The sequence below is a fragment of the Chelmon rostratus genome, chromosome 2 (assembly GCF_017976325.1).
Source record: "Chelmon rostratus isolate fCheRos1 chromosome 2, fCheRos1.pri, whole genome shotgun sequence".
NCBI lineage: Eukaryota > Metazoa > Chordata > Actinopteri > Chaetodontiformes > Chaetodontidae > Chelmon > Chelmon rostratus.
The window spans coordinates 11418273-11540536 of record NC_055659.1 but is presented as its reverse complement, the minus strand read 5'-3'; the positions used below and the strand labels follow the sequence as shown (position 1 = coordinate 11540536).

The window sequence follows — 122264 nt, the reverse complement described above, 5'->3', positions numbered from 1 at the left end:
CATTGTGACAGACCTCTCCCACATCCCACTCTCATCCATAGATCTGATCACCCATTTTTGCTAGCACTGTCCCTTAATAATAATAATAACAACATACTGTAGCTTGAAGGAAGTGTCTTATTTTATTTCTGTATTCTGTCAGTTTGGTGTATTTGCCTCAGCTGTCACTGCCCATTCCCAAAAAAAAGGTCCAAAGGGCAAGTAAAGCATGTATTTTTCTGAGGCTAACATTTATAACACATTCTAACATCTATTAACGACTGTAGCAAAGCTCAGTTAATGTGTACATCCAGCAGCGTGTTGGTCATCTCCTACCAAATTCTGTCTAACTAAGACAATTCAAGCGTAGCTTTCAGGTAGGAACGCATATCGTTGCTGCCCTCTGCTGGTGGAGTATTAAAAACTGTGTACATTAATTGAAGCAGACATTTAAAAGTAATGCAAACGCTACTTTCCCTACTAACTAATTACTTTCACATGCAGTATTTGGTAAAGCAATTCAATTACTTTTAAGAGAAGTACCTAGTACTCAGTACTAGTTTTATTAACTTGCACAACACTGCACAGCACTATGTCGCTTAGAGCATCTTTCAGCTAATTGCTTTGGTTTTCTGGTTTACAACTTTACTTAACTGCTTTTGTTAACTTTTGGTCTCATCATCACTGATGCCAGCCACAGCAGGCAGCTGTTTTCTGTGAGAAAGCACTTAAAACCCACTGTACACTAAACCCCAAGCAACAAACGATAGAGACATTTAGCAACTAGCTGGTGAAGACAGCAGAGAACAGTTAAAGAGCCAGACCATCAACTTGAAGGTGACTACTGGTTTCTGCTGCCCCCAAGTGGCAAAAAAATGTTTTAGCGGTGAAAGAGCCTGTACAGTGGCATCAACAGTGTACAACAAATGTATAATTTTGTAGAATGTTAATAAATTCATTTTTATTTTTATTGACAATTTACAGGCTCTGTAGCATTGTATGCGAGAACTGAACATCCCACAAAAACATACGTAGCTCTGCAGTGGTTCAGTTGGCAACATTTTGGCAAGAATGGTCAGCATGTCTTACCAGGTAGCTAGTTGAGTTGGGTACACTTGACTGAGTTCTACCCTCAACACAGCCAATTCAGACACGTAATGAATACAGGCGCCAGATTTGGCAAGATTTTGGAGGCGCATGCCTGGGCCAGTTTGGACTGTAAATGAATTCTCCTCAGCAGCACCGTTTGGGCCACTGTTTTTACGTAGAGTCAGGCCATTGAACCTCAGGCGATTTATGCATGCCATTCTTCAGCCTCTGTTGGACCAAGCCATCTTAGCTCTCTGGGTTGTTGGGCACATCAGATATGTGTTTCGAAGATGCCTGTATATGTTCCACTTGTTTCTTACTGTTTCAGTGCTTCGGACTAAATCGGGAAACTCTTGGTGGATGTTTCTGTGTCCAAGGTTCCATCCAATGGCACCGCCACTGCCTGCTTCTCTGAGTCTTGGAGAGAGACTCCAACAGGTATGTATGCCCATCAAATTGTCACAGGTAGAAGAAAAGAAGAAACAAGGAAGGACAGTGTACATGTGTCTATTGTGCTTAGCTCTTAAGTGTAAATGGCCATATCAGGAGCCACTTTTACAATTAAGACATCTTGTTTGCAGATAATATGATCTTAGCACAACACTTTTCCCATTGGTACAGCAGTTCAAGTCATCAGGTATACCCAATTCTTTGGATATCTGTGGTATCTTCTTCTACATTGCGTCTCCAAATGGCAGCCATGTGTTGCTTGGAGAACTGAGCGATAAATCTGTTGCTTTTTTATTCAGATTTTTGTTTAATTTGTTATCAGCAATATATCTGTTGTCATGTCATATTTATTAGATCCATACGCCGGCAAAGACAAAACAACAGTGTGGGACTCTCTTGAAACTGGACGTTCCTTTGCAGTCAGAACTATCAGGTAAACACTGATGGCTCGAACTAGCATAAACCTGTCTGTAGATGGTAGGTACAATATATGATAGAACATTTCAATACTGCTGTCAGGCATTTAAAATGTGCATGTTTATGCAAGACACTCAGACGCCACCTCTGACTTGCCCTAGGCTTAGAGCTTATCAAGGACTCTTAGCATGCTGCATTTTATCATTATAGCACTGCATTATAGCTGGAGATAAGTTGGGATTTCTTTCTTTTGAAAGTAAGCATTTCCAAAATCTGCTCACTTGTAGAAGACCTGTTGTTTGATCAAATTTCTCAAAATGCAAGCTGGCTGGCAGGGACCTTTCCTAGAATGCAAAAGTGGCATTTTCGTGAGCTACTGCACCTTTATTCTTAAAAGTCGGTCTTCAGACTCACAAAATAGTGTACGTGTAAGCAGGTCCTACGACACAATTGCATCTTTGACACCTAACCTGCTGTAGATATCTAAAAAGCCCAATGGCTATTTCTACAGGACTCTGCGAACTTCAAAGTACAGATATTTGCAAGGCCACTTTTGTAGGGAAGAAGTGTGTTGGCACTGTCAGAACCCCTTGATTTCTCTCTATTGATCTAGCAAACATTTCTCCCTTCTTTATGGCCATATATCATTTTTATAAGACAGAGCCCTGACAGCAGAAACACAGTCCAATAAAGTTTTTAGCAACAAGCAGAGGCTTGGAAGCCAGATGCTGCCTAACTGCTACACAACAAAGTCAACATGTTTGAATAGAACGTATGAGTTATACTGTGAAACGCTCATGACACCTTCAGAACCAAGTCAATGGATTATATGTACACCGAAATCACCTTAAAACACGTTCTAATGTGTTTTACAGCACCAACAAAAAAGGCGAACAGCACGAACATATCAACAACAGACATCGAAGCTGGTCTTTGTCATTTGTTCACGGACACTTTTGCCGAGACAGTAGTCCAATTCTCAGTGGTAAGAAAATGTTTGTAGGGAGTTTAGAGTGTCTTGTCATTTTAAAATGTGCTACATGGCCAGTGTTGATAATCAGTATTCCCAAACAACAGTTGTATGTCCATTCAACAATAGGCTAGAATACCTATAAACATGGCTACTGTTTAATATTGCTATTTGACATACTGTTGCACAGGGGGTCCGAATTGTTACTGATGCATACAGTACAACTACATACAACAGCAGGTCTAGTGCCCTCTGTGGAACAAACTGTAAATAACCATAACTGCAGTCACAATTACTATATTCTATGTCTGCTAACCGTCTTAGAACTGTAATCAGAAAGAAGCTGATTTGTCGTTCGTGACACGTCAGACAAAGGCTTGTTGATGTTCTGACAACTTTCATTCCTTAATATGAAATTCTTGTACAAGGTGCACACAGATTATTATGAAATTATCTTTACTGTGGAGTGCCTCAAACTTCCAACTTCCAAGTATTTGTTGTGCTGGTCTCAAGCAGCAGACAATCTTGGATTTTGAAATTCTCAGAGGTAAACGTGACTGAGTAAATGGCTCGATCACAGTAAAGAAGGAGTCGTTTTAATTGGATTTTACCCTGTAGTAAATCTGAATAGGTGACCCTCAAGCTTATTACTTAAACAACGCCACCAAGTGGCGAAAACTGGGAGGTTCGAGTCTGATGGTGACTTAATGAAACACTGGCAGCATACTGGCAAATGTACTTAAAATTGCTTTCTTGGCCTTGGCAGATCTAATACATTTTAGAAAAGAAGAAAAATCACAATATTATTTTTGGCAGTTAGCAATGTTTTGATATTTAATAGATATCCCATCAACCAACTTGTCTTTTTTCTGTTGTCAAAGTCTGGGAATAATTCTAATAATATAATAATATGATGAATCATGAACATGTTATTTCTACAATATATTTTAATATATGTTCATTCAAGATGTTTTCTATATTTTAAGGGTTTCATATATTTAAATAGTGTGTGATACTATTCACCTTTCAACAGGCAGTGAGCGTTATTGGATTTGCCATGCCAAATGTAAACTAAACTCAGTATTTTGATTTCACAGGTTTTGTAGTAGTTGCTGCTACAGATCATATTTCCATTATTATAATTGTTTCTACTATGTCGAATTTCTTGCTTAGATACAACTTGATTAATGCAGCAAAGACTATTGAAATCTAACAGTGAATCCTATGTCAGAAGTAAAGCTCTACCTGAGTTCAAAAGAAGGATGTCGGATGTTGTTCTGTAACAAGGCACTTCTGATGTAACACATAGAGATATAACAGGTAATTAGGTCTGTCGTAATGGGATCATCCTGTGGACTTACAAGTTATTTGAAGTGCCCTGTGTGCTGGAGCGAGAATGCAGATAACATAACAGATCGAGGCCCTTTGAAAATGGCTCTTCAGACATGAAAGTGGTTGAATTTCCACAACAAATTGCATATTGTGACATCTAATTGATAAGTGAGGCCAACTAAATATATATTGGTATAATGTAGGCTTTCATTAATTAAAAGAAGTTAGTAATGTATTCTCTAATCACATGATGTTTTCTATAAATTCTACCTTTACAGGTGAAATTATATACATGCAGTATAGGACACCTATATATAGGGTGGGTGACACATTAAAGGAAAAACAATATAAAGTTTCTTAGTAAGGTGTTGGGCCACCACATGCTGCCACAACAGCTCCAGTGCACCTTGGCATTGATTTTTACAAATCTCTGGAACTCTACCAGAGGGACAGAACACAATTCTTCTGAAAGATATTTCCTCGTTTGGTGTTTTGATGACGGTGGCGAAGAGTGCTGTCTAGCATGTCAGTCCAAAATCTCCCATCGATGTTCAATTGCGTTGAGATCTGGTGACTGCGAAGGCCACAGCATATGATTCACATAATTTTCATGCTCATCGAACCATTCAGTGACCCCCTTGTGCCCTTTTGGCACTGTCATCCTGGAAGAGACTGCCCCTATCATGTTAGAAATGTTTCATCATAGGATAAAAGTGATCACTTAGAATAACTTTATATTGATGTGTAGTGACCCTTCCCACTAAGGGGACAAGTGGACCCAAACCATGCCAGAGCCACTGGATCTGCTCACTGTAGTGGTCAAGTTTTCAGGCCTGTACTGTTCGGTTGGTGTATGCCACTCAAGCACTTGCCCACTTGTTGAAACTATGGTCAAGGATGACTCATCTGATCAATATCACTTTTTTCCACATCTCTGTAGTTAATAGCACCTATGGTTGTTGCACAGCTGAACTCTCAAATGTGCATTCATCTTTGTAATGAGGGGTTATGTACAGCATCCTACTATAATATCCCTCTCTATGTAATTAAGATAGGATAAGGTCAACTTTATTAATCCCCAACTGGGAAATTTGGTGTTACAGGCAGCATTAATAAGAATAGCAAATAGCAAAGACAGTAGAAATTAAAAAAAAATACAAAATGCAAAATACAAAATAAGAAGTTGATTGAATTGAAGTGAATTGTGGACTGTTTTTCCTTACATATCTCACTAATGCATGAGCATTATGCACCACCCTATTTACTGATGTCTTTCCTATAGATCTGAATGCAGATGTTCCTTTAGTCACTGTTTCTATTCAAACACAAGCCAGTTGAGCAGTCTCTGTGGCTGCTGCTCCTACCTTCTGTGCCCCAACAATGAACCCCCTTAGATCCTTTCCTCTTGTCACCTTGATACAAAATCAGAAAAAACTGGGTCTGCTCAGCATTTTTATACTTGCCACAGAGCATGATTGGATGTTAATTGCTTACTGATGTTGCTTGCTTATTGTACAATGCAGTGTACCTGTGTGGGAGAATCTGCATTTGTTATGTTTCTTATATATTACATTATCATTATATTATACTAATTTATTCAGGTTTTTCCTTTAATTTGTCACCCGTCTCAGACTAAATAACAGCATTGACTCTCTTAAATGTGAGACTTTAATAGAGATATCTCAGTGGAAATATCCCAGCTTTACTTGTTTTTGTTGTGTACAGTGCATTGAATCAGTTAACTGACTAGCCTACATATTAGATTGCTAATTGAATAATTGATCTGTCCTCTGCTTAGGGATTTGATTTGACCCAGTCAATAGTGAGTCTGACGGTTTGTAAAACCAAGCTCACTTTTCAAGAATTTTCCCTATTTGCTGTGCATTTTGATAGCACAAAACCTTGAACATATGTCATAACATGGTTTTGTATGGCAAGTAAGCATGTTTGTGAACTGATTTAAACACCCAGCATAACACTGTTGTTTGCAGTTTACAGTTGACCTGAGGACTGGTGGGGGAAAAGAGAGTGTGAGAACAGTTTCTCTCAGGTTGTCCTGTCATGACACAGCGGGGGATGAGCCTGTGACACCTTAAACCTTCACAGGGGATTTGTGGGATTGTGATTGGAGTGAAGGATTAGGGTTTTAGTGGCACACAGCAAACAGTGGGTCTGTGGGTCAGTGTGTCAGTATATCAGTGAGTCAGTAGGCTTTTATTTTTCCCAGAGTAGGTCAGCTATCTGCTTTCCATGAGACAGGCCAATGCAGTTTCTTCCTGGTGTCAAAAGGTACCAAACTGATCTGGACTGTTAGCACTGCACTGTGTACATGCTCTAAAGTCATCACACGTGCAGCCAGACACTGAGCTGTGACCCATGTTCTTCTCCTAACATTAACAAAAGGCCTCTTTTGCTTCATGGGCTTTGGTGGGTGGCAGGTCACAGGTGCCATGAGTCCTAATTAGCAATTTGACATCATATCACCATTCAGGCTTCGACATTTGGAATTACCCAACATGCAGATGTTAACAAACACATTTATTAACCTGCAACCAGTTGCTGCATACCTAGACATTGCAAGCTGCAAAAAAAAAAAAAACATAGATGACACCTACAGAAATCATGAGCAGATGTTGGTTAAAGGATCATTTCATCCACTTTGCAAAAAAAAATATTTACCCACTTATCCCTTTGGGCTATTGAGACAGATAGGAAGTCTGTTTTGGTTTTATTTGCCCAAGTTTTAGTTGTTATCTCCAGTTGAAACATCTACCACTAACTACCAAAATACAGTGGAGGAAAATGGAAATTTGCTGATGTCACACAAACCATTAGAATATAGTTTAAGAGTAAACATCAGAGTAATTTTTCCAGAAACAATGACCTGATTACTTTGAGTAATCTACTGGCATCAATTTGGAAAGTTTTAACTACTTTTTCTTGACACTTCCATTGCATTGGGGTTTAACAGAAAACTCGGGAACGATGCCTCAAAAACCAGGCAAAAAAACCCAAAGGATCTGCATGACTAGAAACCACCAGGTAAGTCTCTAGTCACGCAGGTCAGTGAGAAAATATGCTTTGTGATTTGGGTGAACTGACATTGTATAATTTGTTCTGCGCCTCCTTAAAGGTCCAAGCTTCCTATCCAAATACATCACAACAGGCTGAATGATTCACATACATAAGAACCATGTCTCTCATTTGCCCAACAAGTGCATCCTTTTTGAATTTGTTGAAGTGGCCCACATTGTTGGCTATTTCAGCCATTTCTGATGATATTTGCTCTAACCCTCCATTAGTTTGTGTTTCTGTGAGGCTTGAAGCAGGAACTTGTGACAATGCTGTGGTGAATCCAACAGTCACATTTTAGGGTGAAAATTCAGCTCGAAGTATCTGGCATCCCATGTTCAGAAAATCCAAACAGTTAAAGTTAGCGAATAGCTGGTGAACGCAGTAAAGCATTTAGCAAGAGCCAGATATGCTATTCATTAAATTTTTCCGATGCATTCCTCGTTCTTTGGTAACTACTCAGAATTTTAAGCAGCATGTAGTCACGTATTACCATTATTTTGTTCAGCGCTCTTCTTATTCCATTAGCAAAGCAAAGATGTATTGATAGCAATTCATTTTAGAGCAGTTCACCATCACCCCAGAAGGGGGTGCCCAATACCAGGATTGTATCAAACATGAAGGCCTCAGTAAATTAAAGTTTTCAGACCAGTAATGGATGAATGGAGAGAGAGCGATGTGCAACATATACAGACTCCAGACTAAATAATTCCCTTAGGTATAATAAAACCCAAACGCTAAAAGGACCTTAAAGCTAAATGTCTCGAAAAACTGGGTTTCTTGTACTTCTGTTTGGTAGGCGTGACTAGCATTGATGAATATATTTTGCAGTGAGTCTGAAGATTTGTGGTACTGTTGTGTGTCTGTGGTGGGTCAAGAACGAATCTGCTGAAAAACCCGTTTGGAAGAATGGCCATAACCTGCAAGTATTCACAGTAATGTGGAACTAAAATTGCTGAATAGAAGAGACACACCTCACACTATATATTCAGGTGAGTGTTGCTTAGGTTTAAACTGTCTCATCATCACTTTCATGTTTTTTTTCAAACTCTTGATCCATTAAAATGTTCATCCTTTAAGCAACTGAGGGTAGACGCCAGGGAATTTTGATTAAGAATGGAGATTCAACCCAGAGAGATTAGCAGGTGTAATGTAGATGGGGCAGAGCTGTAGCGTATGAGGTTGAGGTATGCCCCCTCACATCATTGCCTTGTAATCTTAAGTAGGTGTGATGAAAGTGTTCTTAGATGAGCTCATCAGCTTCATTGATTTTTGTAAATTTATTGATTATTCTAAATTTGATGCAGCAACACCTTTAAAAAAAAGTTAGGACAGGAGCAACAAAAGACTGGGAAAGTTGTAGAATGATCCAAAAACACCTGTTTGGAACATTTCACAGGTAAAAAGATTGATTGGTAACAGGTGATAGTATCAAGATTGGTTACGAAAGGAGCATCCTGGAAAGGCTCAGTCGTTCACAAGCAAGGATGGAGCGAGGTTCACCACTTTGTGAACACATGATTGGATAAAGGGTATTACTACATGGGCTCTGGAACACTTTTTTTGAAACCATCAGCGGTAAACAGTTCCTTTGCAGATGATTGCATTGTTTTTGTTTATGTTTTGCACAGCGTCCCAACTTCTTTGGAATCAGGGATGTGACATAATCTGCTGATTGCTGATTTTTTTGCACTTCTGTTACAATGACTGAAGGATGCTGGTCCTTGGTGATAAAACACCTGTATCAGCATCCTTCAGTCATTGTAGCAGAAGTGCTTGGGTTTGCGCTCTTCAAAACCCAGGATATGACAGTGGGTGAGGATAGGGTTATGTGTAAGTTAAAGGGTAAGAAAAGGTGGTGATTGGAATACCATGTCAGTGCTTTGCACTCTGCGATACACAACAGAACTAACGCAGAGTCTACATGGCTTTCTTCTTCTTGTAAATATTGCTATTGAGGACAGTATCCACAAGGACCATGTAACTGCTGAGTTATCACTGATGACCCTGACATATTAGGCCACCAGTAACTTGGACACGAATATGTATAAACAACTTGTAAAATCTAAAAAACATTTTTAGTGCCAGAACGCCCTCTGTCATCGATTACAGTCCATTTTGGATGGTGTAACATTGGCTGTTGAAGGGGAGTTGGCAAATTTTGGCAGTTTTTGAAAGTGCAAGTAAGGGATTTTGGGTACTGGCGTTCACTGTGAGTCGTTTTAAAAAAAATGGTATAAATATATGCTTGATTTGTTATATTTTACTTAATTCATACATATAGAAATATTTATAGGTCAGTGTACAATCATGGTTCACTATATAATGATATGTGGATGTCGTGCTACTGTATTGACATGATATTGAAAACAGCAGGACATTTGATACGTTTCGAGGTTGATCATCTACTTCTATACTGTTCTCTCAGCTTTAGACTGTGATCAGTCAGGTGCAAATGATGTGAAAATGACAACATGCCAAGGGAATGTGACAACTGTTTACACACCAAATACAGACAGTCCATAAAGCCACTTCCACTGTTTGTATGAGCAAACACGCCCTTTGCCTTACAGACAGTGCTGGTGTGATTACATGGCAGGTAACTTATTTCTCGTGCTGGCTAAAATTGGGATTTTGACGATATGTGTCATCACATGTCATGCTTTAAGAGGACATGCACTGACTCTAACGTTTTATCCTTTATGCATGTAGTAAAATGTATACTCATAATGCTTGTGAAAAAACTATGCTTTGTGAAAAGCACTGACGTAGAGTTTCCAACATTTTCTAAATTAAAACATATTCCTACAAAGCCAAAATGTCAATAGCCAATACAGCTAATGGCCATAACTGTTTAGAGAATAAGGAGAGTAAGAACTATTTGTGTTTACAGATTTTTTTTTTCTGCTGTGGTCAGTTCAAGTTGGATATATTTTTAAAATGACCATTTTTCTTCTTTCTGTTTCACGACACAGTGCATTGTCATTGTGGCTAAAGAAGAGAGATACAATGATTTTAAAAAAATGGAATGGAAATAGATTGATTTAAAATATTTATTTATTAAAATATACTGTAATCATTATAATCAGCACAAAATGACAAATGTTTTACATTTAATTGCCATAACAAATCATTAATTGTGCATAAAATATATTATGATATAAAAATAAAGACAGTAATTGTAACTTTAAATCGACACAAAATCCAAATCCTGGCTCCATTTCCACAACCAGTTACAGTATACAGAAATTTCTGCATCATCTGTGTGCTCTGCAAACACATGCAATATCACACATTTAAACACAACTAAAGCTTAAGAAAATAAGCGGATTGACATTTGCTTTCTGTAGGCCTATTTACATTTTCTAGGTTGTGCTCACCTGAGTTATTAGTAGACCCTTCAAGCAAAATTTGCCCTAAAAATACAGTAGGGTGATAAAGTGCTTAGTAAGTTATGTTACGATGGCACCTCAATGCCACATTTAGTCCTGTGACGGGGGTGCTTACAAGATGAAGTAATAAACAATAAACTCTAGCGCTAAAATTTTTGCATAGGTTTGAACTATGAGAAATAATACAAGTGCAGCTTAGAGGAAAAAGAGAGGGGTGAAAGAAGTTAATGCAATGTTTGGACAAAAACGTCATCAAACTTGGTCTTACCTTTTAAATCAAGTAGTTTTAAAATGGTATGGACATGGTATTGCGCATACTCAAAACAAAATTAGAGTTATGAGTTATGCAGTTAGCATGTGAGAAAGAGGTTTCCAATCCCCAGAAATGATTACCAGGTCGTCTTTTCTGGAAAGTTTCTAATTTTACATCACCCCAAGAAAACTTTAGACTTTGAGAGATGTAAATGCCAACGTGCAACAGTACATGCTCATTGACCCACCTGCCTCACAGACCTTCACATTACATGACACTGAAGCAATAGCTAAATGTTTGCTCACGCTGCTGAGAAATGACCTTGGGTTCATACACAGAGCCATAGTTACCCAACTGATTAGCCGACTTGTGTAAACAATACAGTGGAGATGCTGATGAAACATATTTCAACCTGCATGCAGCATCGGCTGTACTCAGACAGAACTCAAGGCAGTTTGTGCCTGTCCAAACCATTTCAGTTCAGTGTTTTCATGCAATGTAATAAAAACTGCTCCTTTTCACAACTTTACAATAAAATGAAAATGTTGGATACAGAAAGAAAGAAAGAGTAATAATATCAGAAAACAAACAATAGCCCATATGAACATTATGTCACAGGTCCACATAAAAAGAACTGGAGATTAAATGAAGATAACTTGAAACTCAATGTTCAAGTTGTACAAGTTGCACTTTGTCATCATGCATTAATGAAGAAGGCACACTTTAAATCAAGGATCTCTGTCATTGTTTAAAAAGCCTTGCTTTAAAATAAAGTTAAGTATTTAAAGTAAATATTGTATATCATATGTGGACACAGTGACTATTACATGAAACATACTGTAGCTAAAGGTTTGAAAGAGCTCCCAATTTCCTGAGAACCTTACAACATTTTACTTTGATCTGAATTCCAGCAGAAAAAATAAATAACCTACATATGATGAAAATGACAAAAGATTGCTGCCCTGAAATCTACACTTCAGCAAAGGCTTCATATTAATCTCTTTGTGTTTGGTGTGACCTCCATTGACTCACCTGCCCTGGCCTGATCTGCTTGTCACCAATATAAATGTTTTTATTAATATCATACCTTTCCTATTGTGTTGAGTCTGCCATATATTAATTATTATTCTTAATTTCTAGCCTCTCTTTAATTTAAGCCTCTGACATATCAATAAAAAATGTCTGCATTCAGACTCAGTGTATACTCTTATTTAGACTGACTCAGCTGGTTCTAGGCACTCAACATTTTCTTTCCAGCCAGCTCATTACATACTGCATCTTAAAGGCTTATAAAATTAGGATGAACGTAGAACTGTATGATTTCTTAATATATAATACCAAAAAGAAATCTAGTGATTTAAATCTTGAAATTTATTCATATTCTTGGCAGAATATATGAGTGCTGTGGTAATATCTTACTACTCTACTCTTTTTCTTTGTGCCTAATATATCCCTAATGTAATCTAAACACAGAAAATTAATCTCCTTTGTTCATGCGTGTTTGTATCTTTCTGCCAAGTAACACGCAGAATTCTAAGTTTCCTGTGTTAAAGCACAACATTAACCATATCTTTCATATTATGTCCTTTATGTACATCCACAGGACTCCACTATCATATCAGGGACATCTGTTTTGACAATGCTGTGCTGAGAGTTGAAGTACACCATGGACAGTGGCCGACGCTCAGTGGGAACACAACATGAAGATGCAGCTGTGTTAATGCCGTTGACTTTCAGCTGGCTGAAGACAGTGGCATGGAATGAGGATGCTATCCCTGGGGAACCAGACAGATGTTGGGGGCACTGACCCATGCAGTAGTTCATATGGTAACCTTCGGGTGCAATGATCCAGTCGTGCCACTGGATATCCTTGAACTTGATGTAGAAGTCTCTCTTGCAGCACACAGTAACATCGTCACCACATCGCAACGAGCGCTTCCTGAGTAAGTGTTTGGAGTGGTTTTCACGGAGACGCACCTGGGCTACCATGAAGGGCTGGTAGGGGGTATCGGCAGAGCCATCCAGGGAGCAAAGGTTCTTCCCGTCCTCATCACAGCTGACCTCCAGATGCAGTCGGTGTTGGTTTCCATCTAGGAAGGCCTGCAGGGTGCGGGTGATGGGGAAGGTGTGCCAGTTACTCTCCTGGACCTCCAGCATCTTTTCTATCACCAGGGTGCGATTAGAGCCTGAGTCCCCACCATCTGTGGAGAGGAAAACCCGCGCAGGGAGCCGGGAGTCTCTGTGAGGGTCCTCAGAGGAACGGGCGTAGATCCACAGAGATGACTGGAGGACCTGGATACTTTGGCCATGTTCCTGCAGAAACTGGAAGGTAAGACTGAGGCTGTCCTTCTCACCATGCTCTGTCTTATCTATGGATCAATGACAATATAAGAACAACACAGACTGTTAATGTTTTGGTAATTTTACAGATTGCCACCTGTGTTACAAAAGCAAAGGGAGAATCATTTTTAAACCATGCTTGTAAGGTAGAACACAGAGTCAATGCAAAAATAAAGGACATGTCAGTCTACTTCTGTCTATTGTAAGCTAAGAGATGATATGACACTAATATATGATCCCAACAAACTGCAGGCATGCAACCCAGACCCCCAAAAAGTTGGGATTTGTGTAACAGAATGAAATCATTTGTAAATAAACTGTTTACTGGCAGTTTTCCGAAAGAAATGAAGTGTATTTAGAAGTAGTAACATCCTTTATACAATCATGTGTTCACAAAGTGGTGAACCTCGCTTTATCCTTGCTTGTGAACGACTGAGCCTTTCTAGGATGCTCCTTTCATTCCCAATCATGATACTATCACCTGCTACCAATCAGCCTGTTTACCTTTGGAATGTTCCAAACAGGTGTTTTTGGAGGTTCCACAACTTTCCCAGTCTTTTTTTAAGGTGTTGCTGCATCAAATTCAGAAAAATCATAATTTTACAAAAATCAATGAAGTTTATGGGGTCAAACATTAAATGTATTGTCTTTGTAATGTTTTCAATTGAGTACATATCAAAAAGGATGAGCAAATGATCACATTCTGCTCTATTTGTACACAACGTCCCGACTTTTTTGTACTATGAATCATGCTTCAGTATAAAATCTAAAAATGATGTTATTTAGTCTAATCCTAAACTTTTACCACATTGTATGGAACAGCGTACCAGCCTGAAGAAGTTATTAAGACACACAGACACCCTGACCTAGTTTGTGCCCATTTTAAAGCGCACACAACACGTGTGCCTAACGGGAAAAAACAGCTTCAGAGTTCACAAGATAAAAGCCAAACTTACTTATATCTGCAAAGCTCACTATTTCATAGCCTTGATCTTTTGTAGGTATATTGTTTTCTAGTTCAAGAGTACCATCCTGTCTAATGCGGCCCGAATGTAGTTTGCGGAGCGCTGTCAGGAGCGCAACGCGGGGCACGGTCTGAGTGATGTTTGGTCTCTCTTTCAGGTGCAGCTTGTCCAAAAGTTGCTGTTTGGCGATTTCTATCATCAGCCTTTCCTCTGCGTCTTTCTCCATCGCCGGCAAGCCACAGGACGCGCAGCCCGGGGAGCCACTGACACAGAGACCCTTCATCAATAAGGGTGCCAAAATCAGAAACGCTGGGAATGAAAAAGGCAGCGTCATCCTCAACTCTGAAGTAAATGAATGCATTGTTGTGCTCGGCGTGCGTAAAAGAACGAATAAAAATCTTCAGATCCTTTATCTTGAGTTGTTAATGTTCCTAATGTTGCCAGAGGTCCTCGTTCGCAGCTGGACACCGTGTAGACAGGAGCTGAGAGAAAGGACTGGTGTTACACCCTCCTGATGGTAAAGATATCTGGGGTAATCCACCAAAACTGGTGACACGTTGGAGGGACGCACCAATGAGCGCATCGGGGCATCGAGGAAATTACTGGCAAAGCATCTGTCTGTCCTGCTCTCACACACAACACACACACTCACACAAAACACGCGCCTACACGTAGACTATACTGACTCACAGCCCCTGACACCGGGAGGGGACGACTACTGGTACATGAAATCAATAAAACTTCTGTCAAGGACACACCTGCAACAGGACCTCACTCGCTGCTTTGCATGAACAAACACGTCGACCTAAAAGTGTTTGGTTTGGATTACTTTTAGGATACACTGTATCTAATGAGGTCGACACGTACGTTCATCACAACAGGTAGCTAGTTACCGTGCCCCGTGGTCCTCTGCAGGGCAACCGAGCAGGATCCGTGACCTGCCGTTACTCTTGTCGATCAAGCTGAAATTCAGTGCCCTTTAACCCAGTTACAGAACGCGCGCCGCGTAGTCACCAAATACGCAAGAGTGCTCGTGGCTGTGAGGCAGGGACTGCGGTATTTGAAACACGTTCCGTCATGTTCTCTGCAAGGTGGCATAATATCATACTGCAAATTGATGCCTCCTGTGTGTGTGTGTGTGTGTGTGTGAGAGAGAGAGAGAGAGAAAGTGTTTGGGTTCTTACCACCACTTTATCAAACCTGCACACCTTTTGATGATCCTTAATGTAACCTTTTTGCACTGTGAATCTGCTGAAGTGGATACATGCCTACAGCACACAATGCTGACATACAATGTACTAATTTAAACCTATAATAATACATATTGCCATAAAGTGTTCTGTAGGTATATAGTTAGTGTGTAAGGAGTGAGAGTGTCAAGAAATCTACTCTAACAAATGAGTTCTAGTTTGGACTTGCACACTATAGCTACGATGCCGGATTGAACACATCGAGTACAATGTTTAAACCAGAGTCAAAATTCCTTGTATGTGCACACATACTTGGCCAATAAATCGATTCCGATTCTGAATGTGGTAACATGTTGCTATTAAGTTATCTCAATAACCTGGGTAAGAAGCCCCATGCACCCAAGGAAAGGAATAACCCTTGCTTTGTAATAATGTGTTAAAAAGTGCTCTATCACAATCTGCCCTAAAATAGGACACTTTCTGAGTGTGACACCTTCTACTCTGACACATACAAGACAAGCTGGACTGACAATCAAGTTTCCTCAGAACTTGTCCTGAACTGTATTTATCATTAAAATGCATGCGTTACATCAGTGTTCCTTAACAGACAAGTACATACATTTGCTTGCCTTAGGCTTGAACAGGCCTATGTGTCACTTTACTGTCACTGAACTGGTACACGTTAATTGCCAAAGCATATATATTTATGTTTACTGCCTGTCTACATGTATATCCTGCTCTTACCTGTTCATAACTGGTTCTCTTTAAAAATATCTGCATTGTTGCACAACCTGTTACATGCACTTTATTCATTTTATCACTACCGTTCACCCGCCTACCACGGGATTATATCTTATAATCTATTTAATTTAATTCTGTTTTATATATATTGTATTTTCTATTCTATCATTTTGTATGAGTATTGTTGAAGGCAGTTTGAGAAAAAGAATTTCATTGCCAGCAACTGCTATTGTAATTGTGTATATGAGAAATAAAGAACTTGAAACTCTAGATGAGATTGAGCGACAAGGCCTTTCCATGGCATAGTGGTACTTGCCTGCCGACATGTGGGGGCTTTCAGGAACTACAACAAACTTTATTTGGCCCATGGATTGATTAGATTGGGGGGGGGGGGGCTTTGAATAATGTGTAAAATAAATGTGTACAAATTAAATGGAAAAAAAAAAAAAGTATTTCACTCAACAGCTGCCTGATCATGAACCAACAGCCACACCTGATCATAAACCCTAAGAAAGGTTGAAAAACAAGGTTAAAAATAATCATTCAATGTTAAACTGATAATGTCAGTGTATATTGTGATATCGTGATTAGACCTGGTATGTGGGAGATATTCTGCAGAAAAATGTAGCTTCATAAAACGCGGCAGTGATTCAACTGTCCACAGTGCCAATAAACTTTCACTTATTTCCAACCAAAGAGGACTTTTATCAAAGCTGGCGACACAAATGGCAACCTAATTGCATATGTTCTTAAAAAAAAGAAGAAAAAAGGATTTACAGGCCCAACGTTTTTACACAAAGCACAAACAAGTTTACCGTACCCTGAACGTGTCCCTGAGACTGTGAAGTACGCCGCTGACGTAAACTGTCGGTGAGGGGAAAAAAGTGACGCTGACACACACAAGCCGGAGCCGTGAAGGGGGAATAGCGTTTTGTTTCTTTTTTCTTTAATTTATGTCCTTTTATTCTTTGTCGTTTTGTTGTTATTTAGCTGTATTCCTGTAACGGATTAGACTGCCTTGTTCCTCAGCGCTTGCTATCTATCGTTACGTCCATGCCGCTCTCCCCTCACGCGGCGCTATTTTGACAGTCGGGGTCGCAGTCAACCAACTCAAGCTAGCAGCACCATTATATTAGCACTGGTAAGTCATTCGGAAAGCTAGCTAACAGTACCAGTTAGCGCCTCATATTTTAAGACTTGACAGTGCTGGTACGTGTTTATAACAAGGTTAGCCTTCCTGTAAACACATGCTACTTTGTTGGTTAACCAGTTGTAATATAAACGCTAGGTTTTGCTAACGTTCGGTTGCTAGCGCACGCTGAAAAGAAAAGGCTAGCTAGCGGGCTAACATTAGCTAGGTGGCTAGGTGCTGTAGGTGGCTAATTAGCTACGCTCGCCGGAGGAAGCAAGCTAATGCCGTGAGCTAGCTATTGTTAGCGTGTGGGCAAGCTAATATTTTCAGTCAACTGCTCAGCCACGGCTCTGACCATACTGCCATCTGTTCTCTACAGGCACAACTTGAAGGATTCTCCACACGGACTCGTGACATACGGCCAGCAAAACGGTAAGACGAACCTTTAAGATGACTTGAGGTAACTTATTACCGATGATCCATGATCTTTAGTCAGATATGTAACGCAACGTTAAGCACCATCTTTAAAGTCCGCGTACTCAATGCCTGATATGAGATGGCCATGTTAACATGTTATCCTTCCAGTCTTAGTTAAGAGACGTTACTGAAACTCGGTCAATGAATGCGAGACTGGAGTGACTGGAAATGAAGTTATTCGATATTTGGTTGAATTAGAATGAAGTGATTGTAAATTTGTACCTATTCATTCCAGTCATACTTGTAGCCCACCTTAGCTGGTGACAACAAGGTGTTATTTATACCATTACACCCCGGCGTGTATATTTATGTGTCCACTGATAGTAAAAAAGGACAGAAAACTAGATGTATACGTAATAACAAATTAATCGGACGTTACAAACCCACAATTACCGTCAATTGTTAGTGGATTATAAGACTGAATCGAAGTGAGCTGATTACAAATCAGTCTAAAACAGTAACACTAACGATACACTGCCAAACTGTTTATAGTACTATGGCATTGAAGTTGTACTTGTGTTTTTTGAGTTCCTAAGTGTTCTTTACCACCTTCGAAATTAAGGTATATATCTGTCATCCTAGGCCTTGGCTTAGTGAGGTACAATTCTTAGATATATTAAGGTGAAACAGAAACAAGCATGTCACTTATTTTGTGTTCTGATCCTTAAACATAGTTGAAGAGTATTTAAATAAGAAATAGGGTTTGTCAAGAAATACTTGAAAAGTGGTCATCTGTCTCTGTGTCTTGGCTTTAGCTCTACATTTTGACACTCAAGCTGAAAATAGATAGCAAGACTGTTGTGTCAAACTAGGTGGGATCACAGCACAGACTGTCGGAGCTGTGATTCAAACATCTGCTCTGGGAAAACAGTATGTGTGTCTGAAAATATAAATATTCATATCAATTGGCATTTGCTAGTCATGTGATCCAGAGAATTGGCAAGTTTCACGCAAGGGCTGTGAATGTAGTCACATTTGATGTTGATGTTGTGTTGAAAATATCACAATTTGACTGTTCCTTTTTAGACTTTGCTGAGTGAAATTATGTACGGGTTAAGCAGGTACCCCTCCCGCGTAATTTCAGGATTCCTGGTTTAAAGAATTGTTATATTCAAAATAATATTGAGTCCGTTTGCGGGTGCAAAGGAAGTATTATTGAGAAAAGGCTTATCCATTGTAAGATCTGATGGAAGTGAGTCATTGGATCAACAGTCTGCTGTTGCTAAGGTCAGCAATGAGAAAGAGGGAGTATAGGGAGTATCCTGCCTCACTGTCAACATGTTTCCCCTTTTATTCCCTGCAATTTGCAAATCTTTGTGTTGCATTACTTAAATTCTGAAGCATCAATAAACTGCTGTTTCTTACAATTCCACACTCAGTTTGGTGGATATGTGTAAGAATTGATTACAAGATTTCATAACTGTGCCCATTCTTTTCTTATTGGTTTGCAGGATGTATAAACAATTGTTTATTCATACACTAGTAAAACATGTAATTTTGTTTGTTGAAATTACTTGCTTTTAGTGTATTCACTTCCCATGATTAAATATTTATGCAAGCCAAGATGGTTGACATAGATGGTTGTTGCTGTATTTTACGGGCTTATGTAATTTAAATATGCAGCTATTATCCAATAAGGCATGTTTTATGTTTTTATTTGTAAGCCAGGTATCCATATCCTCCTCTGTCTCTGAATCTGTTTGCAGCAGCATAAGCAGAAGAGTGGCTTTTTCTAGAGAGATTTGAAGAGCTATTTATAGATCTCTGCCAGAGCACCAAGCGTGGTGCTGTTGCTGCTGCTCCTATCTCTCTCTTCCCTTAACCACTCCTGCTTCTGTTTCTCTCTCTCTCCATCTTTATTTGTTCTCTCCTTCTTCCCTTCTATCTGAGCTACCTTTCTCTTAATGTTTTCCTCTCTCACTGTTTCTCATGCTCTGTTTCCACGTTTTTCTTTGATTGCTTGCTTTGATGTAAATTATTGATCAGAGCAGAAGGGAGGTGACTGGTTGCATGGCTGTAAGTCTGGCCTCAGATTGGGTATAGCTGCCTGACTGACTTCATTGTAATTGCTGCAAAGCTGGAGGGTTTTCGCATGATAGTTCAAAGGGGGAAAAAAACAAAACAGAAAATTCATCACATGTTGAAATTTACCATTGGATCATAGGATCCAAGCAGGGGATGAGAAAGTGTGTGTTGTTCATTTACTGACACTTTTAAAATGAGTATGTATTAACTTCATGCAAGTGTAGCTTCATTTATTCATATATTTGTGCCAAAATAGACCTCATTCAACTCGAGTAGTAAGAAACTGATTGTGTCAAAGCTGAGTTCTGTTTATTTAAGCTCTGTTTGTGTATTTCCAGTACAATAATCGTTTTCCTAGTGTTTCCTTATAGCTTTACCTCAGTTATATTCTGCGTGTAGAGACTGTAGAACCATGTTAACTGATTTAGTTCACTGACGGTTTATCTGTGGTATCTTTGGCTACTGATCCTTGCTGAGCTCCTCCCCTTTCTCCTTCCTGCTTTCAAAGTCCTTCACTGTCTTCTCTTACTGTCCTGTGAAAGAGGCTACCTGGCTGCCCAAATGCAGATGAAGCAATTGGACTTTGTTTGAGGCATTAGGTGGCATTAGTGCATGCCATCCCCTTTATCCCAGTCATGAGGTCAACCAGAGACAAGCTTTTTTTCCAGGGCCATGGTAGGATTGCAGAGTCATTGGTTGGTTTCTTGTCTTAGCCAATTAAGGATAGAAGGTCCATTTTGTGCTCTAAAACATAATAGATATAGACCACTGATATGAGCCTGAACAGATATGTAAACATGAACAATCCCAAAGCTAAAGGAGTTCATTGCTTTGCTTATAATCAAGAGTAAAATCTAAGATTCACTTCATAAAAGTGGAAGACTAAAATTTTGGATAAACTCAAAGCATCCAAAGTGCTTTTACAGGGATGTAGTTCTGTGTCCTGCCTCAAATTGTTTTGCTTTATAGCAGTGTACTACCCTTGGAAATAAAAATTGAAAGATTTATTTGTTCAGCTGTCTACTATAAGTATTAGGTTCCAGTACTCGAAAACAGTGTTTTGAGAAAACAATATTTTAAATCTGATATATACATCTATTGCATTACCCAGCAGTCATACTAGAGATGTGCTGTAAGACGTAATGGATTTAAAACAATGAATATGACAAGCTAAAAGTGAGGAATAAGTAAGACATGGTGCAGAGACGGAAGTCTGAAAAAATCAAGCAATGAAATCTCAGGGTGCCAGTTGGGCCACCACTATGTCCCACAGCTAGGGTTGGATGTTGAGAACCAATTATTAAATTGCAAGAACAGTGAAATTGCTAAGAAATGTGCCCCTCTGAGACTAATTCCTAAAAAACAATTTGCTAAGATAAAGTTAAGACCATCTGTGTTACCATTTGGTTCAACATTTATGCACATTTCAACACATGTATGGCTGATTAAAGTTGTTGTTTTAACTTGTGACTAAAAGCGCAAGTTGTTTTCCATTCACCAAAAACAGTATAAAGTCTCACTTGGTGAAGTCTTTTGCGTTTTGATGTGTGCCTAAACTGCAGCAAGCACCTGTTCAGTGTATGTCTCCATCTGAATAGCTCATGGTGGCTCTTTATTCATTTAACACTCTTTCCTATTGTATTTAAAACCAACCTACTAATCAGAAATTGTGTATAATTCTAATAAAACTTATTTTAATTCATCAAGGAGTTTGCTGTTGTTAAAGTCATTGACTGAGGCTACAGGAAACTGTAGCTGCTTCACAGTAAAAGTCTTGCATTGGCTGTCTGGTGGAAAGCTTTAATCTGCACCCAAATGGAAATCAACATTGCCTGCTATTTCATGCAAGGCTCCTGACTGAGAATTTTAAAAAGTCTTCCTTAAAATATTTTGCTTTGTACATTTATCCCTATGCCATGATTACAATCCCAAATTTTCGTCCTGCAAAAGTCTGACTGACTGATGACATGTTATTTGACTCGGAGGGGCTCCATGACAAATTATTTGATTCATCGGTATCTGGGTGCAGGTTGAATTACAAGCATATTCAGAGGAACACGAAGGGAATTTGAATTCTTCCTGTGCCTTGTGTGCCATTTCACCAAGAGCCAACCCCTTTACCTATAATTTGCCACAAAGTTTTTGTATTCTAGTACTGGGACTGGATCACATACAGTATATGTATATCTGGTTACTTTCAAACATCAGTACATCAAACAAGCAGTGAGTTTCCCCTTGTCAACTGTGACTACTACAAGGCCACAGAAATTGTCACCTGACAAGAGATAAATCTGATGTACAGTGGCCTTGAGTCTGGAAAAAATTATGCATATATGAAACATTGATCTGTACCATATGCAAAAAAAGAATTGCTATATGAGTCACAGTTTTAGTGGGAATGGTCATTTTTGCATTTAATTTTCACTGTCAAAAAATAAAAATGACTGTGATTTTTGCAGTTTGGATATTGCACTTGGTCATATTGGGACTGCAACAAGGAACACTTAGTACATGGGTGAGGAACCTAAGGCTAATCTCCAGAGTCATTACATTACTCTAACACATGCTGAAGTTGATGAGCTGCAGCTCTCTTCTGTGGAGTTTGCATGGCCAATAAGCAGCTTTCACAAGACCACATTCTGACAGAGACAGTGTTGCACAAATTCTGTGGTGAGTGCTAATAGCTAAGAAGCTGAAACCTCATTCAGAAGGAGAATTTTGGGAAGGATGGTCTTGTTACTGCTGCAGAGCTGCTAGCACTGGTCAGAAATTTTTTTTTAAGTTTCTGTTTGCCTGGAACAATCCATAGAGATGAAGGGAAGACCTGATGTGGAAAGTCAGACATAGGAAGTGTCCCTGTGATTTGGCCTTCATGGTAGACAAAAGCCCGCTTTGACGTTGAATATGCTTGTGAGTGTGAAAACTTTAGGCATTTGGCGAGAGGTTTCAGGACGTGAAAAGTGAACAAAAGGAAGTTAACGAATTTGCTACACCATTAAATGGGGAACTAGCTAATGTACATGACAACTTACATGACAGTATCATTAAGCTGCAAAGCAAAGACCTTCTACTCTGAGCAGCTTAAAAACCGACTGTTGAAAAGGCTCAGGTCTTCTTAAGACTGACCCAAACCAGCTGTGAATCGCATCATCATCAGTACCATCTGACATCAAATGCCTCGTAAAAGAGAAACAGTTCCAGCCATTGGGTGGGTTGGTGTGATATATGAGTTAAATTATTTGGAATGGACAGGCCACTGTGATACAATAGCTCCCCAACCCCCAATCGCATATGCATAATTGAACTATTAAAGACTAGCTTTGTCACTGATATTTCACTGTAATTCAAAGCTGGAACACCGCCTAACTTGGCACGTTGTTCTGATCAGATTTTGCCCCCAAGCCCCCAGTAAAACCTAGTTACGTGCAGTCACCTCGAGAACTGAACCATCTATAAGACAGACATCCCTGGACTTATGCTACCTTACCCAGAGTTCCCTGCTCACGTTTCCTTTGATGATGAACTTTTGACTGCTTCTTTTCCACTGCGTCTTTCAGCTGCCGTTTGCAGTGAGGGGCCTGCAGGGAGAAGATGCAAATATGTCGTCTTGTGGGATTAAGGGTTTTTCCAAGCTAATGAGGTGGTTTCATTATTTTCTCAATATCTTCTCTTCAAAACACCCTGTTTTCAGTATTTATTTTTTGACCATTGCAGCAGCACTCTGTTTCACCATCAGTACTTTGAGCTCATTCACTTTCCCTAGACACTGGCTACAAGTAACGACTTCATGTATTTCCATGAAATGGTGAGTAATGAAGGATGACTAGAGTGTGCCCGTACTGTGTCCTCTGCTTGCCTTTGGATGTAGGCTTGTGCTCTTTCTTGCAACCCCCCCCCCCCCCCCCAGCCTTAAATAGTAGCTGTGAAAGAATAACTTTATATACTGTAATCTCTCAATTACACATCCTGCTTTTGTATCAAGTGACAAATAAGCTGATCCAAGCCGGGCTTTAAACAGCTGGGCTTCTTGTGAGCCCTGGGTTGGCTGTCATTGCAATTATATTGTTACACAGAGGCAGAGAGCAAACGAGATATGTAAGAGAGAGAGAGAGAGAGAGAGAGAGAGAGTGTGAGAGAATCCACACGAAAGGGAGGGTTGGAGGATGAGGGAGCGGTGCAAACTGTGCGCATGATAGCATAAGAGCAGTAGGAAAAGAGCCAGCCAACAGCAAGGCTTTCTGTTTCCCTGTACTGCTTGTGCTTCATTCAGAAAAAGAGAGGGGGCAGTCAAAATAGTTTTCTGTCCATTTTCATGAAACCCATTAACAAAATATAGCTGGTAGTACCTACAGACAGGAAAGGAACAGAGCAAGCGTGAAGACGAAAGTAGAATGAGCTGAAGAAAGTGACAGAGGTAAACACCCCTGAAACTCTGCTGTTTACATGCTGCAGAAAATGGAATTCATTCATCTGTACTACTTAGCAAGATAAAACCAATGTCAGCGTTGTCTTGGTCCAGAGCTGCATCTGCTGCTGCTGCTGCTGCTGCTGCTGCTGCTGTTGCTTCTCCTGCGATAATGTGCTTTTATCTTTGAGAGACCTGATCCTACTCGGCTGGAGATCCACAGAGCTGAACTCTAAATACAGTAAGCGCGCGTGTGTGTGTGTGTGTGTGTGTGTGTGTGTGTGTGTGTGTGTGTGTGTGTGTGTGTGTGTGTGTGTGTGTGTGTGTGTGTGTGTGTGTGTGTGTGTGTGTGTGTGTGTGTGTGTGTGTGTGTGTGTGTGTGTCAATGGGTGTTAGTAATTTGTTGGTGAGATGTAGCTTGTTCATGTGCCTTTCACAACTCTTGAGATTTGGATTTGGTTTAACGTGCACCCATTCCCACAGCTATAATTGCCCCTTATCGTGACACTTTTCATTGTTGCTCTTGGTAAAGTTCCTGCAGCAATTAATTGAATTATGTCTTAGTAAAAAAAAAATGAAAACTCACATGAGGCTCACTGGAAGATAGTTTCAAATACTATGCTTACCGTTTCTTCTTATATAATCGTAAATCATTTTACCAGTATGTTCAAGCTGGAAGGAACATCATGATTACATATATGATTTTATACATTACAGGCTGAAAGATGCTACCTAATTTGTGGTGACTTTAATAGTGTTAGTGTTTAAGCGTCTAGTGGTCAGTTTGTGTTTGTACATATGCACATAAAGTGTGTTTAGTGAGGCAAATGCTGAGGTAATGAGGAATTCCCTCCACTGTGTCCCTGTGTGGGAGGAGGGAGAGAGGAGGGTGGAGGTGGCCTGGTGGGGGTGGAGAGTCACTGAGAAGTAGGCGTCACTCTGCAACACTGTCATACTAAGGAGGGAGGGATGCAGGGAAAAAGGACAACCTATGGGCTTACATAAGGCTGCATGTGGGAAGTCCTGTGTTAAGAGACCCACAAGTTTATCCTCAATGATCCTCTTGGCTTGAAGGTGTGCAGCGCCAGATTATTATGACCCTTTATGAATGCATTGGAAATTAGAAATCTCCTTTGATCAAGACAATATACCTACACATGTCAGTGTTTTTCCCCCTTTATTTGTGGAACACAATGTGTTGGAATAAAGAGGAGGTGAGAGAGACAGAGAGGCAGCACAAGCCTGAGAGAAAGCACCACAGCAGAGCCTTCCTGAATAAAAAATCTGTCACTAAAAAATCGGCTTTTCTCTCTATTTTTCCTGTTCTGATGGTTATAGCCTAGCAAAATCACACTCGCAATTCTCCTCATAGCCTCATCCTTTTATTCTTTTTTCGTTCACTCGGCCCAGATCTGTCTTGTGCTGGATATGGGCTGTTTATATAATGACTGCCTGTTTGTGTATGTGTGTGAACCTCTTATAGCATTATATTAAATAAAGATGTATCGGTGTCCTATGTGATGCACCCTAATTCAACTAGCTTGTTGTTGGCTCATAAAATGACAACGATCCCATGATTCTACCTTCTTGTCAATTAGAAATGCAAAAGACAGACAACAACTACCACAGTAAACCCCAAATTAGATAGAAGCTGCCCATTTGGTGTCAGGTTGCTAGGGCTAATGCTGTTTTCTTCCTGATGTCTGCCAGTCCACATGTTAGCCCCTTTCTTAAGCAAGAAAATACATAGAAAGCTGAAGTGGCTAAAGCTAGCTGCTTTAGCCCTGACTGACATAATGTAGTTCATCCCCTCACATTATGAAATTTTGAATGTGCATCCTTGTCTGTGCGTATGAGCCTTACTTTTGTTGTTTGTTTGTGACTTCGGAGTTCTGCTCTCCAGGTAGTTGGAACTCCTGCAGCCTCACTCCTGCATACTAATTGCCAATGCGTGGGAAAAAGACTGAGTATGAGAGAGAGGGAGCACGAGAGGGAGAGGAAAAGAGGAAAAAAATCAATGGCAAACCCTGGAGTAATTGCTGCTGTAATTGCCTTTAAGTCAGAGGGTTCACACTTGCTTAGCCAATTTGAAAAAAAAGAAATGTCCTCATACTTTCTTTCGTTAAGATTAACTAACACATTAAAAAAAAAATCTTGAATGCCCAATTGCCCATGCCCTGGACCCTTCTCATAGTCTCTTCCCTCGATATTTCTGTGTTTGTTTGAACTTTTTGCTTCCTCAACTTCCACTATAAAGTTTTTATGGTGTTCATGCATATAGTGTCGGGGCATGTTCAGTTTACTTGCCTCAGAAGTGAAGGACTTTATGTAAATTACTTTAGTAGATACAAAGCAGATGTTTGTCATAAGTAGGGAGCTAATAATAACTAGCAGGGCTGTATGCTTATTAAGTCCTTAAGTACATTTTTTAAACAATAAAATGTATAGAAAACTTCTACCTTAAAGTTGTGATAAAGGGCAAATGATGCGGTGAGTGCGGTACTAATTAGGCCAGTCCAACTTTGAATCAGCCTTATGCTCTGACTAGACTGACAAAGAGACATACCCACTTGTTGAAGTTTCTAGAGACAGATAGAGGCAACAACAGTGAGAAAGAGAAATATGTCAGCTCAGTAAGAGGCCTCTAAAGCCAATAGATCACCTTTAAAAATGGAAATTAATAAGTAAAAAGGTTGAAAGTGGAGAGGAGGATGGAGAACAAGCTATACCTAACCAAAACAAGTCTAGGAGTGGTCGTTTCTGACGTAATTAGAAGGTTGTAATGATGGATGGAGAGATTGAGGGACAGAGAGGCAAGAAAAACGTGATGGGTGGGGATAGGTAATTGCTATCCTTAGGCAGGTATTGGGAGTGGTTGGCTTGTTGGCTTTTACAGGTAAACAGATGGCATAGCGCTGCGAGACACCACTGTCGGGTCAGCTACATGATCTACAAACTCGATGCCGTGTGCAGTTTCTCTAATTAACACTACCTTCTTAGTCTGTGCTGGGGCTGCAGTGTTGCCACTGACATATATACTCATTCTCTCACACGTGAAATGGGTCAGGAGAAAACAAAGAATTTTATGAATTTAACAATGGCAACAAATTTCAGATACCAAAGAGTTTATTAATTTAGCATGCTTAGTATATAATTCATTTGCTGAAGCTTAATAATCATATGAAAAAGAAAAGAAAAATCCTTGTCATTATATGAGCACTTATGGACTCATTTAAACCTTTCTCACATAAACGTGTGCAGCAAGCTCTTGAAATTTTGTTCCAGACATGTCAGGTAGGTGGTTGGTGACTCGATAAGGGTCTGCACAGCTGTATTCAAATATAGACAAATCTTGGCTCTACTTCGATGAGCTTACTCATCTGTCAAATGGTCTATACAGTATGCATGTCATTTTGTGTGCACAGCTCCGACAGCCAACAGGCCTGTCATCATTCCCTATTTTTCTATTTTAGCACAGCGTCGTCATGGTTGGAACATCATGGTCACCCAATGCCTGGTGTAATGGTAATGCAAAAGAGGGGAGGCCATGTTTTATGTGTCTGTGCTGACTTACTGTTATAGTTTCTGCTCTTTGTGCTGCTAAAGCCGTCTTTGTTGGTGGGTACAAGAGATCACAAGTAGTCTGACAGAGAGATCTTGTTTGGGGTGTGTGCTTGCTTTGCAGACCCTGACCCTTGTGGGCCTATGGGATTTGAAGGGACTATATTTAGCTGGCTAGGTGCCTGGGGAATGAAGGAGGGAGGAGGAACACTGAAGAGCAGTTAAAGGGGGATGCTGGGTGGTAGACAGAGCTGAGTGTTGGTTGGCTGGATGTTGGCTGGATGGATGTCTGAATGACTGGCACGTTGCCTTCCTGCTGGCTATTCTGGAGTGCACAAGCCACATTGTAAGAGACCACACTTTCTGCTGGCCCAACAGAGACAGCCTGGCAGTTTGACTGGCTGGTTGCCTAACTTCCGGGTTAGGCTGGCTAGCTGGCTAGCTGGCAACACTTGATTCTCCATCACTGTTTCGGCATGGCAACCCAGCCAGCCAGCTGTCTTTAAGCCTGGCTGTGTCAAATGGAGGTGTTTGTGCAGATCATAGTAGACATTGGTTACCATCTGGACACATCCAGCTGTTGGCCAGTGCATTATTTAGCATTTACTCAGGTTATAGCTAAGAGCATCTTTTTCATCATGTAGATAGAAGTTCCACTCAGCCGCTTAGGGGATGTTAAGACCCAAAATAGCACTGTGTTAACAAATAACACAAGGGGCTTCGTTAGTGAGGGTGTGCTGTTGTACATAAAATCCAGGAGGTCCAGTTTGAGTAAAACATACATCAGTTTGAAGCCTAATCGGATGCCAAGACACTGCACAGTGATTTATAATACCATGACCTGTCCTGAATATATTTCATTGTCCAACATGATGGATATTGGCAAATGGATCCTTTGTGACTTTTAAATCAAAATATTGTGAACATATACTTCTATAATAATGTAACAGTTTTTGTTTGACAGGTGATCATCCTCTCACATGGGTAAACATCTGTAAATAGTTTTAGGTTCAAACAATATTATCTAATATTGTATCAAGAAAGGTAATACCTAATTCTGCTCAAACACTAATTTCGGCATAAAATGTCTGCTCAGGGATCCATAATGCAATCTTTAATTCTAATGGGAGCTACACTCACAAGCTTTGTATTAACACTGACCAAAAAAAGTCAGTTTATTTTCATATTAGATTTCAAAATTTTTGGATCTTGCCATTTATCAGCATTTATTTCAACATCAACAGAGACACTGTACTGTACTTAAAAATTGGATTATGTCAGAGGGGTTGGTAAAGTTATCATGGATTATGTTAGTTACCGTTGCTCTTGTTTTGATGGTTGAGTTGATTGAGTTTTTCAGTGATGAAAAGCTCAACACTGTTGTCACACTTGTCAGTGCTTACTTGCATCTTGAGTCCACTGATCCAGCACTCTAAAAATGTGGATACCACTTTTCCTCAAGTGCTGTTGTCATGCAATTACTTTTTCTTTGTCCCTTTTAGTTTTGCTGCTAGTAGGTCATCCATCACACTTGACTATGCCACAGCATGTGCGTCAATGATGGCAATTGATGTAGCCTATATTGATCTACTGTCTACAGTATTGAAGTGTGGGCAATCCACAACTGTGTCCAAGTGTGGCTAATCATTTCATTAACAGAGCTTGGAAATTTACCTTTCTGCCACTGTAACATACCTTTAAGTTTCAGAATTTTGAGAATTTATCTTTTTTGACCAGGCCAGGAATTATAATTATAATTATAACATATCTGCATTTATTATAAAGAATAATAAATGCAGAGGAAATTAAGGCAAAAACGTACCAACTCAGATCCTATTGTAACTGTTTGTTAGGACCTGATTTTGAAAAAAATCCATTACACATGAACAGTTCCTAAGTCAATGTTGCTATCTTTAACTTGAGATAAAGTGTATTACATGAGCATCCTAGCTTCCTAAAATCTTAAATAAACTCTCCTAGCTTTAGAACTGTTAAGCTGTCCTAACTCTCACTTTTCCAGCAGGTAGTATTAGCTTATTTTGAGAAAAGTAGCATTGACTGCTGGGTAACAGTCATAAAAGTTGATAAGCAATGTTGAATTGAATATTTAAGATTTCCTGAGAAAAGATAGGCTTCCTGAAGTTAGTTATGATTTGCTTCTGTAATACCATTTTGGAGAAAAATTCTAAGGTTCTCAAAAGTTGAGGTTATTAAGTTTCTTGAAGAGGAGAAGACCTAATTGTCTTACTCTTTAACAAGTTGTATTTTATAATTAACATTTAAGGAACATGCCTCGTGATCGCCTAGTTTGTAGCCATATTTGAATTGAATTTGCTTTGGTGAGTTAGATAGGTTTGTCCTATATGGATTTAACATCAGAATTCCAGTAAATAGCATTGATGCATGTAAAGCTTATGTAGCATCACATAAATGCTGCCAAAGAAAAAATAAAGACAAGACTAGTTTGATGCTTCCAAAACTATTCAAGGAAGAATTTCTTAATGCTCTTCTTGAATCAAAGATCATTTTGACCACTGAGACAAAATGCAAAAGTTTCAGTCCTCACTTGAGGCCTACAAGATTGTGGAAGAGGGATGAAGACACAAACCGCTATAGACAGGAACAGGGTGTGGGAGCAGAGTGGCATAATTTTGCCTGGAATGTGAAATGGCTTGGAACATTGGATTTTTTTCCCGCTCCAAGATACGGATCCATTCCACAAGCACCTGCGTTCAGATAGGTGGAAAAGTACAATTATAGTTAGCTTTATTTGTGGGAAATTGGCCACTTTTTTTGGCCAGAGTGATGTAGTCCCTCACCGTGGTTATTGAATGTTGCCGTAACAACTTGTGTAACAGATGAGAAATACTGTTTTCAAACTTGCCAAGAATTCCAGTTGCTTCACTTTCTTCCTCCAAACTCCTTTTGCTCCTTTCACTTTATTTGAAATCTTACAACTTAGGCTAGTGGAAAATTTTCTGTTCAGGTTCAGTTTTTACTGACTTAATGATCATTTGTGATGCATGCAATAGAAAGACAGGACTCAACATATTTGCAATGGAGTGTAAAGAAGCTCTTGGTGTCAGAGCAAACAGGAGACTGGGAGAATAGTGATTACAAAATGCAGGGAGCAGGAGTTGCTGCTGCTCCACTCTGCTCTGAAATGGGATAGGACAGAAAGTAAAAGATATTGGGTGAGAGAGACACATCCAGAAAGAGACAATGAGAGCTGTATTACCTGTATCATACCTGTGGCCAAGTCAAGGCCTTACAAATGTGTGACATTTAGTAAGCTGCCTAACAGGGTGATAAAATATGCATCTTAAGCTAAAGGCAGAGCCTGTTGGCTAAAGACCACCAGCTAAACAGAGAGACAGTTAGAAACTGAGTAAAAGAGAGCTTGAGACATCCAGAGTGCAGAGGAAGAATAGTGCCAATAAAGTTGTGTGGTGGCTTGAGCTTGATTTATGCTCCAGCAGTCATTGGTGGTCCTCCCCTCAGGGCTTGAGTCCCTGCCTACCTGGTTGAGGCATTCCAGGGAAGCCCACTGATGCAGCTTGCTACTTATGCTCTGCTCTGTCAGGCCAGCGCTTTCCTTATTAATATGCCAACCATGAAGGCTGATCATATGTTAAAGTATCTTCGAGTTCTTCAGCAGGTAGTACCACGCTGTGATAAAATGCTGTTTGTACACATGATATTTTATTTGGGGCACACAGCTGTTTATTCATGTGTGCAAGAAGGGCATTTGGTTTTTGGTGTGCCAAGTTGAAATGGAGCAGAAACCACTCCCAACCAGGTCTAACTGGTACCATGCAGATCAAGTTTTGGACGCACAAGCTACTTATAGTATACATAGCAGGCAGCACAGATTTGGTATTGCCTGTGCATGGATCAGATGCAAATGAATCAAGGTGCATTTCGTCTATTGCTTTCTCCTTGTGGACATAAATTATAGTGCCCTCATAGGGTGTTGGCACTTCAACACTTCACATATTGAAACAAAATTATATTGGTTTAATTAGTCAGTCTAAAATGGATTTTAAGATTATTCATTGTGCTGAACAACAACATTTTACAGTAAATGAAATATTAGGCAATATAAAATAAATATTGCAATTTTTTTACATAATTATCTCTGTCATTATGTCAACACTGCTTACTAGGTGTACACCTTCGTAGCTGATTGGTTACAGCACACGCCTCATGTTTGCAACAGTCAATTTCAGCCAGGGACTTTTGTTGCATGTCCATACCCCTCTCTGTCTCTGTCTCTGTTTGCTGCCTCCCTCTTCACTTGTAACAATCAAATAAAGGCAATCTCCCCCCAAAAAACAAAAAGCTTTTACTGAAGTATTCATAGTCACATGTTAAAAAGTTAAACTCATATTTGTCCTGCTCAGCACAGACCTGCCTGCACAGTAATATTTGTCTATCATGCTGGCATCAACAAAATAAGTTTTGAGCACACTTGAGTCCGTATCACTGCTTCTCAGACACTTAACCTCTGAACATGCACCGCTGATATAGCATCTTCAGTGGATAAGCAGCGGTCCATTATAATTGTGTACTGTGTATTTTTATGCATCCAATAATGTTTCAGGGTTAACCTCAGATGTTAAGACTGGTGTCCTGTGGTTTACCACCTCATATCAGCTAGGTTTACCCTGTACAGCTAGTTGAACTGAGTGAAGCTGGTTTGGTACTTAGGAAGGATACTCTTTGATTCATTCTGACTTCACCTTGCGCATATTTATGTCAGTGAGGGGAGGGTAGTTTCTTTTTGACTGCTGAGGCCTACTTCCTTATTCTGGAGGTCTGTTCTAGTGTTTGTGAGCTCAGTCTGTTTAGTTCAAGGTTCAGCTCCACCAGACCTGATAGTTAGTCACTGCTCTCATCAGGACGAAGTGGAACAGAACTGTCTGCAGTCAGACAGTGTGTGAGAAGAGTCATCGCCAATCTGCACATTTAAATAAGTGTGTGTGCAAATGACTCACATTCTGATCACTATGTAAGCCCCATTAAGTCGGTGTGCCTGTGTGTACATCTGCAAGCCTTGTTTGTTTCGCATGTGTATGTTTGTTGTGTCTGTGCGATTGTGCTGTGTTGTTCGGGCTATAAGTAACCCATGAGGCTGCTGTGTGTGTCTGTGTGCTGTTTTATTTGTGTTTACCCAGTGATAAATACACCGGGCCTTGTAATTGGGGAAAGGAGGGGGGTCGTGAGAGAGAAAGGAAGAGAAAATATGGGGGTGTTGAGGGATATGGCTGCTTTTCTCTTGGTGACAGAGCCTGTTGCCATGGAGCTGGTCCTCCCATTGGTGGAAGTCTGGTCCAATCGCTTAACAGCACAGATTGTTTCATCATTGAGAAGTTTTTCCTCTCTTCCTGTCTCACTAGCCACCCCTTGCTCCTCCATCGTTCTCTTTTTTCTCCTATCTCTCTTACTCTCCTCTACCCCCCCATTCTAACAGTAAAAAAAGCTGATAAATTACATAAGGTTTATAATGAGTGCAGGAGCTGCCTCCAAATTTCATTTTGACACAGTTATTCATGTTACATCAGCAGCTGAGGTTGAGCGGGCAGAATCTTACACAAATCTTTCACAGTACTTGAAACAATGAGATAATCCCCCTATCCAACATTCTGTCATTAGTATATTTATTGGAATACAATTGAATTATTATGTATGAACTTCTAAGTTAAAATGCATCTGTATATCACCTCAGTACTGGAGACACTTGATTGATGCTCTGTTAGTTGTCAGATTATTCAGCATAAAGCTTTTGTACTGCCTCAACATGGAAGCAAAAATGTTGTTTTATGCAAGAAACAGGTAATTTACTTGTTCATGAAAAAAATTGGTCTGTAACATTTTCCCATCTCGACAGTTCAGTGCTCTTGTTTTCCATATAGTATTCTTGTGTATTATTGCATCCCAAAACTCAAGCACAGTGTAAAATTTCAATTTAATTTATATGAGTTAATATCTTGTTTTTTAATTTGTAGAGAGGGATATGAAATTCATAATTTTCTTTGATTATGTAAAATGCATTATTATTAAGTTGTTTAAATTCAATAGAAAATGTTTCAAGTGGTTGTATGAATTTCATATTGTAGTGCATTGCTGCACTAACAGCACAAAATTTCTTGAGTATCATGATCTTATTTCAATCCGAAATAAGTTTCCCACAACAAAATGTAACCTTTAATTTAGTTCAAACCAAATGTTAAGTTTAAGTCTGACATCACACAAATGTACTTCCTTGTCCTCAACATCACCAACAGGGTTTCCTTTATTGTGACTCATTTTTTCTCTTCAGTTGTTCCTCTGAAACATTTTCTTTTGCTGTGGTTATTCACACTTTAGATTTGTTTCTCCTTCCATGTGGTTTGTAAGGCAGTCTGGTCATTTGTTGTTGCAACTTAAACCCTTTTAACCCTATTTAATTCCTGTTATCTCACATGTTTTACATAAAGTGTTTTGCTGAATATTCATTTATTCAGCCATGCAGTTGGCATGAAAGAACATTGGAAAAACATGGAGACTGTTGACTGTCAGATTGTTGTTATAAAAGGGTTTTTAACCTCTTTTCCTCTGGTTGCACTGTGATGGGAAAAATATGCTTTTTATAGATGGATCTGATATGAGAAGATCAATTTTGCAATACCTTAAAAATTGGCTTTCTTGTGTGTTTCCTAGGTTACTAACCCAATTTTGTGCGTAACAAACGTTGGTTGAGACATAACATTTTTTGCAGTGATCCATGAACAAAAACTCCAACCAGTTCAGGGCTGTACTTGTAACTTTTACACAGTACTGATACTGCAGAGGTTGAAAGATTTGTTGCACAGACGAGCAAAATTGTAGCGTGAGTATAAAACATTTGTTAGTAGTGCAGTTTATCACTCAGGCATGTGACTGGCAAAGGATATTATAACCTTAACAAGAAATGTTTTCAGGCAAAACAGGAACATAACACCTATTCCTATACAAAACATCAATGTATTAGGCTTCATACATGCAATATAATTTATATCAAATTCATAATGATCATACAGTGTAAGATTTTGTTCTTAAACCCCACAAGGGTCTGTGGCCAGACATGACTCAAACGAGGCTCATAGTTTTAGGGTCGTCACCTCAAATCTAGTCTGGAGACTCCATGCACCACCAACAGAACAAGAGCTGCTGTTCGTTGTCGAAAGTAGCCACGGGAGATCCTTTTTCGTCTTGGTTTTACATCTATTAATTTTCCCTCTTGTTTTGCCAATATTTTCATTTGGCAGAATTTCATTTGTGTCTTATCACAATAAATTATCCTTAATTTAAGATAACATAAAGTGAAGTGACTGTTCTGACATTAAGATGACTCATGTCAGGTGAAGAAGACAAACATTGAGATTACATATCAGTAAGATGCTGCAAATTCTATGTATCAATCATCAATTTTTTTTACATTTATGTGAGAATAGAAATGAATGTGGTGTTCATCTCTCCAAACATGCAGCCCTGAGGCCCTTACTTTCTCTTGCACAAAAGTGTAAGATTATTTTATCAAAATATCTAACTATTACACTATAACTCTTCACAGCGCTGCTGATACACCAGATAAAGTGCATATTTTTTGTTCATAATCTGGTGTTTAAAATGTAAATTAGAAAAATGTGAATATTTTGCTATAATGTAATTAAAAATGGAATTGTGAAGCCTGCCAAATTTACTTTCTTTTAACTTAAGTGTTTGTTTAAATTATTTATTTTATTTATTTAAGTCTTAATTTATTTCTAAAATTTGGAATAAAATTACATCATGGCCATCCATTCACCTTCTCTGTGTCTCACAAAGAATGCCGGTTTGAACCAAAAGTCTTTCATTTGGACTAATCATACCAAATTACAGATTTCCACTGCTCTAATGGCCCTTCCCTCTGTTTCTTGGCCCAAGCAATTCTCGTCTTCTTGTTTGTCTCCCTTAGTAGTGGTGTGTTTGTAGAAATTTGACTATGAAGGTCTGATTTACACAGACAGAACAGTTGATGTTGCTACTAGTATTTATGTGGGCTCTAATCTGAGGTGCTGTTAATTTAATAACTGTAATGAAGTTATGATCTGCAGCAGAGGTACAGTTTACATACAGTGAGGTTTAAGTCATTAAAGCTTTTTTTTAACCACTCCGCAGATTTCATGCTGAACTATAGTTTGCAAAGGTTAGTTAGGACATTAACTTAGTGCATGACACATGTTACTTTTCCAACTATTGTTTACAGACAGATTACTTTACTACACTTTACGGCTATAGAAGGTTCTGGTAGGCCAACTGACATCAATTTGAGGTGTACATGTGGATGTAGTTTAATGCCTATCTTCAAATTCTGTGTCTCTTTGCTTGAGATCATGGGAAAATCAAAGAAAATAGCGAAGATCTCAGAAAACAAATTTCAACCACTACAGGTCATCCTTGGGAACAATTTTCTAATACCCCAATTTACCTTGTTCATCTGTACAAACCATTGCACCAAACAGCTGTCATACTGCTCAGGAAGGAGATGTGTTCTGTCTCTTTCTGTCTCTGCAAACCAATCCTAAAACAACAACAAAGGACCACGTACAGGTGGTGGAGCAAAGGCTACACAAGCATCTATATTCATAGTAAAAAGACTCCCATGACTTAACCTGAAAGGTCGCTCAGCAAGAAGAAGCCCCCGCTCCAAAAACACCAAAAATATGACAGACTACAGTATATGACTGCACATAAGGACAAAGAGCTTACTTTTTAGAAAAATTTCCTGCAGTCTGATGAAAAAGAAATAAATAAAAATTACTGTTTGGCCACAAAGACTGTTGTTATATTTAGAGGGAAAAGGGCAGGCTTGCAAGCTGAAGAACACCATCCCAACCATGAAGCACAGGTGTGGCAGCATCATGTTATAGGGGTGGTTAGCTGCAGAAGAGACAATACATAGCATCACGAGAGAGAAGGGTAATGTGCATATATTGAACCAGCATCTCAACATATCATCAGGGAGTTAAAGCTTGGTTGAAAATTGGTTTTCCAAATGGACAATGATGAGAACCACACTTTCAAGCATACAATTGTCGCAAAATGGTTTAAGGACAACAAAGTTTAGGTATTGGAATAGCCATCTGAAAGCCCTGGCCTCAAAAGAGAAATTTGTGGGCAGAACTGAAAAAGCTTGTGCAGGCAAACCTGAGTTACATCAGTTCTGTTTGGAGGAGTGGACCAAAATTCCACCAATTTATTGTGAAAAGCATGTGGAAGGCCGGCCGAAACATTTTACAAGAGTTATACAACAATTTACAGACAATGCTACCAAATACTAAGTGTATATAAAATGTATGCCAACACTACCTTTGAACAACACAACTAGTTGTCTCAAATGCATCAAAAAGGCAAGAAATTCCACTAATTAACTTTTCACATTAATAATAATTGAAAACCATTCCAGGTGACTACTTTATGAAACTGGTCAAGATAAAATATAAAACATGTTTTGCTTAGTTTAACACTCTTTTGTCTGCTAAAAAAGTTCCATATGTATTATTTTAGAGTTTTGTTGTCTTTAGTACGAATATCCCTGACATCCCTGGGTTAAAAGTTGGGAGGGCGCTGTCAGGGCACTGTAAAGATGCCATTTCAGCATGTCAATGGCAGAAAACATCCCTAGATCTGATCACCATGATCCACCGAGAAGAATTTTGAAATAAAGATTGTATAGTTAACAAAAGAAAGAAAGAAAGAAAGAAAGAAAGAAAGAAAAAAAAGAAACATTGGGAAAAAAACAGAGTTTTTTCTAATTATTTTAATTAGTTCACATTTGCCTTGGTTCATTATTGTCTGTATTGATTGTGATTATTTCATCATTTTATTTACTCCTCTAATTTGGCCTTCTCCCTTACCCACATTCCAGCACCCTTGCCTTCATCAATAATGCATGAAAGATCAGGATCCCCTCTCTCTCTCTCCATTCATTCATTATGCAGAAGGGAGACTGTCGTTCACTTGGCCAACATCTCTTTTTCTCCATCACCCACTTTCTTGTGTTTTTAACCGTCATCTAATTTTTTTCTCTTTATGCTCCTTTTGCATGTTCCCCCACACACAGCAGAGAACTATACATAGGTTATAACTAGTGAGAGCATGCAGAGACTTAGAGAGAGCTGCAGAAAGGTAGGTAGGTAACTAGGGAGGGAGGGAGGGGAGGGAAGGAGGGAGAGAATGAGTCATAGCTCGTCCCACAGGACTGAGTGGGCTGGCTGAGTGGAGGAGGATGGCGTCAGCAGCAGGACTGACAATTTAAGAAGACACATTAAAAGAGGAAGAAAAAGAGAGGGACCAAGAAAGCTGAGACTTAGTAGTGTGTGGACAGAGAGAGATGCTGATGGGAGGGTTTAATGTGGAGGGGGTGGAAGGCAGGAAGGGGTATCCTCATAGCACTGAGAGAATCAAGAGAGGGGGTGGCAGGGAGAAGGACGGAGAGAGGCGTAGATGGAAAAAGAGAAACCCTGTCGTACGTTGCATTTGACCATTCATGTCCCTCTCATCTGTGTTTTGTGTCTTGTTACTAGGATATTTTGTCTCTAGATCTTCGTTTTCATCATATACATTTCCAGGCTCTGTTTTTCTGAACAATGCAGTCACTTAATCTCTTTTACATGGCTCATGACAGAAAATAATTGGTGTTCTGGAGTGAGTATGTGTGTTTTGGCCAGTGATACATGTATCAGTATTTTTACTGTGTGAAGCACAGACTCTGTTTTCGTGTGAATGTGCCTGGACTGTTCCTCTACAGTCCCCAGTGCTCTGCCAGCCCTCTCGACCCCTCCCTGTATGAGATTGTGCAACCGACGCAAAGGGGAATCCTCTCTGACATAGACAAACACTGGTATGCACACACTGAGAGTGCTGCTGATATATAATATGTGCAGGCACTGAGCTTGCACAAACTCTGCCATTACCACACACACACACACACACACACACACACACCAGCCTACACTCTGTGAAGACATAACCTTGCTGCCTTTTGTGAAATGGGTTCTCTCTGACGTCAAATGGGCGAGGTGCGCGGCTGAATACAGAGGAGCTGAATTGGGTCGAACTGCTTGTGTATGTCTCTCCCACTACTGTCTGTGGGTTTGTGCGTGCTTGCTCACTCCTGTTTGCAGCGTTCTGCGCTTCCATTCACCTTCATCTTTCATTCAGCCTCTGCAGAGAAAATGGAGAGGCATGTCTGCTATACACATACTTCTCCATTACAAAATTAGAAATAATCCAGTAATAATAATAGAATAATTGGAGCAGCTGTAATCATTGGCCACACAAATTTGTAGAAATAGGCAATGGCCACTGTAAAACCCCAATTCTAAAACAGTTGGGATGCTGTCTAAAACGTGCAGTGCAGTGATTTGCAAATTAAAAGTGCTCCACAGCCCATATAGTAATATCCTTTATACAATCAAGTTTCACAAAGTGGTGAACCTCATCCCATCTTTGTTTGTGAACGACTAACCCTGTCAAAGGTTGACAAATGTATCATGTCTTTCAAATTACAGCTCGTCAGATTCACATTTTGGTGCTCTTTGGCAATAGCTTGTATCAAACCATGGCTTTTAGCTCCATGTACATGGTGTCTGTTAGTTAACCTTCGTTATCAAATAAATTAGTCAGTTAAAAGAATTGATATACCCAAGCCTGCCACTCTAACCAGCTACCATGCAATAGAATTCCTCTCACTTTTGTGGCTTGCCCCGCTGTCAGCTATTGCTGAGACCCTGACCAAGCTTGACCTGGAGCAGCTAAATTTGACAGTGAGCTCATACCTGCACGAAATATTTAGTCCAGCTAGCCTACTCTCTGAAGTGGCGATATACATTCTGTGCACCTTATCACAAACACGAACACATACACACGGTGGTGACCAGAGATAGCTCTCTCTGTCTCTTTTGCTTACTGGCTCACACACTACACACTTACACTCACTGTCTAACTCAGGCCTCCCTCCCATTGGCAGTCTTTGGTGTGGTAACCTGACACAGTGGACAGGGCAGTGTATGACCTGTGTGTCTCAGCTGGTTGCCTGTCATTAGGAAGGCCCGTGTAAGAGGCTGCAAGGCCGGTAATGTGTGTGACATCTTGTCAAGATAATAAACTTGGTTTGATAAATTTTGATATAACTGGCCAGAGTCCTGTGTGAATCAGCTGCCCTACTGCATGTCTGCACCCACATGTTATGATGCAAACAGTTGGCAGAGAGATGCCAGCATCAGGCTGTCCGACACACTGACTGAACTGACGGACAGACACAAGGGGCACAGATTAGTGCTGCTGCTGCTGCTAGTATTGTAGATGAGTCTGCAGTGTGCAGCCTGTGTTATGACACATTGTAGTTAAGTTTCTATGCTAGCACAACACAATATGTTACCAGTACATAAGAATGAAGATGCTCTTTATTAGTACCAGCCACAGTAGTGGTAATAATAATACAGCTCAGAATTCTAGCACAATGCTATGGTAACATGGACATAATGCTGTGTTTGCCTAATAAATATCATTGCTATTTTCCATCAACAAAAGGGCAACATTACTGGTGACAAATTCTATTTCCTTGTCTACTCCGCTCAGAGCAGCGTTTTAAGATTTTGTTGATGTAAACATAACACTTGCTGTCACTGCTTAACACTGTGGGATACATACAGTAGTCCAATTTTTATGGGAGTCTTGGAGTAATCTTTCACATGAATTCTGTTTGCAGTGACCATTTATCAGGCGATACAGAATATGTAGACTTTGAAGAACCAATCAGAATTTCTCAGTATAAACATGTATTACTGCAAACTATGTTGTTTTCAGGGTGTCATCAAGCTCTCTTTTTCTTTTGACTGTGCCCTGTTCTCTCTGCATCAGTCTGTCCATCCTTCTCAGTCTGTGCACACTGCAGTCCACATATTTATTTTTAATATCATTCTTCTCCCTGCCCTTCTCACTGGTACTCGCTCAACACAAATGGCAGCAGTTGCGAATGACGTTACCATCTCCTTGGCAACCCTGTGGGCCTGTGTGCGAGTGCGTGTGCGTGCGTGCGTGTGTGTGTTTTGAGGGAAGCAGAGGGGGAGTGTTGAGAGAACTGAGGCAACATAAGAGAGGAATGGGTGGATGAGGAGAGAATAGGTAAAGCTGGTTTATTCATAAGCACCCTGGCTCTGATTCACAATTTGTTCTACGGCCCCTCCCTGCTATAACGCTAGGATATTCGCTCAGCCATGAGAATGACACTTGAGATGAATGATTTTCTCTGCTTTCTAATCCAAAACCATTCATTCTTTTTGCACAAGAATACAGTGATAAGTTCGATAGGGACTGTCAGGCAGTTGTATCTGCCTACAGTAGATAGCATGGCTGTATTCTATGCTGCTGTATGGCAGACTTGTATAAGCAGAGTGGGTTGGGGCATGTGGGTGTCCTGGTCAGTGATGTGGTGTAATGCTGCTGATGCTGCAGCTGATGACGCCTGTGCTGTTGCATTGCCTGGGTTTTCCCCACACTGGGAATCCCTGCCTTGTTTGTTCACTCATCTCATCTATCCTACAGCACAGCACAGCACAGCACAGCACAGCACAGCACAGCACAGCACAGCACAGCAGAGGTACAAGCAGGGGCATGCATGAATTGTGCTCATCCACACTGCATGCATACAATCTGGCAGTGATGCTTTTTCTGCCTAAATTTGTACTCTATTGCACTTCATCTCACTATCGTATGCGTTTCTGCATATATGATTTAATGCACACTTTGGACCACCTTGGAGCCAGAATTCACCCCAAAGCTGCATGCAATTCTGTGGCATGTTTTTCCAATGTGGGAAAATAGGTTTAATGATGTTAATTAGATGAAGCAAGTGAGAATACTAGCCATGATAAGAATATCGTTATCGCAAATATTCTCGTAATAACAATTTTGTTTTTGATGAAGATATAGTGGCCCAAATTTAGTGATTGTGATTGGTTAGTTTAATTAAGATGAACCTGGAAGATACCTAGTGGGTTTCAACGAGAGACGTAGATGTGTGTTTATGTTTTTATGTTGTATTTATACATTGCTTTTTAAATCTATGGTCAACTTTGAGAACAGATAAAGCAGGCATATACCCCAGATCTGAGGAGATACATGACAGCACAGTTCTTAACTACTAGCTGTACTTAACAAAAGGAATGCAACTCTAGTTGGCACTATGCGTGACCTCCAGCTGAAAAGGCAATAACTGTCACCCCTCTTGGTATACCGCTTTGCCAAATGAACTGTCTATTGCTGACATATTTCTACTAGTTTTATTTTGGCAGGAAAATCTTGTTCTTACTAAGATACATTTCCCATCAATGAAGAGAGGTGCCCACACTGTAGAAACCAGCATTTCACATAGTGACAAAGTCCAATAATCAACAATTTAGCAGACTTGGGAAGATTAAACCAGACTGGAGGTTCTCATTTATAAACCCTGTGTGCCAGTATGCTGTGAGCTTTCCGCTGCTTTGTCCCCCTCCCTGCTACGATCAGCAGCAGCGATGAGTCACTCAGTGTATGAAACATGACGTCATCCGTGTCTTCCTCTTCTGCTCTTGGTGTTCAGGGCTCCTGACTGGAGGACAGACCATGCTGCTGCACTAAGCCGGAGGGAGAAAAAAGAGAGAGGCCCCAGTGACCGCTGAGGTAGTGTGCCCCTCCCCCTTGTCTGCCTGGCTAGCGGCTACCTCTTCAGTTCACCTGATTGCTGTAAATATTGCTTCCTTTTTTGTTGTGCATGTTGATATTCTTGTCATATTGTTCTACTAAAGATGTGTCTGTTGGAGGGAGTTTGTAGCAGTGCTGGGAAAATTAAACCTCCTAAATAATTTTTTATTTGTTTGTTTTTTAAAAAGTACAAAATTGATCTTCAGAGAAATCTGGGTTTATCCATGACTAAATAAAGGATTTTTATGTGTATAATCAGAGTGCCTCAGATTAATTTCTGCCAACCCATACCATGGACTTCCATTATAAGTAAGCTGGACAGTCATTGTTTTTTTTTTTCAATTTTATTTCTTAAAAGATTCTTATGAATGAAACGAGAAAGTTCTGGCTTACACAATAATGTCTTTGTTATATTGATAAAACAACCTGGTTGGGTTTGCTTTTCTTCCCTCGTTCAGGTCCTTTTTCAGTTACTGCCAACAGCCATCTGTTAATGCATCAAACTGATGGTCACTGGTTACAAAGTTATGTCAGTGTTACACATCTTGATCTTAATTGATTTTAAGATGTAGTTATTTTATCTGTTCATATTAACCTGTTAATCAGATGGGGTTTTTTTCCCCCACCCAAAATGAGGCAACTTATGCTGAACATGTAATAGAACAAAACAGTGGAGGACATTAGTCATTGAAGTCCTTAAATTTGTAGTTTTTTTAATGCAGTTTTAGCATTTTGTTCATCTGTGTTTTGCTTCCTCACAGCCCTACCCCAAAGGCTAAGGCTTGCTATGGACTGCGCTTCGCCCCCTGCTGCAGCCCAGCCCAGTACACTACCTTAGTGGGTTCCCCTCATCTTCCTGTGTGTGGTTCCCATTCAGACTCACTGTACAGAGTCCAGCACAGATCTGGTACCACCTACAGGTAGATAGTATAGTAAAGTACACTCTCACACATATACTGTATGTGTATCTGTCAGACCTTTGGGGTTTAAAACTGTCAGAGACCTGAATTTTCCTCTCTTTTTCTCTTACCTCTTCTTTCCAGTCACTCCTGGGTTCTCCACCCAACCCCCTCCCCAACTCCCACCCTCTCCCCCTCCCTTAAGAAGATGTCAGTGAGCCTGACAACAGACATCCAGCAGGAGGGAGAGAGTGGGCCACTCATTGAGCCCTGTAGTCGAGGCAAGACCTCCCCTCAATCACAGGGCACCAAGGAAGGGACAGGAGAGGGCCTGGAGCCTGAGGATAGCTCCCCACAGGATGCACAGGTGGGAAGAAGTAGCAATAAACAAGTGCTAGAGTGTAGAATTTTTATACCATTTTATACCATGGTCTGGGTGAATACTCGATTCTGATTGGCTGCAGGGTGTCCGTTAAAAAGTGTTATAGGACACCTGTAAAACAAGTTCCGGTCAAATAGCCTGATTGTTCTAAATTATTGCGCTGGCTCAAACGCTAGTTGGTAACCCTGGCAACAGAAACTCAGAACATACGTTAACATGGACATCAACTTTGAGAGCTACACTGCCACTACTCTCAGTGACATTTTGCGACTGTTTTATGCGTCTGTCCAGTCGACTAAGGAATGAGGAGAATACAGTGTTGCCAGTTTTAGGAGTTTGAGCGCCGGCATTAATCGACACTTAAGAAACGTCAACATCATTAGCGACACTGTGTTCAAGGGCAGTAATGCTGTTTTTAAGGTGATACTGAAGCCCTTCAGAAAGAGTGGGAAAGACACCAGCTTCCACCATCCTCGTATCCCTAAGTCGGACCTTGAGATAATCAGATGTTCATCTGCGCCTCCGCTTCGCGTCTGGTCGCGATTGGTTGATGACGTTATAGTGCATTTACATGCTCTGAAATAGCCTCGCTACAGCAAAACAAGGATTTGTATAAAGCTGGTCTGTAATAATGTGACCCTTCTCTGTTCTCTCTACCGTAGTTTTTAGCCAAGGTTGTCATATGTTAAGCATTGTAGGTAGAAAAGGCTCTACACTAATTAATGCACACCTATGTTTTTTCTTATTGTGCACATTTGTCTGAATTTTACACGCAACCATTTAAGTAGAAACAGACTTATTTAGTCTTATTTGAGTTTAAAGTTAACCAGATTTTGGATTTAGTTATTTTGGATACAAGTACACACTGTAAGAGGAATCCCTGTCAGATCAGCACACTGCCGTCACAGTGATACTTTAGCTGTTGCAAATCTGTCAATGGCGCATATGTCTTTTAAAAACCCTTGTTACAAACCCATTTCAGGCAAATGCATTGTGAAAAAAGCAGACTTCTCCGGCAGAAAAAGGCCTTTTAAAGTTTATGTGTTTTTACCCCTATTCTATACACCTGGTCACTGATCTGAGAAGACTAGCTGTGTCCAAATCTTTTGACAGGCTGCTCAAATAAATTCATTAGCAAACAACATGAGATCTTGTAAATGTACATGACAGTACTACAATAGCAGGAACTCGTATTACCCCTGCACTATTTTAATCTGTAACGTTCTGTTTATGCGATAGAGATAAAAAACTATTAAAGTCTATCAACACATAAATAGTTCTGATATTCGGTGGTATAACATGAGCTTTAGATGCTAAAATTTCTGCGAGTGAACTGCAGTATCTGCTGGTAGCACTCTCTTTCCAAATGGATGTATCTGTGTCTAATCTGCATTGTGCACTTTATTATTAATGTCAGTAAAATAACATCTTTCTCTTGCAGAAGCGGGCGCCCAATCACAGCCATGGCAGGAAAAGGGCCAAGGTAAGTGATCTGTGGTCATTGATATTAATATTTTGTCTTCAACTACAAAAGTAGATACTCATCTTTCTAAAAGTCACCCAAATAACTTCATAATCCTGCTCTCTGAAATAACCCCCTGCTGGTTTGTTGTATAACATAACTTTCCCATATTAACTCTCTAATCCTCTCAACTACAGAGGACCACCTTCTTCTTATCACTGACTTTAAATCTTTAACCCTCCTACTTTTAACCCTCTAATGGGATTTGAGTGACCTTAGTAAGGCCATGAAAGAAGAGAATACACTTCAGGCAGTTGATAAAGTCACTGAATAAATAAAATATAACTAATTATATTTGATAGATGTTAGTTAGCTTAATAATTATATTTCTAAGATGAATTGAAGTCTGTCAGTGAGTCTTATCTCAGACTCCCAATATGCTTTCCATTTCACTGAGCTAGTTGCGTTCAGATGCAGTGTGAAGTTCATTTGTGTCTTGCTTAGTGTTGACGTATGAGTCTTTCTGCTACAAACTGCCAATGGAGGAACTCCCCAACTGACTGTGTGGATATCAGCTATGACAGAAATACTCTGTGAACTACAGTTGTTTGACTTATTTTCCTCCAGACCCTCTCTGCACTGGTCTGTCTACATTTACGGTGATTTACTTCACCGCGGTTTGTGCCACATAGTTTGGATATGCACCATAGTCTTTCCTTTGGCATTGTATGCATTCATTCATGCAACGGCTAAATATCATTTCATGTTGTATAATACAGCTGAACAGCAGGAAAGAGAAAATGTGGGTTTGTGGCCAGTAAAGTGTTACTTTTAAATGTGTGTATATTAGGAGCCATATTTTTTTAAATTGTAAGTGTACCGAACAATAACCCTGTATTATTACATCCTTAGCATCAGCTCATTGACCATTGTCTAAAGTTATTGTCACTTGACCGTAAATGACGCAAACACTAACAAGTTTATTAGCAATTGCATCTGTAAAACTGAACTTGCCTTGCACTGGAAGGTGTGTAGTGAAGTGTCCTGCTTTTTAGGCCTCTGTACAAGGCAGGTGTTGGTTATATTTCGGCATGAGAGTTCAGCCCTAACACTATGTGTTTTGAAAGTGGCTTTCTAACCTTTCTAACATCCCATGCTTAACTTTCTCCCAATGCCTCCTGTAAAAGGGATTGGATCAAATTTCTGTTAGCACAGTGAAAACATTCTTGACATTAGATCACACTTATTAATTTCCCTCTTGTTTTTAGTACATAATCTGCAAAGCGACAGTGTATCAATCAGCCAGTCAGTTGTTTTATAGCTCTGTGTGTTCTTCTTGCCTCACTTCAGCTCCTCCTCTATTATCAGTCATTATTCAACAACCTCTTGAACTAAGAAGATAGGATTTTCTCTATCAAATCATTTGGTGTAACAAACTTGTTACACACACCGCTACAAATCATGGTTCATATTGCAAAGCTTGGTATTGACAGATGATTAACGTTTATTATTCTAAAAAATTCTTCTTAAAAATTGTATTGGAAAAAAATCAATGATGCAAAAAACATTTATTCAGGAAAAAGTTTCTTCTGATAATGCTCCTTGCGATGCCAGCACTCTGTAGTTCAGTTTGGTTCACGGTTTATTATTTTTCGCTTCAAGGAACTCTGGTGCATTAGCAGCTCATTTGTGTTTTCTCCCCATTTTTTAATTTCCTTCCTGATTTCATATTACTAGCAGTTGTTTTTGAGCTGTGCTTGTTGCAAGAGGACCTTGTTTATAAACTGCAACGATCAGTGCTTCAGCATGAATTTTGGGCAAATAAAAATTGGGATGAAGAACAGTCAGTTAGACTTAGCTGATTTTAAACTGCTTCACATTTCTGTGAAATTCCCTAAAAAAAACAAACACAGTTAGCCTCACAGGCAATGTATGTGTGATTCTGTTTCAGTCTAATGCCAAACTGAAGCTGGTACGGAGTCTGGCAGTGTGTGAGGAGTCCTCTGGTCCGTTCTCCAATGATGGACCTCCAGAATCGGTACTGTTCCTGTCTCTAACCTCTAACTCCTCACCCTAACCCTACTCGATACCGTGCAGCTAGCCTAGCCTGCAGTTCTTTGTATGCAGCTGCAGTTTGTGTAGATTAACAGTGCTTAATAGACTAAACAAAATTAGAATTCAAAATGTCACCATCTTTTTTCATTGCAATGGAATGTGGTTTTCCAGGATATCATCCAGCTTCACATCAGCTGTCCATCAGACAAGGAAGAAGAGAAGTCGTCAAAGGACGAGTATGAAAATGAAGAGAAGGAGAAGAAGGACAAGACTCCGCGAAAGATGTTGTCCCGTGGTAAGATGCAACTGTGGATTTTAAATGCATTTTGTAGCTTGTTGGTCTAGTTGTTGTTTTTTTATTTAACTTTTTTTTTCAGTTCATTCCCCCTACACAAATACCATGAATGCAAGGGCCAAGGTTTTGCATGTAAATGTAATGTCCATTGCATTATTAATACCCAGACTAATATGATGTCAAGCTATCTTCTCTGGAAGATAATTGGGTCCCTCCCTCATTTTTTTTGATTACCTACCTCACTCCTTCTCTCTGCAGTGGCCCTCAGGCGTCATTGGACTCTGTGAGCAGCAGAAATGAAATGGCTAGCCCAACTGTCTAGTGTAGTGGAAAATTGTGGGAAATGATCCCCTGTAGAGTGTGTGTGCATGTGTGAGAAGGCATAGAAGAACAGCGAGCTGGTGTCTCATTCTATCTGCTTCTTATGTTTATCCTCCCTGAACAACCTGGAATTTCGTTACTAGTGTTTTAGGCTTGTGCTGATGGGTGATTGGATTGTATATTGATCGTGTAACGACTGACCATGTTTTTTTTCTTTGCCGATATTCTTATTACTTATTACCAGAACTAAGATGTTACAAAAATAATCTCTAGAAACTGTGTCCTACTGTGCATTTAGAGATGTTTCTGGTCATGTCTGCCTGTTGAGCTCCATTAATTAGCAAGTAATGGTTGAACTTAAAATCCTTAATTACAAACCACTTTGCTGTCTCTTTTCCATGGATCTGACACCCTACATCTCCGTTCTTCATGTGCCTGCTCTCCAAAACTGTAGTTAAGATTATATATATGATTTGGATTGTGATATTAGAGATAATACTGTAAAACAAAACATAAAGCTGTGATATTTACGCACTATGCACAGACACCCAGACTTTTTAAAGGGAGCCATTGTCTAAATTGAGGAGACATTGCCATTAGTTTTTTTTATATATATTATTTATTATGTATAAATATTTAAATAAAATGTTCAGTCTCTTTTATAAATGCCTTTTAATGGCTACCAGATAGTATGTGTAATATCATTAGGCACACCTTTGGCATCTGGGTATAACTCTTAATATCCCCAAATACAAGATGCCACATATTTCTTTTACACTAAGACTAAGTCGGCCATGCTGTCACATCACTGGCGTGCTGTGAAGTAACCAAACCGCCCCACCCACCCCAACTCCCCCCTACTCCCACTACGCCCCGGCAATCAGATCGCCTATCGGCAATCTCAAGTGACCACAATTGGACGATATGAAAATAGAAATGATTGCCCAACCCAAGTGTTAGGGTATCATTTTAGGAGCTATGCTTAGCAGCAATCCGACTTAACTCTCTCTATCTCCCCTGCACTTTATGGAAGTGACACGATCAAGCTTTTCTTCCCCAAGCTTGCCCATTTACGTTGTTCTTCTCTTTGTTAGACTCCAGTCAGGAATACACTGACTCCACGGGCATCGATGTTCATGAGTTTCTGGTCAACACACTGAAAAACAATCCCAGGTATGAGATTGGCGCTGAAGGTTAACTGATAATCCACACGTATAACAACAGGAGCACAACAGAAAATTAACAGAAGCATGAAAATGATGTTCATTTTGGCAAAAACACAATGAATTGTGGTCCAACCATTACTGAGACATATATTTTCATGACACATTTAAGTATTTAATTGCTCATTTTTTGATAATCTTTTACCCAGTGTCTTACATCTGTTCTTGTACAGTATTAAGTAACTCATTAGGTAAATTCATTCAATGAATTAATAAAAACAAGCAGGGACAAAAAGCACTTGCGCATTCATCGCTCAGGTTTTGTGAAGTGAAATGGTCTTGTAGTTTTATTGATGGCAATATGCAATATGAACGATAACATGCACTGACTACTAAATACCTACCAATTTTAAAGAGGAAACAAAATATTTATTGCCATACATCATGCCTTTGATTTGTGGTTGGTATGCTCACTCCACTCTACTCACTGACCTGCTCCCCCCTCTGACTCCTCCTCCCCCCTTTGGCCCAGCAGGGATCGAATGATGCTGCTCAAACTAGAACAAGATATCCTGGAGTTCATTAATGACGACAAGTAAGCCATGTTCTTCATAACCACTGTCTTGTTTTTAAATTTAGCCCTTCTCCTTTGTATTTATAGATTGCTGAGGTACTGAGACAAATGTGGCAGGTTGTGGTTAATATTATGGGGCAAGTTTAGGCTGACAGTATTTCTGGCTAAGACTTTGTGTCCCCCCTGTGACCACAATAGTGTTATTAGACTTAAGTCCGCTTGAAAGTAATAAATCAAAATAAAGCCAAATGAAGTGTCCCCAACTTGGAACATCCTGCTTGTGAAACACAACACAAAAAAACAAAAAAAAAATTTTAAGCCTTTTTTAAGAGCAGATAATTCTTTTGAGAAACAAGACAACTGAAAGCATTACAGGAGTTACAAAAATGGCATAATTGGAGTATTTACCATTGTTCTTATCATCTAATATCAAGAATACAGGTTGTATGAAAGGGAATGTAGTTGCAGATAGTCAGGTGAAACATCTATTGACGTAAGTGTTTTGAAGAATCCCTTAATAATGCAGATCTGTTTGTTATTTTTTCTATAGAACAAACATAAAAGGGTTATGTTCTCAAATTATTGTAAATGTTAAACAGAAATATACACATTGTGAGACTAGACATCACAGCATTCATCAGAAGGAAACTAATTTAACAGTCAAGTCAAGTCTTTATTGTCAATTCTGCAGTATGTACAAGACAAACAGAATCGAAATTACATTACTCTCAACCTCTGTGACAAGGCATGATGAATTGATTGGAGTGCAGTGATGAAAAAACATGCTACTTGCAACTTTTTATTTTCTGTCCCGTCCCCTGCAGTAACCAGTATAAGAAGTTTCCTCAGATGACTTCCTATCATCGTATGCTTTTGCACCGTGTGGCTGCCTACTTTGGCATGGATCACAATGTGGATCAGACAGGCAAGGCCGTCATCATCAACAAGACGGGCAACACACGCATGTGAGTGTAGCAGCTGCAGTCTTAAAGCCACAGGAAACTCGATCTAGAATTACATGTTTCAAATCTTTATTTTATATAGATATGCTTACAAAGTATGGAGGTTACTCAAGCATTTAATGACACTTACCATACTCTGACTTTTCCAGATGATTGTGTTGATGTCAATAGGGGTTATGGAAGGGGCTATTATATGACATAAAACCCAGAAGGTTACATGGTTAATGTAAACAACCTCAAGGGATAACAATACAGGGACCATAGCATGAAGGTAACAGAGGATTCCCGCAGCCATATATTCTATGCTTGAGTTCCACGAAGAACAACCTGAACCAAAACTAGAGCAGCAACATGTTGGCAAGTAGGACGTTTGTTTCTGCTGAAGGCTGAAAACAATATACAATGAAAGCAGCTTCAGCCCTGCATACACTTAAACAATTCAACAACCCAACCCCACAACCCAATGACAAAAACATGGTGTGATTATCACAATGTGTGTGATACAGTTAGAGGAACTTGTTAATTTAGCAGCCAGCAAGCTGTTCGATCGAGGTTGTACCCCACAACTACAACCATTATATAAAGTATGTGTTGGTAACAAAGTATCACTGGTAATTCTGTCATTTAGAAAAAAATAACTTTTTCCAAGACTAGCTTAAGAGTTTGTCAGAAGACAAAGGAATGTACTTGTGTTGAGGTGTTGATAATGTTAACAGCAGCCAGATGCACCTTAACAATTAAAAGTTTTCCAATTTGCATGTGTGAGGATTTGATATTCAGATTTTGGAGCACTAATATCACCACATTCACTGTGGAAACACTTTTTAACAGTTCAGTCATTTTCTTCTTTTAATTTGCTTAAACATTTTTTTTGTTTTGTCCAGTTTTGTTTTAGTATGTTAAAAAGTATGCTTTTTACCCTCTTCTTTTTCAACAGCCCAGAACAACGGTTCTCTGAACACATCAAGGATGAACGTAACATGGACTTCCAGAAGAAATTCATCCTCAAAAGAGATGATGCCAGCATGGACAAGGATGATAATCAGGTAGGTTGCATTGTAAACATTTGTTAACCATGTCATTTTCACTGTCCATTTTTTCATTGTTGCCACTAAATTCGGAAAAGTAAAGAGTGTTTAATGGGTCAAATGTGCCATTTCTCGTACTTCACTCCCCTTTATACTGGCATCTTTTTGTAGTTACGGTCAGTTGTGTTAGTCATTGAGCAACAAAAAAACTTTGCCGTAAGCTTGTCTCATGCAATCTTTCATACTGACCTTAAAACTAACCATTTAAGCTTGCATTTTCTTGATAAAGGGTCCTATCAGATCAAAGGAGGCATGGTTTGTTTTTGATGGCAAATAAGATGTTAATCAGACACTCACAGATTTCCAGTGGTGAGCCCCCAGACTATCTGGGCATCTGGAAGTAGGAGTAGTAGTGGGCAGAGTGGCTTCAACAAGTACTGCAGCATCTTTTGACCCATGTGTTGATGATTAAAAATAACTCTTTAATAGTTTCAAATAAAGCTATAGAAGTTAACAGTCTTCATTGATTTATCAATGGTCGCTATGTGTAAGAGAATGCAGAGTTTTAACAATGATTTCGGCAGATGTGAAAACTGGCATGTGAAAAGAGATTTAACAATCAGCAAGACTTCAGGTGGTACTAATATTGGAGGGAGCTCAGTCACCTTTTTAAGGCTATGTTGAAGTCCAAACCTTTCAATATTAAGTTTCCTGTATGCACAGTCGGATTGCTTTTGATATATTGTTGATGATAAATTAAAGTTAGAATTGGAGAAAGCGTGATACGACTTTTTCATTCCCAATACCATTGCGACCAACACTGAGAGTGTATTGAACTATTCATAGGCCATTCATATTCAGTAACTAGCATGTTCCTGGGACTGTCTCAAAATGACACATAACTTACAGTTTTCAATTTTCCATACAAATATAATCTCTTCCATTGCTGTTGATTTCCCTGTTTGTGAGCCACAAAACTGTGTGGCCTGGAGCAGTGCTTTTTGTGATTCAAAACTTGACTCTATCTACTGTGCTGTCAGACTGTGCTGTCAGAATCACCTTGTCTTCAACCACAGCAACAGTTCGATCATTATAAGAATAATAAAGCATGTTTTTAATCAATTTTGCTTGCTTCGTTGCTGTCTGAAGAAAGTTTCTCACACTTCTTCCTTCCTTCCAACAATGTTTGAGGCATTGACACTTTTCCTTGGTGCCTAATGCTTGTACATATTTGTAATATCCTTTGTTTGATGATTCTGTGAGTGTTCTATCACGTTTGTGGTGTTGAACCTTCCCACACTGTTTCCAACCCTCAAAACACTCATTTTGCACAGTTTTTTTTCTGTTGTTTTGACGATAGGCAGCTGCTCTTCTTTCGAATGCTACTGTTGTTATCATGTGACTTTTTGCTGCAGGTCACACTAAGTGTGGCTTTATTTGTATTTACATAATATTTCAGAATACATTTGTGAATCATGCATAACTATTTTCGCATTCTGATTGTTTTCTCAAACATTAGATCCGTGTGCCGCTGCAGGATGGGCGACGTAGCAAGTCAATTGAAGAGCGAGAGGAAGAGTATCAGCGGGTTCGAGACCGGATCTTTGCCCGAGAAGTAAGTATTGCACCTAGAAAGGGGAACAGACGATGGGAAGGACAACATTAAATTACAATCCGTTTCTTAATCATTAGCTGTTACCTCTAGCTCCTTTGATTTGTAAGAAGCAAGTATTTCTTGATCAGACAAGAATAAGAACTGTTTAACACCATGTGTAGTGAAACATATTTCAAATATTTCTGCTTTGTCAGTGGTTCCCAACATTTTGCTTGTGATCCGTTTTCTCACAGTGTGACACAGTGTATGTCTGTATAGCTCATTCGAAGAGTGACTTTTGCCTTCCCAGACCATTTATTTTGATAGTTTGCAGAGGCCTGGAGAGGAAAAATTATACAGCATTTGCCAAGAAAATAGCAAAGATTGCATAAAAGTAAAATAATCAACAATTTTGTGCAGTCATCTGCAACCACTGATTCATCTGGTGATCCCTTGAAGGGGTCCCTCAGATTGGAAACCACTGCTTTAAGGAACATATTACATCCTAAACACATATGTTGTCAAACTTGAAAACCTCTGAAATGTTCAGAAGAAGAAAATGTTGGTCTTATGTGCTCCTGGATGAATGAAGCATTTCATAATGTGTAGGTGTCCTTTTTTTTACAGTCTTCTCAAAATGGATACATCAACGACAACAGGTAAGATGATGCATCCTGCTGGAGACTCTAGTGTGTGCAATTGATAAGACTCCTTCCTCGCCACCTTTACCCTTTCAGCTACAGTTTGCTTGCTAGGTTTCAGGTATGAAATGAAGGGAGCTGTAGACCTATAAACATACAGCTAATTTTGCAAATTACATAATGATTCTCTGTACAAATCTGAACACTTGCAATAATCTACCCCGTACAAAAGTCCCTTTCAAACAACTTGTAGCTATAAAAGAGTATTTGCATATCTTTATTTCCCACTTGTTTTATTCCTTTCATTGCCAGGGAAATGATGAATATGCTGATGTTTCTCTCCAAAGCCAGATTTTAAAGCATTGCGTTATGCTAGACTGTGAGGGACACACTTTCTCTCAGAAAGATTTGTAGGTAGTGGAACAAATGTTTTCTAGAAATAAGTTAGCTCATACAGTCAGCCTCCATCTCTAAGCACCCTGGCCATTGAGGTTGAAAGTTTAGGACATAATATGCTGAGAGAGAGAGAAAGGAAGCGTGGGCTTTTCACCAGTCAAAGTTTCTGCATTGTATGCGTTTTATTTCTTCTTCTCAGGGGTAAAAGTTCTGCACTGTGCCTACCTCAACCTCCTACCTCTCCTTATCTGACCCTCCCCTGAACCCCCTCCTGTTCTCCAATCCAGTTCTGTAACCGAGCATTTTCTCCTAATGTTAACCCCAACAGACTTTCCACTGAGGGCTACTGCTCTAGCTCTCAAAAGAGGAGGCAGATCTTTAGGTATTCGGGTGCTGCTGACTTTGACTTGTGTGTTGCCATGCCCATTTTTTGAAAGTGGTTTGGTGATGATAGTGGTGACTTGTGGTGGTTTTTATATCTTTGCTTGGCGTAGTCGGCTGATTGATGGCTATTCCAGCACTGCACCGTGGGGCTTCCCAAGGCCCATGCATGGCTGCTTTGTGGTTTCACTGGAGACTGATTGACCTACTTACCCTTCCACCCATTCACCGTCAACTACATTTTTTATATGAAATAAATGCATTGCTTCCACAGTAACCTGTTTGTTTTGTGGTCGACTTAGTCTTGTAGTTTTTGTTGGCATGTCACCTGTTGCATAGTGACACATACAAATATGTAATAAGCACATGAAATGGTGCTGTGGAGGTGACAACAAGAAAATAAGAAACGTGAGACTATAAGGAAAAGGTAATGTTATCATGTTTTGTACAAAAGGGCTGCAACAGTTATTTACACTGTAAATAAAGTCTGTATAAGTACTCAGTTGAACCTTTTTTTTCTATGAAATATTGGACAGTAGTGAAAAATGTTCATCATGATCTCCAAGAACCCAAGTTGACATTTTCATGTTGCTTGTTTTTGTCGGACCAGCAATCAAAACCCAAAGTTTGCTAACATAGGACTGAAATAACTATATAAATGTTCACATTTTAGAAGCTCAAACTAGTTTGCAAATATGTTTGTTTTTTTCACTTCAATAATTACATTATTTTTCGAATGTGTTGCAACACCAACTATGAGCCACAGTGTTCCCAGTTATAATCTGATCAGGGGCCTTTGTTGAATCTCTCTCATTCTCATTTTCTCTAATCTCCCAGCCATCGCTTTCTAATAAAGGCATACAATGCACAAAAAGTAGTAGTAAGCATAATAAAACAGTTGCCGAATAATTTTTTGTTAACCCATTAATTGTTTCAGTTCTAGAGTGCAATAGTATATAGTTTTTCTTCCTTTTATGATGAAGTGCTTTCAGATATAGACCTAAGGGGTTGACAAGTAATCTGTCATATTTATATGACAAATGACATTTATATGATTTATATGTTTGAAGTTTAGAATCTTTTCATGGCCTTTCTACATTTCACCTAAAAATTAACTAGATGCCTTGAGCCCAGCATTCATATAAAGTTAGGTTAGGTATTACCTTTTACAGGTTGCATGCTGTTATTCTAAGAATGCCATAAAACCACAGAATTCACTTAAATGAACCAAAACAACAAACTGTTTTGTGAGACATGGGTTAATTGAGCCATCTAGTAAAAACTAAGAGTGATGGAAGCGCATAACAAAAACAGCTTCCCTGCTTTCCCTGTTTGTGCGTGTGATGGGAAATGCTGTCGTGAGGAGAGAGCGGAGATGAAATGTCATGTGATCAACAGCAGAATCCCTCCTCCTCTTCCTCCTCCCGCTCATCCTTCTCTCATCTTTGTCTGCAGAGCCAAGCGAAGTGTGCACCTCCCTTTGCAGAGAAAGGCAGGGCACCCACCCTTCCTTAAAATAGGCTGTGCAGAGAGAGGACTAAAAATAGATCCTACATTAATTACAGTCTCTCTGAAATATTTATCAGCCACATCCACCTTCAAACACCACTCGCTATCACAAGGGTTTTACAACCCATACCACATCCCTGTTCTCTTCATTGAGATTCAAATTAATTTTCTTGTTCTCGCTACATGAATATAGTCAATTGATATCCCTCTTCCGGTTCTAAAAGGATGAAAAAAGCAAGTGTTTACAGCTGACTTGGCTGTTTTTTTGTTTTGGTTTGTTTTATTCCTGCTGTTCTTAATTTAGAGTCATAGGTCTCTGTTCACCTGCAAGGATTTCTATTTACATTCAACTTTATGTTACACCAAAGTATGTATAGCAGATTTAGCTTCTAATTTGATTTTTATTTGAATTTCTTTTCAAGTACAAGCACAGTAAGGCATGTTCAAAGGGAACCGTAATATTCTTATGCTGACATGTCAATGGCAGACCCAACCATTCACTTGTGATGGAGGGGTTTCCCCAGAGTGGTGGTTACGCTTACAGTGTGATCATTGGTTTTCTTGGCAGCTGCCCTTATCCAGGGTGACAGCATCACAACAGCATAATGAGTGTGTATACAGCAATACAGTTTAAAGAACCATAGTGGTGAACCAGTGGTAGCAAGTGGTTATTTTGTAGATAAGTGTGTGTGAGTCTGAGTGTTGATGTACATCTGCTCTTACTGTCTGAGTGTTGATGTACATCTGCTATTAATTTACAATTGTATGTGTTTCTTGTGTCCATGCCATCTCTTGTCTTTAATACAATGTATTTTCAGTGCACGTGTTACCTTTTTATCTGTATTCAAATGTATAACACATGTGTATGCAAGTCCCCCATGTGAATGTTGTCTCCAGTCTTAGATGGTGTGTGTGTGTGTGTTGAGTTCATGGACGTTTGTCTCATTATGTGTCACTGTAATATCCTCTGACACCCCAGTGTTGATTGTCTGGAGCATCTTTTCTCCCTGCATGTATGTTTTCTTATGTGGATGGGTTTGTATGTGTATTTGTGTGTGTGAAGTGTGTGTGGTCATATGTTTACAATTGAAAATAATATTGTTTGATTGTTTGCCTGATTTTTGTTATGTGGTTTCACTAAACCAGCCAATATGCATCTGTGTTGAATGCCCCATCCTAAAACCTGTCAGACTACGTCACCTCTATCTGTTAATGACCTTACTGTGCTCTTCTGCCTCTGCTCTCCCCTCTATCCTGTTTTGTGTTTGACTATCCTTCTTTTTTTGTTTCCTCCTACATTCTTCTCCACTTCAAATTCTCTATGTGCACATCTTCACTTTTACAATAAAATCCTCACCCTACCCACTACCCATGTACATTTTTGTCTCTCTCCTCATATTTCTTCTAAATCTTCAACTATGTTCTCTGTACACATCCTTCACTTGCTACATCCTAACGCTCCTTGCTTTATCCCCTTCATTTCATCTCTTTGTCTCTCCTTCCTCCCCGTTCTGTCTTCTCTCAGAGGGAACCGCGAGAGCTCCAGCCGGGCATCTAGCAGTCGTCAAAGCAGCACAGACAGTGACATGAAGTGCCTGGAGCCACGGCCCTGGAGCAGCACCGACTCAGACAGCTCCAACCGCACCCTCCGGCCGCCCGTCACTAAGGCTAGCAGCTTCTCTGGCATCTCTATTCTTACCAGAGGGGATAGCCTTGGCAGCAGCAAAGGCTCACAGGGAAGCTGCAAAGGTTCTCGCTCTGGTAAGGACTATGGAGGAAAACAGAGTAAAAAGGAGATTTATTTAGGTCTCTTGGCTTTGTCATTAAAGCTAGCATTAGCTAACTTGTCACGCTAGCTTGTACTATTCATCATTTATTGCTACGCAGGTGAGGCAAGCTCAGCAAACAAAAAACAATGCTTTCGTCTGAGTTATGTTGGCTACATTTGGTGTAATGTCATAATCTAGATATAATAATAAACTAATTTGTGGTCACTGAATAGAACACTAATTGTAAGACCATCAACCACCCATTTGTTCTTGTGAAAGGAATTTTATAAAGATACAAAACACTTATAGATTACTCCTGTTGGGAAAGTTTCCTCTAACATAGCACTGGTTCAAGGAGCAGATAGTCCCCATACTTGACATCTTTTCTCTTGAAAAGCGAAACACGATTTACTTCCAACAAAACAAAGCGCAAACATTTGTTTAGCTTGTCTCAGTTACTTACTCGCACTCCGTCCTGCCAAGCTCTTGAAAGTGATCAGAATGAATTTTCTCTAGCTGTTAGCTATTTTCTTTTTGAGTCTCTAGTTATGAAATTATTTTACACCAGTCACTCTTGGCTGCTTGACAGATGACTGACAGACAAGATGTCAGGAGATACATCTCATTTTCACTCATCAGGAATTTATTTCCTCTGTTACACAAGCCATGTAAAGTCCCTGCAGGTTAAATTGGACTTACTGAACACTCACAGGCCTGACTAAGGGTGGGTATGTACTTAAGCAGAAATGATTCGTGCAATGTGTTATCCAAACACATCTAAAATCAAATGTTTGTGTCTGTTTATACCTGTTCTGAACAGCCACACTTGAAGGCAGAGTGAAAAACCAGTAGTCATTTTTAACAGCGCACATTTTCCATGTCTCCTGGAAATATTAGTGGTTTTACAGTCAGTTGTCCCTATGTAAAGTGATAGAAATAGTTGTGTCAAGAATAACACTCCCCCCCCCCCCACCAATTTGATATCAATGGTGTGAGAAGAGGTGCTCTCTGAAGCTATTTGACCATCTGACAAGCAGTTTTGTAGGAGTATACTGGCAGCTTAACTCACAGATAGGGGCTCTGTAAATGGATTTAAAAAAAACTCATTAGCATGCAAAATTAAAGCTACAAATAACCCATAATGCAATACTGTATGAGCTGATGCAGTCTCCATTCGAAAAGAAAATCTGATGTTGTGGATATGTATACCTCTTGAATATGATGTGACCTCCATTTTTTCCAAAAGTAGAAGAAAAAAATCATAATTTATCCAGGCTAATATGGTAGCTTGTTTACAAACTGTGATCTTATTTAATTTTCCCTGCATGTTTAAATAAAAAGGAATTATTTGTCACTACGATTAACCCCAAGCCTATTGTTCTTATTTGCACCCTTATTGTTCTTATTTTGCACCTTATTGTTCCTAATGTTCTTATTTGCACCTCCATTTGCTGTTTGCACCCCCCTTGTTTATTCTGAAGAGCTTCTGTAAGAGTGAATTTCTCCATTGTGAGATCGATAAAGTCTTTTAAAAAAAGCCAAAATCATTTAAACTAGAAAGAGACTTCACCTCTTGCTGGGATTAATCTGGAGCATATCTTTCTGTTATGTCTTCTTGTGCATCACTAGGTCTGCCCCTAGTCAGTCCTGATGTGTGTCCCCCACCTGCAGCCTCCCAGTCTAGCCGTAGCCTACTTCCCTGCCCAGCACAACAGCCTCCGCCTCAGCCTCCGCCTCAGACTGCCCTGCTGCCCACTCCACAGCAACACCCAATGGGCAACCACATGATTGCTCAGGTATGTACGTCCACTACCTGCATTTATACCAAAAATAGCAAAAATGAAGGCACACTTTCAGCTAACACAGGATCTAATTGAATCTGGTGGTCAATAGAACATCTATCCTATGTCCACCCTCTTCATTGAAGTGAAATGTTGAAATGAGACTGGATCTGGTCACAAGTCACTTTAAGCAACAATATAAAATTCCTTAGAGTCATTGACAACATATGTAATGATAGCCAATACCTCTCTTGTTTCACTCTGAATAATGGTGATTTTATTTCATTTTGTTCAGTTTTATTGCTTTTGTGTTATTTTTAGAAATTAAATGTAATTTCCATTTCTATCCATCTGTTCATTAACAACTTTTCCTCTGTGTTCTAACCCACATCTTTCCTATATCTTAATTTCTCTTTATTCCGTTCTTATCCATCTGCTTTGACACCACCCTCTCACTGGCTTGCCCCTCTCTCTTTCTCTCTCTCTTTTTATCTCCTCCTTTCTGGTGGTGTGTATAGCCGGTGCCGTCTCTGCAGCCCTCTCAGCCTGTCTCCTACTCCAGCCCTTCCTGCCCCCAGGTTCTCCTGCCAGTTTCTCCTCCCCAGCAGTACACAATGGTACTGGCACCACTTGTAGCTTCATCTCTTTATATTAATTTAGTTAAAGGTTGCATTACTGACACCCTCATACATCACTTAAATTTAGCTATTGCTGTATTCTGCTAGAAACTCTTGCACTCCCTTTTCTCATTCATAATAAGTATTTAACTGCTCCAAACCATTCAGGTAGCACTTTGTCTTCAGGCTACATGGAAATCTGCCCCTGCCTGAGAGGCTTAACTCGGGGCAAGATCATTGTTTGCTATTCTGTGTGCAGTCTGCATGTACCCCAAGCACATGTGATTTACTATGACCAAAAAAAAGGTGACAGTTGTGCTTTATGATACTTTTTACTTTTAATTTTGATAGTCAAGAAAATTAATGTTTTGTTTTGATATAAAAAATTGTTTTGGTCTACCAAGCTTGTCATATTGAAGTAGCTGTCTTTGCAAAGCAAATTTGTGGTAGATGCCGTTAATACTGTGTACATCCTCTGAATTGTATGTTCAAAGGATGTAAACATTAAAATAGATCTTTGTGTGACCCTACTTAATGTAACAGTTGAACTAATGTGTAATGTGTTCACTTTTTTTTAAGACATGAAGTTCTCTCATCCTAATCAGCCAAGTGAAAGAGTTCTGACACATTAGCAGCGACTAGATGTGTGTTTGTATAGATCAGGGGTCGGCAACCCGCAGCTCTTTCATCCCTCTGATGCGGCTCCCTCTGGCTTTTGAAAATAATTCATTAAAATGTCTTTTATTTAAGTTTGTTTGTTTTTAAAACAAACATTGCACATGCCTCACAGATGACAGCGTACAATTCTGAGTAAAGATGAAGGTGACGGCATGCAGCCTAGATGTGCAGATGCTGTGCGCAAATGGCTCTTTGCCGACTTATTGTACTGGATGCAAAGTGATGAAATTGTATGAAGATCCTCTCATGTTGCTCTTTTTAAGATGATAGAGGGGCGTATTTTCCAAAATGTCACAGTGTTCCTTTAATACCAATGTTGCCAGTGCTCTCAAACTGTTACTAATGTATCTGTATGGCTTTGGTGATTACTCTCAGTCCCTCAGATCTCTCTTAGACCTTACCTTACCAAGGTACTGTCTTTGAGCGTAATTTGCAGTTGTTAATTATATCACACAGTCCTGTTTGATCTAGATTCATACTAGTAATCATGTGGTTGTATTTAGTGTAGTGGCACTAACCTACCAACGATATCATTCCCATTCGTCCCAGGGAGAAGAGCTGGCACCCCAATTCAGCCAGATGACGCTGAGTCGGCAGGGCTCCAGCGAGAACCCTGAGCCTCCCCCCATGTATCAGGCTCCTCCCACAGTGCTGTCCCAGCACCCCCCTCCTCAGACCGGCTACATAATGGCTACCACGGGTCAGCCTATGCCGCCTCCGTCTGGCTACCAGCCTGCCACTGGACACCCCCATCCTCCACCTCCACCACCTCCTCCATCACAGCCCGTCATGCAGGCCCCACCACCGCCACAAGGCTACATGCAGCCCCCTCCGCCTCAACAGGTATGCCATTCTTCACAGTTGGTGAGACAAAGGCATTGGGCATAAAAATGAACTACTTATGATTATAATTTTGCGACTGGCATATTCATGTGTGGCAAAGACCATCGCTTTAGGATTTTATTGCCTTTGATATATCGTAAATATATATATATGTATCGTCACTATAATGGTAATTGGCCTTACATCAACAAGAAATGCTCTAATACTATACTCTTCCTTTGCACTGCAAGTCAGGCTTGCAGAATTCACATGGAATAATACCCAGCGAGAAACGGAATACATGAGGCAACATAACCAGGTTTGACGGTAGTGTCTCATTGTTCAAGGGCCACTGTCAGGGACCAAGCAGTAAGGAAATGAGGAAAACAGGCAGTTGATGAAAAAGAAAGGGTTTTTATTTCCCCAAACAAAGATGCAAACAATATAAACTAAGAATTCAAAAATATATAAAAGAGGTCAACAAAAGATAACTACTCAAAATAGCAACAAACAGGGTGTTAACTTAACAAACTCACCTAACAAACTGAAACATAAGGGAACATATATACCGGTTTGGCCAAACCAACAAACACAAAAGGGGAAACAAAATGGACATCAACTAAAACTAATACAAAAGAAAACCAAACTAAACCTAAATCCCCCCCTCTGACATGGCTGGAGATGGTCTGGCCTGACGAGCTTGCCACAGGATTTAATGGGTCCAGCCCCTTGGCCACGCCTTTTGCCTCTCCCAGATAACACCTCCCACATGCAGTAACTCAAAAGAAAGAAAAAATGATTAATATAACAGCAAAAAAAAAAATGCGTGTCCTAACCTTACAATGTGAAAATGTGTGCACTCCATTTAAACAGTGTAATGCTAAATGAAAAATAAGACAGTATGACTCAAATAACTGTGTGGACATGAATTGTTTGGGGTGTGGTTGACTGCAAATCAAATGAACCAGTTACAATGATAAGTTAAGGTCTGATTTATTGATGAGAAATGGCTTGATTTTTGTTTTGGTTTCTTATTGACGCAATCCAAATTTGTGTCAAAGTAAATTTGGACCAGAATAATCCACTTTAAATATTATCAATGTTGATGCTTATAGACCTCCTCAAACCTGTCCAAAGATAATTTGAAGAACAGTCCTATCTTCTGGAAGTGTGCTCAGGAGGGCACATTTGACCAAGCTCCATGTCTGGTCTGACCCCCCACCCAAATCCCATCTGGCCGCGAGGCCACTCTTTCCATCTATGTTATGCATGTGTGAAGGTTGTTTTAAGAGTTAATGTCTCCTTTAAATATGAATTCATTTCAAACACACTGGCACAGTCTCTGTTGGTATCAGACTGTTCCTGCTTTCCTCAGATTCGTCCATGAAAGAGAAAGATACACAGTGTGATCATCACAGCACCTTATTAACATACAGATAAGAGAGGGAACTTGATTGCTTTCTTTTATGTAACACCAAGTGAGTGATATAGCAGTCTTGTTGTTGCAGTTAAGTTTGTGTTATGAAAAGAGTGATTTCTCATCCATCTCCTAGCAATGCATAACTAGAGAGGCTCTAAAGTTGGATAACACAACAATTCTGTCAACTGCACAAAAATGTTCGTGTATGGCGGTGGCATCACCGATTCTGAGCAGTTTCTTTTCAGCTACGCTTGAGCTTTAGAAATGTTTGGGAAAATGTAGCTTGTGCAAACACTATCGCACTACTTGATCAATAAAAGAGCTGAACAGCTGAAAAAAAACAAACAGCTCCACCACACTACTGAGAAATGTAGTTAAGTAGTAACGCCGCTACTTTTTCGTGCTGCTGATGCCCAACATTGTCTAAGATACATAGCACAGCAAAGCCGCAGACCTACATTATGTGGTTCTTTCGGTGTTATAAAGTAATATTCGAGAGGTTAAGAAGTGACCATCACTGTTAAACAATGTAACAGTTTCCCAGTGAGTAGTAGTTTTCCTGTTACAAGGAAGTAGTAACTGGTTTAATTAACAATGGTTCATGCTTGTGCTATTCACAATAAATGTATTATTTGCATTTAATATTTGGCAAAGGTACGCCACTTCCCTCGGCCTACAGAATTACCAGAAAATGTGTAATAACAACTGCTGTTGCACATCGTGTCAGTTAATGACAAAAATAGAAGTCCATTTGTTCAAATACAGGTTGATCAGAAAAACATAGGTGTAACATCCCTCTTTCATAGCTATAAAATACTTTTCTAGTAATTTAATAAGATTTCTCAAAAGACCTATGTAATTTGGTACTAATTATAGGAGAAGTACACATTTTCATCAAAGAACTGCCTCATTAAAGCCAGGAAGCTGTTCCTGCTTTTTTGTTTTGTTTTTTTTTGTTTTTTTTTGCTTATTTTTGGAAACTTAATTCTTCAAATTTTAAATTGCAATCTGTGCCTGAAGACAAATTTTACGCTTTTGCATGTTCAGCTGACCCGCTGTGCACCATCCATTGATGCATAAGTGCCATAAATATCACAAATTAAAAAGATCTTTCTTTTGTAAACTTAGAGTTAGGTGTGATGTATCGGTCGTCACGCTCAGAGTGCTGTGCGTCACCTTCACAAGCTCAGTCTCAGTCAGTCAGCTAGCCTGCCACATTCCTCTGATTGCAGAGGCGGTGACAGTAATGAGTTCTCTCACTTTCTGTCACTCACACTCTTCTTTCCCTCCTTAAGGCTTTTACTTGAATCCATAAAGTAGTTATTCTAATTCATTTGAGGAGAGAGAACTATAGCGACCTGGCCATTAAACACCCTGTGGGAGACATTTAGCCCTGTAATGTTGCTCTGGGGCTAAGTTGTAAAGGAAGAGTTTTTAATAGCTGTAGTGACTTTTTTCTGTTTTTGGGAGATAGTGTTGTGGTCTTATTAAAGGAATCTAGGTCATTAGTATCCCCTTAAAGCAGCTTGTCAATTAGGTTTTAGAAACACTAATGAAGTACACTATGGCCGTGACCAGTGTGTGGCCATTTTTTTTTCGAGTAGGGAGAGAATAGAGCATTTGCTTGAATCAGATGCACATTTCACGTTTTTTTCCACATATGCTTGTTTATGAGAGTCTTTGTACAAACTTAACTATTTGCAGTCTGGAAAACAATTTTGCCATTTTACTGCACGAGAAAACCTTTTTTTCTGTCTTTTTATAGGTTTCATCTTCTGCACTTTTATTTTGTAGTTCCAAGCACTGACCTATGTAGAAAGCATCTTTTCATACCTTTTATCACCCTACACACCATCTTATATTATCCTCATTCTGAGATCGTCATACTTGTGTAAACAGCATTGGCTGGGAAAGAAAGATGCACTTTGTTGTTCGATGTGTGGGTGGTTGACAGTGTAACAGGAGTGCAAATATTGACACCGCTGCAGCCTCTAGATGGGCTGAATGTTGTCATGTATGCAGATGAAGGTGGAGGCAGGAACTATCGATCCTCCTAACACTGAACTTCCTCTCTGTTTGTCCATTTGATGTCTTGTTTGGAACTTCAGTATTTATATGTTTAGCCTAGTTGTATAAGCTGCGAGCTAAATCTTCAATGTTCAACATGTACACCTCTGTAACTCTTGGACATGCTGGCACAGAATTGAGTTTTTCTTTTTACATTGACAACGGATCACATGACTACTTGGATATGAGACCAAATACAGACCTAAAAAGAGGGTAAATATTGGGCTTAAAATCATCAGGTGGCTAGCAATGTCATCCCAAAAGAATGCTAATGTTCCTCCACATCAGCTGGTTGTGTACATAGGCAACTGTTTTTACATATCAACTTAAATCGACTGTATTTATATAGCACTTTTGTTTTTTTAGTCTTACTAACCACCAGCCTTACAACACAAGACAGTATGCACCCGTTCACACACACAGGCTACCATGCAAGGTGACACCTGCCCATCAGGCACAGCATCGGGAGCAGTTTGGGTCTCAGTATCTTGACCTAATACACTTCGATATGTAGACTTCAAGTTCTCAAACCACCATCACTCTGATCAGTGCATGACCATTCCACCTCCTAAGCCCCTTAAAAGGTGGTGATATGTCTTTTACTGTCCCCTAGCAACCAAAAAATTACTTTTTTATTACAGGTTTAATGTATTTTGGCAGAGCTATGATAGTAAAAGTATTTAACAATTTGTCCTAGCCTCCATTTACAAATTGAAATGTTAATGGCAACCTTTGACAACATAAATGTGTAAAATGTGTATAAAAAAAAAAATGTTCCAAGACAGTACAAAATTCAGTCATTCCGAACACGAAGGGTATTTATGTCTCTGCGCCGGCGGCAGCCATGGCCAGATGCATTTTATTTTTGGGTTGTCCTTCTGTTTATACATCTATTCCATTCTCGTGAACTTGTTATCTTAGGAACACCGTTAGGGAGTTTCTTTAACTTGGAACTCATCAGAATTTGGTGTTCAAAGATCGCTTTAGCCTCACAAAACAAGTTTTTGATCATAACTCAAGAATTCATACACTAATCAAGACAAAATTTCACACAAATGTCTTATAGGATGAAATGATGAAGTGATGACATTTTGCCTCTAAAAGTTCAAAGGTCAACTTCACTGTGACATCATAATTTTCTGCAAAGACCCTTTTCTGGCCCTTATTCAACACCGTAACTGAGGAACAGAAGGAGAGATTGTGACCATATTTCACATTTAGTCAGATACTGAATTGATGACGCTAATCTTGGTGTCCACCTTGAAGCTGTGCTGATCATATAGATCTTCTGCGCTGCCATGTTGAAGATGTGTGTGAAGCGTCCATGTTTTACAATTTGTATCTTATTTACAGCAACATCCATATTTGAAGCATTGTAGCCTACAAACTCATTGGTTTAGCTGATTTGCTGATTCTTTTTAAAAATAACATAAAAGGAATGATATACAGTGTTTGGGTTGAAATAAGTTATTTCAAATAAAAGTATTAAAGACAACAATTTACAGTATTTCTTTTATGTAATCATGCATTCATCTTTTCGTTTTTGAGCGGCCTAGGTGGTCAATAGCTCCATTGCCCTTCTGGCATTTGCTCACTTTGCTGGATGGGCGGTCTGTCACTGAAGCTCTATATCAGTCCTCTTTATTCCTCTGTGAAAATAGTCTCTAACTGAGATCAACATGTTTCTCACTGGAATTTATCCACAGGACTCATGCATATCAATATTGTGATAAATTCCATTTTGCCAAAAAAACAACACTTTATACCTTTTAATAAATTCATTCAAAGTCTTCACTACATGTATGACTCTGGAACGACATGGATCTAAACTGGTTTATTGCCTTACTGATCATCAAGGTCTGGGGTCTTCCTCTTGGCAAAATAATGCACAACATAAAAAATATATATAAATAAAAAAGTAAAAATGTGTTTTCAATGCCATGAATATAAATAGGAGGTGGTTCCCTAGAATCTTTTCTGTGCCATATGTGAACAAGACTGAAGACAGCTAATCTAAGTCACTATGATTCATCAACAGCTAGTCTTCTCTAATCTTTGTGTATTTATTGTTCCGTAAGTAGTTTTTTTCTCGTTTCTCTTCAGATACAGGTGTCATATTACCCTCCTGGTCAGTATCCCAGCTCAGGCCAGCAGTATCGTGTGCCCCAGCCCATGTCCCACCAGGTGTCTTATCCTGCCCAGCGCACACAACCCATACCTCAGCCCACACAGCAGTCAGGTCAGTACATTTTTAATGCTGTACTATCATAAACTCTACCTCAATTCGTAATAGATGAATGGGTGGATATAGATAATTACATAAGACGTATAATATCAATACTTCCTGTGCATCTTTAAAATGCACAAAATATTTTTTGTGTTTTAATATTTATATCGAAATGTCAGTCTCTTATTATTTATTACTTATTATTATTATTATTACTTATTCACTTAAAACAAGTCAGTCCACAGGTGCAGTCCACTTGAGTTTAAGAACTGTTGTATGTTGTCCCTTAGCAAAACAGTGCTAACTGCTGAATCATACTCAGTTTTAAGTTGACCAGGTGAAAGGTTGATTTTAAGCCTTGTCTCTGCATTTTTCTGCCAAGTCAAATATGCTTGCACCAAAATAGAGCCTTTCTTTTTTTTCCAAGAAAAACCCTGACAGCTTTATCCCTCAATCTTCGTCATGTGAGATCTGTGAAGGTTGGCTGTGTGTTTATACAGTACCTGACTGATAGACACTGTTGACAACCTGAATGGACTCTGGCTCATCGTGGATGCTTTCCACATCCACATGGATCATGAACCTCACATTTGCAAGACCTTGCATCAGTCTATGGCTGCTGCCTGGTTTGAAATATGAGTATTGTGATGGTGAAGGATTATCCTAGTTATACTATAACTATACTAATAGAAATACCACACGCTGAGACCCTTCTGAATTTACTCGTTAAAGTTGCTGAAACTTAACTGCTATGAAGCCTGTTTGGTTTCTGAGTACCTCCCCAAATACTTCTGGACAGTGAAACACTGATTTTGTGCCAATTCAGTGCTACCAACATCCTCTTTTTATGAAAATAAGGTAAACAGTATATAAACCTATACAGTGTAAAGGTACTTCAGAGAAATGTGTTGTTTTTGTGCCGTCATCTTTGTGCCCTCAGGGGCAAAGACCCAACTACCCTTGCTTTCTTTTTTCCTATCGTGCACTTTAGTCTTCCTTTATCGCCCTACTTTAATTTCTCTGCTCTAATTATTGTCTGTTGTCATCAGGTCTCCAGACCATGATGCCCAGCCAGCAGCCGAGCTACCAGAGCATGATGGGTGTGCAGCAGCCCCAAAACCCTGGTCTGCTCAATTCCCAGAGGGCAGGCATGGGAGGACAAATGCAAAGCATAATGGTTCAGTACCCACAGATGCCGTCATATCAGGTATGGATAGTTAAAAGTCTGCTGTATAATTAACGAAGGATACAAAAATAACTGTTTTATTGTTATTGTTAAGTACATGAGTTTTGCATGGTGAGTTGAAAATTTTAGCCCTGCCAGTGTCCATATCCTTTTGGCTGATCTTCCCCGGTTAAACAGCTCCATCTGCTGACCACCTAAAAAACATTTAATGTTTAAGAGTCAGGCATAATCCATGTTAATATTGTGATATTGTTGCAAGGACAAACATTAAACAAACATGCACAATACCAAATGAAGTGAATTTTATTGGCCTTTTAAATGGCTGCTCCTCAGCCACATCTTCCAGGTCCAGATATTCCCATAGCACTGAACACAGCACAGCACAACAAGAAGTGCCAGCTACACTGTCACTGAGTATGTGTTCCTTTGTAATCTGGAATTATTAAATGAGAAAAGACATGCAAATCACTGGTATACTCATTGAATAATAAATGAAGCAAAAGTGAAGACCAAGCTAATGAATTAACCACTCTGCAGCTATGTGCATAGAAGTACCAGGCAAAGGGAGTTTCTGGTTTGTAGTATTTGAAAACAGAACAAGATAAAAATGGACAGACTGATATAGTCTTTGTTGATTTGTAACAGTAGTTAAATTAATCCTTAGTCTTGTCTTCTTTTCTCTATTTTGATTTTTCTCCTGACTCTTTACGCATTTCAGGTACCAGTGGGAAGTGAAAATCAGCAGGTGGTGCAGCAGCAGTACCAGCAGCAGGTGATGGTACCCGTCAGCCAGTCTGTCCAGGGACCCATGCCTGTCTACTACAGTGTTATCACACCCACACAGCAGAATAGCACAAGGTTAGTATATATGACTACATCAAATTCTTACAAATGAGGTAGCACTAGTACCCAAGAATTTCAAATGATCTCCATTGCTATAAAAAAAAAGTTGTACATTAAATATAAACCTCAATCACATTGATAATGTGTCTTGTGAGAGCAGTTCCTCACACATATGAAATTCTGTTTCCAAATCTTCCGGCAACATTGTGCGATTATCCTCTTGTATGTGCGTGAATTACTTTTCAACATGTCTTTATTTTCCTCCCTCATTGTATCAGCCCATCAGTAGGTTACCTGCAGCCCCCCAGCTCTGAGCAGTATCAGATCACACAGTCGCCATCCCCTTGCAACCCTCAACAGTTGCAGCAGCAATATTCAGGTGAGACTTGGTGTCAAGAGGTTCTAAAGTGGCCATTAGTAAAACATTCTTATTATTTTAGCTTTTTTACTGTTGTATTTTGTCAGGATGAATTTAATCTACTTTGTGGGCATCATTCTCCTAAAATGAAAACCTTGTGTATTTTGCAATTTAGTGATATTGAACTAAAACTCCTCCTTTACAAAATCAGGTGAAAGGTATTCAGGGAAAAGTTCAGACTGGGGTACACAGGGTTCACAATCTGTAAATCGATGTCCTTAAAAAGGGAATGTTTGAAGAAATCAGAGAAAACCTAAACTTTACAAGGACCATGTGCTCCCATGTGGCCTTAAGTAAATGTTGATTGTAATGATGGTCACTTTATCTTTTCAACCTCTGCTCTTTGTTTGTACCATTTATTCAGGTATATATTTATTTGCTGAAAAAGTCATTTGATATGTCAGTTTCTCACTCAATAAATAGGCGAGACCCTTTTCTGTTTTTTGTCTACAAATTATATACCATGCTTTGTTTTCAAATTTTCTCCTGTCTTGAGACAAAATTCAACCGTAGGTATACATTTTGGGTCCTCTTGAATTTTATAAGATGTTGTCAGCAGCTTATTGTACATGTTTGGAGTGGTGAATGTAGTTTATTTTCTGGCATTTGATAGCTTAAGCTGTTATACTGACAGGCAAACCAAATGGTAGTCTTGAATCAGAAAAACAAGGCATCATGTATTACAGGTTGTCTGTAGGTCATTAAAAATAAATGTCTCAATGTCTAACTGAGTAAATGTCACACGTGAAAGTAATTTAGACGTTTTAATTTTTACTTTATAAGGTAACTATTAGTTCACTTGGATCACCTGCAAAATCTGAAATGTTGAGCTTTCATTCGGGCCATTCTTTTTTTTTACATCGTCTGATCATGGTTACTGGAGGTTGCTGATAGACAATCTGAATGCCAGGGGGTGGCGGGAGTAGGAGGGTGTGGTGAGAGTATTTTTGTGAGTGTATTTTTTAAAAAATCGACTTCAGGTCGTGGTTACATCCGTGATACACTGCTGTAATCACACTGTAATCAACTGCGTAGATTACAGTTAGAGATAATGTGTGCAGCCTAGGCATGGGGTTAGTCAAAGAAATACATAACATCTTGTCTGTGGGGATATTATGGGTCTAACCAAAGCATAGGCCTAAAGATATGACACATTCTATCTGCAAGTTATTCAAAAGTCTGCATGCAGATTCCAGAGATTGTATTTGTAATATTTTAGTTCTGATATAAAGTAAGTCACGTTAATACTACTGTAGGAAAAAACAATCGTGGATCATCCCTTCAGTCATTAATATATGATCCAATCACCAGTTGGCACAAGCCTGAGACCAGTCCGAATGATTTTTGCAAATTGTGCAGGTGAGATTTAGAAAACCCAAATAGGCTTATAGAAGAGATCCCACTTGAATATGCACTGGGACCAAATGCAAAAGTCATGATGCAATAAAATAAGCAAACAAGCAACTGTAAGATCAAAAAGCAAACATGAAGTTGGCAGCATAAAACAACAAAAGTGTAAAAAAAAAAAAAATTGTAATGAGGGTGTGTGTGTATTAGCATATGTAAGTGTATGTGTGTGTGTGTGGTCAAACAAGTGTGTGCACACTTGTGTCAAATCCAATCATTACTAAAGAGAGAGAGAGAGAAAGAATGGTCAGTTTTAGTCAGATATGATTCTTGAGAGAAGTAGATTAAAATTCAATTTGAATATAACTGTTCCACAGCCAATAAGTAATATCAAATATTGCAGGTGTAACCATTTGGCCCGTCTCGTATTATAATTGTGTAAATCACTGGAATCACCGGAAAAATGCTTGACAAGCCGTGGAAGCAAAGCAGGCTGAGGCAAAATTTTGAAAATAAAAGCACAGGTTTGGTATTTGTGTATGTTAAAGATAGATGGGATATTGAGCTGGATGAAAAGACTCGTCAGCCGTCCTGCAACACATGGCAATTGTGAAAAACTTTTTCTCACAAAATATAAAACTAAAGGTGCTTGAGATAGGTTACGCTTCAGATGACATTGAAATATATGAGGTGTGGATCAGTTAAGATATAATTGTAATTCAGCTATAACAGAGAAGAAAATTCCAAACAAATTGTGGTATTTTGCCACGAAAAATCGAAAGTATCCTCTCAAGTATTCCAAAAAGTAACAAGTAGTTCCATCATCTAGTGTGAAGAATACAATTTTCGTCAAATTTTTACCTTTTTGAAAGAATCAAATATATTTTTTGCCTTTACACTTACAGATTTGAAAAATAAAAGACTCAACCAGAAGCTGTCATTGTTGTTTTAAATCCGCTGTCACAATAAATCTCAAAATCTCCTGTTTATCTACATGTGTACTTGTCTCTTCGTATGCACTTTCAGGAGTACCACCTCCTGGGCCCGGGGTGATGGTCATGCAGCTCAGTGTCCCCAATGGACCACAGCCTTCCCAGAACCCTCCTCTGGTCCAGTGGAACCCATGCAAGTACTACAGCATAGAACAGAGGCCCGGCAAGCCAGGAGAACTCTACAAACCTGACAACACTCCACAGGTACAAACAAGTACACATGAAGGTCATCTCAATCATTAGGTGCTCAGATTTATTAATGTAAAAGACCTCGTTAATCCTGACTGCAACACACACATCCAGTCATTCATGAAAATGTACAGACTCATTAGCCTGTCTGCCCCCTAGTGGCTGAAAATGTTACAACGTGATCAGGAAAATTGTACTTGTGTCAGTGATACAGTATGTTATATTTCCTCTCTCTTTTTTTTTTTTTTTTTTTTTCTCCTTGTGTCCAGGCCAGTACCCAGCTGACGAGTCCCCTGGCCTCCCCCACTCAGTCTCCTACCCCTTCTCCCTCTGGCAGCGTCAGCAGCGTCTGTCCAGGCCTGGGACCATTACCCCTCATTTCCCAGTTTCCTCGGCCAGGAGGACCAGCTCAAGGTAGAAATATTCAAGATGGGTTAAGGTTCAAAGACATATATATACATATATCATTTACAGCTATTCCCCAGTGAGCAAGAATGAGGAGAGAACCACAAATACATGCATTTGTGTGATTGTCTAACAGTTTATATTCTTTCTTCTTTCATTCCTGTTGTAGCCATGTCACCACATCCCCAAATCTGAGCAATAAAGAAAACTTTTATCATAACCATGAGAAATGATGACAAAAATCAGAACCAGGATGTTAAAAAATGACTTCACCTTTAGTTCACAAGCAAATAAACATGAACTGCTGTAACAGCTGTGTGCTGAACCACTGCATTGACTTGTGCTCTTTCACCCATTTCCACAGCGACCCTCTAAACCTTGTCAGGTGGCTTTTGGCCCAGAGCCAATAGGTCATCGTTTCCCCTTCTCACCTTTTCTGCATGTTCACATGACTGGCACTGTGCCACCCGGTCAAACCTTCGTCCCCACACATGGCTTTACCTTGTCCCTGTCCTCTGACTGATATTTACACACAGCCACAATACCGTTACTGACAAATAGACCCACTATTTGGAATGCATGATTACACTTAAGAATGTGGTCTTGCGTCAATCTACGATCCATGTAATCACCATGATGTTTTTTATTTACTGGATCGTCTTCAAAACACCAAAATGAAAGAATACTGTAGTAGTGAGCTACATTTCAGGGCCCAATTCTAATGGTTTTGGATTCTGTGGAGGTTTTTCTTTTAATACACTCTGGTATGCAAAATCTTGTATGTGATTTTTTTTATGGAGTTTTTCATACTGTGGTAGGCTTATCAAAACATTACCATCAAAACATACCTAGTTAAGTATAACCAGCGTTGACAGAGGATTAAAGTTGTAATCCTTTAGAGGGCCCGATAAAACTAATTATTATTGTTTTAAAAAAGAACTAAGGCAATAATTTGACTTTTTTTCCATCAATCTGCGTGCATCTATGATCTGATGTTACGCTGCACACAGCAGGAGTCTGCAGAAAGCAGGGCACAGTGAAAAGAGTTGGTCACCTTGCTGAGGAGTTGGAGGTGTGCTGCCTCTTGCCTGTGGCAACTGCAATTTTTTTTCCATGATTCCCTGCAATATTTCAAACTGATCCACTGTCAAAAAAGGCAGAAAATTGCCATTGTTTTGTTTTGTAGATGCATTTTTAATGAATGATAGTGCTGTCAAAACATTGCATTTCCTGTGACAACTTCTCAAGAAAAGTTCACTCATGTTTCACCAGATAAATGCTTTTAATGTGAAGCTGCAGCAGTAAGAAATGTACGTTTGCAGTAACCTAAAGGCCCTGATGCCCTGCCACTTCACAGAGCGCTGTTAGCTTGTTTATTTAAAACTGATCAATATTGAACATGTAACATGTCCAAATTTCGCCAACAGATTTCACACTGTACATCTTTGGGTCCCCAGCAATACACCCGTCTTGTCTCTGCTGGAGCAACAAAAGTTCAAACTGAGTGTTTTCAGGATCGACCATTTTTTATTTGAACTTGTAATTTATGTTGTTCAGGTGATGGACGCTACTCTCTGTTGGGGCAGCCTCTCCAGTACAGCCTGTGTCCTCCTCCCCTCATGCATGGCCAGTCCTCGTACACCTCTCATCAGGTCAGAACTGGCAGCCATTTCAACTGTGCCAACTTCACTCAGTCACTACATGTTAAAGCTGTGATATTGACTGGTCTTCAGATTTTTTTAATCAAGCTTTTGTGCATTTGTTGTCATGTGTTGTTAAAGGGTTTAAACATGGTAGAATATGTGAAAATGTCAGCTGGTATATTTTATTGACCACCAAGTCACCACAGATTCTCTTGGTTATGTGATTGAAGGTATTTTTGTGAAGTTGGGGATCAGTCATAACTTTTAGTCAATAGTAAAAATCTGCCCTGTGTGGAAATTGTTTGAAATCTATCTCAAATACAGTTACGTAGATGTTAAATGGAAGCCATAATACACTTTGAGATGGCCATCATTTTCTGTTTCTGCTGCAGTCCTCATCATCTCTCTTTGTGCCAACAAGTGTATGTTGCAACTGTCACAGTTACCAAAAACTAAGTTTAAGACTTCTACTGATTGCTTACACTTCCATCTAGTGTCTTGTCATGGAACTGCAATTAAATTGTAGTGTTCGTAACATCCGTTTTCTTACGTGTTCAGGGCCAAGGAGTGATGAAGCACGGGGCACGAGGGAAAAAACAAACACTCAAATCTGCATCAACAGATCTTGGCACAACTGATGTTGGTAAGTTGCATCATCACAGACCAGACCACAGACCATTCTTCTGCAGGTATTGGTGTGTACACACTCGTATGTGGTCTTGAACTTCACAGCACTCTACCATCACAATGTGTTTTCAGGTATATGTGTGCAATGGCCACTAGAGGGCAGCAGAGTGTGTTCCCTGACTCAGTCAGCCTATATTGCTGATTTTGCTCACAAAATCCTCTGTCTGGTGTGGACTTCATGATATGCACGCTGAGTTGCTGAGAGTATAATGACATGTGCCTGCAGATATGACAAATTTAATTTGCTTTGGGATATCCTGTTGGCCTTGCACAGGTCCATCAGGTCTCAGAAGATAACAGCTTGAGAGGTCAAGCCTGCTAATATCCTATGTCTCTCTCTGACTTTCCTTGCGTCTTTGTCCAGTGGTTAGTCGAGTACTCGAGGTAACGGACCTGCCAGAGGGGATTTCACGTCCAGACGCTGAAAAGCTCTTCAACCAGCTGTCAATGTGCGGTGCCAAGATCCAGTGGCTGAAGGAGCCCCAGGGAGGCCGAGGAGGAGCAGGTGGCTGTGGCCCCTGTCCTGGCGCAGGGCCTTCTGGCCACGGAGCCGCCGCCGGGCCCGGCCCCGGGGCCATCGCGGGAGCGAAGGGCGACGGCAGCGACCCTGCTCACCTCTACACAGTAGTGGCAGTGTTCCCCAGCACCATGGCTGCCCAGAGTGCTTCCTTCAAACTTAACAACAGCGGGGCCAGCCTCTTCAAACTGAGGGCCGCCAAAAAGAACTATGACCTGCGCGTGTTGGAGAGAGCCAGTTCTCAGTGAAAAGAAAAGAGACAGGGAGGAAAGAAAGAAAGTCAAAGACTCTCGGTGGAGTGGTGGAAAAGGAAGGAGGACTGAGGGGGACTGCTCTTAGTGTACAATTTAAAAACAAAACAACAAAAAAAACTTCTCAAGTTAAATGATGTGTCAAATGTATAAAAGGGAAGAAGGTGTGAATCATGAGGTGGCTGGAGTTTGGTTGAAAGCCTGATTTTGTTTGTTTTTATTCATTGTTTTTGTTTTGTATTTATACAGCAGAAGAGCACACAAGACACGTGAGCATGTGTTTCACTGTTGCCGTGGAATGTGTGCAGCCATTTTACAAAAACACATGCAATGCCACACACACACACACACACACACACACACACACACACACCAGGAGACACAAACAGACACAAACAGACACAAACGTAGGCAACAGGGTCACGTAGCACATGACAAAAACACACTGGACAGTCGACCTCAGTCAAACCTTTTCCTCCTCTTCCTCCTCCCTCCGCTCTCCAACTCTTCGTCCTTTTCCTCCTTTTTCTGCCGACGCTTTCTCTCCTTCCTCAACTCTCCGTCACCCAGTTGTCTCTTAATCTCACATATTTATAAATTTTCATACGCACAGTTGCGCGCTCTCTCTGCTTTTCCCGACCGCTCTCCCCTCTTTTCTTGCCATGTCTCATACTGCCTCCTATAGTTCTCTGCTACTCTCTCCCTCATATGTACTCCCTCACTGCTCTCTCCTCTCCTGCTTTCTGTTTGCCTTACTGCTGTTGTGGGTTTCTGTATTGCGCTATTTTTTCTCAAGGTTTTCTTTTTTCCTTTTTTTGTTTTTTGGGATTCAATATATTTATATAAGTGATGTAAGGAATAAAAGAAATCTATATATTAAGTGATTTTTCTTTTTTCCCGAGTGAAAAAGTTTAGGCCTTCCTTTATCCTTTAGTCCTTCCCTCTTCATCCCCTTCTCTTCTTCCCCACATTTGTTTCCTCCTTACTGCCCTCTACCTCATTTCTTTGATCCTCTCCCACAACTGTCCCACATCCCCCCACTCCAACCCGACACCCCACTGTGTTTGCGTTTTTCGTTGACAGCTGTGCAGAACGTATCAGAAGAAGTAGTAAAAGTGCACAATGATTGCATATGTCTACTGTAAATTTTATTTAATCTGTTATTTTTTTGTTTGTTTTTAAAAATATAAAAGTGGAGAAAAAAATCTATCAAAACATCTGCGTCATGTGGTTCATTTTTTTTGGCTTTACTGAAGTTGACTCTGACCTACAGAGTCATAATCGACATTGTGTGTACAGCATACAGTCATGCATGTCCAGACAGCAAAACACTTAGTCTCAGTGAGGTGTTCAGTGCTGCTTGGCATCGGTTCCACAGATCTCTAGCTTTAAGTGCGGGCTGAACAACATTCATGATGAAGATGTAACCTCATTTGATGATGGTCTCAGAGAACACTGACATTTCAGTCCTTCAGTCCATAGCTGTCCACTTGGATTAGATTGTGTGATTTGCAAAGGCCACAGCATATGATTCACAACATCGTTTATTCAGGTTTTCCCTATTATTTATCACCTGTGTGTACATACTGAGTACATTCATGCTTTCATAAAAGGAATCCTGATTTTGAAGGGGAACTCGTATATATATATATGTATATATATATATATATATGTATATGTGTGTGTGTGTGTATATATATATATATTTGAAGTTGTACAAAGTTCTATAAAGCTGTTGGCTGGAGCTGGAGACTACAAGTTTGACAGTGAAAAAAATCTGGGGATGTGGAGTTAAAAAGAAGTCATCTTACTGGACCTCTGCAGCCCACTCCTCAAATCTGCTTAAGGCTAGTGGCTTTAGGCTGGCCTAGGCTACATTAGCCGCCACTAGTTAATTTGAACACAAGATACTTGTGCTCAAAAAGAGGATTCATTCTCAGTGAAGAACTTTGGACCCCTAATCTGTCTTTACATATGGCAAAGAGCAGTGATTCCTAACATGTCTCTGGGGGTCATCAGGTGGAAACTACCCTTCAACGGTGTTCCGCCTACGTAGTCCCACGACACCTGCAGGAGGCTCGGCTAATGCTAAATAGCTAATAAATTAGCTAATGCTAAATGCTAACCGCTAACTGCTGAGAAGAACAGACGAAGACAATACAGCTAGATTCACTTATACTGTTAATGTTAGCTGCTAAATGCCAGTGCTAACTGCTAAGATACTATCATACTACCACCGCTTAAGCTACTGTTAACTGCTACAATGCTACCACAGGCCTAGATGTCACATGTAACTGCCAAGTGCCGCACTACCATCATCTACCCCTGCCTCTCACCAACTTCACCAATAAAAGCAGGGTGTGTGGATGCAGACCCTGGATCGAGTAGGGGGTAGAAAGTAGAGAGGTAGAGTCAAAGATGAAAGTAGGGCTTGGATACAAACCCTTGTTCGAGTAGGGGGTAGAAAGTAAAGAGGTAGAGCCAAAGATGAAAGTAGGGCTTGGATACAAACCCTTGTTCGGGTAGGGGGTAGAAAGTTCAGTGGGTGCTGAAGGTGGAGGCCTAATCCACAGACTAGATTTAACAGCCTCTTCTAACATTTCCTTCAGCAAACAAAACAGGAAAACAACCAAAAAAAGAACAAAAAAACAAGCCAACTCTATCTTACAACACCCAACTCACCTGAGCAGGCCACATGGTCCCAAAGAGAGACTCTAGCTGGCCACACCCCCACCTTATCTACACTTCCTGGATCTCTTCCTATTAGGAGAGGGAAGATGGGGCGGGGAAAGCAGAGCAGAGGTGTCTTCAGACTTTATCCTCTTCTCCTAGGCATGCATGTCCTCTGCCTCCCCCTACTCCCTCACTGCATTTATTTCACCCTCCCAACTACTATTATTTCTCCTAATCCATAACCACTGACTAGACCTAGCAGCCTCATCTCCCTCACTGTCTTCCTCAAATTCTGCCCCTGCACTCCCAGCTCCCTCAACAGTGAAACAGCTGACCCTGCAACAAAACCCCTACACCCCACTTCAACTGGGCAAACCCTGGTCTTCCATCCCCTCTGCTCAGATTCTGTCTTTAAATCTGCATACCAAGTCTTCTTCCTTTCATAAGCTGCCTCCACTGAATTTTCCCAAGGGACTGTTGACTCAATAAAATGCACAGTCTTTTTACTCATGGACCATAAAACAATGTCCGGCCTCAGATTACTATAAACTATTTCCTGGGGCACAACTAGCTGTCCTCCCAAGTCCACCATTGGCATTTTCCAATCATCAGCCCCTACCAGGCAGCCACCTACCTGCCTTCTCCCTTACTTAGCAGCTCTATTTTTCTCCCCCTCTCGAAAAACTGCACAACTAACCTCTCCTTTCTAGAACTTCCAGAATTCACCTGCTTTCTTCTCTCTTCAATGCCTGCAGCTAAGCTTCTCAGCACCTGATTATGCCGCCATGTATACCGGCCTTGTGATAAGCTAATTCTACAACCTGACAAAATGTGCTTTAAACTTGCTGTACCTGAGCAGAGTGGGCACGATTGGTCGCCCTGTCCCAGAGTCTTAGGTTCTGCAGGGTTGGCAACACCTCGTATGTCGCCTCTATCAGAAATTTAATACGGCCTTCCTCCATATTCCACAGGTCCCTCCAACTAAGTTTCCACTTTTCTCAACACCTTCCCAATTCAACCATTGTCCCTGTTTGGCTTGACCAACTGCTTTTGCCCCCCTTAACAACTCCTCCTGCCTACGCACCTGTTCCACTACAAGCTTTCTTTTCTCCTTTAGACCTGCTTTGTTCCTCACTGGTTTGCCTGGGCCAAGCCCCAAGCGTCCCCAGCCAAATTTCCTACTATTTCTGCATGCCTAAGAGCTGCCTCTGCCTCCTGCACTGCTGCCCTTGGGTTCCATTTCCTCCCCCTAGTAGGATTCAGAACCACATTGCGAACTAACATGTCCTTACTTCCAGATAAAAAAAGTTCTGTCCTAACCTTAGTGCATTTAAACTCCTCTCCTAATCTTCATACTAGCCCACTTGAGTTTCTGATTGACTTTATCTGACAACCTCCTTGTACATGGCACTGTTGAAGTTAGCAGTGTCATATCATCCATATAAGCCCTAATTGGTGGAAGACGCATTCCATTCTGCCGTCTCTCCCCACCTACGACTCACTTGGAAGCCCTAATAATTACCTCCATAGCCATTGTGAAAGCTAGCGGGGAAACTGTACATCCTGCCATAATACCAACCTCCAATCTTTGCCAGCCTGTTGTGAGCTCTGCGATACTTGCACACAGTCTGATGTCTTGGAAATATGCTTCCACCGAGTTAACAACTCTCTCTGGCACTTTAAAGTAGTCAAAGGAACTCCAAATAAGGCTATGCGGCACTGACCCAAACGCCCTTCTGAGTATTTGGAGAGAAGTTGTGGAGGTGGTTAGGCGTGCAAAGGCTTCTTCGGCCCAAGGGCCTAATGGAGTCCCCTACCGTGTCTATAAGAGTGCACCTGGCATCTTAAGGACATTATGGAGATATCTGAGAATAGTTGGGGAGAAACAAAGTATTCCAAGAGCATGGCGCAGGGCAGGAGGTGTCTTCATCCCTAAGGAGAAGGAGTCATCGGACCTTAGCGAGTTTCGGATGATGTCTCTCCTAAATGTTGAGGGAAAGATTTTCTTTGGTGTCGTAGCACAGAGGATGGCTAATTACTTAGAAAGGAATGGTCTGATAGATTCTACAGTGCAAAAAGCAGGGATACCAGGATTTGCGGGATGCTTAGAGCATACTAGCATGATTTGGCATCAGATTCAGACAGCTAAGAGGGAGAAAAGAGACTTGAATGTTGTATTTTTAGATCTGGCTAATGCGTTTGGGTCAGTGCCGCATAGCCTTATTTGGAGTTCCTTTGACTACTTTAAAGTGCCAGAGATAGTTGTTAACTCGGTGAAAGCATATTTCCAAGACATCAGACTGTGTGCAAGTATCGCAGAGCTCACAACAGGCTGGCAAAGATTGGAGGTTGGTATTATGGCAGGATGTACAGTTTCCCCGCTAGCATTCACAATGGCTATGGAGGTAATTATTAGGGCTTCCAAGTGGGTCGTAGGTGGGGAGAGACGGCAGAATGGAATGCGTCTTCCACCAATTAGGGCTTATATGGATGATATGACACTGCTAACTTCAACAGTGCCATGTACAAGGAGGTTGTTAGATAAAGTCAATCAGAAACTCAAGTGGGCTAGTATGAAGATTAAGCCTAGTAAGTCAAGGAATATTTCAATATACAGAGGGAAAGTAAGTGATAGGAAGTTTGCTATCGATGGTGAGGAAATCCCAACAATTAGGGAGAAATCAGTCAAGAGTCTAGGACGGTAGTATAATGTGGACCTGAATGATGTTGAACAGGTTGTGCAATTTAGAAAGGATGTTGCAGAAGGGCTAGAGAGAATAGATAAATCAGGGCTCCCAGGAAAACTGAGGTTGTGGTGTTTGCAGTTTGGCTTGTATCCTAGGTTAATGTGGCCAATGTCAGTACATGAAATCCCATTATCTGTAGCAGAGAGAATGGAAAGGCTAGTTAGCTCTTATATTAGAAAATGGTTGGGTGCTCCCAGGTGCTTAAGCAATGTAGCTTTGTATGGGAAAGGAATGCTTCAGCTGAGTTTAAATGCACTAAGGTTAGGACAGAACTTTTATTATCTGGGAGTAAGGACATGTTAGTTCGCAATGTGGTTCTGAATCCTACTAGGGGGAGGAAATGGAACCCAAGGGCAGCAGTGCAGGAGGCAGAGGCAGCTCTTAGGCATGCAGAAATAGTAGAAAATGTTCAATTTGGCCGGGGAGGCTTGGGGCTTGGCCCAGGCAAACCAGTGTGGAATAAAGCAGGTCTAAAGGAGAAAAGAAAGCTTGTAGTGGAACAGGTGCGTAGGCAGGAGGAGTTGTTAAGGGGAGCAAAAGCAGTTGGTCAAGCCAAACAGGGACAATGGTTGAATTGGGAAGGTGTTGAGAAGAGGAAACTTAGTTGGAGGGACCTGTGGAATATGGAGGAAGGCCGTATTAAATTTCTGATAGAGGCGACATACGATGTGTTGCCAACCCTGCAGAACCTAAGTCTCTGGGTACAGGGCGATCAATCGTGCCCACTTTGCTCAGGTACAGCAAGTTTAAAGCACATTTTGTCAGGTTGTAGAATTAGCTTATCACAAGGCCGGTATACATGGCGGCATAATCAGGTGCTGAGAAGCTTAGCTGCAGGCATTGAAGAGAGAAGAAAGCAGGTGAATTCTGGAAGTTCTAGAAAGGAGAGGTTGGGTGTGCAGTTTGTTCGAGAGGGGGAGAAAAATAGAGCTGCTAAGTCAGGGAGAAGGCAGGTAGGTGGCTGCCTGGTAGGGGCTGATGATTGGAAAATGCCAATGGTGGTTTTGGTTGTTTTCCTGTTTTGTTTGCTTCTTGAAGGAAATGTTCGGGTTTGTTGCTTCTTGGAGGAAATGTTAGAAGAGGCTGTTAAATCTAGTCTGTGGCTTAGGCCTCCACCTTCAGCACCCTCTAAATTTTTCTACCCCCTACCCGAACAAGGGTCTGTATCCAATCCCTACTTTCATCTTTGACTCTACCTCTTTACTTTCTACCCCCTACCCGAACCAGGGTTTGTATTCCCACCCCATTGAATTGTGTAGGAGCAGTGTGAACTGGCACTGGGGGGGGGGGGTGACTCTGGGACGCCGGAGTTCACCGCCTCACCTCCTGGAGGTGTAGTGGGACTAAGTAGGCGAAACACTGTTGAAGGGAGGTATCCACCTGATGACCCCCAGAGACGTGTTAGGAATCACTGCTCTTTGGCATGTATAGAGGCAGATTAGGGCTCCAAGGTTCTTCACTGAGAATGAATCCTCTTTTTGAGCACAAGTATCTTGTGTTTAAATTAACAATTGTTTATTTGCTAAATGCTGTAATCTAGTACATTCGCAAAGTAGTTCGCTAACTAGCTAACTTCCGTTGGAACGTCAGGTGGTAAGTTAGGTTAGCTTGTCACACAGTTTGTCATCTGATCAACCTGTTTTATGTTTGTAGAACTAGATCTTAATTTGAAATACTAGCATTTCATAATTTAAGTATTTTGCACAGCCAAACACATAATCTTTTAAAAACATGATTGGTTGTTTTCAGATTTATGCTCAAAGATATACATGTTGAAATGTTCTACTCCTACTACTACTACTACTTTCTGATATTAAAAATGCTGGATCATAATTTCAGCAATATCAAATTAAGAATATTCTAATATACTACATACTTATTTTGATATGACCCTGAACTTGTTGCTGCTGCTATTGTGCCAGTTTCTGCCAGTTTCGCTCCTTGTGAACAAGAAATGCAGACTTGCTGAAATTGGGTAAGTCACTGAAATGGTTCCTAAATTGCTGTTGTACAGGGAGGGTATTATTCATTTATTAAACCTTGTAAACAGATCCTGATCATAGTAAGATATAGCAGTTGATCCAAGAATGTGTTGATAGTCACTATGGAGAAACAGCACAATGGCTTAGTTATCATGATGTTCATATGGTTACTGTATACACATACAGTCCATGTTTATTGGTTTCACACATTTCCTTTCTTCTGTCTGGAAATTGTTTTTATAGTCATGGATTACATCAAGGCCCACATGGATCTGGAGTTAGCCCCATCACCAGGAAGCCATTCAGGGTCAGCGTAGGAGGACTTCTTTGGTCTTATGAAGGCAAACGTTCAAGAAACCACAAGACAGCTGGACACCTATCTGGCCAGTTCAACAACCTCCATGAATGTCCCCAAGTCACTGCCAAATGTTTTCAACTTGTTCCTCAAAATCAATGCTACGCTGCCTGCCTCCGCAGCATGTGAAAGACTTTTTAGCTCAGCCGAGCAGATTTTTTCTCCAAAGAGAGGCAGACTAGGCTGAAAAAACTTTGAAAACCAACTCAATGAAAATGACAGTAAAGTGCCATGTTAAAACTGTTGTGCAGGGGGGAAAGCCAGCATTAAGACTTGTTGAATTCTCATGTTTGCGACATGTCAGAAGTTAAAGAAAAGAAGGTTTAAAAAAGAGCTGCAACTAATTTTTTTTTCACGAATGAATATTCTGTGTCATGTCTCGTCGCGTCTGTTAATGTGTTTTGTTCACCAGCGTTATGTCTCGTCTTGCACTTCCTGTTTTATTGTGAAACCTAATTCTCCTCTCGTTTTAGACCCTTGACTTCCTGGTGTCCTTCCCGCCTGTATGATTGTCTACCCTGCCCTAATTATTTCCACCTGTTCCTTGTTACCTTGTGTATATATAGTCCGCGTCTCCCTTTGTCCTGTGCCAGATTGTCTTGTGCCGTGTCGTGAACCAGCGTTGACCTTCCTAGCTCTGAAAAAGATCCTTGATTCCTTGTTTTGCCTTGTTAAGATATGTGAGTAGTCCTAGAGACCCTTTTTGTGTTTGTTTGTAGTAGCTTGAGAGTTGCTTCCTTTTGCCAAGATCCTTGCGCCTTTTGTTTGTTACTTTGTTATCTAGAATTTTGAAAGTCTTTTTGAGAGTTTTGTTTCTTTGTTTGTCTCAAACCTAGCTCCTTTTGTTTGTACTTTGTTTGCCTTGCATTTCTAGTTTTGTAGTGAGATATCGTGAGCGCCTTTTGTTAATAAACCACACTTTTGTGAAACCACTTCTTTTGTGTATAGAGTCTGCATTTTTGAGTCCTGAACCTTGCGCCTGTGGGCTTGTCAGTCTGTTGATTAGAATAGTTGAATAATCTGTTGATAAGTGAGCCTATTTGATCAGATAAATGACTGAAAAATGTGACATGATCTGTCTCTTTCAAAGCTTGAGAATATGTCCTCAAATGTCCCTTTGTTATTGCACTAAGATCTTAAGTTAAGTGAGTTAGATAATTTATTTTCTATAATGCTGCCAACAGAGTTTAATGTTTTGTATTGAATAGATTTACAATAAAATAAATGATTTGAAGATATAACCATTTTCTTTGGTTCTGGTTTAAGATAACACTTTATCCCCAGCCGGGGAAATTAGGCATTACTGCAGCATGTGATAGCAGTGGGAAGAAAAATAGCAACAAGAGTATGCTGGTGTTGCACAGCGTTAACAGCTGGTCCCGAGTGTAGACAATGGAGCCGTGGCTGAATGGGTCACCCGATGTAATTTTTAAAAGTCCAAAAGAGGCTCAAAAGAGTAAAAAGCCAATCACTAGTCTCACCAGTTGTGCATCCATAGGAAGGCAAGATCGACCGAGACGAGAGACAGAAAAAAGACGAGAAACACACAAGAAAACACTTTAACAGAGAAAAACTGTCGAAGCTGTTGCAACTGGCTGCCACTCATGCGGCTCCATCTTGAATGGTTTTACCTAATGATATTAGAAAATGCAGATGTTGCTACTAGAAATTCTTATACTTCTGCAGATGCCATTCGTAATACTTACCAGCACCAACTTTTATTTGTTGTAAAGGTTAGCATACTTATGCTTACCCTCTGTGATACATTTTACGCTCTATTTTATAATTCTGTTGATTATATGTTACCTAACAGGCTAACAACCGCATACTATGTTTTTTATGAAATAAAGACCTGCACATTAAGAGACAACCCATTGTGTGAGTACTTTTACTTTTAATACTTGAAGTCCATTTAAAAGTAAGTACTTATTTACTTTTACTTAAGTAGGATTGTTAATGTAGTAATTCTACATTTACTTAAGTATATATTTTGCTGCTTATCTGTACCTTTATTTTCATTTGTAGATGTAGTCTTTAAAATTGCCACAGAAACAAATATGTTCAAATTTCTGTATATTTCTTATGTCACCCTTCTATTTTCTTATGGAAGCTAGCATTTTTAGTCCTTAGAATGGTGAGACAACAATGGAAATTGTTATTGAAATTGTTTCTATGGAAAGGAAGCAAGTAAGGAGTCAAAATCAAGTCAAGTCTATTTATTTATTTATTTACTTATTTCTAATTCAGTGTTTCCTAATTCAGTTTTTTCCTAATCCAAATTCATTCTAAAATTTCAAATTACCAATTGATTACAAAATTTACCTTAAGGGTATTTTCCTTTATAACTGATAGAGATGGGTGGTGGGAATGGGGGGATAGGATTTATGGCTGGTGAAGTTGGAGGAGGTGGTCATTCATGCTTCGATATATTTCACTGCTCTTACACCAGTGCTTCTCAAAGAGTGGGGCCCCCCAAGATACTATTGCCAGACGTATAAATGACATTGCTAATGATCTTCAAGAACAGCTGGTAGATAAACTCAAAGACAAATGTTTTGCATTACAATTTGATGAAGCAACTGACAGCAACAAAGACTGTTTGTTTATTGCTTATGTACTTTTTGACAGCTAAAAGTATTTTATATTTTCTACTCCTGAGTGTTTTGATTTGATTTGATTTGATTTGATTTTTCAGTATCAAATGGCAGTCGGTCAAGAAATGTTTATTGTTAAAACAAGGATTCAATTTTTTTTAAATTTCAAGCAAATTGAGGCACTTTAAATCTTTTCTGATTTTTTGTTTTCTTTAAAATTAATAAGGATACAATGTTATGCAGAGGTGTACTTATAACAATGTTATGGATAAATTATACTATTCATAGTCGTGGCAGAGAGTGGAGGGGCACGAAATGTTACCTTCTTCTTGGGGGGGGGCGTAACAGAAAATAATTGAGAAGCACTGTCTTACACTAATATTCGACAGCATGTTCAGCACCAAAACTTGATCCTCTTCAGGAGAGAAGGCCTTTTGGTCTGTGCAGCCTGATCCTGAGCTGAAGCCTTATTGTCTTTCTCCTTTGTCCTGCCGGAATAACTCCTCAGGAGTGGCTTTCACTGTAGAGCAGGTATTTTTGTGTGTTGCGACTCCATGAGATGAGGAGGCTTGGTGTTCAGGTGACAGGTCTTCTGCAATGGGTTGGACCTTACACCTCCACATTTGACTAAAGAAGCTCTGCCACTGTGACTTCTTTTTGTGGACTTGTTTTGGTGTTGTGGCAGTGTGAATGGACTCCATCTTCTCTTTCAGGAGAGAGGGCCTTTTGGTCTGTGCAGCCTGATCCTGAGCTGAAGCCTCATTGTCTTTCTCCTTTGTCCTGCCGGAATAACTCGTCAGGAGTGGCTTTCACTGTAGAGCAGGTATTTTTGTGTGTTGCGACTCCATGAGATGAGGAGGCTTGGTGTTCAGGTGACAGGTCTTCTGCAATGGGTTGGACCTTACACCTCCACATTTGACTAAAGAAGCTCTTCCACTGTGACTTCTTTTTGTGGACTTGTTTTGGTGTCGTGGCAGTGTGAATGGACTCCATCTTCTCTTTCAGGAGAGAAGGCCTTTTGGTCTGTGCGGCCTGATCCTGAGCTGAAGCCTCATTGTCTTTCTCCTTTGTCCTGTTGTCGGTTTTACAAATTCTGTTGCTCTTCTCATCCTTGTCCTGCCGGAATAACTCGACAGGAGTGGCTTTCAGCTGACTGGTGTGTGTAGAGCAGGTATTTTTGTGTGTTGCGACTCCAGGAGATGAGGAGGCTTGGTGTTCAGGTGACAGGTCTTCTGCAATGGGTTGGACCTTACACCTCCACATTTTACTTAAGAAGCTCTGCCACTGTGACTTCTTTTTGTGGACTTGTTTTGGTGTTGTGGCAGTGTGAATGGACTCCATCTTCTCTTTCAGGAGAGAAGGCCTTTTGGTCTGTGCAGCCTGATCCTGAGCTGAAGCCTCATTGTCTTTCTCCTTTGTCCTGTTGTCGGTCTTGCAAATTCTGTTGCTCTTCTCATCCTTGTCCTGCCAGAATAACTCGACAGGAGTGGCTTTCAGCTGACTGGTGTGTGTAGAGCAAGTATTTTTGTGTGTTGAGACTCCATGAGATGAGGAGGCTTGGTGTTCAGGTGACAGGTCTTCTGCAATGGGTTGGACCTTACTCCTCCACATTTGACTAAAGAAGCTCTGCCACTGTGACTTCTTTTTGTGGACTTGTTTTGGTGTCGTGGCAGTGTGAATGGACTCCATCTTCTCTTTCAGGAGAGAAGGCCTTTTGGTCTGTGCAGCCTGATCCTGAGCTGAAGCCTCATTGTCTTTCTCCTTTGACCTGTTGTTGGTCTTGCAAATTCTGTTGCTCTTCTCATCCTTGTCCTGCCGGAATAACTCGACAGGAGTGGCTTTCAGCTGACTGGTGTGTGTAGAGCAGGTATTTTTGTGTGTTGCGACTCCATGAGATGAGGAGGCTTGGTGTTCAGGTGACAGGTCTTCTGCAATGGGTTGGACCTTATAGCTACACATTTTACTAAAGCAGCTCTGCCTCTGTGACTTCTTTTTGTGGACTTGTTCTGGTGTCGTGGCACACTGAATAGGCTCTATCTTTAGCATACCTGGACCTGTGGCGACAGATATCATGGAACTGACAACTCTATTCAACATCTCCTTGCATACTCTGCAACTTGAAACCTGGCAGCAGGTAGCAGTATGTACACTGGAGGATTGTTCAGTCAGTGAGGCTTGGATGATCTCTGACATTATAGAGATGAACTCATAATTGACTGTTCTCACAATTTCTTTTGCGGCTCTCGATGGTGTGTGAACAGACTTGTTTGCAGCAACCACATACCAGACAGCCTTGTCAAAGGAGCTTTGCAAACTCTGCTCAATGTTGTCCTCAGCAATGTCAAATGTTGGAGAAGAAGTGGACCTCCTCTTGGTCAAGGTACTGTATGTGGGAGCAGATTGATCAGCAGCCTTTGATAAAGTATCAGTGATGTCGTCAATGACGATCCTCAGCAACTCTTCTCCCATGTCAATCAGCTTCTCCGTCGTGTCCACGTTGAAAACACACTCGCTTATTTCTCGTCGCTGCCTGGCGGTGAGTCCGTCAAAGAATCTTGTGACGATGTTGTAGAAGATGTTTTTCAAGCCAGTGAGCATGGCTACTGCTTCATTGTCTTCTTGGGAACCTCGGGAACCTTCTTTGTCTGTTGGTGTGATGTCCTCATCCTCTCTATCAAGCAGTACCAGTGGGGTAGAGTTCAGACTGGACATCTTAGTAGCCATAGCACTGCTGCTGGGCGATGAGACAACCTCATCTTGATGTTCTGTACCCGACAGCACAGGCGGTGCTCCAGATGTCACACCCATATCTGTATCTGGGTCTGATTTCTCAGCACCCCTGATGTCATCACTGGAGCTGATTGAGGTAGTTTCAGATGTCTCTTCAGGACACGGAGAACCAGGTTTTGAGTCACTACACTCAAAAATGGCAGTCTCATCCAAGTCCTCATCTTGATGTCCTGTACCCGGCAACACAGGGAATTCTCCAGATGTCACATCCATGTGTATATCCGAGTCTGCTTTCTCTCTTGGACGTGGAGATTCTGGTGCCATCAAATCAGCATTGCTGCTGGGTGATGAGACAGTCTTCTCCTGATGTTCTGTTCCCGACAGCACAGGCAAGTGTCCAGGTGGTATATCCATGTCTGTATCTGTATCTTGTTGTTTTATACCTGGCAGCGCAGGTGATGCTCCAGATGTCACATCCATGTCTGTGTCCAGGTCTGCTTTCTCTCTTGGACCTGGAGATTCTGATGCCATCGAATGAGCGTTGCTGCTGGGCAATGAGACGACCTCATCTTGATGTTCTGTACCCAACAACACAGGAAATTCTCCAGATGTCACATCCATGTGTATATCCGAGTCTGCCTTCTCACCAGGTAGTGAAGATTCTGATTCCATCAAATCAGCATTGCTGGGCGATGAGACGTCCTCATCTTGATGTTCTGTACCCGGCAACACAGGAAATTCTCCAGATGTCACATCCATGTGTATATCCGAGTCTGCTTTCTCACCAGGTAGTGAAGATTCTGATTCCATCAAATCAGCATTGCTGCTGGGCCATGAGATGACCTCATCTTGATGTTCTGTACCCGACAGCACAGGCGGTGCTCCAGATGTCACATCCATATCTGTATCTGGGTCTGATTTCTCAGCACCCCTGATGTCGTCACTGGAGCTGATTGAGGTAGTTTCAGATGTCTCTTCAGGACACGGAGAACCAGGTTTTGAGTCACTACACTCAAAAGTGGCAGTCTCATCCAAGTCCTCATCTTGATGTCCTGTACCCGGCAACACAGGGAATTCTCCAGATGTCACATCCATGTGTATATCCGAGTCTGCTTTCTCTCTCGGACGTGGAGATTCTGGTGCCATCAAATCAGCATTGCTGCTGGGCAATGAGACAGTCTTCTCCTGATGTTCTGTTCCCGACAGCAAAGGTAAGGGTCCAGGTGGTATATCCATGTCTGTATCTGTATCTTGTTGTTTTATACCTGGCAGCGCAGGTGATGCTCCAGATGTCACATCCATGTCTGTGTCCAGGTCTGCTTTCTCTCTTGGACCTGGAGATTCTGATGCCATCGAATGAGCGTTGCTGCTGGGCGATGAGACGACCTCATCTTGATGTTCTGTACCCGGCAACACAGGAAATTCTCCAGATGTCACATCCATGTGTATATCCGAGTCTGCTTTCTCACCAGGTAGTGAAGATTCTGATTCCATCAAATCAGCATTGCTGCTGGGCGATGAGACGACCTCATCTTGATGTTCTGTACCCGGCAACACAGGAAATTCTCCAGATGTCACATCCATGTGTATATCCGAGTCTGCTTTCTCTCTCGGACGTGGAGATTCTGGTGCCATCAAATCAGCATTGCTGCTGGGTGATGAGACAGTCTTCTCCTGATGTTCTATTCCCGACAGCACAGGCCAGGGTTCAGGTGGTATATCCATGTCTGTATCTGTATCTTGTTGTTTTATACCTGGCGGCGCAGGTGATGCTCCAGAAGTCACATCCATGTCTGTGTCCAGGTCTGCTTTCTCTCTTGGACCTGGAGATTCTGATGCCATCGAATGAGTGTTGCTGCTGGACGATGAGACGACCTCATCTTGATGTTCTGTACCCGGCAACACAGGAAATTCTCCAGATGTCACATCCATGTGAATATCCGAGTCTGCTTTCTCACCAGGTAGTGAAGATTCTGATTTCTTCAAATCAGCATTGCTGCTGGGCCATGAGACGACCTCATCTTGATGTTCTGTACCTGACAGCACAGGCGCAGATGTCACATCCATATCTGTATCTGGGTCTGATTTCTCAGCACCCCTGATGTCTTCACTGGAGCTGATTGAGGTAGTTTCAGATGTCTCTTCAGGACACGGAGAACCAGGTTTTGAGTCACTACACTCAAAAATGGCAGTCTCATCCAAGTCCTCATCTTGATGTCCTGTACCCGGCAACACAGGGAATTCTCCAGATGTCACATCCATGTGTATATCCGAGTCTGCTTTCTCACTCGGACGTGGAGATTCTGGTGCCATCAAATCAGCATTGCTGCTGGGCAATGAGACAGTCTTCTCCTGATGTTCTGTTCCCGACAGCACAGGCCAGGGTCCAGGTGGTATATCCATGTCTGTATCTGTATCTTGTTGTTTTATACCTGGCAGACCAGGTGATGCTCCAGATGTCACATCCATGTCTATGTCCAGGCCTGCTTTCTCTCTTGGACCTGGAGATTCTGATGCCATTAAATGAGCGTTGCTGCTGGGCGATGAGACGACCTCATCTTGATGTTCTGTACCCGGCAACACAGGAAATTCTCCAGATGTCACATCCATGTGTATATCCGAGTCTGCTTTCTCACCAGGTAGTGAAGATTCTGTTTTCATCAAATCAGCATTGCTGCTGGGCAATGAGACGACCTCATCTTGATGTTCTGTACCTGACAGCACAGGCGGTACTCCAGATGTCACATCCATATCTGTATCTGGGTCTGATTTCTCAGCACCCCTGATGTCGTCACTGGAGCTGATTGAGGTAGTTTCAGATGTCTCTTCAGGACACAGAGAACCAGGTTTTGATTCACTACACTCAAAAGTGGCAGTCTCATCCAAGTCCTCATCTTGATGTCCTGTACCCAGCAACACAGGGAATTCTCCAGATGTCACATCCATGTGTATATACACATGGATGTGACATCTGGAGAATTCTACTTTCTCTCTCGGACGTGGAGATTTTGGTGCCATCAAATCAGCATTGCTGCTGGGTGATGAGACAGTCTTCTCCTGATGTTCTGTTCCCGACAGCACAGGCAAGGGTCCAGGTGGTATATCCATGTCTGTATCTGTATCTTGTTGTTTTATACCTGGCAGCGCAGGTGATGCTCCAGATGACACATCAATGTCTGTGTCCAGGTCTGCTTTCTCTCTTGGACCTGGAGATTCTGATGCCATCAAATGAGCGTTGCTGCTGGGCGATGAGGCAACCTCATCTTGATGTTCTGTTCCTGACAGCACAGGCGGTACTCCAGATGTCACATCCATATCTGTATCTGGGTCTGATTTCTCAGCACCCCTGATGTCGTCACTGGAGCTGATTGAGGTAGTTTCAGATGTCTCTTCAGGACACGGAGAACCAGGTTTTGAGTCACTACACTCAAAAGTGGCAGTCTCATCCAAGTCCTCATCTTGATGTCCTGTACCCAGCAACACAGGGAATTCTCCAGTTGTCACATCCATGTGTATATCCGAGTCTGCTTTCTCTCTCGGACGTGGAGATTCTGGTGCCATCAAATCAGCATTGCTGCTGGGTGATGAGACAGTCTTCTCCTGATTTTCTGTTCCCGACAGCACAGGCAAGGGTCCAGGTGGTATATCCATGTCTGTATCTGTATCTTGTTGTTTTATACCTGGCAGCGCAGGTGATGCTCCAGATGACACATCAATGTCTGTGTCCAGGTCTGCTTTCTCTCTTGGACCTGGAGATTCTGATGCCATCAAGTGAGCGTTGCTCATGTCTGTATCTGGGTCTGCTTTCTCAGCACTGATGTCGTCACCAGAGCTGATTGAGGTAGTTTCAGATGTCTCTTCAGGACATGGAGAACCAGGTTTTGAGTCACTACTCTCTGAACTGGCCGTCTCATCCAAGTGCTGTTTTTCAGCCACCTTTTTTCTGCGCTTCAATTGAAAGGTGCGCTTCAATGCAGACTTCAGTGTCTTATATATCCTGCTGCCATGTGTGCGTAGAGATTTTGTATCTGTCCGGTCAGTGTCACAAGTCGTCTGTGCACTGACAGTTGACATGGTCTCACAGGTGTCATTGTCGTACTCTGGCAAAGATGTGTCTGTGTCAGTAGAGGACATCTCTCCAGGTAGTGGAGATTCTGATTTCATCAAATCAGCATTGCTTCTGGGTGATGAGACAATCTCATTTTGATGTTTTGCACCCAGCAGTGCAGGTGATGCTCCAGATATTAAATCCACCTGTGTATCCGTGTCTACTTCACGTCTCGGACATGGAGATTCTGATGCCATCAAATGAGCGTTGCTCATGTCTGTATCTGGGTCTGCTTTCTCAGCACCCCTGATGTTGCCACCAGAGCTGATTGAGGTAGCTTGATATGTCTCTTCAGGACATGGAGAACCAGGTTTTGAGCCACTACTCTCTATTTTTGTGACCTGGTTGTCCTTTGTGACATCGAGTGTCTCTCCTCGGTGCTCCGCGAACACTTGCCGGAGGCTAAAAAATCGATGCAATTGCCTCTCCACTTTGTCAATGGTGAGAGAGGTGTCAGAGGCTGCTGAGGATTTACTTTCAGGGCCTTTAGCCTGTGACGACATCAAGAGTTCCTCAGCCTGCCACGTGGAGACAGACTGCATCAGCTCGTCGATGTTGTCAGCAGCCTGATAACATGTCTGTGAGACTAGCTGGTCAGCCAGCTTGCTCAACATGTCATCGTCGAAATCTTCTTTATTCTCCATTTTATCTAGATCCATAGGGCTTTGTTTTGACATTCACAATCTATATAAAAAAATAGTTTGCTGATTCTTCCCTCTTTGTTATCATACTCACAAAATGAGGAGACATTGATGACGTCACAAGAGAGCTTTGATGTGAGTGCTTTGATCGAATGGTACGCGACGCGCGCATGCGCAAAATGCGTCTGTGTTAGCAGATGTATGTCCCCACAATATGAGTAAAAGACGTACAGACACACACGCACACACGTACTATTTTAACCCCTGCATATAGTAAGGTATAATGTATAGTGAGCACTTAGATGCATTATATATATTATATTTATCTATAAGCATTCGATACTGTGACACAAAATAGTGATTAAAACATATTTTATTGATTTAAATGAGCTTACTCTCGTCTGTCACCGCTCTCACTGCGCGGCGGCTCTGAAAGTAAACACGTACGTTGCCTAGCAACCGCCTCACACTGTGCGCAGGCCAGCAGGCAGGATAACTTATTTCTTTACAGATATCAGAGAAATTATGTCAACTGTGGAGAAGTGACGGGACATCCTAGACCTGAGAGAGACGTAGCTGGAGACAGAGTTTGGTTTACCGTCATTATTTTGTTCTGATGGATAAAAGTCCCGTAGCAGCTGATTTCGGCGTTCAGCGTCACACATTAAAAAATCTGTACCCAGTTTTGTCTCCACCAAGCAGCCTTTGATTTGCACGTTGATCGTCCATGCTGTGTTTTTCATGGTGTTTTTTTTTCTTGTCTGTCGGCTTCAATCTGGTCAATCTCTGTGTCTTCAAGTCGCTTGTGCCTTAATATCGCTTCACCTGTCGGTCCAGCCTTGTTCTTTACTTTTCGCGTCTTTTTTGCTGCGGACATGTCATTCTCCAGCCACACATGAAGTGTCTGGTCCTCTCCAAACAAATTAAAAGTTATGTCCACAAAATGCTCCATATTTTGCCACTCAAATCAGCTGGCGATTGCTTATTGAGCTTGGTACATTAACGGATTGCCCCTTTAGTCTCTGACTGTGCCGTCTTCTAATATAATTTCGTGTTATTGTGTGATGAACCATTGTTAAATGTTCATGCCCTGCTTTTAAATGCCTGATTACAATTTTATTTATCAGCTTTATACTATTTATTATCTATTTACATCTGGTCAAAATGTCCTTGGCTATGTGATATCACAGTAATGCCTCTTTTTAGACAGAAAACATGGGAATAGCAAAGGGCAAGACATGCTACAAATGTCCCCACCTGCCATCAAATCAATGACGTTTGCAAAGTTCTCACAGGGACGCACCTTTCATCTTTAAAACTTTTATCATGAGAACAGATAAAATTCTTGACCAAAGTCCCACAAATTATTCAATTAAACACTTATTCTGAACCAACATAAATCAAAAAACAAATCTCACTTACATACTTCAATGTGTAAAAATAGTATTTTCACAAAGGTCCTGCTCTAATATTGTCTACTTCAAGAATGGACATAAATATATGACCCCATTTCTAACGAAGCTGGGGCAAAACGCAAAATTAAAACACATTGCAATCATTTGCATTTCACCTACAACACAGACAGCTGCCAGAGGGGAACGAGCTGGAATACAGATCAGTCATTATGGACCTTGTGGACTGGTGTGAGCGCAACCACCTGTGCTTGAACACCAGTAAGACAAAGGAGATGGTGGTTGATTTCAGAAGGAGGAAACTACCACACTCATCAGTGAACATCCACGGGGAGGACATTGAGACAGTGGACAGTTTCAAGTACCTTGGTTTTCACCTCAACAATAAACTGGACTGGTCCCACAACACTGACTGAAAGAGTCACCTCCACCTCCTGAGGAGACTGAGGTCCTTTGGAGTGTGCAGACCCCTGCTCAGGACTTTTTATGACTCTGTGGTAGCGTCTGCTATCCTCTACACCACGCCAGCTCTGTCCTGGGCTGCCCACTGGACTTTGTTGAGGATTTGGGTGAGAGGAGGCTGTTTGCCAAGCTCACAGCCATCATAGACAACAGCTCTCAGGAGAAGGAGCGCTACCGCAGGTCATTCATTCCCACAGCTGTCAGACTGTACAACTCATATGTATAGTTATCATGTGCAATAAACTGTTTCTCTGGGATTACAAACATCCAAATACACTGCTACTCCAGATCCACTACTGCTGAGCAAAAAACTAAATTGTAACCGTGGTTTGCACTGTTTACTGTAATTTATTGTACTTATTTGCACCTCCATTTGCTTTTTGCCATTGTTTGGCAATGTCCTATATGCAATCATGTGTTCAGAAAGTGGTGAAATCTCCATCCTGGACTTACTGGCTCACTACGTCCAAATAAATGTTTTTTTTCTGTCTTGGTGGTCAATTAAGTAAGTCCACAAATTGTTTGTGATATGATAATACTATAACAATAAGCTTTACTTTGCTGAGTGAGGAAGCAGAGCACTCTGGGTTGTTTTTTTCCCACTCAGCTTCTCAGCTTTTTAAGTGCTCAGCTGTCCCAAACAGTCACATGAACCCCCACACACCCAAACAGACAGACCCAGGGCTGGGCTGCATCAGCCTGCTGCCATTACTCATCCCAATATCCCACCTGTTTGAGCCTCATTCGGAAAGCTGGGAACATAAAGGACAGATCAACAGAGCTTTTAAACAAAGCTAGAAAGAGTCCAAAGAAGTTTCAAGCGGCAGGGACCCCTCCTGATGGCACACAGTGGATAAGAACTACCTCAATTTGACAAGAAGTGGAATTCAAATTTAACGGTTAGTTGACAGATCTTGAATGAATATCCAGAATAATAACCTACACTACCGTATCTACTTTTAATCCTTTACAAATAATGGTAAGTGCTGGATCGTTGAGTGTTTTCTTGTTCAAGCCCATGTTCTAGCATGTAGAGCAACCTGAGAAGGGGGAAACCCTCCAAACCCTATGCAGATGCATTTTCTATCTATCTTGTACCAGGTTACAAGTGAGTCCTGTTTTAACTCAGCTAAAATCAAGCTGCCTGCTCCGACCACACCTTTATGTTCTCTGGATCTTGAGAATGAAGTGAGACCAAACACAGTGACCTGTGAATCAACTTTTATTAGTGTAAGCATTTGAAATGTGTGGGTATTTGTGACAGATCTGAGCTTACATTAACTGTAAAATTAGATGATAGGATGCTTTATTATTAGATACCTAAATGAATTTCAAAAGGACACCTTTTGGAATCCCTTTGCAGCAACAGAAGTGGTACTCATATGATTTCTGTCTACAGTGCCATCTGCTGGTCCAGACTTCAAATATCTGGAGGAACTAAACCTCGACTGACCAAACAACTCTATGGCTCATTATGACTTGTAAGTTCAGACTGCAGACAGGACCAGAAAAGGAATAAAGATGCTTCTTAATTTGCCTTATATAGATAACTGATTTGTGATGTTTTAGTACTTTTGTTGGCCAGGTTGCCTTTGTCAGAGGTTGGTTTCTTGTGACTCTAAGACTTGAAAAATCTTTATTTCATTATCAAATTGCAATGTACAAGGAAAAATCCAAATCAAGCTAATGTTTTACAATCATATGCCAAAGAATTACAGGACAAAAATTTAAAACCTTAATACCGTAGTATGTGATGTGTGAGGCTGACACCATGAGAGTGAGATATCGTAGTCACAAGGTGCCTTTTGCATTACAACATTTGCTACTTGATGTGACATTTGCTACCCAATGATGACAGGTTGGATGACAAGGACTCTGTGGATATTCATGACAACCCACCTCTCCCTGAAAACGTGGTGAAAGAGGAGGACAACACGGTGAGACATCTGATATCCACATCTTACCGTGTGACACACACATCAATGAGCTGTTTACGAGCCAACTGTCCAGAAAAAGGATTTGTAGTGTCAGATGCATTAGGAATTACTGACTGCGATCAGGGGGTGCTGCGCTGGGTTTACTTATATGGAAATCAACAAATCAAGGATGTGTATATTTCGAATGCCAACCAATACTGTGGACTTTCAGTGTAATGTATTCTGGACAGTCTTTTTTTTTTTTTTTTATTGTTGAAATCCTTCATATCTCCAGTGGCAAAAATGTGACATTAACAACAATCTTATATATTCAAAATAATAAACTGGCTGAAATGGAAATTAAAAGAAAACCTACCTAGAGCAGCTTGTAAGTGCTTTTCAAAGGCAGCGTGTCTGAGGTCCAGTTGTCTTTGTAAAGCACTTTCAGTCCAAAATTTCACTTTTAGCAGTTTGATTAATGTGAACTGAGCACAATAAAAACCAATACTATTTGAACCTTATTGTAGACAGATACCACATCCCCTGTTTTTCTGCTCTCTCGATTTGTGAACAACTGCTGATGTGGGTTTGAATCAGTCAACTCTAAGCTGACGAATGTACAGTGGCATTGTGGTCGGTTTGTTTAGGAATCCTCACAGCTAAATAGAGTTGCAGAATGATGGTGTTGTAATGTGTGAACTGTCCCTGGTATTATCAGTTATTGTAGTGTAAATCCACAGCCTGGCGACCACAGGACACCTCTAATCCTGCCAGCAATGGAGAGTCAGAGCCAGTTCGGTCTGTCAGGCGTCCCTCTGACTGTGTGTGTGTGTGTACAAAAATGTGTGAATGTGTGTGTGACATCCTTTGGGCTCTGATTAACTAGACTGCAGTATATTTAGCAATGTCAAGCTTTGGTTCATTCAGCTGGGGATTGTGTTGATCTCCCTTAAAGGCTAGACTGAGATCAAAGCCCTTTCAGTCTGTCCCACCTGTGGTTTGTGTGTGTGTGTGTGTGGATGTGTGTGTGTGGATGTGATGTGTATTCCTGATGTTGTGGGGATTTTAATCTGTTTACACAATCACATTGTGGTGGCTTAAGTTCCTTATGGGGATAAAATGCAAGTGGCCATTATGTAAACCACTAAATTTTAGGGTGAAGACATGGGTTAAGGTTAGGGGAAGAGTGAGGGTTAGACAACTAGTGGTCATGGTGTTGGTTCGTGTAAGCCTCCAGGCTTATACTAACCAACACAAAATTTACTTAAATGAATGTGAGTTAATGTAATGTACCCACAAGCAATGGAAACACAACTGTGTGTGTTTGTGTGTGTGCATGCATGACAAACTCCCAGTATCATGCAGATATTAAAATTCAATTTATGAATTTTAGCAAAATGGAACTGCAAAAGAAGATATACAGTAGTCTTGACATGTGTGTGTGATGTCATAAATGATGGATCTGGCTGTGGCTGATATGATCGAGTTTGTGTGAACACCAGACAGACTCAGTATGACTCAGACCACAGGGTGGTTCAGTATTAATAGCGTCGTTCTCATATCAAGGTGTCAGGCTGTGGGTGGTGCAGGATACTGGGACTGTTTGGATTAAATAAAAACAGTTCAATGGAGTCACCAAAGTCAATCATCAAGGAGGAATTATTCAATTTGTTTAGACTTTGCCTGATTTGTTTATTTATATTTTTCACAGTGTCCTCACTTTTGAAATCAGGGTTGTACAACTCAATGTTGTAGAATGATAAATGAATGAACCATCGAATCTTGAACACACACTGGCAGAAAGAACTGTCACATATCATCATGACATGCATCATTTCTGGCCATTGACATTCTCCACTGTTACACACAGTCTTAATCCATTTTGTTTCATTTTAAATGACCTTTTTGTGCTTAGTCTTGACTCTGCTTTGAACCTCCTTCCTCTACTCTCCAGGTGTATTTCATCTATGATGAGGAGGTGGAAGAGGAAGAGAAAGATGAACCACTTCCTGCAGAACCAGTCAAGCCAGTCTGTGACAGACCTCACAAGTTCAAGGACCATTACTGCAAGAAACCAAAGTTTTGTGATGTCTGTGCGCGCATGATAGTTTGTGCGTCCATCTTTTCTCTTTTTTTGTGTGTCTTGCATGACAAAATAAGTGGACTTCGGTGCTTTGTGATCCTTAAAATGAGTTTTCCAGGTGTAATTTTGCTTCTTTTTTTTTTTGTTTTCTTTCCTTTTCTCTTCAGTAAACAATAAGTTTGCATTGAGATGTAAGAACTGCAAAACCAGCATCCACCACCAGTGTCAGTCCTATGTTGAGTTCCAGAGGTGTTTTGGCAAAATTGTGAGTTCTACTGGTTCTAATTAAAAAATGACTGCAGAGATTTTTTCCCCAAATATTTATTCTACAGGCTCATCTCGTCTCCCCTTTTAGCCTCCAGGATTCAGAAGAGCCTACAGTTCTCCTCTCTACAGCAGCCAGCAGAATGCCACAGTTTCACAGCTGCTGCCCTTTTGTGAGTCCAATATATGCACATTATCATGAAAGAAGGACGTGTGCCACAAATACTGTATGTATATCAACAGTGTAGAAGATGGGAAGTTAGTCAGCTTAAAGTTTTATCTGTTCCGGCCACTTTTCACTTCAAATCAGCTTTTCTTTCCTTGTTTAGTACGTGCAAAAGCTAGTTTTAGTAACAGATCAAGTATTCCAAATATCACCAGATACATCACATCATGAAAAGAATGGTTGTTTAGTGGTTCACAAAACAAATGTTAGAAGTTCTGCACCCATGCTTTCTCTGTTTATTGATCGGTGATGTTTGATCGGCAGCACAGTCGAACCGCACAGACCCCGTGTTTGAGACGCTGCGCATTGGTGTGATCATGGCCAACAAGGAGCGTAAAAAAGGGTCAGAGGACAAGAAGAATGTGAGTGTGAATAATGCAGTAAAAACACTTGGTCCAGAACACAACTATCTGTGCAAATGACAAAATCATTCATGTTTTAAAGCTTTGAGCTTGAACTATTTCACCCCCTGTGAGCCAGGGTTCGGGCTTTGATATATGGTAACCATCAGGGTGGTTCATATAATATACATATTTTTAATATGTTTACTTTATACACTGCTGCAGTACAATGTTTTAAATTTTCCTCCCTTTTGTCTTTTTTGTTAAATCTGATTCTTAAAGGGCAGTTAAATTATAAAAAGTGTGAGTTCAATATAAATGTATTATTGTTGTTTATCCTAAATTGTTCAGATGATGATGATGGAGGATGATGAGTCACAACCCAAACAGGAGGATGGTGGAGGTGAAGGAGGTAAGTGTGTGCATGAATAGCTGACAGCATTTAGAAGGGTCGAAGCCTCGTGTGTGTCGTTTAACTGCACGTTCCAGGTTCGAGTTCAGCTAGAGGCCACCTTCGCTATATGTCGCCTCCCACGGTCTCCATATTCGCTTCCTCTCTTTAATGTCGTGTGACAGTGTTTTATTGTGTTGTGTCCCAGCAAACACAGAAGGAGACAAAAGAGGAGACAAGGCTCCCGCTGATGACAAGGTCAGAGAGGCTGATAATGTCGATGATATCGGTTAAAATCACAGTGATGATAATGACAAACATTATGATAACGAGACAAGGAACCACAGAGACGCTACCTTTTCAATGACTGCCTTGTATGTTTGTGTTCATCAGAGTAAAAAACTTCAGCCAGGGAAGATCGGTGTGTTCGGTCAGTCTCACTACTATCTGGCTCTGTACCGCTTCAAAGCCATAGAGAAAGATGATCTGGATGTTCAGTAAGCCCCTCTCCAACACTTTGACTAATCTCTCTCACTGTGTCTCTCTTTTGGTATTTCATGCTTTCTTTCTTCTGCACTGTCGCACTCACACAAAAAAATACCTGTTCGTGTCTTTATATAATATCTAAATATTCAAATCTTCCCTTAAAATTATCCGGTTTGTTCCAAAGTGCTGGCGACCGCGTCACAGTGATAGATGACTCCAATGAAGAATGGTGGAGGGTAGGTCCTACATTTATTTTCCTGTGTTACTCACGTTGATGTTTTCAATCAGTCAATTAGTTGAGGTTCAATTAAGTTGATTTTGGTCTGAGATTTTTGCCATTAGGTGATCTCGGTGTTATTTAAAATATGAGCCACAACAATGGTGTGTTCATGTGCTGCAGGGAAGGTCCCACTCTCAAAAGGGTAAACAGGCTTTGTCTTCACTAGAACATAATTTCAAGTATGCTATACAGTACAGGAGATGTTTAGCAGATCTCAGACAACACAACTGACTGGATTGACATTGCGCTTGCTTTGCTCTCACTGGTTTGTGCTTTAAATTTTCAACCAGTACAACATTTCTGCAATTTCCCAGCTTGGTATAAATAAAGTATATCTATCTATCTATCTATTGTGGCTCTTAAAATTGTCAGAATTCTCCCAACTATCCACCATAACCACATTCTGAAAAATCAGACTTTCTTTGTCTAAAAGCTTGTTTGAAACGTTGTCTGAGGGGTATGTTTTAGGTAACACTGAATTATGTCATCATCTCAACTTTCTATGCGCTTGGCTTGTCTGGTTGGGTGTAACTGATTCTCAGTTTACCGGTTCTTGAAGCTAAAACTGAGATGTGGTTTTGAACTGCAAGGCTAGATCTCTTGGTCCAGAGCTGAAAACATTTCAGAGGCATTGTTACTTTGGTTTCAGAGCCACACTGGAAAGTATATTAATGCTTGAGTAATCTCAATGAGAAACTGGGGATGCGACAACTCACTGTTCCAAGTTTTTGCTCCACCAGGGGAAGATCAGAGAGAGAACGGGCTTCATACCAGCCAACTACATTATCCGAGTGCGAGCAGGAGAGAGGGTCTACAAGGTGACGCGCTCCTTCGTTGGCAACAGAGAGATGGGCCAAATCACTCTGAAGAAAGACCAGGTTAACACACACACACATACACATACAGGTACACACACTTCTGTGCAGACACATTATTATTATATAACCAAACCACACGTCTCCACTATAAATAAACCTAATCCCAGTCAATCCTGATCCCAGTCTGTTAAAATAGAGAACTGACAATTTGAAATATGTCTTTGTGTATCTTTCTATGACTGTGAGGACAGTTGATCCTCATACCCACGCACACACACATCCTGTAATACTTTACAGCCTGAAGCACTATCTGACAAATTGTCAAATTAATTCTTTATAGATTGTTCTCTTAATCAAAACCTAAATTAATCCACTGGCTTTCATATGCGGGAGAATTGAGGTTATTCATCTGTTGTGTGCCGTTCACCTTAAAATTGATCTTACACTTATCCGGAAGAGGAAGGTAAAAACAACACATGGTGCCCTCCAGTTTAATGAATTAAACGTTGTTTAGTTTTTCATGCAAATAGAGACATCATGTGTTCTAACATGACAAGTGTAGACACACACAAGCATATGTCATGTTGACATGAAGAGGCAAATGTTGCAGTATCCATGATTTACGTGCTGTCGCTGGCATCCAACCTCACAGCTGTTTAAATTTAACCCTTGCTGTAAATCAACCTGAAACCTAACTTTTCCTCTAAAAACTGTCCAGCAGCATGCATTACTGTCTACTACAGTGTCTTTGTGGTGTTACCAACCACGTGGTGCAGAAGTTGGAAAGATTCCAGCTCTACACACAGTGCCTTTAATAAATCTGCAGATCACAATTTAAGACTATTCAGGAACAGAGTGTGAAATCCTGAATTAGTGAAAATCTGTTCTTTTTCTCCAACTGTTGGACCCAACTTAACACTCTTAAATCTACTCAGAAGGTAAGGGATGATGCGCTACTTCATGGTCAGATGAAGTGGAGTTTGCACAGGAAAGGTACAATGTGTTATAACTGAGACAATATATTTTTTCCAGCATCAAGGGAAACACAGCCTGTTGCATAAGATAATTAACAAATTCCCCAGTCTAAGTGTGTTTGTTGTGTGTGTCCTCAGATTGTGGTGAAGAAGGGTGAGGAGGTAAACGGCTACCTGAAGGTCAGTACAGGACGGAAGCTCGGCTTCTTCCCTGCAAACCTACTGCAGGAAATCTGAGGAGGACCAGCAGGCGTTGCATCAAACTTCCACCCAGCTCTCATCTCAGCATCAATACCACTTTATTCTTGAATTTTAACTTCAACACATGTTGGTATTTTCCTTTCCCTGTTTGGAAGTCCATATATGACCTTACGAAGGCTGTGTGCAGAATATGCTTGGATGGATTTACTCATTGTGCAGAGGAGGTGTTAAATGGGCGGGTTGGGCCCTGGACAACCTGTAATCTCCCCTCCACCACCATAGTTGATGTGAAATGAAGAAATGAATTCACTGTAATCAAGCATGTATCTGTGATTTTTAATATAATTAAAATAGATGGGTAATTATGTCACCTCTTCTTGTAAACTTGTCTGTTACAATTTTTTGTACATCTTGCACCATCATTGAGTCACTGAGCACTTCACAGAAATATATGAAGGCGTTTTAGTAGTTGGATTCATTTTTTGTTACATTTAAGAGCAGCTGTTCACTTTTAACAGCTATTTATACCAACAGTGCTCAGCATAGTATTGTAAATGTTAAATGAGAGTCCTCTGAAACTTTATGAACCCATTGCACAGACAACATGTGTGAAAGAGGCACATTTCTGTCAACTTGTTTTCTATGTCTCTTATTGCCTGTTTCTCCAGTATTCTGCAAACTGGAGTCAGAGTTGTTTGAGAAAAGAAAGTACTTTGGTTAACAGATTTGACATCTAGACACATCTTCAAATGATGGACTTCAGAGAATCTACACATGGGAATAAGTCATAAATGCAACGGACTTAGTTACTGTAGCTCCCAAATGTTTTTCCCTGGTTAAATATGTTCAAACTTATCAGCACATGTGTTCGTCTTTCCTTCAGTTACTGTCATGACAGCAGTGTGTGTGTGTGTGTGTGTGTGTGCGTGTGTGTGTGTGTGTGAGAGAGAGAGGGAGAGTTAGAAGTGTCAAAGAAACAGAAAAAGAGGAGAATCTCTAAAAAGGTGCAGAATTTGTTATCACTTAGTTATGGCTGTCACTCATAGTGAAGGGAAGATTCATTTCCTCACATGTCTGGGAACAAATGAGAGATTCAAATGAGATGGAGGCATTTCCAGAACTTTAAAAGGATGCAGAGCTATTTTCTGCAGCTACCCCGAGTGCAGTGTAATTAGCCATATGGAGCACCACGGGGACGGGTTGCTATGTAAAGGGACAGCTCAGAGATCAGGAATGCAGGGAATGGAATGGTGTGTCTGCAGAGACATTCCATTAGTAACTACAGGCCTGAGTAACACAACACCTAGACTGACAGCGACAGGTTCACTTTGGTTTCTTTTTCCATATACATGTTTTTTGTTGTTGTTGTTGTTAATACAATAAATCCTTCCTTTAATTCTTGTTCTTTCACTATTTGTTTGTCTGGATTAGATTGATTTTCTCACTCATTACCTCTTTGTTTCTGTTTGTGTCTTTCTCTCCCTGGTTTCCTCACGCTCAACGACCGCATGCAGATGATGAGTTGCCTGGTCACGCCTTCTTCCTTCTCTGTTGTCTGTCAAGAGGAAAAGAGCAGCATGGCCTGACTAGGTACCGCTGCCAGGCTTCAGCAGTCCTCTGATTGGACAACAGAGCACCCTTTCAGACACGGTTCACTTCCCCCTGGAAAACAGCCACTGATTCATGCCGCTCTGGACTGAGGGACCGCATGGAAGATATCACAGCTGCCATGTTGTCATCCCTGACCCCTTGACCCTGCCACTCCAGATAGGCAGGAGGGAGGAGGGTTGCCAAAATGTTTGTGGATTTCTGTGGGTGGATGATTTTAAATGTGGTGTGTGTGCATACTTGTGTGTGTGTTTGTGTGTATGCGAGAGGGCAGGGGCATGGAGGGGGTGATGGCATGATGCTGTGGCAATGAATCTGCTCAATTCAAGAGAATTTCATTTTTATTGGAGACACTGACATAGAGTCCAGTTGAAGGCAAACTTTAAGTTGTATTTCAGTTTTATTTATTTTCTCAGGTTAAAAACAAAGAAGACACAAATATATTTGTAAACTAAAAAGGGCTCATTTATAACTTTTATTTTATCAAAATTTTATAGAGCAATATTTACAGCTAATAATCTCAAATCAAGGTTCACTTTCTTGCTTGTGCTGGAGCTTTCAAACATATCCCATAGTCCCCAGGGGCAAATTGAGTTTGTTTTGTTGCCATGGAAACATACTGCAGATCTTCAAACCTTTATATGATTCTGAACTTCTCTGTCTTCACATCCATGTTGAATTGAAAGTTGAGCTTTGCAGTTCATTCTTAACCATGGAAACAGTTTGAAAGTTTATGCATGCACATTTCCATGGCAACTGCCACAACTGGAGCTTAACATCCATTTTCACAATGCCAAAGATGTATGTTGATTCTGTTACAAAAACAAACAAAAAAAAAGGAATATGTCTTTTTTTCCATTGAGACAACAGGTTAATTTCTGGTAGAAAGGTGTTTGGACAGATAAAGATTTAAGATTATAAGTGCTCTGAAAGTTTTTCAGCAACAGATTTCCAGAACATTCAGGCCATCAGATGCATGCACTAATATTATTCAACGCTGTTTAATTAAATACATTGCCAAGTGCAGCATGTGTAAAGTACACATGTGTAGTTCCAGTAGTATTAAAACCAGCAAGGTGCAATAAAATTTTGTGAAAGAAAAATTTGGATAAAAGGGTGAATTTTCATCTGTAAAACCAACACATGTTGCTGCAAATGCATTACATACTGAATTGCAATGTGCTGTACTGAGACACAGTTAACATGTAATGGTGATTTTATCCAACAGAGGTCCCTGTTGTACTGTTTATAGAACAAAGCACACTGAAATTCCAACTTCACACACCACACAGAGTGTGTTTATTGTGAGTAATGGTTGTGAAGCTGATGTGCAGTCTGTCCAGGCCAAAGGATCACAGGCTTGCAAGGAGGAGGAAATTTGTTATTTTAATGTTAATGACCATTTGGTTTTAAATAGCTGTGCAGAGGTGCTGGACTAATCTGGTCTCTAAAAATCGTAAGAGATCCTAAATTTCCATAGTGTTCAAGTGATTTTCTCTTCATACAATCAAATGCAGCTATTTAATAGGCTGTCATCAGTATCATATCCGTTGTATTAGAGTCAGTGATTAAATACTGATCAAACTTAAAGGTTCAATAATCCTTCTCTCTGTATTATGTGTCACAGCCATGGGTGCAGTTGGAAGTGGCACACACAGTTTGTTACTTTCAATGAGTAATATGTTTGTGACATGCCATTTTATGCACATGTTTGCTAAGCATTGGACAGCGTTGCGTTCTTGTGAGGTGTCAAACTGCACTTATGGATGTGCAGAAAGAGACGCATCCCTTTTTAAGAGTGCAGGCTCTGCATCATCTCATTGACCCACCACATTCAGAATCACATTTAGCATCCAGTCGAAGAGAAAATCCATCTTCCCTCCACCAGCCGCTGAGAAATGTAGCAATGTGTGAGGAAAAAATAATAACATAAAACTATATTAGAGATCCTCTTTGCCTAGCAGAGAAGGTATTGATCTTTAGAGAAATGTTTCTTCCATGGGCCATTGCTAAAGCTGCTTCTTCTCCCAGTCCTCAAAGCAACAAAACAACATTTTAGACCTTTTACAAAGCTTAGGGACCGGATTTATTTTTAGAAAGTTTTCAACTCTCTTGCTCAGTCTCTCACTGTTTTTGTGACGTGTGTGTGCGTGCAGTAGCGTGAATGTGTATCAAATCCCATATTTCCTGACAGAACCTCTGAAGTGTTAAATTAAAGCCCTGACATGATTCTTTTAATAACTGTCGCAGAATACCACTCCTTTCATTTCTTTCCATTTTTCATTGAGGCACCAACATTCAATTATCTAATCTGATTTGTACGATTATTAATCTCAATTACTCATGCATTCAGAATGACTTTTTGACTGCAATCTTGTGTGTTCGAAAATGGTGTCTTTTTGAAGTGGAATGTAATGAGGTATGGTGATGGGTTGGAGGCTCAGTGCAGGGCAGGGGTCAGACTTATGGGCTATGCAGACAGGTAAAGAGATGGAAGCAGTTTCCCGTCTGGCACCATTAGACAATTCAAGGTGTTTATATGCACCGGCTGCCAAAAAGACCACAGGGGAAGATGGTGGTAAGACACTGGCAGCCTGTTACCACAGTGCAGTAGACGTTCAGCTTCTCTGTCTATCCATCTGTGTGTGTAGAGGGAGACCAGGACAGACAAACAGAAAGTGCTGGTGTATACATGTGAATTCATGCTTGTGCAAGAATTAAAGATGGTGATGGCACACACACATATAAAGAGAAAGACAAGTTTACTGAGTGAGTCCCAAGGCCCAGAGAGAGAGAGAGAGAGAGAGAGAGAGAGAGAGAGAGAGAGAGAGAAGGGGGAAGAAAAGGCTGGAGAGAAGACTGCAGGGTTGGAACCAATTAGGCCAGGAGAGGCTCCCTCCACCTGCACTGTGAGGCCCCCGGGGGAGAGCCCCAGTGACAAGATGAGGGATCATCATCATTACCATTATTTATTTGCTAAGCAGAGGCCGACTCTGGGGCCAATCCTAATAGGATTCACGAATTACAATGAGCGTCTTGTTTTTGGAGCACAGAAGATGCTCCAGGAGGAGGGGAGGGTTAATGCATGGATAAAAGCTAGCATGCATTTGGAAATATCAGCAGCAAATACGAACAGCTTATGCTTAAATAAATGCCTTTTAATCAGTTATGCAGACCTATCATGAGCTCCCAAACTGTCATTAATAATATATGCGGTGTCCATGGTAGTTCGGTATGTTGAGTCAGACGCATCCTATTGAATTCATAGCAACACAGGTAGTTCATTGTCATTGATGCACAGCATTTTAGTTTTGCCTGCTCAGTACGTTGCTTATATCTATAACTGTCACTGGTATTAACTTTCTTTTCATCTGTAATTGGCATTTCTTGACCTGAGGCAGATATCCTCTGTTTATTTGTTGGGGAAGGGGTCCCTGTCTTCTTAGCAAGTTTTGGCCCATGCATTGACACATTGCATGGGACATCAGGCAATAAAAACATACTGGACTTGACTACTTGAGTAGCTTTTTCACGTAAAAACATTTTCTGATTCTACTTAAATCTCTGACAAAGTGTTACACATTCAGAGGAGGAAATTCAATTTAATTTTCCTTTAAAACGCCTCAGTTACAATGCAATATGTGAGAGCACTCAAATAAAGAAAATCTGTCCATCAATTTGCAGAGAACATCTGTGCTTTAGAGAGTGTTTGGTTAGTGCTAGACATATTGAAATGGTTATAGTTATGACACATTAGCTCTAATGCAGTACTCACAGTAGACTATCTTCTTTCCCCCACCCTCATGGTCTCATATTTATAGTGAGTATTTAATGTAGATAGCCTGTGCTTAGCCTGATTACAATGGTATTAGCCCATCAAAAACAGGAAACAAACAGCAATCTACATTATTCAAACTGCCAGGAAAACAACAGTAATAGTAATTTATTATACTCTAGATCAGGGGTCGGGAACCAATGGCTCGCGAGCCAGATGTGGCTTTTTTGACGGCCGCATCTGGCTCGCAGACAAATCCTTTGCGCACGCGCGAGCCAGCGACTAGAAAGCCGGTTCGCAGTCATTTCAGTGGGAAAGTGGCAAACATACATGTCGTTGTGTCTATCTATTTATCTATCTATCCATCAATCACAAAGGCAACGCAGATGAGGCAACGCAGATCGGGTAGTGACAGGCACTCTTTAAGTGAGGCTGCCGTATTTTGCTGTCGAAAATAGCGGTCGATGTGCGCATGCGCAAAGGGGCGCACTACGGCTTGTCGTTAATCCCGCTGTCAGCTAAATTATTTTTGACAGGCTTTCTAAAAGAAAAAAAGACTACGAGTATCGTACTTTTCTGCAGGAATGGACAGAGGAATTTGCCTTTGTGGAGAAAGCTGGTTCTGTGGTGTGTCTAATATGCAATGATAAAATTGCATCTATGAAGCGGTCAAATATAAAGCGGCACGTCGACACACGCCATGCTGCATTTGCATCGAAATATCCTACTTGTATTTTTAGTTTTAAACATATTGTATGGCTCTCCTGGAATTTCATTCAAAAATATGTGGTGTTCATGGCTCTCTCAGTTCCCGACCCCTGCTCTAGATAAAAAAATATCACATCTAGAAAAAGAAAAAAAAACATCCCGTATTTAATGTCTGGGCGGGACAGACATTAAATACGGGATGTTAAACACCCCCCCCCCCACACACACACACACACACACACACACAGGTGTCATTGACGTAACAGGAAGTGTCTCCTTAAATTGAGTTATCTATATAATAGCTAACATAAAAAAAATGGTATTTTTGTCCTGTTGGCCAGGTCTCCACACCAGTCGCAGGGAGGCCAGATAATGCAGCACCTGAGGAAATGGTTTCGCTCGAATCGAGTGCAACGAGCGAGGAAAATCAGCCGCTGACGGATATCAGTCACTGCTAAGCTAAAAGTGGCTAACGTTAACGGCAATGCTAACGTTAGCTTCGGTCAAGTGCAGGAGCCCACCCCTCAAAGTACATAATCTGAGGTAAACGGTTCTCATTTATGAGTGAATTTAACATGCATTCAGACTATAAGGGACATTAGCTAATGTGGAGGCAGATGTTGAAAATAGTTGTCCTGTCTTGGGACAACGGTTAAACATTAGCGTTAGCGAGCCACCACCGGATTCATTGACTCGGTGAGCTCACTGTCACACAAGAAAACTGGTTTTCCGGTGAAGTAAGAAATATTGATATCCTTCAGTATTTCAGTTGTGGAAAAAAGACCTGTACAACAATATGAATTTATGTCTTTGTCAGTAAAGTTTTGAATTCAAAACTTAGGTTAGCTCAGTGAAAATACAGAAATACAATTTATTACACACGCATATAGAAGAACAGATCTCGATACTATTACCAAAAATAAAAGAAACAAAATTTATTATTTAGTTAAAATAAATCGCTTCCCCGTTTTATCTTGTGAAAGTGCATCAAGTAATTACGTACACACACATGCATGTGCGTATACATACCCCTATACACACACTCTGATACATAGGCCAGTTATTAGCATAATTTGTTTATTCACATCCCTTCAGTACACCATCGTTTTCTAATGTTATTTTTAAAGGAGCTGCAACTAACAATTATTTCATTATCAATTCAACTGTCAATGATTTTCGAGACTATTGATTACTTGTAAAACAAAAGAAAATCCCATTATAATTCCCCAAAGCTCAAGCTGATTTATTGAAATTGCTTGTTTTGTGTAACCAACATTTCAACAGCCAAATATATTCGGTTTAACAAGCAGATATTCAGATTTGAGAAGATGAGACAGTGACATTTTGGCATCTTTGATTAACATACATATTTAGATAGTCAACTAATTGATTACATGTTTCTGCTCTACAAAATGAGTATCTAAAGTAGTAGTTTTCATTATCCACCTCTGAGTGTTTTATTATTATATAGTTTTTATTGGATTTTTTAATATAATAATATCTGACACATTAACATTTACAGCTTTTTAATGGAGCCACGGTATTGTTAATTACTTTGTGTTATGTTGGACAGTTTGAGCTATAACAGCACATGTTATTAACTCATTGTATGTTTTGGGTGAACATTTTAATGTGAAATGTAACTTTGTACTAGTTATATTTGTACTTTACATACTGTAGTGGAGTAAAAAGTACAATATAGCCCTCTGAGATACATGGGGAAGTAGCATAAAATGGAATATTAGAGTACATTTCATTAGTAAAAGTACTTGCAGTACTCTTACTTACAACCATTGTCTTTTTAACACTGTAGATTATTTGATTACTGGACGAGCCAATGCCTCCCATATGACGGGGTGGTCTCAGCTGCTGAGCTTCGAGAGGAACCTTACCTGCAACAAAGTAAAGTAATACCTGAAAGGATGTTATTTCAAGATGGTTCAGCATGGACCCTTGCTGTCCTCTCCTAATTTAAAAGTGAGTAAAGCTTGATTTTATTCCACCACTGGCATTATTGTGAGTCTGTTGTCTTGTTGATTAATTTGTACTCCATGCAGATCTGTGGCTGTTCATGGTGTTGAATCATGGATGTAAAATTTGACTAGAGTGTGTGATATACCTTTTTTCGTAATGAAAATGAAAAAAAAATGTCAGAGGTCACTGCTGGATGCAGTCTAGCTGAATGCAAATGAGCAAAAGCACAGCAGGTTATAAAGTGTCACCTTTAAATTATACCTCTGTTGAAAGTTACGTCGACAATGAGCATTAGATCATGCGTGTGTTTTTTGTGTGTGCGTGTGTCAGTGAATTTAAGTACAATCGATGTGTGTGTCCTTGTTTTTGCACACGGGTTGGTTTGCTTTGGCGAAAGCAGTTTCTGTGTCTGTGGGTGTGTGTTCTGGGTGTGTGTGTGTGCGGGTGTGTGCTCTGGGTGTGTGTGTGCTTGTGTGTGTGTGGATATCGTGTCTGCCTGTGATTCAGGTGTTGTGGAAGACTGACTATAGTTAGTCCATAACTCATGATGCTCTCCATTCAGAAGACACCTTAGGGCCTGCATTACACCCAGTGAGACTCAATCACAGCCTACGCTAAATCGATAATCCTGGAGATAGTTGGTGGGAGAGAGAGAGCGAAAGATGGAGAGAAAGTGGCTGGGGGAGAGAGAGAAAGGGTGGAGGAGGAGTAGAAAAGGAGACAGAGACTCCTGAGGAGGAGGGGGAGAGAGATGGGCGAGGGGAAGAACAGGGCCAGGATGGGAAGATGAAAGATGAGGGCTGGCTTTCCCACAAACTCCCAAAGGCCCCTTTGCTGACTGTGTTTTTATCTGAGGATGAGAGGACACTGTTGAGGTGAAAGGAGAGAAAAAGAGAGGAGAAAAAGAGGAAGGGGTGAATGAAAGAAACTGAGAAATTGAGACAAGATGTCCTATGCACAAAAAAGCCCTCCTTTGAACATTTTGCTTAACTTCATTTCATATAGTCTTGACTCAGCTTGCTAAGAAATGCAGACTCATTTTATAGCTTGTGCTGTGGCTTTAGTTTTTTCTCATTTAGAAGAGAAGATGACGGCATTATACTTCAGTACAATATGACCGATTTTCTCTAATGGACAACGAAACCCATCAAAACCATCAATGTGTTAGTCCATCTCTCAATAGTCCCTGACTTCCCTGCAAGTCCTGTTATTCCTGTTGAAAATGTAAATTCTTTTCAAAAAATGTCACAAATATATTGCTTCATTTATTATTAAAGGGCTAAGTAATTCCCTGTGCACTGTATTTTTAATGAAATGTTACTCAAACTAGAGTAAAGGACCATCCAGTGGGACGAAGACATTGTTTGTTTGAATTATTTCATGGTATTTTTTAACAGAAAAATATGCATTATCACTAGCCTTCCTACCCTTTGAAGACCCTACACACCTATGATACCCGCTCACAGGTCTTTTCACTTTTTTTGTCTGATTAGTCAGGGCTGTGTAGGCAGGCTGTGCTTGAGTGACATCTGTCTCCTTCCTTCCTGTTGTTGAATTTAGGATGGGACAACTTACACCTTTATCATTATTATTAGTAAGCAGTGATTAGCAGACATCTGATCAGCCACAATAATGGATTACACCTGTGTGGTACAGCTTTAAATAGACATGCACCACCTTATGGCATCTTAAATTCAGTGAGTCCTGTTACCGCAGGATAGGACCGGCCAGGCATTTGGTTTTCATGGAAAGGCCCTGACAAGGTTGACTTTTTAAAAATTTTTATTGAATAGTTCAATATTTTGTAGTTTGTTATGTTAAAAGACTACCATGAAATGATATCCCTGATCTCCGATAACCCTGATTCCGTGGTAACGCTGTCTAAGATTTCTCAAATTTCCCAGTCTTTTGGTGCTCCTGTTCCAACTTCTTTGAAAGGTGTTGCTGGCATTAAATTGAGAATAAGCAGATATTTACAAAAATCAGTGAGCAATCAGCTGATGAGGTAGTCATGAAATATATTGTCTTTGCACTGTTTTCAATTTAGTATATGTCAAAAAGGATTAGGAAGTTATCCCATTTTGGGGATCATGGTTGTATTTACCGTATATTTTAATGATCATACACAAACAGTCTGAAGCCAACACCAACATCATGACAGATTTCTCCTTAATGTTCCTGAGATTTGGGTCTGCAAAGGTCAGTCTTTTTTGTTATTGTTGTTGGAGTGTGAGCAGTTTTTTTTTTTATAAAACCACAATAGTAAAGAAGAGTGGATAAGAAGTAGGGGAAGCAGAGGGAATAAAGGATGTGTGAGATTCGGTTGTTGGCTGATGGGAGCAGGCTGGACACTTTCTGTAACTATAAGGCAATCCGTGTGCTTAATGGGGCAACATCAACAGGTTGGCTCAGAAAATCTCCATCTGTCTGGTCCTCTTTCTTGCTGTGTTTGCCCCTCTCTCCATCACCCCTGCACTTTATCTCATCACCCTCACTTCCTCATTTACTTTCACTCACACCCTCCAACTCTCATTCTCACATCTCCCGGTCTCTTCAGCTCCCCCTCCCCTGTCCTCACCTCCTTCCCTCGCTTGCTCTCTCCGAGGCGTTGTGGCATATGGGCCTCCCCTTCTCTCTCTCTCATGCTCTCACTCTCTCTCTCTCTCTCTTTCTCTCTCCCTCGCCACGACTTGCTGTTGTTTTTGACTGATGCGCGGCTGATGGCGAACGCTGGCGATGACAGATGGATGTGACAAGCAGATGGTTTTGCTTGTCGTCTTTAATCACACAAATTCAGTCGGCCATGAAGCCGGAGCTCTGTCTTGTCAAAGCAACACAAAGTGGAGACAAATTTATCCAGCACACCATAGATTTTGATACAGAAAATGTGGAGGCACTTGTGAAGAAATGGGGCTAAACCAAATGGGGGTTTCTGTGTTGAGGTTGGCTCTGATATTGTTTTGATGTTGGCTACTGTTCGATTGCATGGCAAGAAGTGGAACTTTTAATTTGACAGCTATGACGATGTAAAGTTGGGTGAAACAGGATGAACAATTGCCCTTGTCACTGTGATTCTGGAGTTGCTTGACATTTTATGCTCAGTGCATTTTTAATGCAGTATTATGCTGATAAGTTTGGTAAGGCCACGCTAGCTTGTGCAACTACACATGTGATTACATTTTACTTACCAGCATTTGCTCCCTTATTCCCACCCATAACCTGTGTGACAGGGTTGGGTGATAAGGATAATGTCATGGTTTTTGCCGTGATTGCAAGCAAAACATAGAATGATGTAGTTTTCTGGATGTTCACCTGAGAAACTTTTTTAACAATAAAATAAACAAATGGGAATGTCTATTTCTTGTTCATCCAGTGAATTAAATACCTAACAAATAAAGTTTATCACATTACAAATCCTGTGAATCACCTCTTGCCTTAAAGCAATCCAGTTTATTAATTTGCAGCGTTACCTGCATTGGTGTAAAACAGCCAGAAATATTAGATGATAGTCACTTCTGTATTAATCGATATGGGCTGGGTATTATTTTTCATGTTTTTCAATACTGAGTGTCTGTACTGATACTGGTACAATTTATATACCAGTATTTCTGAAAAAAGTCCAATCTTTGTTAAGCTTATATTGTTAGTTTAAAAACAGATACGGTCTTAATCCACTGGGTGCATTCATCATTGATTGTCACCTACCTCTGTGTTGGATTTATTGGAGACGTTGTTTGTCTACAGCCACAGACCCAAGAGAGGATAAAGACAAACTCTGAGAAAAAAGTTTGACTGAAACTATAAGTTCTCTGGTAATTTCACCTTCACCTGTAAAGACATTTGGAGACACACACACACACACACACACACACACACACACACAAGCACAGACTGTAGCCAAGATGGTTGCCTGAGAGAATGGAAACCGAGGCTTTGCCGGGTTTTCAAATGAGAGGTGTAATTAACACCTAAATGATCAACTCAGCAGAATAAGCTGGCAATTGTCTGATAAGGTGTAATGCTGCACACACAAGCAGGCTACAACACACACACAGAAACACATGCAACGCTAGTGCTGCTATCTTTACTCAGACAAGAAGATACTGCAAGTGATTTCTCCGCTGGTGTTGCGATAAGTCGACATCAGTCTATCATTTCCCCCCATCCCTCTTCTTCATCTGCTCCCTCCATCCTACCGCCAACCAGTTCTTCGCCTCAGTGTCACGACTAACGTGGCTCTCAATCTCAAGGTTAGCCTGGCAAGGTCAAATTGACTTTAGATTAATTAACTGTCAATTAAGGGAGTAATTGTTTCATAATGTGGTCTGCCCCCGAGACAAGGTGTGTGTGAGTGGGGCCAGCACTGTCAGAGCTGGTTTAAGCCGATAAGGTGTTGAGTGAAGCCTCTCAGAGAGGGAGGGAAGGGAGAGGATACAGGTGTATGTGTGAGTGTGTGTGTTTGTGTGAGAGGAAAGAGACCAGTAAGAGATGTTTATGTGGGAGAGAAAGACAGCGATAGAGACCTATAATGAGAGAAACGAATGATACATCCTCCATTATCCCATAACAGAGGCGCCGCTGGATGCCACGCTCTCCTCCGCTGCCATCAGGGTGCATCAGGTCACCCCGATGTGGCTGCACAAACATGCACACAAACATCAACACGCTCGCACACCTGCGGTAGTCACACGTACATATAAAATCTCACACAATGGGGTTGCAATCTTCACTCAAATCAACATTCATCAGTGCATACAGAGGCGGATGAATTGATGCATCCACCACTATTGTCAACCAAGGGAAGGAGAGAAGAGCTCAGAGAGGGAGAAGAACGATGAAAATGGAATGAAAATGAGAAACGGTGGAGGAAAAACAAAACAAAAAAGAAAGAAGACATGAATAAAAGAGAGAGGAGAGAGGCCGTGCAGTGAACGTTGATGAAATGGTGATTGCCTCTTGCTTGCTAATGGTTGGCCTGGAGGGGTGTCAGAGAATGACATGTGCAGCTAAGCTCTTTCCTCTGCATTTGTTTCTCCTCTTCCTAATATTACCAGCAAGGTTCACCTTTGCAGACAATTGCAGATGTTCCATTGAGAGAACAGAGGATGAATCAATAAGAATTCAATTATGCATTAATTGTCTGAAAGAGCAAACAAGGCAAATCACAAATATTCTGTTTTTATTCTCCTGAGGGTAATGCCATACAGAGCTACCACAGTGGTTTGCAGAACATGTAGAGTGAAGATATTTTCAGTGTCAATTGTCATCATCCCCTCTTCTGGAAGCCCTCATTTAAATACATTTTCTTTAAAGCTGCTTTTTTCTGTGATCAACATTATGAAAGATACATACTTACAGAACAGGAAAGGGGAGAACAACGAAGTCGTAGACACAAAAGGAGGGACTTACTGTGTAACTAACAGAAGGTGAGTGGCCATCATTATACAGGGGACATTTTTGAAAGAGGCACACAGAATCAGCAACTATACGCCAAGCATCATATTTTCAGTGGCACCATTATTTCAAGTAGTTGAAAGCTCCAGATATGTGACATCCAAAAAAGAAAGAATCCTGTGCCTGATGGTGAGATCAGACTAAAGAAGTTTGCACACCATGTCTGAGTTCCTCATGTGCATTCTTCAAAATCCATCATCTGAAAAGCACACATAATCTGATTTGTTTTAACTTTTTGAAACTTTTATTCTTGACAAAATTGTGTTAACAAATTGTAGCCCTTCAGCAGTGATCATTATCTCACTAGTAGTTCCTTGAAACTCAGGGAGAATTTCCTCATGATGATCATGTTACTTCAAGATTGACTTTGTGGTGATGGGTGCCCAGTTTGATACACCACTAAAAGTAGAGAACTGCTTATTAAAAAGAATCAATTACTGCTATTCAGTTGATCGTAACAGCAGTTGGCAGTGTGGCAGAGCCACACAGCCCTTCAATGCACATCATCTCGGGAGAACATCATCTTTAAAAACAGTCCCTACACTTAAAGTGCATTCATTAAAACAGAATATGCCACTTTGTGCATCTTTTAAAGATGCGAAAACATACAGAAAATCCAGTCACTCTATCTTTAATCTGTTATTTTTTTGTCTAAATAAGCTACATGTTTATATCACTTTTAATCTAATCCACTGCACTTTTCGACTCTCAGCTAGTTTAGTGACTAAAAACTGCTAAAAAGTGTGTTAAATTTAAAATAGAAGATATATATGTAATATATGTAATATAATATCTGTGTGTTTTATATATATGCACACACACATATTTACATTCATATACATATAATATATATACACACATATATATACATATATATTGAAGCAAACAAGATCTGTTTTTCTTTAGCAGACATTTAAAACAAAACATTTAGCAGGCCAATTAGTTTTTACCTTCAGTTTGCTTGACATGTATTTTATTTAAGCACAGAATTTTGTAAAGCAATAATGAAATTTGGTCATGCAGTTGTGATACAGTTCCACTGCATGTTGATTAATGATGGTATTGAGTTGTAGCTCACCCCTAGACTTTACTCTTCATTTATGCCATTTGTGTTCTTTGTTTAAGGATCCACAAACAGTATTTGTTTTTAAGTTTGTATAAATTTGTTTTATAGTCACAATTGTAAACATGAAAACTCAGCATTTTATAGGGGGTTATGACTATTATGTGTAATGACTATTATATAGACCAAAAAATAGTCCTGCACATAACTCAGACAATAGAATGTTATTAATTGTCTCAACTAATTCTGGGCATTGAAGTGAATAAGTGTATTTCCAAAACTTTCCAACTATTCCTTAAATCTGCAGAGGCTATGTGTCTAGACAGTTTTACACAAACACACTTGCTTACTGTACATGGAATAGGAGAATAATCCTTGAACACTAATCCATTTCAATTACAGGATATCTGTGAACTGGTAATGGATTACCAAGACTCTGCTGGTAATCAGTGCTATCACATGTCTTTGAACAGTGTTGGTACATTGTTTTCTATCAGTGTTTTTAATTGTTTTCCCCTGTTGCTGTATTTTGCATTTTCCCAGAACTATCCCGTCACAGGGGTGATTACAGTCTATTGATCGAGAAGCTCCACTGTTTTCCGTTTGTCTGTTTGGAAGTCTAACATATACGGCCTGTTGTATTCATGTGAGGCACTTTAAACAGCTGAGGTGCAATCTTGATGGAGCTGCTGGAAGCTGATGAAAGCAAGCGTGTGTGTTAGGATGGATGGATGGATAGATGATAGACAAATGGATGAATGATGGGGAGATAAATGGATGGGTAGATGAATTGCTGGATGGGTGCACAGATGGATGTGTTGATGGAGTGATTATCTGAAAGATGGAGGAGAGGCAGGAGAACAGTAGAATGGACAGGGTGGATTGTCATCAGATGAGCTGATGAATAAATGTGCAGACAGATAGGTAGATGGCCAGGGAGAGATTAATAGGTGCTTTCCTCAGTGGGCCACCTGCATCCTCAGCATTTAGAGGAGGGTGGAGAGCACATACTCATCTGTAATAGGGGAAATGGAGCTCAAAATAAACTCAAAAACAACTCTATTTCTATCTTTTTTCCCCCCTTCACCCTGTCAGTGAACCCTCGCTCCCTCTCACACTCACAATCCGAACATTTCCCAGGTATGTTTCCCATACAACAAAATGCCTGTTCCCTCCGAGTTCATCATACTCTCGTAATTACATTTTCTGAGAAACATTTTTTTTTCATCAATTGCTCAATCTTTTACCTTATGAAATGTAAAAAAAAATGAGAAAATGTCCATCCCAGTTTAATGATATCCTTGAAGTTCCTGCTTCATCCAACTAACGGTTGGCAGATTATTTTTCTGTCAATCAGCTAATCAATTAATTGACTCGTCATTTCTGCTCTAAAGTTTTTTCTACTTGTAATGCCTCCATCTTGTAGTAACACCCTCTGGGGGATCAATAAAGGAATCGTCTTATCTTAGTTGTTATATGTTTTAAATGTTTTAAAATCCTCTTCTCAGTTGTTTCTCAGTAAACTGATGCCTGGTTACACGGTGTTACTTGTTGTTGTATGAACACATCATTTATGGTGTTCTGCTTGTGTGTGGATGTGTTCGCGGCACATGCCTCTCTGCAGATGTGTCTTTTCAATTCGGTAGACATGTAAAATGTGCACATACCTGTCAGACATGAACACAAAGGACTATTTATGTTCATGTTGCTCTGCAGGTTTATCAGTTTTCTGTTGTATTCAATTAGAATGCTTTATGCTCTCTCAACAGTGACAGTTTGCAGCGAAACGCATTACTGTCATTCTTTCATCTCCTCTCCACTCATCCTCCTCTCTTCTCTCTCTTTTGCATGGTCTCATTTTGTTGTCCTCTCTCGGCAGATGGGCCAGACACACACTGCTGGCTCGTGTGTATAATAACTGGTAGTGAGGCAGTGTGATTTGACTGGTGTGTGCATGTGTGTGTGTTGGCTACATGCAATTTTTCTCTCGAGTTCCCTCTCTCTCTCTCTCTCTCTCTCTCTCTATGTCATTTGATTGTGTTTATGTTAGTGTGTGTGTGTGTGTGTGTGTGTGTGTGTGTGTGTGTGTGTGTGTGTGTGTGTGTACAGTGTGTGTGTTGACAGGTGGCAGTGAAGGTGGTAATGCCACCAGCCACACACTCAGAATACATTTCCATGTTTCTCACACCCCATCTCATTTAATAGTCATCCTAGTGGCTTCTGTGTTCAAACCCACTTATGCTAATGTGTTTTGGGGTATCAGGCTGCTTGTTCTTTACCCATTTTATATTAGCTCTATTGACCATCACTTCGCTACAAATAATTGTGCAGATAACTGTTATCTACTGGCGGGAAATGCAGGACTTACAGATGGGCAGAAAAAAGTGAAGAGTCTGCAGAATGGGAAAGGGGAATAAAAAAGGGAAATCAATAGAACGTAAGCAGTTTTCACCCTCTTGAGAAAAGTTCAGGAAAACTACTATGATGCCTTTCTGCAAAACACAGTGAGTCATTCAAACCAGTGAAAAGTTGGGATCATTACTGGTCCAGTTGCAAAATACGCCATACATGTTTTGCATTTGCAAGTTGCAATGGTATTTAAGACAATTTGGCCATTAGTTAGTTTTTAAGCAGTTTGTGTTTTCTGTGCGAAGATATAGTCAGTTTTCCTTTCGGCATGCATTTCTAGACTTACACTACTTTATTTTTTACGAAGCCTCTATTCTATTTAAGTAGTTGAACTCATGAACCCTATCTATTGGACTTTTTTAAACTTTGGGTATCTGTTTGTAATATTTTAAGCAGTGGCAGTAGATAACAGCTCTTTGAAGAAACAGATGAGTGACAGAGGGAAAGATTGATGGGCACTGACTGTATTGTTTCAAGTCTTTGTCTGACAGAATGGTGCCACTGATCAACAAACCCCTCTAAAGAATATACCGGCCCACTACAGACAGATTCTGAGAGATGGACTGTCAAATCAAACCTGAAGGAAGCAGTTTTGTAGTTACTTTGCAGTTGAGATTCTACAAATGAATATTGGGACTCGGGGAGCAGCTATTAACAAGGGTTAGGGTGTTTCCCTCTGGTGAATATTAGACACCAATGGCTATTATATGTTCAATTAGATTTACGCTGCCACAGCTATTGGTGGGGCTGTAGGAATGGAAATCCCAGTCAGCCTGTTGGTCTCACACTCAGGTGATGAGGGAGTGAGCGGGACTTAAGAAGGAGTATGTACTTCTCTAACCTGAGACCAAATTCTTGTCAGAGTAGATGGAAGCATAGCACAGACTGTGTGTAGAAACATGATTAATCACAACATTGTGGAACATAAACAGAATTTTTTCCTCATGTATGCACCTTTTGATAATGGAGGAATGAAGGACGTTTTTTCCTGCTCACTGTACCTTCTTGTTTACACAGTCTGCAAAACTGTTGAGCTATTCTCAAATTGATATAGTAATACAATTTTTACTGCTTTATTCTTAAGGTGTTTGCTGTATGAGTGATACAAATTCTTGTATCGGGTGGGTGCTTTTTTTGTTCAAAACGCATTCATCACTCTAAAAGCTGCTAAGAAGGTGTATGCATTTATTAACACCAGGTACTCCGTGGGCCAAGTGTTCTTTCTCAAATTGCACTATGTTGAACAGTCTTCTCTGTTCCCCCTCACCTGTGCCTGTGTGATATTTTGGTTTCTTTCCATGAATGCGACTGCAGTGAAATGGAAGGGAAGGCACAGAAGGGTGTGTGTCAGTCATGGTCCAGCAGTGCAATTCAATTTTCATGACTAGGATCACTCAGATCTGTGCTTACATAGCCTGCGTGCTCAGGTGGAAGGAATTATATCTGTCTCGTATTTGTATGGCTTTCAAAAGTAATACCCACGAGAACTTATCGAAATGTTTGCAGACATTTTTCTTCTTTAAATTCTAA

At 40.4% G+C, this 122264-nt stretch overlaps 3 protein-coding genes across 8 annotated transcripts; 2 read left to right on the top strand and 1 right to left on the bottom strand.

Annotated features, from left to right (window-relative positions):
• Positions 1 to 10387: 10387 nt before the first annotated feature.
• Positions 10388 to 14811, bottom strand: LOC121620794 (inhibin beta B chain). Its single transcript, XM_041957003.1, has 2 exons — positions 14251 to 14811; positions 10388 to 13323 (listed from the first exon to the last, which is right to left on the bottom strand). Exons 1-2 carry the CDS (start codon positions 14618 to 14620, stop codon positions 12542 to 12544), a joined length of 1152 nt encoding a protein of 383 aa, XP_041812937.1. The 5' UTR covers positions 14621 to 14811; the 3' UTR covers positions 10388 to 12541.
• A 2262-nt stretch (positions 14812 to 17073) lies between these two features.
• Positions 17074 to 77274, top strand: LOC121616129 (R3H domain-containing protein 2). 4 transcript variants are annotated; one of them, XM_041950810.1, is made up of 27 exons: positions 17074 to 17331; positions 17702 to 17754; positions 42438 to 42580; positions 43300 to 43458; positions 43582 to 43804; positions 45261 to 45302; positions 47233 to 47319; positions 47508 to 47631; positions 49047 to 49125; positions 49651 to 49710; positions 50514 to 50654; positions 51589 to 51697; positions 53199 to 53294; positions 53901 to 53932; positions 57726 to 57961; positions 59599 to 59765; positions 60269 to 60367; positions 61595 to 61888; positions 67458 to 67593; positions 68631 to 68788; positions 69486 to 69625; positions 69889 to 69989; positions 72402 to 72571; positions 72826 to 72970; positions 74519 to 74613; positions 75163 to 75247; positions 75656 to 77274. In XM_041950810.1, exons 5-27 carry the CDS (start codon positions 43646 to 43648, stop codon positions 76054 to 76056), a joined length of 3156 nt encoding a protein of 1051 aa, XP_041806744.1. In that variant the 5' UTR covers positions 17074 to 17331; positions 17702 to 17754; positions 42438 to 42580; positions 43300 to 43458; positions 43582 to 43645; the 3' UTR covers positions 76057 to 77274. The 4 variants fall into 4 exon arrangements, with proteins under 4 accessions (XP_041806744.1, XP_041806728.1, XP_041806737.1 ...); XM_041950794.1 differs by lacking the exon at positions 60269 to 60367 and having other exon boundaries at positions 42438 to 42517; positions 53883 to 53932; XM_041950803.1 differs by lacking the exon at positions 60269 to 60367.
• A 19223-nt stretch (positions 77275 to 96497) lies between these two features.
• On the top strand, positions 96498 to 104312 carry LOC121622346 (SH3 and cysteine-rich domain-containing protein 3-like). 3 transcript variants are annotated; one of them, XM_041959318.1, is made up of 14 exons: positions 96498 to 96662; positions 96865 to 96993; positions 97163 to 97244; positions 97622 to 97700; positions 99634 to 99790; positions 99930 to 100027; positions 100118 to 100199; positions 100517 to 100614; positions 100945 to 101005; positions 101193 to 101242; positions 101378 to 101481; positions 101655 to 101706; positions 102491 to 102628; positions 103681 to 104312. In XM_041959318.1, exons 3-14 carry the CDS (start codon positions 97228 to 97230, stop codon positions 103777 to 103779), a joined length of 1035 nt encoding a protein of 344 aa, XP_041815252.1. In that variant the 5' UTR covers positions 96498 to 96662; positions 96865 to 96993; positions 97163 to 97227; the 3' UTR covers positions 103780 to 104312. The 3 variants fall into 3 exon arrangements, with proteins under 3 accessions (XP_041815252.1, XP_041815238.1, XP_041815244.1); XM_041959304.1 differs by having other exon boundaries at positions 102476 to 102628; XM_041959310.1 differs by lacking the exon at positions 96865 to 96993 and having other exon boundaries at positions 102476 to 102628.
• The last annotated feature ends 17952 nt before the right edge of the window (positions 104313 to 122264 follow it).

What these genes read in the sequence shown, in the direction of transcription:
- LOC121620794 (XM_041957003.1), bottom strand. Translation starts at nt 14,620, where the DNA reads ATGCATTCATTTACTTCAGAGTTGAGGATGACGCTGCCTTTTTCATTC. An exon ending in AGTGAGCTTTGCAGATATAA is followed by an intron (nt 13,324 to 14,250) that starts GTAAGTTTGGCT and finishes ATTGATCCATAG; the next exon opens with ATAAGACAGAGCATGGTGAG.
- LOC121622346 (XM_041959310.1), top strand. An exon ending in GGATGGTGGAGGTGAAGGAG is followed by an intron (nt 101,006 to 101,192) that starts GTAAGTGTGTGC and finishes GTTGTGTCCCAG; the next exon opens with CAAACACAGAAGGAGACAAA. An exon ending in TCACTCTGAAGAAAGACCAG is followed by an intron (nt 102,629 to 103,680) that starts GTTAACACACAC and finishes GTGTGTCCTCAG; the next exon opens with ATTGTGGTGAAGAAGGGTGA.
- LOC121616129 (XM_041950810.1), top strand. Translation starts at nt 43,646, where the DNA reads ATGTCAGTGAGCCTGACAACAGACATCCAGCAGGAGGGAGAGAGTGGG. An exon ending in ACACTGAAAAACAATCCCAG is followed by an intron (nt 49,126 to 49,650) that starts GTATGAGATTGG and finishes TTGGCCCAGCAG; the next exon opens with GGATCGAATGATGCTGCTCA. An exon ending in GCCAGGAGGACCAGCTCAAG is followed by an intron (nt 72,971 to 74,518) that starts GTAGAAATATTC and finishes TATGTTGTTCAG; the next exon opens with GTGATGGACGCTACTCTCTG.